Raw genomic sequence first — 123,069 nt, 5'->3', positions numbered from 1 at the left:
CTCACAACAGAGGGTGCCCGATCAGCGGGCAGCCCTATCCGCCCCAACCCAATCTGCGGGCTAGGACGCACAGAGGGTTCGAAGTCCACCACCACCACCAGAAATGGCCAGGGACAACCCTCCTGTCACTGAGCAGCCCCACACCCTGGAGGAGGCCCTAAACATTGAGAGCGTCGGGCTTGCGGCACTGCTTTCTCCCACCACATCCATCATCCCAGAGACACACACCCCGGCGGGCCTATTTAGTGATGAGTCTCCTGGGGCACAGTCTGGTTGGCACATCACAGCTGAGCAGGTACATCAGGTGGAGGTCGGAGCAACCGAGGGCCCGGACTCGCGGAGGCCAGACCAGGCCCAGGATGCAGCTGGCTCCCAGACGTTTTCTGAGTTCCTGGAGTTTATCAACCCACCCGCACAGCCGGTGCCTCAGGAAACCCAGGGAAACAATGGCGGGAGGAGGGCAGCCTTCCTGGCTCTGCAGACGCTGTTAGAGGAGTCGAACCGCGTCCAAGAGCAGGGAGTGGTGCCGCTCATGGCAGAGACCCAGTCCAACACCGCACGGGTGGCATCCGCGGTGGAGGCAATGGGTCAGGTTATGCAAGACGTTGGGGTTAATGTGCACGCGTCATCCTCGGCCCTGGACAGGGTTGCCCTCTCACAGGCAGCAATGTGCCAGAGCCAAACCGACATTGCCGGCGCCCTGCGGGCCATGGCCGAGTCTCACCAGGTCATTGGCCAGTCGCAGCAGTCGGTCGCGGAGACCATCAACCGCCTGACACATGTGCTGGATGGCGTCGTGCACACACAGGTTGAGATCGCACAGTCCCTGGCAGGAATGTCTAACTCCCTGGACTCCGTCTCTGCAAACCTTCGGATCCTGGTGGATACCGTTGCAGGCCTCCAGGACTGGCAGCGCCAGGTGTCGGTGGTGCGACGGGGCACCTCCCCGCTCGCACCTCTGTCCCAAGTGAGGCCCGGGGGCCACCGGGCTCCCCGAGGGAGGAGGAGGTTTCGGGGCCCGTCCCATTAACTCCATCACGGGACGTCCCGGAATTCTCGGCCTCCCCCCGTCCCATCCCTGGTGCATCGGGTGGGCAGCAGGCAGAGCAGGGTGGCACAATGTCACCCGAGACGCCCGCAGAGCAGCCTGGCCCATCAAGGCCTGGTCGCCCCAGGAAACGCTTAGCCAAGGAGAAACGAGTCGAGGGGGGCGATTCGCAGCAATCCTCCTCCACTCCTGCTGTATCATCTGGGGAGTCACTTAGACGTAGTGGTAGGGCCCGTAAGGCAACTAAGATAGACACTGAGTAAGTTGGCACGGGTGAAGGGCACAGTTTAGTTGTAGGGGCTAGGGCGCCTGTAAATAATTGTTAATATTAAATGCACTGTTCCACCTTACTTGTAATACCGTGTGATTGTTCCACAGCCACAGGAATCGTGATGGTGACCGAGTGTCGCTGGGGGTGACGGGTGGTGAAACCTCGGTGCCGGGTGTGCAGTCCCTGCCCCTACCCCCTCCCACAGCTAGCCCACGCGGGCACGTGATAGAGTGTCAGTGACGAACTCAGCGGCCACCAAGGTGGATGGTTCAGCTATTGCCATGGGTCAGACTCTCTCTAACGATTCTGAGCTCACAGCTCTTCGCAGAGCGGGCTGTCATCATTCCACATGGCACTGATCACACCCGCTGACACAGCCATCAATGTTGTGCCATTCCGTCTGCACCCAGTGATAAGCGTCATGTCGAAGTGGAGCAGTGCACACTGAGAGGGGGGGGGGGGGGGGGGTTGTGGTGGTGGCAGTTGTGTGGTGACCCTCTGCATGACTAGCGATGCAGGTGGTGGTTTGGTGTTCATCGGGGACGTCACATGCGATGCGTGAACCGTGCTGCCACCAGGGCGTCGCGTGCCCGCCGTCCTTGCCGGGTCCGTTGTGCCGCCTCCTGGACATCACCAGCACCTGGGTCGTGTCTGCGTTCTGCGCCCGCCACTCCGCCAGCCTCCTCCTCCTCCTCCTCCTCCTCCTCCTCCTCCTCCTCCTCCTCCTCCTCCTCCTCCTCCTCCTCCTCCTCCTCCTCCTCCTCCTCCTCCTCCTCCTCCTCCCTCGCCTCCTCCTCCTCCTCCTCCTCCTCCTCCTCTGTGCTGGCACCACTGCCACTAGCTTCTCCCTCCTCCTCCTGCAACAGGTCATCTCCCCTCTGCATCGCGATGTTGTGCAGCGCACAGCAGACCACTACAATGCGAGCGACCCTGTCGGCCTGGTACTGCAGGGCCCCTCCGGAGCGGTCCAGGCACCTGAATCTCATCTTCAGGAGGCCAAGGCAGCGCTCCACCACACCCCTGGTTGCTGCATGGGCCTCGTTGTATCGTGTTTCCGCATTGGTCTGAGGCCTCCGTATAGGCGTCATCAGCCAAGACCTCAGCGGATAACCCCTGTCGCCTAGCAACCAGCCCCTCAGCCGGGGGGGACGTCCCTCAAACATCGCAGGGATGAATGACTGCGCTAGTATGTAGGAGTCATGCACACTCCCTGGGAACCTTGCACAGACGTTCATGAACCTCATGTGGGGGTAGCATACCACCTGGACATTAATGGAGTATGTCCCCCTCCTGTTTGTGAACACTTCCTTGTCCACAGCAGGCGGGCGCATGGGGACGTGAACACAGTCGATTGACCCCTGAACCCTCGGTATCCCGGCCACACTGGCAAATCCACGGGCTCGTGAGTCTTGACTTGCTTGGTCCTCGGGAAAGGTGATGTAGCGGTCCGCGATGGCATAGAGGGCGTCGGTCACATCCCGGATGCACCTGTGCACCGATGACTGGGAGATCCCGGAGACGTCCCCGCTCGGAGACTGGAAGGAGCCGGTAGCATAGAAGTTCAGAGCGACCGTCACCTTGATGGCAACCGGGATCGCGTGTCCTCCCCCCGTTCCACGTGGGGCGAGGTGCGACAGGAGTTGGCAGATATGTATCACCGTCTGCCTACTCAGCCGGAGTCTTCTCCTGCAGGTGATGTCCGGCATTGTTAGGAAAGAGACCCGGACACGGTACACCCTCGGCTTTGGTCGTCGCCTTTGGCGCCGTGGCTGCACCCTCACTCTCTCCTCTTCCTTTTCCTCCTCCTCCTCCCCCCCATGCTGCTCGACGACTGGCAACTCCTCGGCCCTTCCCTCTGCTGCTGCAGCTGGCCCTGCAGCCACTGTGGGTTGTGGGTGTGGATGCTGCTGCATCTCCAAATCCAGTAGAGCGGCCCCAACCACTGCACAGAACATCGCCGTTCTGTTCCCATGCATCGTGCTAACCTACAGAAGGGTGGTGGGAGGCAGAGAAACGGGACATGTTAGACGGAGGTTAGTCGACACCTCGGCAGCCGCCAGCCATGGGATACCAGTGTGTCCCGGTGGCCTGGTCGCGCTGCTGACACGCGGTCAGCCTAACCCCTGGTCACTTTCTGCATCCAACGGCCAGTAAACTATGGCCTCCTCACGGGTGCGTCAGTGGCCTGTGTCCGGAAGCCACAGGGGAACCAGCGGCCGTGTCCTCGTCACCGGCACACCATGGCATGCTGGCAGACATATTGTTACGGGGTTGGACGGCTCACTCTCTACCTAACCCCCCCCCCTCCGTCGCCCCCCACTGCCTCCCCCGTCTCCCCCACTGCCTCCCCCGTCTCCCCCACTGCCTCCCCCGTCGCCCCCCACTGCCTCCCCCGTCTCCCCCCACTGCCTCCCCCGTCTCCCCCACTGCCTCCCCCGTCGCCCCCCACTGCCTCCCCCGTCACCCCCCACTGCCTCCCCCGTCTCCCCCCACTGCCTCCCCCGTCTCCCCCACTGCCTCCCCCGTCGCCCCCCACTGCCTCCCCCGTCGCCCCACACTCCCCCCGCTCTGGACCCCCTCCCGTTCTCAGGGATGCCTTCCCCGTTGTGGCCAGTCTCGAGCGGTGCGCTGAACGGTGCGCTGAGCGGTGCGCTGAGTGGTGCCCTGACCTCCTCCAAGCTGTCGTCAGCCAGGCCGACTGGTTGACGAATTTAAAAAGCAGGTGTGTTTCACGACGTGCAAACAGGGCGCCATGACGTCGGGACTTCGGCCCATCCGGGCCGGTGAATAGCGGGGGGGGCTATCAGTGGCGATTTTGGTCGTGTCAGGGGCGGGAAGGAGGCGTTTGTCGGGAATGGCGACTCCGACATTTTGCGGGGTTCGGAGAATAGCGGGAGGGCGTCGGAACAGCGTCGCCGTAAAAATTTCCGACGCCCGCTATTCTCCGAACCGTCGTGAGTCCGGAGAATCTCGCCCAGTGAATCTGCTTTGGTTGCATCTGTCATTTACTTTGGAGTGTGGCGTATTTGATCACTGTTGATTCACATGTACTTCATACTTACCCAAAATATAAAATAGAAATGATAAATTGTTTGAACCAAATTTGTATCACTTGTAAAGAGATAGCTGGGGTGAAGGAATAATGAGAATTTACATCATCTCCTGTGTTTCTATTGAGATCTTTCCAATCTTTTTGTTTGGTGTAATATAGTTGATTTTTCTTGTTCAATCAATGTTCTATCCTTTGTATTTGAAGTTAATCAACAGACTTCTGTGAATTTGTTCAGTAACTTACCTCCACGATTTCTAATACAATAAAAGTTAGGATCTGTTGAGGCAGGTTTCACTCTGGGATCTGACTTGGCAATACTAACATTAGCTGGAATTGTAACAGAAGGAACACAAGCTTAGAAAGGATTAAGTTCAATAGATGCACCCAAAGGCCTGGAGAGAACATAGATTCCTTAATTAATGATTTTTACTGACTAGCTTGAGAATTGCAAATGCAGAGCCCGGAAATCACAATTAATTTGGGATGGGATTGCTGTCGGAGTTTTAAAGGAGACTTTGTCAGATTTTTTAAAGTTGTGGGAGGATTCAACGCTGACAAAGACTGTGCAGCTAACAAGGCAGGTAGACGTGAGAAAGAAAAACTATTTTTTTGATGGGTATTTCCTGGAGAAAAATAACGACACAGTGCAGTTAGTAGATACAGAGGAAGTGCAAAGAGGGTGTGGTAACCCCCATTGCTCAGTGTTCTTGGTCTGTTGGCAAAAGGCTGCATCGGCATGTTGAATGTTCTGCCCAAATGACAGAGTGCCAACCTGTAAGAGGAGAGGACATTTTAAAGCTGAAGGCTTCAGCACAAAGCACCCAACACAGAAGTTAAAGGAGGAACCAATTAGAGCAAGTAGCTTTCAAAAACTTGACGGTGCAAAAGACAATGAAGTGCCAATCTTGGGAGAAATTACAGGATCCAAAGTGAACTATTGGAACACAGACATTCTGGTCAACAGATGTAAAACAAACTCCTAAATAGACACTGGAACAGGTGTTTCAGTTCTTTCAGACCACCGAACAATGGCTAACAGCAGACTTCCTGCAGCCATTGACCATACAACTCCTCCATTTCAGTACAAAGGAAGCAAATGAATGGCATTGAAATCCAAAACCAAGTGCATTTATTGTTAAACCAAAAAGCTTGCACAGATCTACAACTCATCTATAAAATAGGTGAATTGGAAGCACCAGTCCGCACCTTCCCTTTTCTCCGTTCCCACCCTCCCCAGCAGTTTGCAAGACAAACTGACAGAATTCAGGACAAATTTCCAAACTTGTTTAGATAACAATAATAATCTTTATTGTCACAAGTAGGCTTACGTTAACACTGCAATGAAGATACTGTGAAAATCCCCTGGTTGCCACACTACGGCGCCTGTTCGGGTACATTGAGGGAGAATTCAGAATGTCCAATTCACCTAACAGCATGTCTTTCGGGACTTGTGGGAGGAAACCGGAGCACCTGGAGGAAACCAAGGGGAGAACGTGCAGACTCCGCAGGTCTTGTACTTTGAAGCGGGTGCACCATAACTCAATGGAACTATGTGAAAACCAGGCAAGAGGACTCTACATTAACTGCCGGTGAAGGAACTGCAAGTTAATTATCTGGAAGGCAGCTTGCACCAAGCAAGAATCGGATGGACAAACAACAAGCTACAGTGGACAATTTGTCAACCATTCCTGTTGAAATGTCAACCATTCCTGTTGAAAAGCCTGCACAAGAGGACATGCATTTTGTCGAAGATTTGGAGTCCTACACTTAATCAACCACAATATTTCTACCAGCCACAACACAGAGGCTGAACAAAAAGCAGATTAAGAATGTGTTGAAATTTGGGGATACGGCATGAAATGATGGATGCAATACAATCTAAATATCTTATCCTGAGGCAACACTTCGGACAATGAAGACATCTCAGTGCTGTGGATATCTTGTTGATTTATGATCGAGATTGGCCATAGCTAGAGTTCACAGACTTGTGATCCTTCTGAGAATACACCAGGGGCACCTGAGCAGAAGTGACGTGCTAGATTGTGAAATTCTCCTTGGTGGTCAAGGATCTCAAAATCATTAGAGAAAATGTTTTCAAACTGCGTGACCTGTGCAATCCATTTCCAGGAACAAAGAGAACCACTGATGGTATCCTTATTTACATCCAGATCGTGGTTACATCTTGGAATGGATCTAATTGAGCTCAAAGGGGAGACATTCCTCATATTTGTTGGCCGGTATTCTGGATGAATTGAGACTAAGCGTCCCACCTCAGAAGCTGTCATTTCATGACTAAAATACATTCTTGCGACAGATGGTATTCCAGATCTAGTCACTTCAGACAATGGCCCATAGTTGGCCAACAAATGTTTTAAGCAGTTCCTTTTTTAACAATATATTTAGAGTACCCAATTCTTTTTTTTACCACTTAAGGGTCAATTTAGCATGGCCAATTCACCTACCCTGCACATCTTTTTGGGGGAAATCTACATCTGACCTTGTAGAGATTGAAAATGGGATACTGGGAAGAATCAGAAGTACACTCGTATCTGTGAGATGGCGACCTTCAATGGAATGGACCAGTTACCCAGAAGATCGGGAAGATGACCTGAACAGGGAGCTTGAATTCTGTGATGATTTACAGGCTACTCTCCTGAGTTCGAGAGCGAGCAAGGAGAATTTGAATCCTATACATTTTCCAAGAGAGCTGAGAACAAGGTTGGGGGTGGTTGGTAAAATCACCACCTAGTTATGTCTGTGAACCAGAAATAAAGACAAAAGTTCGGGGGAGACGTGGTATAATATAAATTATGTATTCAATACATTCAGAGATTTGGGAGGGGGCAGTGTGGTATAAAGAGTGGACGTTAAATATATAAATAGACAGTCTACATAATGAGTGCTGTAAGAGCACGCAACAACAGAGCATGCTCCAATATAGATTTGTACACTTTATCTTCAGCAGTCTTTATCGATCCTACCCAAGGACATAAGCTAAGACTCACAACGTTGATGCCGGCTAAGTAGCCTTTGGATAAGTTTGGATAATCATCACCATTGACAAGATTCTAAAGTACCTTCGAATTTGGGGCATTGACATTCAGAGGATACACAGCAAAGGAGACCCGTGACCTGAATGTTTTGCCTGTTGGGAGCGTGCTTCTCGGCAGGCCGGAGGCAGGCACAGAACATGCTTTCGCCTGCAATCGGTTCCACAACACAAATTCACTCTGGCTGTGAAATTAACAGGCAGCTAGTGTGAAACCCACGCTGGGAAACACTTAGCACTGCCAGGAAGAGGGCGGTTACGGAGAAAAGGGAAGGTGCAGGCTGGTGCTTCTAATGTGCTTCCTCAGAGTGACAGCTACTCAGGGCTGCCTTAGGGAGCTGCAGACCTGTAAAAAATAAATTGCAATGGGGAACCGCTGCGAAGAGTCTAGTCAGCACTTTCAAGCACAAACTCAGTCCTTAGACACCTTTGAAAATGTTATTTCCGCCCTGACATTTAATTCTGCACTGGATCGAGGTTGCAGCTAAAACGTGAAGGCTGTCTGGCGAATCGACCCACCTACCGACCCATAAAAACAGACAAGCCAAATCAAATTGCTTTCAATTGTCCCCCTCAACTGGCTAAATTGGCTGCTTGATTGTCGGTGGATGGGCCTCCGACTCTCATGCATGTCCGCCGACCGGAATATCGTGCGAGTGTGCAATGACGTGGGATGTTTGTTCGACGTCTCCTTGCCTGTTTACACATGCTTCTGGGGTGGGCCATGTTCGCCCGAGCAACACGATATGAAATGAAAATGAAAATCGCTTATTGTCACAAGTAGGCTTCAAATGAAGTTACTGTGAAAAGCCCCTAGTCACCACATTCCGGCACCTGTTTGGGGAGGCTGGTACGGGAATTGAACCGTGCTGCTGGCCTGCCCTGGCCTGCTTTCAAAGCCAGCTATTTAGCCCTGTGCTAAACCAGCCCCAGGTTAATCAGCTAAATTTCTGGCCCATGTTTCAGCTGTCTGGACGTGAGTGTTGGGGAAATACATGGGCCGGGATTCTCCCCTACCCGGCGGGGCGAGGGGGGACCCGGCGGGACGGAGTGGCATGAACCACTCCGGCGTCGGGTCTCTCCGCACCTTTACGGGCTAGGCCCGCGCCGGAGTGCCTCCTGCTCCGCCGGCCGGCACGAACGGCCTTTGGCGCCCCGCCAGCCGGGGCCGAAAGCCCTTCGCCGGCCGGAAGTCCGCGCATGCGCCGGTGCGTCAGCGGCTGCTGACGTCATACCGGTGCATGTGCAGGGGACGGGGTCTCTTCCGCCCCCGCCATGGTGAAGGCCATGGCGGGGTGGAAGAAAAAGAGTGCCCCCACGGCACAGGCACGCCGGCCGATCGGTGGGCCCCGATCGCGGGCCAGGCCACCGTGGGGGCACCCCCCAGGGTCAGATCGCCCCGCGCCCCCCCCCCCAGGACCCCGGAGCCCGCCCGCGCCACCAATCCCGCCGGTACCAGAGGTGGTTTAAACCACGCTGGCGGGAAAGGCCTGTCAGCGGCGGGACTTCGACCCATTGCGGGCCGGAGAATCGCCGCGGGTGGCCCGCCAACCGGCAATTCCTGCCCCCACCGAATCTCGGGGGGCGGAGAATTCGGGACACAGCGGGGCGGGATTGACGCCGGCCCCGGGCGATTCTCCGACCCCCCAGTGGGTCGGAGAATTCCGCCCATGACTTTTTCCAAAGTGGATAGCAGAGGAATAGAAGAGCTGGATATTTCTAATGCCAGTCTCCACCCCTTTGTGTTGCTAAGGGAGATTTTACTATCAAAATAAGCATTGAAATATTATGGAAATGAAGTGGAAGAGCTGCAGCGTTATCCACCTGCCTCAACGCTGGGTAGTTTGCCTGAATGATGTTGATTCCAGGCTTTGGAATGAGGAGGATAACCATCTGAGTCATTTCATCGAGGGCCCAGAACAGTAACTTTTCCCTTATTCACATCGAGTACTGAAGATCTCGAGTGTTGGTTTTGAACTGAAAATCTGGTAGATAAGCAATAATACTTGACCCCCCCCCCCCCGCTTCCAGGTGCTGGGCTTGCCAGGGCGTAGTGTAAGGCAACTGACTGGTCTTTGAAGATTACCTGAACCCAGCGAGGTTCAAAATATGTCAGGCCGAGACCATCTTGGATGCTCTTCCTTGGGTGACTGCAGGCACTTTTTAGATGAATGGACTGTAATTGGTTCTTTCAGAGAGCTAGCATTAGAAACAATGGAATGAATGGCCTCCGTCCCTGCTGCATGATTCAATGATCGTCTCTCTGTACTGTATTTCCCTCAGATTGATTACAATCCCTGGCCTTTGAATTTGAGTCGTTTTTGGGGGGAGGGGAGGTGTAGTGTCTCTTCATCATTTTCAATAGTCAAGTAGTTAAGTATTAGTAAAGAAAAGTTAGAAAGGAAACAAGAATGGAAGATAAGGGCCTCTTTCTGACAGAAAAGATTTTATAAATTTCCAATAGAATTTGCAGAACAACGAAAGACCACTTGATGCAATTGACTGCAAGTTTTTGATGAGGATCAACTCCATGTTTCCCACTTCTTCCATCACTCAACCTGACCTTTCCACCTTCTCATCGTTCTTCAACCCCATCTATCCATCTCTCCCATCTCCCAATTCCATTTACTCATCTCCTTTTTCTCTCTCTCTCAACCACTTCTTTAGCACAAAAACACCTAATTGTTCCTTGGCCCCCCACTCACATCTCAGTATCCTTCTGGAGCCTCAAATGGCACAGCCCAATTCCCTTTTGAGTGACCAAATTCCTTGCTTCATCCTGACCCCTTTTTCTCTCATGCCCCCTTGCATTTGACCACTTTACCACAGGACACAATTTTTCAGGATTTACTTTATCAATTCCCTTTGGAATTCCATAAACTTCCATCAGGTTACCTTGCAGGCTTCGACCTTACCCAAAGAAAATGAACCCAACTTCCTGAAGCTGGAACAGTATTCCCTCATGCCGAGAGTCCCCTTTAGCTGTCCCTCTGATTCTTTGAATGGTATCAATGTTCTTCGATGTGTTAACCTGGCATAAATTGGAATTCAACCTTTAAAAAATAGTTTAGATAAAAACAGCAGCAATCCCTGAAGGCAGGAAGATGGTTTTGTTGGTGAGAAGGAGATGTGTCCTGACTTGCCTCTTCATCTTGTTTACATTTATCACCTGCCAATGACTCATTTGATTTCCTATTTAACTGGATGACTCCTTGCTCTCAGAACACCTTCCTAGCTCTTGTACCCATCCAAGTCCTTTGTATACCTTTCAGCCCTGTGTCCCGTCTGTGTCCCTCTAAGCTATATAACTCTCCCGTCCCTGTGTACACCTTATGGGAAGTTTATAGAACATAGAACAGTACAGCACAGAACAGGCCCTTCGGCCCTCAATGTTGTGCCGAGCCATGATCACCCTACTCAAACCCACATATCCACCCTATACCCGTAACCCAACAACCCCCCCCCTTAACCCTTTGTCCCCAATTTGGCGACCGTTCTAGCTCCACTACATCTTGTTGAAAAAGGGACTGCGGTGGTTTTGGGACCCGCTGCCACCGATGGCGTTTGACAAGGTGAAGCAGAGACTCTCGTCCTCCTGTCGGTTGACTCATTTTAACCCATCCAAGCCTTTGCTCCTGACCTGCGACGCTTCGCGTGTGGGCGTCGGGGCCGTCTTGGCACATTGGATGGAGGACTGCACGGAACAACCTATTGCGTTTGCTTCCTGCAGCTTCGCAGCAGCGGAGTGGAACTATGCCCAAATTGAAAAAGAAGGTCTGGCAGTGGTTTTCAGTGAAGTGGTTCCACAAGCCTTTCCTGGGTTTGTTTAAGGAGGATTGGGTGATTCTTCCCACGGCATTTGCCCATATTCAGTGCTGCTCCTGGCGAATTACGAACATGTGTTAGAACATCGGCCGGGAGCAAGAGGATGCCCTCAGCCTATTTCCACTGCCCACCAGCATGCCAATGTGCGCCACCTTGGATGAAGTGATTGGGGTGTTGCACTTCATGGACCCCCTTACCGGTCATGGTGGCCCAAGTGAAGGGGTGGACACAGACGAACCAATTGTTGCCAGGGTCTGCCACATAGTACTGTAAGGGGCTCAACATCATGCCCCCCCCCCGGATGATCTGTCTGCATTCACCATGAAGGTGGCAGAGCTCAGTGTCGTGGATGGCATTCTGCTGTGGGGCTTCCAGGTAGTCCATGCCCGAGAGGGGCCAGGTGACAATCCTGCAAGACCTCCAACGGCAGACACCCGGGGGTCTCCAAGATGATGATGTTGGCTCGGAGTTAGGTATGGATAGACACAGACGTCAGAACTTTGGTGAAACAATGTATGTGGTGCCAGGAGCACCAGATGCCCCACCCTGCAGCTCCACTCCGCTCATGGGAGTGGCCGGGCCGACGTAATCCCAACTCTGTCTGGATTTCGCGGGACCTTTCCCAGAAACCATGTCAAAGTGGATGGAGGTCCACTGCATGTCCACGATGTCGTTGCGGGCTACTATTGAGAAGCTCTGACAAACTTTCAGCACCCATGGACTTCCCGAGGTGTTAGTGTCTGACAAGGCACAGCTTTCACCTGTGTGGAATTCAGTGCTTTCATGAAGATGAACGGGGTCTGCTATGTGCGGACCGCACCTTGCCACCCGTCCTCCAACGGATTGGCCAAACAGGCGGTGCAGAATTTTAAGGAATGCGGAAGCAGACCTCTGATTCCCCGGACACTCATTGGATTGGATTGGATTTGTTTATTGTCACGTGTACCGAGGTACAGTGAAAAGTATTTTTCTGCAAGCAGTTCAACAGATCATTCAGTACATGGGAAGAAAAGGGAATTAAACAGAATTCAAGAAAATACATGAGAATACATAATAGGGCAACACAATATATACAATGTACTACATAAGGCCCGTTTCCTCGCCTCAGACCACAGCAAGGGTAGCACCTCGGAGTTATTGATGGGCCTTCGAGTATGTACGGGGTTAAGCCTTGTGATGCCAGACATTGGGGAGAAGGTCTGCAGGAACATTCCGAAGATGCTGATCCAGATCTGTGAGGACATTCTCCATGGTGCCTTGGTCTATGTCAGGAATTTCGCCGACGGAGCATTGTGGATCCTGGGGATAGTGGTGCAACATTGGGCCCGGTCTTGTACTCAAAGGAATCAAATAGGCACATGGACCACCTCCGCAGCCTGCCTTACTGGTCCTCGACGGACAGCAGAAGCCTCCGCGTCCAGTGCTGGCTCTTCTCCCAGATACCCAGCAAGGCGGACTAGCCCCTCAATCTTGAGATGCGGAATGTCAATTCATCGGGTCCTGAATCGGACATGAAGGCCTCGGCAACAAAGATTGCAACAGATCCAGTGGCTGCTGATCCCTGCGCGGTGGACCTACCCAGGTGCTTGACCCGGAAACGTCACTGTCCCGGTGTGTTCCACCCCACTGGGCGTTTGAGAAACAACCCCGAGCAAAGAGGCCAAAGGAAGTTTTGCTTCCAGCTGGCGAAATAGACGACATATCGGACTTTGTGGGGAGGGCTGTTATAACAGATTGGAGGTCACTTTTGAAGGAGAAGAAGTACCAACAGGAAAGAAGTGAAGAAAGAGGCCGTGTGGCTGGCAGACAGGAGGAAGGGTGAATTTGTAGAAGTGTGCCTTGTTGAGGATAATCGTACCCTCATTGCAGGAGGTGAAAGCTGTTGTTGAATCGGACTCCTGACCTACCCGGCACGAATGAGGATTAGCACATTGTGGAACTGCGTGGCTACGTCATGCCACATTAGTGCGAGAAATGATGTGTGTGCTTGTGGATGCATGAAGCATAACTTTGTTTTATCAACTATTTACTTACCTATTTATTTGAAGTATCATTTGCCTGTTAATTCATGTTTAATTTACATTGTATCTGATGCATGGTGGCACAATGGTTAGCACTGCTGCCTCACAGCAGCAGGGACCCAAGTTCAATCCTGGCCTTGGGTTGATTGTGTGGAGTTTGCACATTCTCCCCGTGTTTGCCTGGGTTTTCTCCCACAGTCCAAAGATATGCAGGTTAGGTGGATTGGCTAAATTACCCCTTAGCGTCCAACAGTTAGGTGGGGTTATGGGGATTAGCCAGGGGATGGGCCTAGGTTGGGTGCTCTTTCAGAGAGTCGATGTAGACTTGATGGGCCGAATGGCCTCCTTTTATGCTGGAGATATTCTATCCCGCCGGCCGCCAACAGCGAGCCACCTCGGCCACTGGAAACATGCCATGGGAGGGCCGGAAAATCCTGCCCCAAATTTCACAATCTTATTCCTCCCTCTGTAAAAGAGTGGTCTTAAATTCTTTGTCTGATCTGTTGGTGAATGTCTTTTATTTATGGCTTCTTGTTCCGGACTTCCGGCCTGCTAAAATATTTCCGAGAGCCAACAAGGTATAGTGGTATTAGATGTAATAATAGCTAATAAGCCAGATTTAGTTAACACCCTAACGGTGTGTGAACATTAATCTAACAGCGATCAGAATGTAAGTTTGACATGGTGTTTGAAAGTGAGGAATGTGAGACAGCTAGGATTCTGGACATAGTTAAGGCTGAATTCAATGGAATGAGCCAGACACTGTCCACAGTCTAGGCAAATCTGTTAATGCTTAATCAAAATGATTTAAAAATTAGTGCGAGGTATTAAAAAAACAATTCAATGTGGGACAGAACCACTTCATACCCCTAAAGGAAACTTGCCAAAAAAGACAGCCATGGACAACTGAAGAGTTAAGAGGCAACATAAAATGAAAAGAAGGGTGGTATGCGGCACAGTGGTTAGCACTGGGACTGTGGCGCTGAGGACCCGGGTTCGAATCCCGGCCCTGGGTTACTGTCCGTGTGGAGTTTGCACATTCTCCCCATGTCTGCGTGGGTTTCACCCCCACAACCCAAAGATGTGCAGGTTAGGTGGATTGGTCACGCTAAATTGCCCCTTAATTAGAAAAAAATAATTGGTTCCTCTAAATTAAAAAAAAAACAAAACAATAAAAAAGAAATAGCTACAAAATGGGAGTATGAAGGAAAACTCACAAGTGATATCCAAAATCAACACAAGATATTTTTACTAATATATTAGGAAAAAGATGATCAGAGGTAAGGGCAGCACAGTGGTTAGCACTGTTGCTTCACGGCACCAGGGTCCCTTGTTCGGTTCCCGGCTTGGGTCGCTGTCTGTGTGGAGTCTGCACGTTCTCCCCGTGTCTGCGTGGGTTTCCTCCGGGCGCTCCGGTTTCCTCCTACAACCCCGAAAGACGTGCAGTTAGGTGATTTGGACATTCTGAATTCTCCCGCCGTGTACCCAAACAGGCGCCGGAGTGTGCGATTAAGGGCTTTTCACAGTAACTTCATTGCAGTGTTGATGTAAGCCTACTTGTGACAATAAAGATTATTATTATTATTATTATTATACATGTTACAGTCAAAGCTTCAAAAACAAATGGAATCTTATTGGTAATTTCTTAGTTTGGGGTCATTCATTAAACTTTGTTATTTGGTTTGTGGTTTTCCCATGCGGTACGTAATAATGTACACACCCACACACACTCAGGAGAACAGAAGACACGGGCAGAAGTAGGCCATTCAGCTTGGCAGGTCTGTTCTGCCTTTCAATAAGAGACCCACACCACATCACGCCCTTCTGAAGGGCAACTAGGGACGGGCAATAAATGCTGGCCTAACCAGTGATGCCCACATCCCGTAAATGAATTTTTTAAAAACCCTGACAAACCTGTACACACACCATTCCACCCACACTCATTCATCCATAAATAAACTTGTATCTTACCTACATACCTGTAGATACACTTGTACATCTGTTAGGTGATTAAGAGGCGGGTCCACACCCTCTCACACATACACACACACATCACACATTCATAAATACACTCACACTGACAGACATGAAACACACACTTACATGTACACACACAGACACCAATACACCACCCTCATATACCACATATCCATACACCACAGACTCACACCACACCATTCAATCCATATGCACACACCCAAATGCATAGCCACACACAAATTTGCACATTTAATGATACACCCACAAATACACACATGTAGCTGCAGGTACCCATAGAGACACACATTGTGATATGTATGTACACATTGGGCCATGCGCAGCTATTCTATCTCTGTCTCTGCACAAACACAGGACACTTCAATCAGTAAGAGGCTTGTTACAGTTAATCCCCTGCCACACTCAGCTGCAATCAGTCACCTGTAGCTGACACCATCGAGGAGTTGTTTAACAAGCCAGGAGCAGTTATTATAGAACTTCCCCCAATGGCAAACCTATCACTAGGGCCGTAAGCCGTGAAAGATGGAAAAACAAGTGGGGAGGGGGGAGCAGCAACAGATTATAAGTGGCAGACTGAAGAGCAATGGAGGAGCTTCCATACAAAAGAGTGCAGGCTATAAAAACATCTGACGATTGCTGTGTTTATTTATCATTAATTCAGAGGATTCCAGCAATTACGAAATGTTCCCAGGCTTTATCCCTTCCTCAAATTTATAAAATATCTCGTATCTGAAGACAGGTTCCTGTGTCCAGGAATCACAGTCAGGGTGGAAGCCAGGCAGGACAGGGAACGGTTGGCTCAAGTGGGATAGGGGGAGGGGGGGGGCAATGGTGAAATAAAAATGGATTGATGGAAGAAATGAAAATTAATTGATAGAAATTAAAATGGGGTGAAGGTAGTGGAGAAAGTTCACAGCCTGAAGTTGTTGAACTCCAATGTTATTTCTGGAAGGCTGTGGGACATCCGGTGCCGGCCATGGTGTGAATCGTCGCACATTTGTCAGCTCCCTCTCGAGACGGTTTTATTTGTCCTTTTCCCCATTTTTTTTTTTTTATAAATGTTTTTTATTCAGTTTTCATGTTTTATATTGAACAAATTACAAATTGTTAGAGAGAGAAAAAAAAAAACACGCAAAAATTAACATATATATTTACAGGTGAGCATCTTCGTAGTAATAACTGTGGCCTCCCCCTCTTTGCCGGCATACATATTTTACATTCCCCAACATGTTTATTGGCATTTATTTAGTTTGGTTTTGGGCCTTAGCTAGCCATCAAACCCCCGTAACGAGCCCGTAGCCCTCCCCCCCTCCCCGCCGGCTACCTTCCCCCGACTATTCTTCCTCTTGTACGTTGGCCACAAACAGGTCCCGGAACAATTGCATGAATGGCTCCCACGTTCTGTGGAAGCCGTCGTCCGACCCTCGGATGGCGAATTTGATTTTCTCCATTTGGAGAGAATCCGAGAGGTCGGACAGCCAGTCTGCAGCTCTGGGCGGTGCTGTTGACCGCCAGCCAAACAGGATTCTACGGCGGGCGATCAGGGAGGCAAAGGCAAGGGCGTCCGCCCTCCTCCCCAGGAATAGATCTGGCTGGTCTGAAACCCCGAAGACCGCCACTATCGGGCATGGCTCCACCCTCACCCCCACCACTTTGGACATAGCCTCGAAGAAGGCTGTCCAGTACTCCACAAGTCTGGGGCAAGACCAGAACATGTGGGCGTGGTTGGCCGGGCCTCTTTGGCACCGCTCACATCTGTCCTCCACCTCCGGGAAGAACCTACTCATACGGTTTCTCGTTAAGTGGGCTCTATGTACCACTTTTAGTTGCGTCAGGCTGAGCCTTGCGCACGTGGAGGTGGAGTTGACCCTATGCAGTGCTTCGCTCCAGAGTCCCCACCCTATCTCCATCCCCAGGTCGTCCTCCCATTTCCTTCTTGTTGCGTCCAGTACGGTGTCGTCCCTATCTACCAGTCGGCCATACATGTCACTACAGTTCCCTTTCTCTAGGATACTTGCGTCCAGTAGGTCTTCCAGTAGTGTCTGTCGTGGCGGTTGTGGGTACGTCCTTGTCTCCTTTCGTAGGAAGTTTTTGAGCTGCAGGTACCGTAGCTCGTTCCCCCCAGCTAGCTGAAATTTCTCTGTCAGTTCGTCCAGTGTTGCGATCCTGTCGTCCGTGTATAGGTCCCTGACTGTCAGTGTCCCCCCGTCCTGTCTCCACCTTTTGAAGGTGGCGTCAGTCAGTGCTGGTTTGAACCTATGGTTGTTGCAGATGGGAGCCTTGTCCGACATTTTGTTCAGGCCAAATTGCTGCCGCAGTTGGTTCCAGGATTGGAGGGTGGCTGTCACCACTGGGCTGCTGGAGTGTTTTTTGGGTGGGGATGGGAGTGCTGCCGTGGCGAGGGCCCGGAGGGAGGTCCCCATGCAGGAGGCCTCCTCCGCACGCACCCACTCGGCTTCTGGCTCCTGGATCCATCCCCTTACTCGCTCGGCTGTTGCCGCCCAGTGGTAGAATTGTAGATTCGGGAGGGCTAGCCCCCCCCTGGATTTTGTTTTCTGTAGGACCTTCTTTGGGATCCGAGCATTTTTACCCCCCCATACGAACGCCATGATAAGTTTGTCCAGCGCTATGAAGAAGGCCTTGGGGATGTAGATCGGAATGGACCTAAACAGGAAGAGGAACCTGGGCAATACGTTCATTTTGATCGTCTGGACTCTTCCTGCGAGGGAGAGTGGGAGTGTGTTCCATCTTTGCAGGTCCTTTTTTACTTCCTCCGCCAGGCTGGTGAGGTTCCATTTGTGGATCCCTTTCCAGTCATGGGCTATTTGGATCCCCAGGTAGCGGAATTTATGTCGGGCTTGTTTGAACGGCAGCCCCTTTAGTGCTGCCCCCCCCCCCCCCCTCCCCCCTTGCTGGTGTACTGGGAAGATCTCGCTTTTGCTCATGTTGAGTTTGTAGCCCGAGAAGGCTCCAAACTCTTTCAGGAGCGCGATGATTCCGTCCATGCTGCTTTGTGGGTCCGAGATGTAGAGGAGCAGATCGTCTGCATGGAGTGAGACTCTGTGCTCTCTGCCTCCCCTTCGGATCCCCCTCCAATTTTTTGCTGCCCTGAGCGCAATTGCTAGCGGTTCGATTGCTAGTGCGAAGAGCAGTGGGGACAGTGGGCATCCTTGTCTGGTGCCCCTGTGCAGCTGGAAGTATTAGGAGTTGGTATTGTTGGTCCGTACACTCGCCATGGGGGCGTTGTATAGGAGTTTTACCCACGCGGTGAACCCTGTTCCAAGCCCGAACCGCTCCAGTACCTCTATGAGGTATTTCCATTCGACTCTGTCGAAGGCCTTTTCTGCGTCCAGGGAGACGATCACCTCTTGTGTTCTCTCCCCGGAGGGGGTCATTATCACGTTCAGCAGGCGCCTGATGTTCGAGGTGAGCTGTCTACCTTTGACGAAGCCCGTCTGGTCCTCTGTGACCACCTCAGGTACACAGTCTTCTAGCCTTTTGGCCAGTATTTTGGCGTCTGCGTTCAGCAGAGATATGGGTCTGTATGACCCACATTCCGTTGGGTCTTTGTCTTTCTTAGATATCAGCGAGATTGAGGCCTGTGCTAACGTGGGTGGCAGTGTGCCCCTAGCTAGCGAGTCTGTGAACATCTCCCGCAGTCCTTTTCCCCATTTAACGGGCGGATGTTTTGAAGGAAAAAGGTGCAGGAGTGGTGGAGGAAGACTACACTCCACTGGGGAATGGATTCGTGGACCAGAAGTGGTTTTAGAAGAAAAGAGCTGATGGAGCAAGAAACTCTTCCTGTGACAGAGGGAAAGGTGGAGGAGAGCAAGGAGTCGGCCCTACCATCTCAATGGCCGATGGAGCAGCTGGTGGACTTTTTGAATGAAAAGTTCAGCCAGCAGAGTAGGGAAGCTCTGGAGGACCCGGCGAAGACGGTAGACCTGCTGAAGACGGGGATTGACTGTGTAGAGCTGAGGTTGGAGACACAAAGTCGGGGGAACCAGGTGGAGAAGACGGTGGGGGATCATGGGGAGCAGCTTACTTCATTGGCAGCTGAAATCGGGATGTTCTGGGATATCCAGAAGCTGCTCAAGGAGAAAGTGGAGGATTTGGAGAACCTCTCCTGGAGACAGAATTTGAGGATTGTGGGGTTGCCAGTGGGGATCGAGAGAGCGTACGCTGGCTCTATGAGCAAAAATGCTGGAGAAGCTGTTGGGGGAAGGGGCCTTCAACCAACCCCTGAAGGTGGATCGGGCACATAGGGCGTTAATGAGGAAGCCGCAGGCGATGGAGCCACCGAGAGCGATAGGGGTGAGGTTACTCCGATTCCTTGATAAGGAAAGGATCTTGAGGTGGGCCAGGCAGATGAGGAGATGTACCTGGGAGGGTAATGAGCTCCTGGTACATCAGGACCTGGGTGCGGAACTGGCCAAGAGGATTATGGGTTTCAACTGAGTTAAGTCTGCCCTCTTTAAAAAGGGGGTGAAGTTCGGGGTGTTGTACCCGGCCCGCCTCTGGGTGAGCCACAATGGTCATGAGTATTACTTTAGAACATTGGAGGGGGCGATGGAGTTTGCTAGAAACAATGGACTGGCAGGAGAAGGAGGACATTGAACTTTGGAGGAGCTGTTTTGGGATGTTGGTTCCTTCTGGCCCCCATTGCTGGGGAGTTTGGTTTTTTTCTACTATTATTGTTGTTATTTTCCTGTTTCTCTGGAGGGGGGCGAGGAGACCTTTTTTTCACCCAGGGGTTGTCCTTTTTATTTGTGGGGTATCCTGATGAGATGAGGTAGGGTCGTGTTGGGTGAGTGCACCCTTATTTTACTGTGTGTTATTCTCCTTTTTCTCTTTCTTTCTTATTGTTATTGTTGTTTGCACCATGGGAGAGTGTGGGGGGAGTGGGAGGTGTAGGATGTTTGGCGCCATGGGCGGGACTGCCAGGCTGGCTGGGAGGGCCAGTTCACGGGAGCGCAGTGGGGGGTCAGCAGGTGATTATAATGTTAGAGGGAGTTGGGATTGTTGTATTGCTTGGGGGGGGGGGGGGGGGGGTGAACCACTGATGGGTTGGGCTGTTGAAGTGCGATAAGGAAGGGATCAGTGACGGTGGACATCCAAGGTTGGGCCTGAAGGGGTGCGGGCCGAGGGCTGGCCCAAGGAGGGCTATGGTTGATCGGCGGGGGGGAGGGGGGGGGGGAACAGGATGTTCCTCGAACAGGCTGATCACATGGAATGTGAGAGCCTGAATGGGCTGGTCAAGAAATCAAGAGTGTTTGCACGTTTGAGGAACTTAAAGGTGGATGCCGCATTATTGCAGGAAAAACACCCAAAGATCAGGGGTGGTATTCTCCGCTCCCGATAAAAATCGGGATGGCCGTCGTGACATCGGCCGAGGTTCACGACAGCCTCGGGGCCCGCTCCCCGCACCTAATTCACCCCCACCCGGGGGGCTAGGAGCGGGCCTCCATCTTTCCCACCGGCGACCTTGTCGCGCCGAAAATGACGTGCAAAACGGCGCATTTGTGAGGTCATCCGCGCATGCGCGGGTTGCCGGTTCCAACCCGCGCATGCGCGGATGACTTCATCGCGCAGATGGCGCGAACTGCGCATACGCGGTGGCCGTCTTTCTCCTCAGCCGCCCGGCAAGACGTGGCGGTTTGATCTTGCCGGGCGGCGGAGGGGAAAGAGTGCGTCCGTTTTGGCCGCTGGCCCGATGATCGGTGGGCACCGATCGCGGGCCTGTCCCCTCCCGAGCACAGTCGTGGTGCTCCCGTGCCAATCGGGCCCCTAGATGCCCCAAACGGGGATCTGGCGCCCGTTTCACGAATGCAGCGACCAGGTGTGGTTGCTGCCGTGGTGAAACGGACGTGAAGGATCGGCCGCTCGGCCCATCGGGCTCGGAGAATCGCCGTTCGCCGTGAAAAACGGCGAGTGGCGATTTTTCTGAGCCGGGGGGGGGGGGGGGGGGGGGGGGGGAGAGAGAATCGCTGGCGGCGCCATGGGGGCGTGAAAAATGTCGGGAGGCCCTCCCACGATTCTCCCACGCCACGTGGGGAGCGGAGAATTCCACCCCAGGGATCAGATCAGGCTAAGGAAAGGTGGGTAGGTCTTCCACTCAGGATTAGATATGAAGCCGTGGGGGTTGGCAGTCCTAATAAAGGGGCGGTCCTTAGAAATAAACATGGAGCGTTTGAGGTGGGGAATATATTAGTTGACTCGGGGAGAAGGTTTGTAATGGTGAGTGCGAAATTGGAGGTGATGCCGGTGGTCCTGGTGAACGTTTATGCCCCAAATTGTAACGATGTTGAATTCATGAGACGGGTCCTGGGGAAGATCCTGGACCTGGACTCGCACCGGCCGATAATGGGGGAGGGAATTTTAAATGGTTATTGAGCTGAAATAGGACCGGTCGAGTCTGCGGTCAGGGAGGGTATCGGCGGTGGCAAGGGAATCAAAAGGGTTTATGAAGCGCATGGGAGATGTGGATCCGTGGAGAATCGCAAGGCCGAGGGCGAAGGAATTTTCATTCTTCTACCATGTACATAGGGTGCATTCCCGTATCGACTACATTGTGATAGATAAGACTTTGCTGGCGGGGGTAGTTGGCTAGGGGTACCTGCCAATTGTGGTCTCAGACCACACGCCGCAGTGGGTAGACTTGCAAGTGGATCGGGCGGGGCACCCAGTTGACGCCAGGATCAGCAGCTGGAGCGGCGAGGGTCGCTCCAGTGCCGTTTCCCCTGTAGGGGATTGCTGATCCAGAGGCTGTGTTGACGCTGTCGAGAAACGCAACGGCGTTTCCGACGGCGTCAACACTTAGCCTCAGAAGCAGAAAATCCCGTCCAGGGCGTCCTACTGTCCAATTTCATTGCTGAATGTAGATGCCAAGATGCTGGCTAAGATCTTGGACTCACGGTTTGAGGACTGTGACAGGGGAAGACCAGACGGGGTTTGTAAAGGGGAGACATCTGTCGGCCAATATTAGTCGTTAGTTAAACGTTATAATGATGCCACCAGAGGGACGAAATGTGGAGGTAGCGGTCGCCATGGATGCGGAGATGGTCTTTGACCGGAGAGAATGGGACTAATTGTGGGAGGTGCTGGGACGGTTTGAGTTTGGGCAGTGGTTTGTGGATTGGATCCGGCTGTTGTACCAGGCGCCGGCAGCAACTGTACGGATGAACCGGGTGGTTTTTGGGTATTTTAGATTGCATCATGGGACGAGGCAGGGATGCCCACTCTCCCCGTTGCTTTTTGCCTTGGTGATAGAGCCATTGGCAATGGTGCTAGAGCGTCAAGGGGTTGGCAGGGGGCAGGGTGCCTCACCAACTGATTTGTTGGCACCACGCTCGCCAGCCCCCTGCTAACAAAGTCGAGCCGCACTTAAGCTGCACTTGCTCAGACAACCCCAGCCATCTCGCAACGATGGCGCCCAGGCGACCCAAGATTCGGGGAAGCAGACCTGGGGAGGCTCCTAGACATTGCTGGGGGGTATGTCTGTTCCCCGGAGGTCCCAGAGGGTGGGCCATAGGGCAGCCAGTGCTATGAGGTGGCGGCAGCTGTGAGCTCAGGTCGTGGCCGAGGACAGGCCTCCAGTGTTTAAAAAAGGTCAACGTCCTACACCGGACAGCACGAGTGAGTAGACACCAATGCCCCCTCCAATGGAGTATCCAACCCCCCCCCCCCCCCCAATTCCCCATGCGACTCCCAACCTTTCCTTCACACCTTTCCCATCACTGTGAAGCACGCATGTGGGTTCCGGTGCACTTGTCAGCAGCACACGCACCACTGTGCCGCCCTGTTCCGTGTGCTGACTTTGAGACACTGCTTCAGAGGGGTGGAACTCGGGGGAGCTGGTGGCCATCGTCGCCAGTCCATGGGACAGGTCCGGGTTGGCACCCAGTGCCTCCTCCTCCAGGTTGGTGTCCGCAGTTCAAGGTATCAGGGTGTGATTGGGATGCTAGGCAATGATGCCCACATGACTCCCACATGGCCTGCCCACCCATGGGAATCCACTTGGGTTGTGTGAAGTGCTCACTTTTTAAAAAAATTTTAGATTACCCAATTCATTTTTTCCAATTAAGGGGCAATTTAGCGTGTCCAATCCACCTACCCTGCACATCTTTGGGTTGTGGGGCGAAACCCACACAGACACGGGGAGAATGTGCAAACTCCACACGGACAGTGACCCAGAGCCGGGCTCGAACCTGGGACCTCGGCACCGTATCAGGGCTAACCCACGGGGCCACCGTGCTGCCACGTGAAGGGTTCACTTAACCACGATTGCCAATACCCTTCAGCCGCACGGCCAGAGGCCTCGGCAGTCGGCAGGGGTAATGGTCGGTCATTGCGGCAGGCACAAGGGTAAATGATCCAGGGGTTGGCATGGTGGTGCCACGAGCGGTTGCTGCCCCAATGCCTTCCCCCCCCCCACCCTGTTAAGGCGGCCCACCCATGCAGAGGGTGTCCCACACCCAGCCGAGTGTCCCCCACCCCCCACCGAGCACTGAGATGGCAAGGCCAGCACCCCTGGGCTTGTTTCCCGTGAGCAAAGACGGCTACTCACCTTGGCTCCCCACAGAAGCCCTTCCACCATGTTCACGTTGATCAAAAGGAGTACTAATCAGCGCCAATGTGACCACTTGCTGGGGAGGCCGCTGAATGATGGGAGGCCATTGGATAAGGGGTGGCTCACGTTAATTGTGTGGAATTGAGGCTGAAGTGGTGATAATTGAATTCTCGCCAGGCTTTGCCGAGATTCCTATTTTGCCTATGGGAGTGGGCCGTTTGCATCGCAAACTGTTTGGTGCCTCGCGTGGTTCTCGTTGGTGGCCTCTCCCGCTATTGACTGGCCTCATTCTGCTTCAGCTCCGCAGGGGTGAGCCATCATGGGGGAGCTGTGCTAGGGAGATGTGCAAAGGGTCTGGGGGTCAGACCGCATTGCAGAAGGAAGTGACCGAGGCATCAGAATGATTTTGCGAAAAGGTTTTAAATTGGTTTACAAACCCCACTTCAAATAGTGCCGCCCCTCCGCCTACTCCCTTACCTACCCTGCCACCCCCTCCCCTGGTGCCCTCAGTGGTCCTCAATGTGCTTGTTCCTCCTAGCTCTACCACTACCTCTTGGTGTCTCCCCAGGATGCACATCAGAGGTGCAGGCAGCCAGCTACATACCTCATCCCCTGGCCTTCAAAGCCCTGCAGCGGGTATCCCCTGGGGCCGGAGGGCACCGGCTCACTTGTTGGCGGCACATGCACAGATGTGCCGCCATGTCCCGCCTGCTGACTGTGAGACATGAACTCATCAGAGGGGTGGAACTCGGGAGTGCTGGTGCCCACCAGTGCCACTCCATGGAATGGGTCTGGCTTGGCACCCGACAACCCCTCCGCCCGACCGGTGCCCTCAGGGCCCGGGCTTCACCATTGAATAGACGGGCAGCTGGTTGGAGACCCGGTTGCCCCTGCATTATCTGGGTCTGCCAGCCCTGGCACCATTGTCTGCACTGTGGTATCGACGCCCTCAGCGATGATCCTCAGTCACTGGGCCATGCTCTGCAGCTCCTCAGCCATGCCTACCTGCGACAGGGACAAGCTCCGCTGCGCCTCGGCCATGCCAATCTGACACTGAGACATATTCTGCAGAACCTCATCAAGGTCGGCCTGGGGCTGGGTAACATACCCCAGCGATTCGCACATCCTGCTGAGACTATCAGCCATGGCGTTCACTGAATGCGCAACGCCTTGTACACCCTCATTAATGGTATATTGGAGGAGTAACAGGAGGAGAAACACTGAGTCAGTGTGTTGGAGGAGTAACTGGAGGAGAAACACTGAGTCTTGTGTTGGAGGAGTAACTGGAGGAGCAACACTGAGTCAGTGTATTTGAGGAGTAACTGGAGGAGCAACACTGAGTCAGTGTATTTCAGGAGTAACTGGAGGAGCAACACTGAGTCAGTGTATTGGAGGAGTAACTGGAGGAGCAACACTGAGTCAGAGTATTGGAGGAGTAACTGGAGCAACAACAACATTGAGTCCTCGTGTTGGAGGAGTAACTGGAGGAGGAATAGCACTGAGTCGGTGTCTTGGAGGAGTAACTGGAGGAACAACACTGAGTCAGTGTATTGGAGGAGTAACTGGAGGAGGAACAACACTGAGTCAGTGTATTGGAGGAGTAACTGGAGGAGGAACAACACTGAGTCAGTGTATTGGAGGAGTAACTGGAGGAGGAACAACACTGAGTCAGTGTGTTGGAGGAGTAACAGGAGGAGGAACAACACTGAGTCAGTGTATTGGAGGAGTAACAGGAACAGGAACAACACTGAGTCAGTGTATTGGAGGAGTAACTGGAGGAGGAACAACACTGAGTCAGTGTATTGGAGGAGTAACTGGAGGAGGAATAACACTGAGTCAGTGTATTGGAGGAGTAACTGGAGGAGGCACACTGAGTCAGTGTGTTGGAGGAGTAACTGGAGGAACAACAACACTGAGTCAGTGTATTTGAGGAGTAACTGGAGGAACAACACTGAGTCAGTGTATTGGAGGAGTAACAGGAGGAGGAACAACACTGAGTCAGTGTATTGGAGGAGTAACTGGAGGAGGAACAACACTGAGTCAGTGTATTGGAGGAGTAACTGGAGGAGGAACAACACTGAGTCGGTGTCTTGGAGGAGTAACTGGAGGAACAGCACTGAGTCAGTGTATTGGAGGAGTAACTGGAGGAGGAACAACACTGAGTCAGTGTATTGGAGGAGTAACTGGAGGAGGAACAACACTGAGTCAGTGTATTGGAGGAGTAACTGGAGGAGGAACAACACTGAGTCAGTGTGTTGGAGGAGTAACTGGAGGAGGAACAACACTGAGTCAGTGTATTTGAGGAGTAACTGGAGGAACAACACTGAGTCAGTGTATTGGAGGAGTAACTGGAGGAGGAACAACACTGAGTCAGTGTATTGGAGGAGTAACTGGAGGAACAACACTGAGTCAGTGTATTGGAGGAGTAACTGGAGGAGGAACAACACTGAGTCAGTGTATTGGAGGAGTAACTGGAGGAGGAACAACACTGAGTCAGTGTGTTAGAGGAGTAACTGGAGGAGGAACAACACTGAGTCAGTGTATTGGAGGAGTAACTGGAGGAGGAACAACACTGAGTCAGTGTATTAGAGGAGTAACTCTAGGAGGAGGAACACTGAGTCAGTGTATTGGAGGAGTAACAGGAAGAGGAACAACACTGAGTCAGTGTATTGGAGGAGTAACTGGAGGAACAACACTGAGTCAGTGTGTTGGAGGAGTAACTGGAGGAGGAACAACACTGAGTCAGTGTATTGGAGGAGTAACTGGAGGAGGAACAACACTAAGTCAGTGTATTGGAGGAGTAACTGGAGGAGGAACAACACTGAGTCAGTGTATTGGAGGAGTAACTGGAGGAGGAACAACACTGAGTCAGTGTGTTGGAGGAGTAACAGGAGGAGGAACAATACTGAGTCAGTGTGTTGGAGGAGTAACTGGAGGAACAACACTGAGTCAGTGTATTGGAGGAGTAACAGGAGGAACAACACGGAGTCAGTGTGTTGGAGGAGTAACAGGAGGAGGAATAACACTGAGTCAGTGTATTGGAGGAGTAACTGGAGGAACAACAACACTGAGTCAGTGTATTGGAGGAGTAACAGGAGGAACAACACTGAGTCAGTGTATTGGAGGAGTAACAGGAGGAACAACACGGAGTCAGTGTGTTGGAGGAGTAACAGGAGGAGGAATAACACTGAGTCAGTGTATTGGAGGAGTAACTGGAGGAGGAACAACACTGAGTCAGTGTATTGGAGGAGTAACAGGAGGAGGAACAACACTGAGTCAGTGTATTGGAGGAGTAACTGGAGGAGGAACAACACTGAGTCAGTGTATTGGAGGAGTAACAGGAGGAACAACACTGAGTCAGTGTATTGGAGGAGTAACAGGAGGAACAACACGGAGTCAGTGTATTGGAGGAGTAACTGGAGGACGAACACTGAGTCAGTGTATTGGAGGAGTAACTGGAGGAGGAACAACACTGAGTCAGTGTATTGGAGGAGTAACTGGAGGAGGAACAACACTGAGTCAGTGTGTTGGAGGAGTAACTGGAGGAACAACACTGAGTCAGTGTATTGGAGGAGTAACAGGAGGAACAACACGGAGTCAGTGTGTTGGAGGAGTAACAGGAGGAGGAATAACACTGAGTCAGTGTATTAGAGGAGTAACTGGAGGAGGAACAACACTGAGTCAGTGTATTGGAGGAGTAACAGGAGGAACAACACTGAGTCAGTGTATTGGAGGAGTAACAGGAGGAACAACACGGAGTCAGTGTATTGGAGGAGTAACTGGAGGAGGAACAACACTGAGTCAGTGTGTTGGAGGAGTAACAGGAGGAGGAATAACACTGAGTCAGTGTATTAGAGGAGTAACTGGAGGAGGAACAACACTGAGTCAGTGTATTGGAGGAGTAACAGGAGGAACAACACTGAGTCAGTGTATTGGAGGAGTAACAGGAGGAACAACACGGAGTCAGTGTATTGGAGGAGTAACTGGAGGAGGAACAACACTGAGTCAGTGTGTTGGAGGAGTAACAGGAGGAGGAATAACACTGAGTCAGTGTATTGGAGGAGTAACTGGAGGAGGAACAACACTGAGTCAGTGTGTTGGAGGAGTAACTGGAGGAGGAACAACACTGAGTCAGTGTATTGGAGGAGTAACAGGAGGAGGAACAACACTGAGTCAGTGTATTGGAGGAGTAACAGGAGGAGGAATAACACTGAGTCAGTGTATTGGAGGAGTAACTGGAGGAGGAACAACACTGAGTCAGTGTATTGGAGGAGTAACAGGAGGAGGAACAACACTGAGTCAGTGTATTGGAGGAGTAACAGGAGGAACAACACTGAGTCAGTGTATTGGAGGAGTAACAGGAGGAGGAACAACACTGAGTCAGTGTATTGGAGGAGTAACAGGAGGAGGAATAACACTGAGTCAGTGTATTGGAGGAGTAACTGGAGGAGGAACAACACTGAGTCAGTGTATTGGAGGAGTAACAGGAGGAGGAACAACACTGAGTCAGTGTATTGGAGGAGTAACTGGAGGAGGAACAACACTGAGTCAGTGTATTGGAGGAGTAACTGGAGGAGGAACAACACTGAGTCAGTGTATTGGAGGAGTAACAGGAGGAGGAACAACACTGAGTCAGTGTATTGGAGGAGTAACTGGAGGAGGAACAACACTGAGTCAGTGTATTGGAGGAGTAACAGGAGGAGGAACAACACTGAGTCAGTGTATTGGAGGAGTAACTGGAGGAGGAACAACACTGAGTCAGTGTGTTGGAGGAGTAACAGGAGGAGGAACAACACTGAGTCTTGTGTTGGAGGAGTAACTGGAGGAGGAACAACACTGAGTCAGTGTGTTGGAGGAGTAACTGGAGGAACAACACTGAGTCAGTGTGTTGGAGGAGTAACTGGAGGAGGAACAACACTGAGTCAGTGTATTGGAGGAGTAACTGGAGGAACAACACTGAGTCAGTGTATTGGAGGAGTAACTGGAGGAACAACACTGAGTCAGTGTATTGGAGGAGTAACAGGAGGAACAACACTGAGTCAGTGTATTGGAGGAGTAACTGGAGGAGGAACAATACTGAGTCAGTGTATTGGAGGAGTAACAGGAGGAGGAACAACACTGAGTCAGTGTGTTGGAGGAGTAACAGGAGGAGGAACAACACTGAGTCAGTGTGTTGGAGGAGTAACTGGAGGAGGAACAACACTGAGTCAGTGTATTGGAGGAGTAACTGGAGGAGGAGAAACACTGAGTCAGTGTATTGGAGGAGTAACTGGAGGAGGAGAAACACTGAGTCAGTGTATTGGAGGGGTAACTGGAGGAGGAACAACACTGAGTCAGTGTATTGGAGGAGTAACTGGAGGAGGAACAATACTGAGTCAGTGTATTGGAGGAGTAACAGGAGGAACAACACTGAGTCAGTGTATTGGAGGAGTAACTGGAGGAACAACACTGAGTCAGTGTATTGGAGGAGTAACAGGAGGAACAACACTGAGTCAGTGTGTTGGAGGAGTAACAGGAGGAGAAACACTGAGTCAGTGTGTTGGAGGAGTAACAGGAGGAGGAACAACACTGAGTCAGTGTATTGGAGGAGTAACTGGAGGAGGAGAAACACTGAGTCAGTGTGTTGGAGGAGTAACAGGAGGAGGAACAACACTGAGTCTTGTGTTGGAGGAGTAACTGGAGGAGGAGAAACACTGAGTCAGTGTGTTGGAGGAGTAACAGGAGGAGGAACAACACTGAGTCAGTGTGTTGGAGGAGGAAGTCAGAGTGAGTTTAGCTGTGCTCAATGGAAACAGTGAGCATGCATGGGGCTGACATTCACCTGATGATTCCAGCTGTTACTACTACTTGATAAAACATGCTAAATGCAGACAGCTGAGAGAAAGACATATTATTTGTCCTGAACTTGTATCAGCTGATATGCTTGGGTCTTAATTATCTTCACTGTTCACATTTGCTTGTAATGATTTGGGCTTTGTTTGGCAGTGTTCAGAATTCTTGGTATAGACCTGGGCCACAGATAGCAAAGGAGAGAATGGTCATTTTCCCCCAGTCTGTAAGAATTATTTGAGTTTTACCCTGTTCAAGTGTTATGCTGCTGATCATTGCATATTCGCACTTGTAGCTGCTGCATTGCTCCCAGAGGTATTAAGTAAGTATACCAATGGGAATAGTTGATATGAGTGTGTATTTGTGTGTTTGTCAAGGGGTGGGAACTGTGAGAACACCAATGTTTCGCTTGAGTGTCCAATCCTCTTTAACAAAGTGACGTCTGGCACTGTCAGAATAAGGCTAATCTGAAGCTGTAGGGCTGGGCTGCAGAACAAAAATACTCTGCAATGTACACCAGCTGAGCGCTGGAGAGACGGGAGAGAGGGAAAGGAGAGAGAGCATCCATCCATGGACATATATTCAAAATCGAACATTATCTATTTTCAAGCATTTCACTTCATTACTTTTGGAAACCATCTATTTTTCTAAGAGATTATTTTAAAAAATCTTTTGTATGTATTTCAAAATTGTTGCTGTTTTCGCTGGACCTCTGGACAGCGTGGTGGAAAGTTTTATTCCCTGAACTGTTTCGGGTGTAACTCTTGGTACTTTGTTGATTCTGAGTGGCAAGCTCACCCTGGCCGGATACAATTTGAGAGAAGATTCCGCTCCCGCCGCCCACCTTCGCTGGTGAGCTGTGCACCTGAATGGTTGGAAGATTCCGGAAGTCACTTTCCTGAGACGAGTGGAATGGACAGGCCGTGTTCCGTTGGATTTAGTGACTTAGAGCAGGATCCTTACCGGATTGATTATCGGGCAATTGTGGGGGAGATGGACCCAACTCAGCCCCGAGACGAACAGATCACCCCCGGTGGGGGGCATCTGAGTGGGTACCACCACGGGCAAGGACATGAAACGGCGGCACAGCGATATACTGCCACCAGAATTCAGGCTGGCTACGCACCTGAAAGGTAAGCGGGGTGGGGTTGGGGGGGGTGGGGGGCGTAATAAATATAAATACTGTTTCCTGAAGGCAAATAATCCCACCAAGGGAAACAATATCAAACACATGCAAGTACAATCGCTTCATGACATCAACTGAATCCAAATAAAAGTGTTGAGAACTCAAGTACTGTGCAAAACAAAATTACTTCCAGGGACTGTCAGGGGCAGTTTTGCCAGAGTGGACAGACTGGCAGGTCACTGGTGCTCATCGGCGAGCACATGCATCCCAGCCAATTTCAGACAATCTAGCACAAAGCTGGAGTTGAACGTGGGACTCTCCTAACCTGCATGCCTGAGGCACTCGCTGCCGGAGCCATCGGTTCAGCAAAGGCCGCAGATATAAGGAGAGTCCCCATTCACCCCCTCAGACAACAGCTGCCACTGTAAAAGAGAAAAACAATGAGTTGGGAAATAAATGAAGAGACTTGAGATACAATGTTCACAAGTATCAGTGAAAATCTGCGAATCTGCTATTATTAATGCTGTGTTAAGATGACTTTTGTCATTACAATTGGACACTTGCATTAAATACTATCCACCATTTAGTAATTAGATAGTGGTGTACATTTTCTGAGGCTATGCATTTCTAGTGCAGCAAAGTGCACAGCATATATAAGAAAATGAGATATTTGTTACTACTGGATCAGTATTTCCCCTATTAATAATCGGTCATTGTTACTATGGAGGCTAGACCCCAGATTAACAACCCCATTACTCATAATTAGTACTTCTCACACTGTATGGTAATTATTGCACCCAGTATTTATTAATAAAGAGTGTTACTTTGAGCTTTTGTTCCAGGTAGTTTTAAATAGTTCTCTCTAGTGATGTCAGAAGCTGCCTAAATACAAGTCTTGCTATTTGAACAGTCACAGTGCAATAGTGTTGTCACCAGGCATTTTCTGCTGTTTCATATTTACTGCTGCAGTTTCACATGATTATGGAGTAACTGGAGTAATTTGTGTGATCCTGTGTTGCGTCTACCATTTAATTCCTTTACTAAAAGCAGGCGAAGGAGGGTTTGTCTAAGAAGAACTGACTGATAGAAGGGCAGATATGGACAGAGGGAACAGGTGTGTGGGAGAATGGAAACAGTTGTTTTGAAAAAGGAAACAGCCAGATGATGATGTTGTGGTAATGTCACTGGACTAATAATCCAGAGGCCCAAGGTAATGCTCTGGGGACACGGATTCAAATCCCGTCACGGCAGCTGGTAGAATTTAAATTCAATTAATTAAAAAGGAAAATTTGGAATTGAATGCGAATGACTACAAAACTATTGATTGTTGTAGAAACACATGTCCTTTAGGGAAGTCACCCTTACGTGGTCTGGTCTACATGTGATGTCAGATCCACAGTTGATGGTTGACTCCTAACTGCCCTCTGAAATAGGCTAGAAAACCATTCAGCTCAAGGATAGTGAATGAAAAACAGAAATGCGAGAAAATCTCACCAGGTCTGGAAGCATCTGTGGAGAGAGAAAGTCGAGCTGACATTTCACGTCGGTATTACTTGGATGAGGGAGTTGAAGGGCGGGTCAGTAAATTTGCAGACGATACAAAGATTGGTGGAGTTGTGAATAATGAAGAGGGATGTTGTCGGCTGCAAAGAGACATAGATAGGATGCAGAGCTGGGCTGAGAAGTGGCAGATGGAGTTTAATGCTGAAAAGTGTGAGGTTGTCCATTTTGGAAGGACAAATATGAATGCGGAATACAGGCTTAACGGTAGGGTTCTTGGCAATGTGGAGGAGCAGAGAGATCTTGGGGTCTATGTTCATAGATCTTTGAAAGTTGCCACTCAAGTGGATAGAGCTGTGAAGAAGGCCTGTGGTGTGCTAGCGTTCATTAGCAGAGGGATTGAATTTAAGAGCCGTGAGGTGATGATGACGGAGAAGGATGAGGGGGGACTTGATAGAGGTTTATAAGATGATCAGGGGGATAGATAGAGTAGACAGTCAGAAACTTTTTTCCCGGGTGGAACAAACCATTACAAGGGGACATAAATTCAAGGTGAATGGTGGAAGATATAGGAGGGGATGTCAGAGTTAGATTCTTTACCCAGAGAGTGGTGGGGGCATGGAATGCACTGCCTGTGGAAGTAGTTGAGTCGGAAACATTAGGGACCTTCAAGTGGCTATTGGATAGGTACATGGATTACGGTAGAATGATGGGGTGCAGATTAATTTGTTCTTAATCTAGGACAACAGTTCGGCACAACATTGTGGGCCGAAGGGCCTGTTCTATGCTGTATTTTTCCATGTTCTATGTTCTATGACTCTTCTTCACAGTGATGTACGCTGGCTTGCCAGCGGCACTCACATCTTATGAAAGTATTCTTTGAAATTAAAATGGTGTGTGTAGAACAGGTATGGGCAAGTGATGGAACAGGTATGTGGGGGATATAGGGTGGGGTGAAATGGACAAGTATGTGGGAGGAATGGAACAGGGTTGGAGTGGGAACAGGTTATGTGGGAGACACGAAGTAGGCGCGTGGAGAGGTGGGACAGATGTTGGGTATACAGCGAGATGGAAAAAGCAAGTGGGAGATGGAACAGGTGTAGGGAAGAGATGGACAGATGTCAGTTGAGTTTGTTCTCATCATCAGAGTTATTGGAAGGTCATTACCTATGCCTGAGATTCTGCTCCCTCGCCCAGGAACACTGGGGCCAATATCAGCCGGCTGAGATCAGGGATTGCAGGTCAGAATGAAAATTGAACTTAAAAGCTTCTTGTGCTAAATACGTTCATCATCTGTACCTGTCTGGCCAGAGTTCAATGATAAATCCAGCCTGGGGAATAGCCGGTATTCGTCATCCACTTGCAAAGAACCTCTGCTGGAACCCGTCAGAGAACTGTGTGGGACTCGAGCAAAACGTGGAGTGGAAATTGCAATGTGTGAATGTGTAGGGAATGTTTCCAGGAGGTTTTATTCTATCAGTGATTTTTTTTAATGGATTCCACATCAAGCAAACAGCAAATCTGAAGTTTTTCTCTAACAGACCGTGGAGGGACCAGTTGAAAGAACAATTAGCAACTTTGTTGGTTTAATCCTTGTCTGTTTTACGTCTCTCCTGATTTTTATTTACATGGAAATCAGTGGAATTAAAACCTGGAGCAGTTTAATACTCAGCGTTTCCTACAGTCTGTGGATCCTCTCAGGTTGTAAAACAGATATCAGAAACGACATTAGAAGCTGTCCAATCAAGCATGAGCCACTTTCAGGAGTTGCTTGGGTACATACAGTGCTACAATTGATGTCTTTTATTACCTGAAGGGCCAGTAACAGTCTGAAATATTCCATTATCTCTTTCGATTAAAGAGCAGCTACTCATAGCTGGGAGCTGTTAGCAACGGACATCCTTTTGTGCATAGCTCTCAGTATTTCTATTGCTTGATGCATATTTGGCCTCTTTTCATGGTTTGCCTGGCTGTGGGATGTTAACCGAAATGAGGTTCCATGCTTCTCCCTCTTTGATGCTGCTCGCCAAAGATGACACGGGAACTCGGCGGGGACAGGGTAATCCTAGCTTCCTACCAGGCAGGGAAAAGTCACACTAACTATTTAGTAGAATACTGTAGTGATCACACAACATTTTTCTTCACAAACAAAAGAACAGGAGGAGGCCATTCAGCCCCATAACCCTGTTCGACCATTATATTTGATCATAGTTGATCTGTATCACAACTCCATTTACCAACTTTAGCCCTATGCCCCTTGACACTTTACTGGCCAAAAATCAATTTTGCCCATTCTGGAAAGTTCCAATTGAAACCCAGATTGCCTGTGAGGTGTAGGCACACTCACTGTGTTGTTTCGAGGGAATCCCAGGATGTTGCCTCTGGGAAAATGAAGATACAGTGATGACGTGGTTCTCAGACTTCTGGGAAACAAATTGCAGGGTAATGGAGAAGTGACAGGTGAGTGGGATTAGGTGAGTTGCTCTTGCAGAGAGCCAGCATGGGCACGAAAAGCCAAAATGCCTCCTCTGGGCTATGACAATGCAATGATTAAGCGTTCACAGCTTGTGTGTGTGTGTGTGTGGGAGTATGTGTGGGTGGGAGTGTATGTATATGTGTGAGTCTGTGTTTGTGTGTGTGTGTGTGTGTGTGTGTTTGTATGTGTGTGTGTCTGTGGGTGGGTGTGAGTGTGAATGTGTATTTGTGTGTGGGGGGGTGTGAGTGTGTGTCTGAGTATGTATGTGAGTGTGTTTATGTGGGTGAGTGTGTGTGTTTGTGTGTGGGAATGTTGTGTGTGTGGGAATGTTGTGTGGGTGGGAGTGTGTGTGTGGGAATGTGAGTGTATGTATGTGTGTGTGTGTGTGTGTGAATATGTGTGAGTCTGTGTTTATGTCTGTTTATGTGTGTGAGTGTGTATGAGTGTATGTATGTGTGTGTGTGTGGGAGTGTGTGCTTGGGTGGGAGTGTGGGTATGTATGTGTGTGTATGTGTGAGTCTGTGTTTATGTACGTGTGTGTATATGTGGGTGTGGGAGTGTGTGTGTGTTTGGGAGTGTGCGTGGGTGTGAGTGCGAGTGTATGTGTGTGTGTGAGTGTATGAGTGTATGCGTGTGTGAATATTTATGAGTGTGTTAATGTGTGTGTGATTGTATGTGTGTGTGTGAGTGAGCGAGTGTAAGCGTGTATGAGTGAGTGTGTGTATATGGGGGAGACAGAGGGGCTTGGGGAATCGGAGCGGGGGTCACTTCCCAATTTCCACCATCTTTTCTGTGGAGATGTGCTTCCTGATTTCACTGTGAAATGGCTGAGCTCTAATTGAAGATTGTGTTTATAAAGCCTACCTAAGGTACACTACGCAAAGCTGATTGTAGTACTCCAAATTAGATCTGGTCAACTTCCTCACACTTTACGATTCCAGCTGCCTTGATTTACAGAGTAACATTCCATTAACCTCCTTTTATGCGGACACGGACACCCAAAGCCCTCAGTTTCTAATCTCTTATCATTATGAAAAATATCCAGATTTTTCTTTCCCCGGCTCAAAGTGGATTTCCTCACACTTCTCCACAACAAACTCCATCGACCATAGTTTTGTCCACTCACTTAGTTTGCCCATGTCCCTTTGCAACTTTCTGCTTCCATTTACCCAACTTGTTGTGCCTCCTTCGTGTTACCTGCAAAACTTGCATTATTCAACTCTCTACTTTCTCCAAGTCCCTGATGTATATGATGTAAATAAGCTGAAGGCTTTGTATAGATCCATGGGGAACACCATGCCAAATAAAGAAATCTTCCTTTATCTCGCCTCTGTTTTCTACCTCCCATGTGCTGCACCTGTAGTCAATAACAGTCCATAGGGATATGATTGAATGTGCAGCAAATTCATGTACCATCACTATGTGGGGAATCACAGATCGAATGGCCGTGTTGCGCCCGAAAAGCTCCTGCTCCCGGGATCTACCCAGTTCGCGAGATCTAACACGATGTTGCATGACGTTCAATGTAAATCCCGCCCACAATGGCAAATTTGCATATTAGAGCATGGCAGCTAGTCTCACTCTAATATGCATTTTCCCGAGGCACCCAACGAATTGGGATCTATCCCCTTTGCCTTGGAGATCTTGGGCGAGTGCCATTCTCCACAAATGGGGACCAAATGGAACGGCTCTCATGGGGGTCTTCTAGGGGATCGGAAGCCCCCAGGTGCATGCCCTTTGGGCAGGGTGGCTCCCTGGCACTACTGATGATATGTGGGCACTCTGGCAAAGCTAGCCAGGTTGGGGCACTGCCAGGTTGGCAATGCCAAGGTACCATGCTGGCATTTTTTGTGTGGCAGTGATCAGGTTGGGATACCCTGTGTGGGTGTTTGTGGGGGATGCTGGGGAGCCTGGGAAATCTTCATAGTAAATTGGGGTTGAGGGTTGCATTGGGGGCTTCCGAGATCAGGATGCCATGTAAAAATGCAGCTCCTCAGTGCAGAAAATGGGGCTTTGTGCGTCTTCGAATCCACGTTCCCCATTGAGGCCCCCTATCTGACCCGAGTGCCATTCGATAGCATTATGTTTCTTAGCGTTTTGTTCCCATTTAGTTAAATCGCGCCCCGTGACTCATCACTGTGTTAGAATCGCAGCTACAAACTGAGATCCCAAGTCATATGGGAGAATTACAAGTGCATGTCCGTGCTCTTAAACTCCTCTCCTCTGTCCCCTTCATCCTCCCCTCCAATAATAAACGTGAGCAGCTCATGGACTTATTTGTTACTGGGAGCGGGACAGTCCAATCGCTGCCTCTGCCACATCCTTCCTTCCTCCAGCCCACCTGGCTAAACTTCCTTTAATGCGGCCTCCTGCCCAAGCCCTGAACTCACATCTTTCTCTTGTTTATCCTCTATCTCCTAGGTTGCTCTCTCTCTCAGATCATCTTGGCCAGAGATCTACTTGGAAACTATTTCAACTGAATTGCTGATCACCCAACGTTCCCTCCTGGTCCCCATAATAGTCAACATTGTAAACAGTTCTCACTTTTTAGGTGTTTTCCCATCTACCTTATATCTGTTGTCATCAGCTCTCTTCTCAAAAAAACCAACCCATGACCCAACTGTCCTTGCAAAGTACCATTCCATCTCCAATCTCTGTTGTCTCTCCAAAGTTCTTCAATATGTTGTGGCCTCCCAAATTTCTTACCTGCAGCTCCATGTTTGAATCCCTCCAATTAAGTTTCCATCCCTGCTGTTATTATGTGTTGTGGCCGTGTACAGATGCACACAGAACATCTAGTTTGACTAGTGAGATAGTTTATTAACAAAATGAACATGTGGAAAGATAACTAACAACTATAATACAAACGGTAACGAATAAGTGAATTCTCCTGGAACTACTAATGCGACTGTCCTCTAGTATGACTTACTATCAACGGCCGGTTCCGTGGAGTCACATGGTGGATCTCTGTCCCCACCTGCTGGTCGGAGGTCGTATATCTAACTATGTGCATTACTATGCCTATGCATATCACCACACCCCCCCTCCTTTGGAAATGTGAGTGTTTAACAAATGTAACTGCCCTACAAAACATGATATACATAAAAATTTCAAACATGTCATATATACAAAACATGATATGCATAACAATTTCAAAGTGTCCCTTGTACACAGTTCATTACACGTTCAGTCTTTCAGGTTAACAACATCTTGTTGGTCTCCTGAATACGTGATCTTGTTTCATCTTTCGAAAGACCAGTTTTCAGGCTGGTCTTTGAGTCACCAACTCTTTCAGCTTTTTGAAACGATACTTCCTACTCTGTGTGTGTTCTTATACATTGGCCTTATTGCCGATGCTTGTGTCTTCACTGTCACGGCTGCCACCCGGTTGACCAATTGTGTCCTTGACTCTTCTCTTTCCCTTCCTTCTCTTTTTTATAATCAGCTCTTTCCTTCTCCTTTTCTTCTTAGCTTTAGTGGCATCATCCGTGAAGTTGGTGCGGTTCACACTCACATCTGCCTGTGCACCGAGAGCATCATTCTTGCTACTGGTCTCAACCAAGGGATTAGCTGTTTCTGCATCCCTTGCTGCAATAGCTGTTTTTGTATCTTTTGCTATAGCAGCTGCTTTTGGATCGTCTGCTGTATTAGCTCTTTCTGGATCTGCTGGTGTGAAAGTTGTTTCTGGATCTTCTGCCACAATAGCTGATTCTGGAGCCTTTGCTGGATTGAGGAGCTTTGATTGATCCATGGTGCTTGCGCTTGAATGCTGTGCTGCATGCCCATCAACTTGTGAGGCATCCAATGTCGGCATACTTTTTGGACCCTATCGCAGTTGCCGGCAAGTTTGCGACTTCAGGAATGATCTGCAAACCCTTGCATACCAGTATCTTAGTTGGATCAATATCCTGAATATTAGGTATTACTTCTTCACTTTATGTTTTAGCCTCAACTAGTGGCTCATCCTCATCTGGCATAACGATACATGCTTCGACTGTTGTTGTAGAACTGCACGAATATGTATCCATCTGTTCTTGCTGCATGTTTTTTGGCCTTGAGTACTTGGGAATTCACTGCAGGAACAATTCCGTGGGCATAAGATAAATCATCGTGCTCTCAGCCAATTTATCTGCTGTTGCAATCTCACTTTCAACCTCGACACCGATGCCAAATAAACTAAATAAACCTTCATGGTCTTCCTGTTCTGGCTCATCATCTGCTTCTTCACTTTTTTCATCTTAATCCTCATCATCGTAATCACCATCGTAATCATCATCATCGTAATCACCATCGTAATCATCATCACCGTAATCATCATAGTCATCGTCATTGTAATCATCATCATTGTCTGCAATAGCTTCTCCTGTGAAGTGTAACAATGCTCATGGAATTACGTATTCCTGCAAGAAGTGACCTCCTTTACATATTTATAACTTAATCTCATTAATGTGACATTGTACCGGGATTGCCAAACCTCTTCCTGACTGTATGGAACAAAAGATCCAAATGGGAAATCAACAATCATTCCAGTACATGGAGCCTGTGAAACAAGACCTCAAAATATTTGTAAATTTAAAAGTTCTTCCACGTGACCAGATTGTTGGTGCAGAAATTGTGATCACAAAAATATTTTAAATTGAATATATTTGCATTTTATTTCTGTGCGCGTTACTAAATGCAAGAGCAATTGCCTCTCTTGTGTTAACGTGTCCCAACTCCCCCACCATACTACTACTAATAATAATAATCTTTTATTGTCACAAGTATAACGTTACATAACAGATCAGAAATAAAACACGCACTCAATTGAGTTAAACAACAGAGACACTTAAAAAGCTAATTCGGGATAGTTTAAATCTTTATTTATCAGAGTATTGTACTCAAGTTGCACTACATTAACTGCTTTTCAATGGTGCATTGACTATGCCATTTCACACCAAATTAAACCCTGGTAGATAGGCACTAGTAAATTTCACACTGACCACGCCAAGTGGCCAGACAGCATCACAACTCATTTAAAAAGTGTTCAAGGCAAAATATTACCACTATTTCTAAAGGGAAAACATAACTGGAGTAATAGACACAATCCCATGTCACAAATGACCTGTGTGACTGTGACAGAGATAAATTCTTCTTCCAATCCTTCTTGAGATACCGACAGTCTTTGGCAGAGTTGACCACGCCATCCTCCTCCACTGCCTCTCCACTGTCATCCAGTTGGGTGTGATTGCTCTCATGTGGTTCCATTCTTATCTAAGGAATTGTAGCCAGAGAATCACATGCAATGGCTTAACTTGCTGCTCCTGGTGTGGCAGTCCCATCTGAGTCCTGGACAGATGATGGTTTTAGTGTACCTCTGGACATGGATGAAATGAAATGAAACATGCTTATTGTCACGAGTAGGCTTCAAATGAAGTTACTGTGAAAAGCCCCTAGTCGCCACATTCCGGTGCCTGTTCGGGGAGGCTGGTACGGGAATTGAACCCGCGCTGCTGGCCTGCCTTGGTCTGCTTTAAAAGCCAGCTATTTAGCCCACTGTGCTAATCTGATATATGATATATTGTGTAACTCTCAAAGCCAAAATGCAAGTCAAGACAAACTGAAATATGATTGAGGGCAGAAGATCATCTTGTTCTCATTGTTGATCATACCTTTAATTTTGGAAGAGGTAATAGACTCGAAGAATACTTCATCAATTACTGCAGGTTGGTATATTCATCACCACTCCATATTCATCCTCGTGATCGCAAGGATTAGAATAATTTTGGAGTGTAATGAGGGGCAAATTGTAAAATTGAATGGTTGTCAATTGGAAATGAATGCTGCCTGTTTTATTTGTATTTGTGTCACTATTTATTCTTTCATGGGATGCGGGTGCTGCTGGTGAGCCGGGCATGTGTTGGTCATTCCTAATGGAGGTTAGAAGAGTGAAGGGTGACTTTATTGAACTATATAAGATCCTGAACAGTTTTAGTCAGGTGGAAATTATGGTACAGAAGGACAATGGACAATCCAGAGTAAGAATAATTAACTGGGAGAAGAGCAGATGGGGCAAGAACAGAGCTGGGCCAGATAGACTTATCAAAGGTTTTGTGGGGAAAACTGTAAGTGGATAATGGGCCACCTTCAAAAAAGAAATTATTCGGTATATTCCTTCAAAAAGCACAGGTAGGGAAAACAAATCCAGAGCTTTCTTGATGAAAAAAGGGATAGAAATTAGGATAAAGTGTGCTTATGACAGGTGTCAGGTAGAAAACACAACTGAGAACCAAGAAAAATAGATATAGTGGAGAGGGAGGGTGAAAAAGCATATTAAAGAAGTGAATAGAGTTTATCAGAGTGTTTGAAACAAACCTGTTGGACTTTCACCTGGTGTTGGGCTAGTTTAGCACAGGGCTAAATCGCTAGCTTTGAAAGCAGACCAAGGCAGGCCAGCAGCACGGTTCAATTCCCGTATCAGCCTTCCCGAACAGGCGCCGGAATGTGGCGACTAGCGGCTTTTCACAGTGACTTCATTTGAAGCCTACTTGTGACAATAAGCGATTTTCATTTCCTTGTAAGACTTCTTACTGTGCTCACTCCAATCCAACGCCGGCATCTCCACATCATCGTTCCTAATTGCCTTTGAACTAAGTGGCTTGCTCCGCCGTTTAAGAGGTCAGCTCAGAGTCAACCTTTGCTGTGGGTCTGGAGTCACATGCAGGTAAGGATGATATATTTCCTTCCCTAAAGGATATCCGTGAACCAGATGGGTTTTTATGACAATCGATAATAGTTCTGTGGTCACCATCACTGATGACAGATTTTCAATTCCAGGTGATAAATTGAATTCAAATTTCACCAACTGCCATTGTGGGATTTGAACCCGTGCCATGACAACTGGCCCGTCCTCTGGACTAGCCAACCCATGACATCACCGCTATGTCACTGTCTCCCTCTGTACATTTATTGTTGACCCCAGAATTCTCCAAAGAAAAGGTTTAGTCTCTCAGGTGTAGTCTGTACCTGTAAGATCACACTGTGAGCATCTGTTGGGGCAGCAGGGTAGCATGGTGGTTAGCATAAATGCTTCACAGCTCCAGGGTCCCAGGTTCGATTCCCGGCTGGGTCACTGTCTGTGCGGAGGCTGCACGTCCTCCCCCTGTGTGCGTGGGTTTCCTCCGGGTGCTCCGGTTTCCTCCCACAGTCCAAAGATCTGCGGGTTAGGTGGATTGGCCATGCTAAATTGCCCGTAGTGTCCTAATAAAAAGTAAGGTTAAGGGGGGGGTTGTTGGGTTACGGGTATAGGGTGGATACGTGGGTTTGAGTAGGGTGATCATGGCTCGGCACAACAATGAGGGCCAAAGGGCCTGTTCTGTGCTGTACTGTTCTATGTTCTATCTGTCACCATAAAGGTGTTCATTCAGTGAAATGCAAATCAGCTGAGCTGAGATAACCAATCCCTGGTTGCCGTCCCCTTCAATCTGTGCTTTGCCTTATGATCATGGACTTTTTAACTTCTTGAGCTCTGGAGAGTGATGTAATGACCATGCTGTGTCCGAAAAGCAGCTCACTGTGGCACAGGGTGTCGGTACAAGCCAGGAGACCCTGCTCCCGGGATCTACCCGGCTTGCATTGCCTCGCATGATCTAATGCAATCTCGAGAGACATTGTGGTGTAAATCCCGCCCATTGTTGGCGGGATCACTTTTGAGCAAATCTGCATATTAGAGTGAGACAGCTAGTCCCAAGGCACCTACAGCATTGGGTTTTATCCCCTTCACCTCTGAGACCTTGGCTGAGCACTGTTCAGAACTGGATCCCTCTGGGGACCAAATGGAATGGTACTTGTGAGGGGATTGGAGGCTGGAGGTGCATGTCCTTTGGGCAATGTGGTACCCTGGTACTGCTGGTCCCACCTGGGCATCCTGACACTGGAAGCCTGGTACCCTGGCAGTGTCCATGCACTGCTAGCTGAGGTGCCAATGACCCTCCCATAGTGTGTTTGGAAGGAGGGGGTGACAAGGGTTGCTTTGGGGGCCTTAGAGAGCTCTTACCATCCGGGGGAGTGTATAAAATGGGGTTATGTGCCTCAGCCATGCGTTCCCCACTGTGTTATACAACGAGAGTCATGTTTCTCAGCGCTGCAAGTGCCAGGAAACATACGGCTAAACACATGGGACCATGGGACTTTCCAATTAGTTGAGTTGCGCCCTTAGTCATTTTTTGGCACAACCCAAAGGGCATGCAGCTGCCTCCGATCCCCTGGGAGACACCCACGAGTGCCATTCCATCTGTCCTCATTTGTGGAGACCAGTGACAAATGTCACTTGCCTGAATTCCCTGAGGCGAAGTGGAAAGATTCCAAAGCCTCAGGTACCTCGGGAATCTGCACATTACAGTGAGACTAGCTTTCTCACTCTAATATGCAGATTTGCCAAAAAGTTATCCCGCCTGCTATGGGGTCATGGAGCCCCTCCCACTTTTGGTGCACTCCCCTTTTAGATCCCCTCCCATTTTAGACCCACCTTCGCCTCCCACCCTTCATACCCTGCCCTTCACCCCCACCTTTCATGGGTATAGCCCCTTCATGCCCAGCACCTTGGCAGTACCTACCTGGCACACAGGCACTGCCCCTGGCACCCTCGGAGTGCCAACCTGACACCCCTACAGTTCCAGGTCAGCACTGCTAGGGTGCATGGTACGCATTGCCCGAGTGCCAGGGACAATGCCAAAGCACTTCCCTGCCTTGTCCCCGACCACCGGAGAATTCCAACGGCCACCGAGCCCCTCTGGTCTCCGTTTTTGGAGGCCAGTACTAATGTGCGCCGGTGGGAGGCCTGGCCGGTGGGAGGCCTGACCAGTGGGAGGCCTGGGCGGTGGGAGACCTGGGTGATGGAAGGCTTGGCCGGTGGGAGGCCTGGGCGGTGGGAGGCCTGGGCGGTGGGAGGCCTGGCCAGTGGGAGGCCTGGCCAGTGGGAGGCCTGGGCGGTGGGAGGCCTGGGCGGTGGGAGGCCTGGCCAGTGGGAGGCCTGGCCATTGGGAGGCCTGGGCGGTGGGAGGCCTGGCCGGTGGGAGGACTGGGTGGTGGGAGGCCTGGCCGGTGGGAGGCGGGAGGCCTCAGCAGTGGGAGGCCTGGGCGGTGGGAGGCCTGGGCGGTGGGAGGCCTGGCCGGTGAGAGGCCTGACCAGTGGGAGGCCTGGGCAGTGGGAGGCCTGGCCGGTGGGAGACCTGGGCGATGGGAGGCCTGGCCAGTGGGAGGCCTGGGCGGTGGGAGGCCTGGCCGGTGGGAGGACTGGGTGGTGGGAGGCCTGGCCGGTGGGAGGCGGGAGGCCTCAGCAGTGGGAGGCCTGGGCGGTGGGAGGCCTGGGCGGTGGGAGGCCTGGGCAGTGGGAGGCCTGGGCGGTGGGAGGCCTGGGCGATGGGAGGCCTGGGCGATGGGAGGCCTGGCCAGTAGGAGGCGTGGCCGGTGGGAGGCCTGGCCGGTGGGAGGCCTGGGCGATGGGAGGCCTGGCCAGTAGGAGGCGTGGCCGGTGGGAGGCCTGGCCGGTGGGAGGCCTGGGCGATGGGAGGCCTGGGTGATGGGAGGCCTGGGCGGTGGGAGGCCTGGGCAGTGGGAGGCCTGGCCGGTGGGAGGCCTGGGCGGTGGGAGGCCTGGGCAGTGGGAGGCCTGGCCGGTGGGAGGCCTGGGCGGTGGGAGGCCTGGGCGGTGGGAGGCCTGGGAGGCGGAAGGCCTGGCCGGTGGGAGGCCTGGCCGGTGGGAGGCCTGGGCGGTGGGAGGCCTGGGCGGTGGAAGGCCTGGCTGGCCGGAGACCTGGCCAGTGGAGCCGTTAAGTACCGGGAGCCGGGAAACTGCATCTCGAACGGGCTACGCATATTTAAATGAGCCTAATTACTTATTTAAATATGCTTATCTGGATGAATCCCAGTGAGGGTGTGATCCAGATCATGTTGGATGGTAGTGGGTCGGGGGCATTGTACTTGGCCCGATACGAAACTCATTTTTGGCCTCTCCCGCAATGGGGTTGGTGCCGAGCGCAATGTGGCCCCACGTCTCTCAGTATTACTCTTTTTATTCCACAGTTTTGAACACTATTATCCAGTTCTGCTCTCTGACAAAACAACAATGACTGCACTTCAAAATGATTTATTTATCTGTCAATCCGCATCACTAAAATGGATTATCTGATCATTATCACGTTGTTATGATCCTGTTTGCACAAATTGACTGCCACATTTCCTGCATTACATAATTGACTGCACGTCAAAAAAGTAATTAATTAAGTGATGGCCTGAGGTTGCGAAGACACTATATAAATGTAGGTCTTTCCTTTCTTTCATTTCTTTCACTTCCCTCTTTTTTTGCTCCTTTTAATGAGTTTACATAAAAGTCCTTCAAATGGACTTTTGTGAAATTGTTCTTAAAAGTCTAAAGGCCCATATCCCGATGAGGCTGCTTCAAGCAGAAATGCTTCCTGTATCTGCCAATGTTTGGAATCCTGGACCCCAACCAAAGTTAGCAGATAGAGTAACGGCGGCATAAGTTCTGGAATCATTCGAGCAGAGACTGGATGCTGGGTTGCAGGGTAGGATGATCAGATCCTGTTGGACGGTGGAATTAAGCTGGATGATCTTCCTCGTTCTATGTTTTGGGATCCTTCTAATAAAGAGCACATGCTTCCCTGTTTTATTTGCTGCTTTATTTTGGTGACATTTTGTGTATATGTTGTTTCTGCAAATTCGGCGTTATTTCCCATTTGCTCTCCACAAATAATTCAGGAGCAATAATTTAACTAGTTTGCCGTTTGAAAAGCAGATATAAAATTGTTCTGGTTCTTGGAGATGTTGGTTGGCAGTAGCTTCGGAGATATTCTGGCCATCCAGACCCCCAGCGTTCCACCATTGGTTCATTTCAGTTTTACAGAGTTATTTACAGCACCTTAATTTGTGTACATTATAAACATTAGGATGATGGTAACATATTGGACCTTACATTGGACCATATTAACAGGGGAGCAGCTGCCTTCAGATCCTTTCCAACAACCTTTCTATCCATCTGTCTCGAAATTGTTGCTCTATTTGTTTTCCTCTCTATAACCTTTTAGCGCCCACTTAACATTTGCTTCTGTTTTTATCTTTTTATCTCTGTTTGCCATATTTCCATCTCTCTGTTTGTTTGTCTCCCTGTGCCTATCTATTTTTCTCTCTGATCTTTCATTTGTCTCCCTGCGTTTCTGTCTCTCTGACCTCCTGTTTATCTGTCTGACTTTATTCTATGTTCTTCTATTTCTCACCCTCTGTCTTTTTATCCATCACCCTTTATTTCTCTCTCCCTTGCAGTCCAACTGATTTGCTTCTTGGAGATGTTGGTTGGCAGTAGCTTCGGAGATATTCTGGCCGTCCAGACCCCAGCGTTCCACCATTGGCTCATTTCAGTTTTACAGAGTTATTTGCAACACCTTAATTTGTGTACATTATAAACATCAGGACGATTGCTTTCTGTTACTGTTTTATTTGGGTTTGGTTCCCTGGGGTAGAAGCAACAGCAACAGTCATTCCTTACTGTGTGTGCAATCTGGCATCAGGTGATGTCTGCTGCGCTGGTCAAAACCAACTTTTTCTGTGGCCATACTAACAAATCCTTCAGTAGTCACAAGGCAATGAGGCACAGAGAGGTAGCCAACATTCATAACAATTCCAAGACAGCAGTGTTTCTCAGTAATCTCTCTTTTTTGAAATAAAGCACAATCTTGGAGTGACAATAATACAACTAGAATTTGTTTTATTTTTAAAACATTGTATTGCACCTCTCTCAATCACGCCACGCCCCAAAGCACCCCATAGCTGATCATGGATTTTAGTTACTGTTGCGATGCAGGAAATACGGATGAACACCGAGGACCTGGTTGGGCCAAATATCCTTTTGAGGTGTTGTAATTATTTGTGTAATTCAAAGGTTATTGTATCAAGTAGGTCTGGCAGCATCTGCGGAAATTTGAGAAACATTGTAGGAGCCTTTGCTTCTCTCGAGGCAGTCTCCCTATATTGGGGAATAAGGGAAGGCAGTGGTGTAGTGTAGTATTGTCACTGGACTAGTAATCTAGTCATCTAGGTTATCCATGAAGGCCCCGCTCGAGGCAAGGTTGGTGGTGGCCCAGGGAGCTCTGAGGGAGCAAGTGGAGGGCCAGGAAAATAGATCCCCCCGCCAGAATCTCAGGATCGTCGGGTCACCTGAGGGCACAAGGGGGCGGGATCACAATGGACAGCGTAGCCCAGATGCTGGAGATGTTAGTCAGGTGAGAAAGCTTCCCCAAGCCCCCAGAAATGGACGGAGCCACAGGATGCCTAGACAAAGGCCCCAAACAGGGGAATCTCCAACAGTGATCATTGCAAAACTCCACAGGTTCCAGGACAAGGAACTAATTTTGAACTGGGCAAGGAGTACGCCATCCTGTAAATGCGAAGGGCATATGACCTGTATATATTAGGACATTGGGGCTGATCTAGCCAAGTGCCGGGCCGGGTTCAACGGAGCCAAAGCAGCCCTATTTAAAAAGAAAGTGCAGTTCAGGATGCTGTACCCCGCAAAACTTTGGGTGACATTTGGCACCTACGAATACTATTTAACACACCAGGAGAAGCAGATGAATTTGTTAAGAGGAACTGGCCAGGAAGACAGCAACAGGGACATAGATCCACCACTGATAATCTTCTTTGTCGTTTCTATTATTTTATTACTATATGTCTTTTGTGCTCACTGGAGCGACCACCTGCATGTCCTGATAAGAGGGTAAGGCAGAGGGACACCGAAACGGGAAGGGAGGTAATAAAATGGGCAAAAGACAGGAGGAATCGGGGGAAACATGGGAGAGGAGAATGGGGAGGGTAGAATGCTGGTTACAACAAGTCGCATGTGGGGATGACCAGAACAAAGACGACAACGGTGGCCACCTTGGATGTCCCCAGTACAAAGGGGCAGTGCAGGAGCACGTCCATGTGGTATGGCGACCCCGTGGTGGTGGGGGGTTGCACAAAAGCCCCCCATCAGAATAATCACCTTGAGCGTCTAGGGACTCAATGGCCCGGTAAAAAGATCCAGAGTCTTTGCCCACTTGAAATGTCTAAGGGGCTGACGTAGTCTTTCTCCAAGAGGCACACCTGAGGGAGAGGGACTGACTGAGAGTAAGAAAGAGTTGGATAGGATAGACCTGCCAGGCATGCTATGGGACAAGGGCTAGGGGGGGTAGCCATACTGTTTAACAAGAGGACGACATTCACAGCGGCGAATAGAGTGACAGACTCAGGGGGCCGATATGTCATGATCAGCGGTGTCCTTGAAGGGACACCAGTAGTATTTTTGAATGTATACACCCCTAACTGGGACAATGCAGATTTTGTCAAAAAGACCACGGCAAAAATCCCTGACCTAGACCTCCGCCCCCCCCAAATCATCATGGGGGGAAACTTCAACTGCATACAGGAGCCAAGGATGGACAAATCCAGCCCCAAATCGGGGAAGCATTCGGCAATGGCGAGGGAACCGAATGCTTTAATGGAGCAGATGGGGGGAGTGGATCTGTGGAGGTTCACACACCCGAGGGAGAAGGAGTTCTCCTTCTTCTCCCAGGTCCACAAAGTCTTCACCCAGATTGACTTCTTTGTACGAGGAAAACCGGTGCTTTCAGGAGAGGTAGGGGGTGGAATACTCTGCAATAGTAAAACTCCGACCACGCTCCGCAGTACGAGGATGTGAGGCTGGGGTCGGCATGTGCTCAGAGCACCATGGAGGCTGGACACAACCTTTCTTGCCGGTAAGACGTTTTGCAAGTAGATGTCATAAGCCATCGATGGATATGTAACCTGCAACCAGAATGGGGAGTTCTCTCCCTCCACATTCTGAGAGACACTGAAGGCGGTGATAAGAGGGGAAATAATTGCGTATAAGGCGCTTAAGGACAGGAAGGAGAAGGTGGCCAGGCAAGGACTGATTGTTCCATTCTGGAGGAGGACCAGTGGTACTCCATGGCCCCAACCATAAAACTGCTGTCAGAGAGGAAAAAATTACAAATGGAATTTGACCATCTCTCCACTGGGAAAGCAGTGCACCAACTCCGCTAGACATGGGGACCTTCTATGAACATGGAGACAAGGCCAGTCGCCTCCTGGCTCCCCAGCTGAGAAAGCAGGCAGCCACGAGGGAGATAGCCCGGGTGAAAGGTAGGAACGGTAGACAAACCACGGCCCCAGATAAGATCAACGATGCCTTTGAGACCTACTACCTCTGACCCCCGGAGGGGGATTTGAAGATGAGGTAGGCTGGAAATACCAGTTTTTGGGGAGGTATAGAAGCCGGGACTGGAAGCATCGCTATAACAGGAGGAGGCCATGGAGAGTATTGACTCCATGCAGTCGGGGAAGGCACCGGGTCCAGTCAGATTCCCGGTGGACTCCTGCAAAAAATTCACGGCAGCACTGGCCCCGTACCTGCAGAAGCTGTTTAACAACTGGCTAACGAGAGGAACCCTGACATCCACGCTAGCACAGGCCTCAATATCATTGATCCCTAAGAAAGACAAAGATCCGACGGAATGCAGGTCATACAGACCCATCTCACCCCTAAACACTGATATCAAAGTCCAGACAAAGGCCCTGGCGAGGCGATGGAGACTTGTATGCCAGAGGTAGTCGCGGAACATCAGACGGACTTTGTCAAGGGCAGACAACTAACAACAAACATCAGACACCTGCTGAACGTGATCATGACCCCACCTGGGGAGGAGACACCAGAAGTGATCATCTCCCTGGACGCAGAGAAGGCCTCTGACAGAGTTGAATGGAGAAACCTCATGGAGGTATAGCACGGTTTGGGCCAGGGTTCACCTCATGGATGAAACCACTGTGCAGCGCTCCCATGGTGAGAATACGGACAAACATCACCAGCTCTGAATACTTCTGGCTGCTCAGAGGCACAAGGCAGGGATGTATCCCTGCTGCTATTTGCCTTGGCAATTGAGCCACTGGCCATTGTGCTCAGATCAGCGAAAGGGTGGAGAAGCATCTAGAGGGTAGACAGAAATGAAATGAAAATCGCTTATTGTCACGAGTAGGCTTCAATGAAGTTACTGTGAAAAGCCCTCAGACGCCACATTCCAGTGCCTGTTCGGGGAGGCTGGTACGGGAATTGAACCGTGCTGCTGGCCTGCCTTGGTCTGCTTTAAAAGCCAGCGATTTAGCCCAGTGTGCTAAACCAGCCCCGAAGAGAGCACAGTCTCAATCTATGCGGATGACCTGTTCCTCTACGTCTCGAATCCCCTGGCCAGCACAGGAGGAATAATGGAACTCCTCAGGGAGTTCAGAGCCTTCTCAGGTTTCATGCTCAACCTGGGGGATCCAAATAGCCCACGACCGGACACGGATCCAAATATGGACCCTGTCAAGGCTTTCCCTGGTAGGTAGAGTGCAGACGATCAAGTACTGCCCAGATTCCTCTTCCTGTTCACATCCCTCCTGATCTTCACCCCTAAGGCCTTCTTCACCCAGTTAGACAAAGTAATTATGGCGTTTGTGTCAGGGGGCAGGAACCCTAGGATCCACAAGAGCATTCTACAAAGAAAGAGAAATATTGGGGGTGCTGGCCCTTCTGAACTTCCCACTCTACCATTGGGCAGCCACTGCAGAGGGAGTACAAGGGTCAAGGAACCGGGAACGAATTGGGTAAAAATGGAGGAGAGTTTCTCCGTTAGAACATACCAGGAGCTTGTTCGGGGTCCCCCAGGTGCACCCTCTTGTTGCTATGGCCACACCTCCTCGCTTATCTCCCCTTTGGTGCCCTTTGGTGCCACTGCCTTGGTTACCCTGTGCTCTGGGTGGCGGAACCAGCGATGCCCACATCCCATAAATTTATTTTTTAAAAAGACAGGACGAGGGAACACTGACGGTAGGGGACCTATACATAGACAGCAGGAGAGTAACCTGGGGAGGAATTGACGGCCAAACTACAACTCCCAAAAGGGACCGGGGTTGCGATGTATGCAACTGAGGAAATTACTCCGCAAGGAGACTTCAACGTTCCCCCAGCCACAAGCCCTGAAAGACATGCTTGTTCGGTGAATTGGACATTCTGAATTCTCCCTCAGTGTACCCGAACAGGTGCCAGAGTGTGGCGACTAGGAGATTTTCACAGTAACTTCATTGAAGGCTTCACTCCACACACCCCCATCCAAAACCGGACCCAGCTCACCCTCCCACTTCCACTTCACCTCATCCAACGGAGCCTGCCCGGCCGACAGGATCTGGCAATAAATGTCAGAAATCTTCCCCTGACCCAACCCGGCCAGAGATAAGATCCTATTCAAGAGGGAGGGTGGTCTGTGTGGAGTTTGCACATTCTCCCCGTGTTTGCGTGGGTCTCACCCCCCACAACCCAAAGATATGCAGGTTAGATGGATTGGCCACGGTAAATTACTCCTTAATTGGATAAAGATAACTGGGTAATCTAAATTTATAAAAAAAGGATAAAAACCAAGAGGGAGGGTGAAGGTGCCAAGGGACATGAAGAGATCTTCATATGCAATAAGTCACGAACCGGGGTTTCTGTTAAACTGAGGTATTTTATGTGCTCTCAGGTGGATGTGAAAGAGCCCATGGAACCATTCAAAAGAGAACATGTCCAGGCAAAAGTTTTTTGAGTGCTGGTCACAGCAACATGGCTGCAATGTTGTTGCCCTGATTAGTCATTTTGATCATTCCCCGGGACTGAATCACTAAGATATGGAAGAACTCACTGACTTCTTCTGGGGACAACAAGCTGCACTGGCTGCTGGGTCTCCTGTTTAGGGATGGTGGTCAGGCACTGGTGTGCCTTCGCACCCAGGTGGTCACTTTCTTTCCACCTTCAGACCCTGTAGTGATACCTATATGTTGAGTCCCCTCACAGATGGTATGTACTGGCAAAGTATTCCTTTCTCCAGGTTCTTCGCCTCAATTATGACCAGCAGCTCCTGTTTATAAACTGGGGAGGTCTCCGTGCTTCCTTGTGGGAATTACCTATCTTATGGTTTCCTCAAGCCGGAGCTTCCTGCTGTCAGGGCTATCAGCGATTGTCTGAGGGCTGCTAAGGTGACTAGAGTTTGGGATGTGCTGGATGGTGGTGGAGTGGGCTGGATGACACAACAAGAACCTGCGCATCTGTTGGTATCCAACTTGCGGCCAAAGCCTTATGAATGTGGTGCTTGGCCCTGACTTCACACAAGATATTAAGGCATCTCAAGCATGCAGTAGACTCCCGCCTGAGCTGACCCTTGAATGGACAGAATTTCACATAGGCCCTGGGCCCTAAAAGCACCTTTGGCACCCTCAGTCCCAATGTTTGAACCGACTCGTGGAAAATCCCTCCATACCATTATGTTCTGCATGGAGAGGTTTCCTGTATGGGCAGTTCCCGTATCAGCTATCGATACACATTGTAGTGTTCTGTCCTGCTGTCCAGACGTGGCTGGGGCCTCCCCTTGTGGGAGGTTCTCCATGTGGGAGTCTTCCCCTTTACCAATGAGGATTTGGCATGGAGGGTGCAGCCCCATACAACATACGATGAAGGTGGTTCATGGACTGCCAGGACTTGGAGTCGATTTCCCACGTGTACATAGGTTCTGCCATTTGTTTGAAACGGCAGCTTCTCGGGTATTGCTTGCATTTCAGCCCCAAGCTTCTGATCTTTGGTCAACTGGCATGCAGATCGGAACATGGGAAGATGGGATGGGCAGCTCAGTAGCACAGTGGTTAACACCGTTGCTTCATATTTCCAGGGTCCCAGGTTCGGTTCCCGGCTTGGGTCACCCTCTGTGCGGAGTCTGCACGTTCTCCCCGTGTCTGCGTGGGTTTCCTCCGGGTGCTCCGGTTTCCTCCCAGTCCAAAGGTGTGCAGGTTAGGTGGATTGGCCGTGCTAAATTGCCCTTAGTCTTCAAAAAGGTTAGGTGGGGTTGCGGGGATAGGGTGGAGTGTAGGTTAGGTAGGGTGCTCATTCCAAGGGCCGGTGCAGACTCGATGGTCCAAATGGCCTCCTTCTGCACTGTAAATTCTATGTCTATGTAAGTCCTTCTCATCTGCCTGCTCTTTGGCCTGGCCAAGGTGGTTAGAAACGGCAATGGGACGATTGAGGATATAATTTGTCCCGACTCTTTGCCATGGTTAACTCCACTGTGGGGTGGAGATGGTTTCTGCCAATTAGTTTGAGACTTTCTCCAACTGGTGGGTGCCAGCAATATTTCAGGGGGGTGATGATGTATCTTAAATAAGTTTCCCTTACAGTTTTGTTTTTTGTTACCCTGTAAGGGGCTGTCAACATTGATTTAACTAGTTCGTTATTTTGTTTGTATTGCGCCCAGTTTATAGAGTTCCAGGCTTTGTTTTACATTATCGCCCCATGTTCTTTCTAACAAAACACACCCAAAGATTATCTGGTGTTTATTATGCGACTGTTCGTGGCAGCGTGTGAGATATCAATGAACAGCCGTTTCCGCTGCTGACAACACATTGACTGCGGCTGCATTGCAAATGCAAATGTGACATTGGCAACTTTGGAACCAGACCACGTGGAATGAAGTGGTGCGCAGGCGCGGTTGGGGGGGGGGGGAGAAGGGAGCAGTCGCGGAGGTCTGGTTCCGGTGAGGCCGGGGGGGGGGGGGGGAGGAAAGGGGGTTCTCGCGCAGGCGCGGGGGGTCTGGTTCCGGTGGGAGGGGGTTCTCGCGCAGGCGCAGCCGGCCAGGGGCGGCGCGTGCTGGAGCCAGTAGCCTGGCCCCGCCCCCAGCTGGGCCCGACCGCGGGCTTCACTCGCTCCATCACTCACTTAGCGCCTCTTTCTGTCTCTCTCTCTCTCTGTCTCTCCGCAGCATGGCCGACTACCTCATCAGCGGCGGCACCGGCTATGTGCCCGAGGACGGGCTCACCGCTCAGATACTCTTCGCCTCCGCCGACGGACTCACCTACAAGTAAGAGCCGCCCCCCCTCCCCATGAGGACACGTTGCTCACAGCCCGCGCTCCACGTTGTGGGAGAGGAAAGGGGGTGGCCGGCCGGGGCTCAGGGGAACCCGGGCTGGGAGCGAGGCCGCCATCCTTCTGCCTAGGTGTGGGAAAGCTAACGGTAAAGTGCAGCCAGACAGCTGAGCAGTTACCGCCCTCCCCTTCCTCAACACGGCCTCCTCATCCCCCTTCCCCTCTACACCACACCATCCTGCCCTCACTGCTGCCCACTGCCTGCCCTCACTGCTGCCCCCTGCCTGCCCTCACTGCTGCCCACTGCCTGCCCTCACTGCTGCCCCCTGCCTGCCCTCACTGCTGCCCACTGCCTGCCCTCACTGCTGCCCCCTGCCTGCCCTCACTGCTGTCCACTGCCTGCCCTCACTGCTGCCCCCTGCCCGCCCTCACTGCTGCCCCCTGCCTGCCCTCACTGCTGCCCCCTGCCCGCCCTCACTGCTGCCCCCTGCCCGCCCTCACTGCTGCCCCCTGCCCGCCCTCACTGCTGCCCACTGCCCGCCCTCACTGCTGCCCACTGCCCGCCCTCACTGCTGCCCACTGCCTGCCCTCACTGCTGCCCCCTGCCTGCCCTCACTGCTGCCCCCTGCCCGCCCTCACTGCTGCCCCCTGCCTGCCCTCACTGCTGTCCACTGCCTGCCCTCACTGCTGCCCACTGCCTGCCCTCACTGCTGCCCACTGCCTGCCCTCACTGCTGCCCACTGCCTGCCCTCACTGCTGCCCACTGCCTGCCCTCACTGCTGCCCACTGCCTGCCCTCACTGCTGCCCACTGCCTGCCCTCACTGCTGCCCCCTGCCCGCCCCCACTGCTGCTCCCTGCCCGCCCCCACTGCTGCTCCCTGCCCGCCCCCACTGCTGCCCCCTGCCCGCCCCCACTGCTGCCCCCTGCCCGCCCCCACTGCTGCCCCCTGCCCGCCCCCACTGCTGCCCCCTGCCCGCCCCCACTGCTGCCCCCTGCCCGCCCCCACTGCTGCCCCCTGCCCGCCCCCACTGCTGCCCCCTGCCCGCCCCCACTGCTGCCCCCTGCCCGCCCCCACTGCTGCCCCCTGCCCGCCCCCACTGCTGCCCCCTGCCCGCCCCCACTGCTGCCCCCTGCCCGCCCCCACTGCTGCCCCCTGCCCGCCCCCACTGCTGCCCCCTGCCCGCCCCCACTGCTGCCCCCTGCCTGCCCCCACTGCTGCCCCTGCCTGCCCCCACTGCTGCCCCCTGCCCGCCCCCACTGCTGCCCCCTGCCCGCCCCCACTGCTGCCCCCTGCCCGCCCTCACTGCTGCCCCCTGCCCGCCCTCACTGCTGCCCCCTGCCTGCCCTCACTGCTGCCCACTGCCTGCCCCCACTGCCTTCCCTCACTGCTGCCTCCTGCCTGCCCTCACTGCTGCCCACTGCCTGCCTTCACTGCTGCCCACTGCCTGCCCTCACTGCTGCCCACTGCCTGCCCTCACAGCTGCCCCCTGCCTGCCCTCACTGCTGCCCACTGCCTGCCCTCATTGCTGCCCACTGCCTGCCCTCACTGCTGCCCACTACTGCCCCCTGCCCGCCCTCACTGCTGCCCCCTGCCCGCCCTCACTGCTGCCCACTGCCTGCCCCCACTGCCTTCCCTCACTGCTGCCTCCTGCCTGCCCTCACTGCTGCCCACTGCCTGCCCTCACTGCTGCCCACTGCCTGTCCTCATTGCTGCCCCCTGCCTGCCCTCACTGCCTGCCCTCACTGCTGCCCACTACTGCCCACTGCCCGCCCTCACTGCTGCCCACTGCCCGCCCCCTCTGCTGCCCACTGCCTGCCTTCACTGCTGCCCACTACTCCCATTACCTACCCACCGTGGCCGCTCCCTTGCCAGTCTCCTATCGCCCATCTCCTGTCACCTGCCTGTTCCCTGTCCCTCGCCCATCTGTCGATGGCCCCTTGCCTGCTGCCCCTCGGCCGCCTGCTGTCGCCGGCCCCTCGCCATCCTGCTATTGCTGGCCACTCGCCCGCCTCCTGTCAACAAAGAACAAAGAAAAGTACAGCACGGGAACAGGCCCTTCGGCCCTCCAAGCCTGTGCCGACCATGCTGCCCGTCTAAACTAAAATCTTCTGCATTTCTGGGCTCCGTATCCCTCTATTTCCATCCTATTCATGTATTTCTCAAGATGCCCCTTAAACGTCACTATCGTCCCTGCTTCCACCACCTTCTCTGGTAGCGAGTTCCAGGCACCCACTACCCTCTGTAAAAAAAAAAAACTTGCCTCGCACATCTCTAAACCTTGCACCTTAAACCTATGCCCACTAGTAATTGACCCCTCTAACCTGGGAAAAAGCCTGCCTCCTGTCTCCGGCCCCTCGCCCGCCTCCTGTCTCCGGCCCCTCGCCCGCCTCCTGTCTCCGGCCCCTCGCCCGCCTCCTGTCTCCGGCCCCTCGCCCGCCTCCTGTCTCCGGCCCCTCGCCCGCCTCCTGTCTCCGGCCCCTCGCCCGCCTCCTGTCTCCGGCCCCTCGCCCGCCTCCTGTCTCCGGCCCCTCGCCCGCCTCCTGGCGCCCGGCCCCTCGCCCGCCTCCTGGCGCCCGGCCCCTCGCCCGCCTCCTGTCGCCCGCCTCCTGGCGCCCGCCCTTGCCCTCTTGTCCACCCGCCAGCCTGTTGCATGCCCACCTCCTCTCACTCGTCCCCACGCTCTCTTTCCCCCTTCCCCAGCCACCACCACCCTCGGTGTGCTTTCTCTTACACCTCTCCCACCCATTGCCTCTTTCTAGCATTTTCTGATTATCAGAATGTTCACTTTCTCTTCATCTTTATAAATGTTTCCAGGTGACTTGCTGTGGTATTGCTGTTCTGATCTTCAATATGAGTAGTTGATTTTTTAAAACAAGGCAGAAGATAAAGCACTTGAGCCTGTACTCTATAACTGCTGGTCAGATTTGCATATTTAATGAAATATTCAATGAACTTATTGCTTTTCTGGTTGTTTATTGTGAAGAGTCATGATATGTTTAAATTCTCTGCTTATCCTAAGGCAACCCCATAATTTTAATATGCTGCTCTTTCCAATCCTCTGACGTCCAACAGTCCTACAACCCTCCAAAATCTCTGTTACCCTGGCATCCTGAGCATTTCCAATTTTTACAATCCTATCATTAATGGTCATGCCTCCAGCTGCCTGGACCCTAAGCTCTGGATATTCCTTCTTAAACCACCCCACCTCTGTGTTTCTTTAATTCGCTCCTTAAGACCTATCTCTTCCACCAAGGTGTTAGTCACTTGTCTTAATATCTCTTCATGTGGCTCAGTGTCAGATTTTGTTAGTCACTACCTTGAAGCTCCTTGACACATTTTACTATGTTAAAGGCAGTGTACAAATACCCAAAGTTGTTGAGTCTGCTAGCTCTCACTGGCGTATGGTGCCTGCAGGTGATATGGGTGGCACAGTGGTTAGCAACGCTGCCTCACAGAGCCAGGGACTCGGGTTCAATTCCAGCCTTGGGTGACTGCGTATGTGGAGTTTGACCTGTGTCTGCATGGGTTTCCTCTGGGTGCTCCGGTTTTGTCCATCTCTAAAGACGTTCAGGTTAGGTGGATTGGCCATGTCTGTGCAGAGTCTGCACGTTCACCCCGTGTCTGCGTGGGTTTACACCGGATGCTCCGGTTTCCTCCCACAAGTCCCGAAAAACATGCTTTTTAGGTGAATTGAACATTCTGAATTCGCCCTCTGTGTACCTAGTCAGGTGCTGGAGTGTAGCGTCTAGGGGATTTTCACAGTAACTTCTTGCAGTGTTAATGTAAGCCTACTTGTGACACTAATAAAGATTTTTATTAAATTGCCCCTCAGTGTCTAAAGATATACAGATTAGGTGGGTTGCGGGATAAAGTGCTTAGGTATGGGGCTCTTTCAGAAGGTTGGTGTGTACTAGACGTACTTCTACGTGAAAGGGATTCTGTGGAGTTGTCTTCTGGTAATGACAACCAAATCAACAGTCTATTCAGGTGGGCAGAGACTGTTGGAGCCAGCACGCTAATTAACAATGAGGGGGGGGGGGGGTAACATCTTATATGCAGATACCCCGTAACACCACTTTTAGCAGACATTACTGCATAACAGTTAAGAGTGAGAATCCTGCCAGATCTTTTTCCTTATGTTTCTCCTGACCTCATGAAATTAACAGTTTTCTTATTTAATCGTTCATAGGATGAGAGTCATTGGAGGAGCCAGCATTTATTGCTCTTGAGAAGGTGGTGGTGAGCTGCTGCCTTGAATCGTAGAATTCCCACAGTGCAAAAGAAAGCCGTCAGACACATTGAGTGTGCAGTGATCCTCCGATAGAGCACCCCACCCAGACCCACCTTCCCCACCTAACCTTTGCACACTAAGGGGCAGTTTAGTGTGGCCAATCCACCTCACCTGCACATCTTGGGACTCTGAGTGGAAACCAGACCACCTGGAGGAAACTGGCAGACATGGGGCGAATGTGCAACTCCACCCAGTCACCCAGGATTGGAGTTGAACCCGAGTTGCTGGTGTCCATGTGGTGTAGACTCAACCACTGTGTGTTTGAGGAGGCCGGTCCAGGCTTTTGACCCAGTGACAGTGACGGGATGACAATATATTTCTGGCAGGGTCGGGGCGACACGGTGGTGCAGTGGTTGTCACTGCTGCCTCATGGTGCCGAGGACCCGGGTTCGATCCCGGCCCCGGGTCACTGTCTATGTGGAATTTGCACATTCTCCCCATGTCTGCATGGGTTTCACCCCCACGACCCAAAGATGTGTAGGTTAGGTGAATTGGACATGCTAAACTGCTCCTTAATTTAAAAGAAAAAGAATTGGATGCTTTAAATTAAAAGAAATATATATTTCTAGCAGGGTGATGTGTGTGACTTTGAGGGGAATTTGCAATTGGTTCTGTCCCCATGTATCTTGCTGCGCTTGTTCTTCAAGGTAATAGTTGTTACATGTTTGGAAGGTGTTTTTGAAGGAGCCTTGACCCGTGCATCTTGGGGAGGCAATGGCACACTGGCATTGTCGTTCAATTAGTAATCCAGGCACCCAGGGTAATGCTCTGGGACCGGGTTTGAATCAATTAGTAATCCAGGCACCCAGGGTAATGCTCTGGGACCGGGTTTGAATCAATTAGTAATCCAGGCACCCAGGGTAATGCTCTGGGACCGGGTTTGAATCAATTAGTAATCCAGGCACCCAGGGTAATGCTCTGGGACCGGGTTTGAATCAATTAGTAATCCAGGCACCCAGGGTAATGATCTGGGACCGGGTTTGAATCAATTAGTAATCCAGGCACCCAGGGTAATGCTCTGGGACCGGGTTTGAATCTCACCATGGCAGTTGGTGAAATTTGCATTCAATAAAAATAAAAGCTGGAATTTATTTAATGGTTATCTAATGATGACCATTAAACCATTGTCGGTTGTTGTAAAAACCCATCTGGTTCACTAATGTCCTTTAGGGAAGAAAATCTGCTGTCCTTACCTGGTCTGGCCTATATGCGACTCCAGATCCACAGTAATGTGGTTTACTCTTAAATGCCCTCCGGGATGGGCAACAGCGATGCCGACATCCCATGAACAAATAAACTCGAATTAAAAATATGGTACACATTTCAATCCTTGTGTATCACTGGAGGAGGAGCTAATGTTTAAAGTGGCTGCTTTGTCCAGGATGACTTAATTCATTTTGTGTTATTGGAGCTGAACTCCAGACAAGTGAGGAGTGTTCCATCATACAGGCTTTGAGGAGTTAGGAGGTGGGATACTTGCGGTAGAATATCAGTGTTCATATTGCTGGTTCAGTTAATTTACTGGTTGGTGATCACTCCAATCTGTTGATAGTGGGATAGTGATGGTAATGCCATTGAATGTCAATGAGTGATGGTGAGATTCTTTCTGGTTGGAGATGGTTATTGCCTGACACTTGTGTGGCATGTGTTACTTGCCACTTAACAGCCCAAAACCTGAATTTTGTCCAGTACTTGCATATTCAGGCATGGGCTGCTTCAGTATCTGAGGAGGCATGATTTAAAAAAACAATTGTTCGTGAGATGTGGGCATTTATTGTCCTCCCTGATTGCCGCTGCCTTGAACCACCCCTGCTAGGAAGAAAGTTCCAGGATTTTTACCCAGTGACAGTGAAGGAACAGCAATATATTTCCAAGTCAGGGCGGTGAGCGACTTGGAGGGGAAACTCCATGTGGTGGTGTTCCCATGTATCTGCTGACCTTGTCCTTCTGAATGGTAGTGGTTGTGGGTTTGGAAGATGCTGCTTAATGAGCCTTGGTGAGTTCCTGCAGTGCATCTTATAGATGGAACACACTGTTGCTACTGAGAGTTGGTGGTGGATAGAGTGAATGTTTGGAGGGGGTGCCAATCAAGCGGGCTGCTTTGTCCCAGATGGCGTTAAGCTCCTTGTGTTGTTGAGCCACACTCATTCAGGCGAGTGGAGAGTATTCCATCACATTCCTGACTTGTGTCTTGTAGTTGGTGGACATGCTTTGGGGAGCCAGGAGGTGAGTTACTTGCTGCAGGGTTCCTACTCTTTGACCTGCTCTTGTAGCCATAGTATTTAGATGGCTATTGCAGTTCAGTTTTCTGGTCAATGGTAATTCCCAGCATGTTGATCGTGGGGGATTCAGTAATGGTAATGCCATTGAATGTCAACGGGTGATGGTTTGATCCTCTGTTATTGGAGTTGGTCATTGCCTGACACTTGTGTGGCGCAAATGTTACTTGCCACTTTATAACCTAAGCCTGGATATTGTCCAGATCTTGCTGCATTTGCCCGTGGACTGCCTCATTGTCTTGAGGAGTCGTGAATGGGTGCTGAACATTCTGCAAACATCCACACTTCTGACCTTGTGATGGAGAGACGGTCATTCATGAAACAGCTGAAGGTAGTTGGGGGCCTCATAAACATTTGCCCATCCTCAATGAACAACAAAACATATTAACAACAACTTAAATTAACACAATATTAAGTTAAATAACCATAGAGAGAAAAAAAATAGAAACAATAAGAACATCAGTGTTTCCCGGGATGAACCGATGATTTCCACCTAATGGAGCCTCCATCGAGCCCCCTGTTTCCCCCCTATGCCGTCTCCACTGTCCCCAGATTCTTAGGGTTTCCGCCACCACCGGGCTCGTGGTATACCTCTTAGGAGAGAGCGGCAACGGCGCCGTTACCAGGGCACCCAGGCTCGTACCTCTACAAGACGCCATCTCCATTCTTTTCCACGCCGCCCCCCTCCATCACCCATTTACGCACCATTGACACATTGGCCGCCCAATAGTACCCCAAAAGGTTGGGCAGCGCCAGCCCGCCTCTATCCCTCCCTCACTCCAGGAAAACCCTCTTCACTCTCGGAGTCCCATGCGCCCACACAAAGCTCAAAATACTGCTAGTCACCCTCCTAAAGAAGGCCCTGGGAATGAAGATGGACAGGCACTGAAAGAGGAACAAGAACCTCGGAAGCACCGTCATTTTGACGGACTGCACCCTCCCCGCCAACGGCAATGGCAGCATGTTCCACCTCTTGAACTCCTCCTCCATCTGATCCACACGCCTGGTAAAATTATGCTTGTGAAGTGTCCCCCAGTCCCTGGCCACCTGCACCCCCAGGTACCTAAAACTCTCACCTGCCCTCCTAAGCGGGAGCCTACCAATTCCCTCCTCCTGGTCCCCCGGGTGCACCACAAACACCTCACTCTTGCCTAGATTTAGTTTATAGCCTGAAAAGGTCCCAAACTCAGCTAGCAGCTCCATCACCCCCGGCATCCCTCCCACCGGGTCCGCCACATACAGTAGCAGGTCATCGGCATACAACGACACCCTATGTTCCTCCCCACCCCGCACCAAACCCCTCCACCTTTCTGAATCCCTCAACGCCATCGCCAACGATTCAATTGCCAATGCAAACAGCAAGGGGGACAGGGGGCAACCCTGCCTGGTCCCTCGGTAGAGCCGGAAGTACTCCGACCTCCTCCCATTCATGGCCACACTCGCTATCGGGGCCTCATATAGCAGCCTCACCCATCTAATAAACCCTTCACCAAATCCAAACCTCCCCAACACCTCCCATAAGTACCCCCACTCCACTCTATCGAAGGCCTTCTCCGCATCCAGCGCCACCACTATCTCAGCCTCCCCCTCAATCACCGGCATCATGATGACATTCAACAACCTCCGCACATTCGTGTTCAGCTGCCTTCCCTTAACAAAATCTGTCTGGTCCTCGTGTACAACCCCTGGCACACAGTCCTCTATCCTGGTGGCCAGGATCTTTGCCAGCACCTTGGCATCCACATTAAGGAGAAATATGGGCCTGTATGAACCACACTGCTGGGGGTCCTTGTCCCTCTTTAAGATTAAAGAAATCAGCGCCCGCGACATTGTCGTGGGGCAAGGTCCCCCCCCCCCTTCCCACGCCTCATTAAGTGTCCGCACCAGCAGGGGGCCCACTAAGTCCACAAACTTTTTATAAAACTCCACCGGGAACCCATCCGGCCCCGGCGCCTTCTCTGACTGCATCCGCCCGATCCCCTTAACCAGCTCCTCCAGCTCAATCGGCGCCCCCAACCCCTCCACCTGCTCCTCCTGCACCTTCGGGAAAGATAGCCCGTCGAGAAAACTCTCCATTCCCCTCCTCTCCACCGTTGGCTCCGACCGGTACAGTTCCCCGTAAAAGTCCTTGAAGACCTCATTCACCTCTACCCCCTTCCGAACCACATTCCCACTCTTATCTCTCACTCCAGCAATTTCCCTAGCCGCATCCCGCTTGCGGAGCTGATGAGCCAGCATCCTACTCGCCTTTTCACCATGTTCATACACTGCCCCATGTGCCTTCCTCCACTGTGCCTCCGCCTTTCTAGTGGTCAACAAATCAAATTTAGCCTGTAGGCTGCGCCTCTCCCCCAACAATCCCCCCTCTGGTGCCTCCGCGTACCTCCTATCTACCTCTAGGATCTTTCCCTCCAGTCTATCCCTCTCACTCCTCTCCCTGTGTGCCCAGATGGATATCAGCTCCCCACGAATCACTGCCTTCAGGGCTTCCCAGGCCATCCCCACCCGGACCTCCCCCGTATCATTCACCTTGAGGTACCCCTCAATACTTGCCCGAACCCTCCTGCACACTTCCTCCTCCGCCAACAACCCCACATCCAACTGCCACAACGGGCGCTGGTCCCGCACCTCCCCCATCTCCAACTCCATCCAAAGCGGAGCGTGGTCTGAGATTGCAATGGCTGAATATTCGGTCTCCTCCACTCTCGGAATCAGTCCCCTACTCACCACGAAGAAGTCTATCCGAGAATAAACCCTATGTACATGGGAGAAGAAAGAGTACTCCCGTGCCCTCGGCCTCACAAACCTCCATGGGTCCACCCCTCCCATCTGGTCCATAAACCCCCTCAGCACCTTGGCCGCCGGCGGCCTCCTACCCGTCCTTGAACTGGACCGATCCAGTGAAGGATCCAACACCGTATTGAAGTGTGTGTCCCCCCCCCCCCATAATCAGCGGGACCCGTCCCAGCATACGCCTCATAAAGCCCGCATCATCCCAATTTGGGGCATACACATTAACAAGTACCACCTTCTCTCCCTGTAGCCTGCCCCTTACCATAACAAACCTACTCTCCTTATCCGCCACCACCTCAGATGCCTCAAACGACACATTTTTCCCCACCAGAATCGCCACTCCCCGGTTCTTCACATCCAACCCGGAGTGGAAAACCTGCCCCACCCACCCCTTCCTCAGACGGACCTGGTCTCCCACTGCGACAACACCTCACCTCTGTCCCCCCGGCCCACACCAGCTCCTTCCTGACCCTGCCAGCAGCAACCCGGTCTTCCCCACCCCCCCAGGCTAGGAACCCTCCTAGCCGCGAACCATCCTCCATTGTACTTCCGTGGGTCAGCTAACTTCTGCTGACCCCGGAAACTCCCGCCAAAAACCCGACCCCTCCCAAAGTGGGATCATCCCCATCCTGTCCCTCCTCCGGGCACCGCTCCAGCGCGGGGAGGAACCAGTTACGGCCCCCCCCCCCCCCCCCCCCCCCCCCCCCCCGTCATCATCTCCACCCCCCCAGCCACGCAATGCGGGAAACCAGAGGAAAGCCCGCGCTTTCGCACTGCCCCACCACACCCTTCTGACGCAGCTCCCAAATACCAGCCTCACTCCATACCCCCAACCCTATACAGAATACAACAAACCCCCCAACCCCTCCCCCGCAAAATACAAAACTCAAACAATGCCCCCCAACAAAAAACAGAACACCCCAATAAATAACCATATCAAAAGTACAGAAAAAACACAGCAACAGCAGAAACCAGCAATAAAGCATTACAACCGACCCCGCAACCCCCAACCCCTAGTTCGAGTCCAGCTTCTCCGTCCGCACAAAGGCCCACGCCTCCTCCGGGGAATCAAAATAATAATGCCGCTCCAAATAGGTTACCCACAAGCGCGTAGGCTGCAACATTCCAAACTTCATTTTCTTCTTATAGAGCATCTCCTTCGTCCGATTAAACCCGGACCGCCGCTTAGCCACCTCCGCACTCCAATCCTGGTAGATCCGTACTACCCCATTCTCCCAATTGCTGCTCTTCACCCTCTTGGCCCAGCGCAGCACACACTCCCGATCACTGAACCGGTGGAACCTCACCAGCACCTGGCCAGTACTTTGTGGGCTCCCTCCAGCTTCAGGGGCAGATGGAAAGATCCTGCCCCCACTAGCGAGTTCAGCATCATGGCCACGTAGGTTGTCAGATCCGACCTCTCCAGCCCCTCCACAAAGCCCAAGATCCTCCGATTCTTCCGCCTCATGCGGAGATCAAGCTCCTCGAAGCGGTCTTGCCACTTCTTGTGGAGTGCCTCGTGCCCCTCCACCTTACTCACGAGGACCACGGCCTCCTCCTCTCATTCAGCGGCCTGCGCCTGCAATGCCTGGATGGCAGCACCCTGGGTCGTCTGAATCTCCGAAAGCTTTTTATTCGTTACCTGCAGAAAGCTCAGCACCTCAGCCTTAAAATCTGCAAAACAGCGCAGGAGAGCAGCTTGCTGCTCCTGCGCCCACAGACTTCACTCCTCTGGTGCTCTGCCGGGCGCCATTTTAGAATCCTTCCCCCGTTTTTTCTGGGGAGCTGCTGCCGTTTTTTCCCGCTTTCCACTCCGAGTTCGAGGCATTAAATGTGGAGAAAGTTGATCATCACACCTTCTCCCACCGGGAGACGTCGAAAAAAATTCCGTTTTGGGCTCTAAAAAGAGTCGAAAAGTCCGTTTGAATCGGGAGCTCCCAAATGTGCAGCTTCCTACGTCATCGCCACCACCAGAAGTCGAATTCTAGAGTAACTTACCTCCTGTTTCCCTAAAGCATGTCCACCATCTACAAGGCACAAGTCAGGAGTGTAATTGAACACTGTACTTGCCTGAATGAGTGCAGCTCCAACAACACTCAAAAAGCTCAACACCATCCAGGACAAAGCAGCCGCTTGATTGCTCCCCCTTGCACAAACATTCAAACCCTCCACCACTGCCGAACAGTGGCAGCCGTGTTTACCATCTCCAAGATCACTGCAGTAACTCATCTAGGTTTCTTGGACAACACCTTCCAAACGCACAACCACTACCATCTAGAAGGACAAGAGGAGCAGATACCTGGGAACCGCAGCATCTGGAGGTTCCCCTCCAAGTCACTCATCACCCTGACTTGAAAATATACCACCGTTCCTTCACTGTCGCTGGGGCAACATCCTGGAACTCCCTCCCTAATAATACAGTGGGTGTACCTACATCTCAAGGTCTAGCAGTTCAAGAAAGCAACTCCGTGCCACCTTCTGAAGGTCAATTAAGGATGGGCAATAAATGCTGGTCTAACCAGCCACGCCCAAATCCCGTAAATTAATTTTAAAAAGGCTTAAGCCATTGTTTTTGGTCCCTAGTCCAAACTCTGTTCCCCAACTATCAACTGCATCCTTCTTCCTGGCAACAAAACAGTCTGTTTGCAACCTTGTGACCTATTTGATCCCAAGATTAGCTTTCAATCTCACTCTAGCCATCACTAGGAACCCTTTTTCACCACTGTAACATCATCCGAATCTGCCCCTGTCTGAGCTCTGCTAATGCTGAAACCCTCATTAATGTCTTCATTGCTTTTAGACTTGACTATTCCAATGAACTCCTGGCTGGTCTGCCGCATTCTGCCCTCTGTAAATTTGACGTCATCCAAAGCTCTGCTCACTAACTCACAGCAGGTCACGTTCCCCATATTACGCCTGTGTTTGCTGACCTACATTGGTTCCCAGTCAAGTCATATTTTGATTTTAAAATTCTCATTCTAGTTTTCAAATTCCTCCATGGCATTTCTCCTCCCTATCTCTCTAATCCCCTCCCACCCCACAACATTCAGATTTCTGTTTCCCTAATTCTGGCCTCCTACACATCCTCAATTTTAACTGTTTCAACATTGGTGGTCGGGCCTTCAATTGCTTTGGCCCCAATTTCTAGGGAATACCCTCCATACACCCTGCTGCCTTTGTACATTGCTTTCCTCCTTTAAATCAGTTCTTAAAAACTACCCCTTTTGTTCAATATTCTGGCCATCAAACGTAATTCTCCTTGTGTGGCTTGGTATTATTTGTTTTATAATGCTCTTGAAACATTAAACGATGTTAAAGGCACTATATAAATGCAAATTGTTGGTTCTCATGCCACCTGTTGCAGGTCATATGTCAATACCCGGTCATAGAATCATAAAATTTACAGTGCAGAAGGAGGCCATTCGGCCCATCGAGTCTGCACCGGCCCTTGGAAAGGGTACCCTACTTAAGCCCACACCTCCACCCTATCCCAGTAACCCCACCTAACTTTGTTTTGGATACTAAGGGCAATTTAGTATGCCAATCACCTAACCCGCACATCTTTGGACAGTGGGAGGAAACCGAAGTATCCGGAGGAAACTCAGCAGACACGGGGAGAACGTGCAGACTCAGCACAGACAGTGACCCAAGCCGGGAGTCGAACCTGGGACCCTGGAGCTGTGAAGCAATGGTGCTAACTACTGTGCTACCTGTCAGAAGTGGTCCTCCTGAGTCACTCTTGATTATTGAAGTCCCCTGTACTGAGTACATCATGTGGCCATGCTATTCTCAGTGCTTCTCTTTATTTCAAGGGAGTGTGTCATTGTGACCCATGCCTGCAGTGATTTATTACAGGGTGTGTAAAGACTTTTAACTGAATGTGATTTTGCTAAGTTTTAGTTGGTTCTTTGTACAAGTGTGAATTTCTACAGTTTTTCTTTACTTAAATGAGTGCTGAAAAGCTGTTATGCACGAGTAGAACTCTCTCTGCATTGTCCCATCAAACATTTCCAGTGACATGTTAAAAGTTTGATATAAATGTAAGTAATTTTACTCCTTCCATTTCCCAACATCAAGCTGCAATTTTTTTGACTGGTCGCTATATTTAAATGGATAATGTGGATGAGAAAACCGAAGTTGACACTGCATGAAGTGCAGTAGAGAGGACATCAAGGTGAATTGGTAGCAAGTAATGCCTGTGCAGGGCCTTGTTAGGCTGATGAATAACACTCCATTAGTTGTTCTCGCTTCCAGGTAGAATTGGAGTGTTTCAGGAGCTGGAATGGCAGGGAATCGCTCATCAGCTGACTTGGATGGTGGAAGAACCTGCATTATCTGTTTCTGCTCATTGAATTCTAAGGGAATGCAAAGGGAAGCCTTTTGGGCCATTGCACCACTACTAGCTCCACACTGGAGCAGACTGCAGAATTATGATTCCGATTTCTGCAGTGTGTCAGTTTGCTGATCTTGGCTCAATCCTCTACTCCTCTGTTACATCATCCAACTGTGTCCATCCCCATTTTTCCTTGAACTCCACATTTGAATCCTTCCAATTCTGCCACTGCCTCTGTACCAAAACAACTCTTATCAAAGTCATATGACATTGTATAGCTCTGTGACAAACTTACAATATCCCCTTCCTCCGTCTTGACCGGTGTGCAGCATTTGACATGTTTGACCATACCGTGCTCCTCCAGCACCTCTTCGGCTGAGAAGGGACTGCTCTCACTTTGCTTTTATCTATCTAATCATAGCTAAAGTATCACTAGTAATGGCCTATCATTCTGTTTCTACAATGCTACCTCTGGTGTCCCCGAGGGATCTATTTAAAAAATTTTTTTTAGTGTACCCAATTCATTTTTCTCAATTAAGGGGCAATTTAGTGTGGACAATCCACCTACCCTGAACGTCTTTGGATCGTGGGGGCGAAACCCACGCAAACACGGGGAGAATGTACAAACTCCACAAGGACAGTGACCCAGAGCCGGGATCGAACCTGGGACCTCGGCTCCGTGAGGCAGCAGTGCTAACCACTGCACCACTGTGCTGCCCACCAAGGGATCTATTCTTGCCCCCCTCTTATTTCATACCCACATTTCTTTCCCCTCGGCGATATCATCTGTAAGTACGGTGTTAGTTTTCACCTGTACTGATGACACAGTTCTACCTCATCATTACCTCTCTCGACTCCCCCATTGTTGTTCAGTAATTAGACTGCTTAATCAACACCCAGTAAACACTTCCTTCAATTAGATATTGAGGAAAACTGCATTAATTCAGGCAAGCGGAGAATATTCTATCACACTCCTGACTTGTGCATTTTTGTATTGTGTCCATTAGATGGTGAAAACTGCCAGTGGTATAATTACAGATTTATTCCTTCTAAACTTATCAGGAGAGTGCATCTTGAGCTGATAAATACAGGATGAAACCCTGTTTGCTACAGGTCCAGTATGCATGTTCGGCACAGTTTGAGATGCTCAATTAAGAGCGCTCCATGTGAAACAGGGCTTTGCCTCAAGTATAAGATTTGCTTTCTTACCCCCAGCCCCACCTCCATCCAAATACTGGTATGTATCTGTTAAATAAACCTTATAGATCAAAATCTTGGAACTACCTCTGACATCACATGAACTCCAGCAGCTCAAGAAGGTAGCTTACCACCATCTCCAAGATAATACGGGATGGGCAATAATGGCAGTGATGTTCTCATTCTCAAGAATGTATACCAAAGAATGTATACAGGTGATTACCTGTAAAACTCACAAATTAGTTGTACAATGCTTTGGGGCATCCTGAATTGTGGAAAGTTGTGAATATAAACCTTCCTTCCAACTTTCCTTCTTCCTAAGCTACACCTATCCATCCTACATGGACTTTATCTTTGCTGTGTCCCGACTATGTTAAATGAAGACTCACTGTGCCATTTCTAACTTGGATGGCTTGTAACTGGAATTCCCTGCAGGCTTGATGGGCTATGTAGTTTCCTATACTGTTGAGACTCCTCTTCCTTCTCCTTTTGCAATCTGCAGGCTTTTTAAAGCCAATCTTGGCATTGCCCAATTCTTGCTGGTGAGCCATTCACCAAGGTTTTTTCCCGTTGACCCCGATTTCCTTTCAGAAGGGTTCTTTAGGAATTGCTGAATTTTGATAATGCCTCCAAGTTAAGTTTTGAGATTTCAGTCCTATGGTTCCCTGTCCTATCACTCCCATGGTTTTCCATCAATATATCCCTATCAATGGGATGATCAGCAAATGACTTTTAGCATATGCTATGAAAATCTCACAAAGCCCCTCTTCCAAGTTACTGCTGAGCAATTTCCTCCTGATATATAAAAAAAACCCTCAGTCGCACACAGGAATGCCCTCAACAATCAATCAGTAAAATATTATGTCTCCTTCAGAGGTTGTGGCTGTTTAGATTTGGACGGTTCCAGCTTCAAATTGTGGATCAGCAGTACCAATTAGAGCAATTAGCCTCCAAGCCTCTCAACCTTGTGTGTTTGGGGGGGAGGGGCGGGGGGGAAGTGGTTCGGGGAAGATGGGAAAATAGAGGAATATCCACTGGCCCCTGATGGAAGCCCTTGAACTTAGTAACTTTCTTATATAACATGAGAAAACATCCTGGAATTTGGCTTGAACCCACAACCTTGTGCACCAGAGAAGATAATCTACTTCTCTGAGAATGCTCCTAATTAATTCAAGCTGATCCGTGTTATCAGTATTCTATTTTGAGATTGGTAATTGTTTTAACTTTTTTTAAGTTTAAAGTTTTAAGTTTGAATGGTATGTCTAATTCTGAGAATTTCTCCTTTATAATCCACTGGAATGTTGCTAAATTGTTTTAAGCATAATTTAATAAATTAATAATCCCATGATACGAATGAATAAATTGGATTCATAGGGTGGGGTAAATTGCCAGCACGGGATATAGCTTCAGTAGGTCATGTGGCTTAAGGAAGAGGCTTCTTGCAAGTGGGTTGTGTACGGTTGCATATCAGGTCAAAAATAGTTTTTGAAATGAACAGTGTGCTTTAATTCAGAAATTATAAACCATATGAGAGCATTTTTATCAAATTCATAGTTGTGATAGGACTCTCAACTCCCTAACCACCTCAGTCCCCAGGTTTTGGACAAAGCTCGGCACAACATCGAGGGCCGAAGGGCCTGTTCTGTGCTGTACTGTTCTGTGTTCCATGTTCACTGTCTTATTGAAAGCTGGCATCTCAGCTGGTGCAGGGCTCTCTCAGTACTGTACTAATGTGTCAGCCCAGGGTTTTTTAATACTCAAATCCCTGGAGTAGGACTTGAACCAACAATCTTCTGACTGTGATAGTTCAGGTCTGCATGTTTGGAAACTTCCAGGCTATCGTGTTAAGCTCCAGGACAATTAGTTCCTCTGGTGGGATCTTCAGCAGTCCTTGTTACCAGCGGTTTCTTCCCCTCTCAGGGGTGTGTGGCCTGCATCACAGTTGCCAAGGGTACAGCTAACCTACCTCTTGGATCAAGAGGGTTTACAATGCAATGTGTTTTGAAGTTAGCTGTTTCTCAGTTAGTTATGAAAACATGCGGCATATTATGTTTCTAATTTTTGAGAATTTTGCCTTTAGTCCCGAGCCTTGAAGAAACTGTTATTTACTTTTCCATTTCAGAGTTGTTTTTTATTTGGTGTGTGCAGTTCCCACAAGATGCCCACCATTCTAGAGCTACAGGAATGATTTCATAGATTTTTTTTTATTAAGCAGTCAAGCTGAGGATGGCCAGCATGTTTATTTCAGGTTTTGAAAATGGTATAGGGCTTGATGAAAACCTTGAATGACCTGTTACTCGATAAATTTTGCATGAGGTGCAGCATTTGGCCCATTGTAGCTCAACAGTTCACAATTCCTTAATTCATCCTCGGGGTGTGGGTGTTGCTGGTAAAACCAGCATTTATAGCCCGTTCCTAATTACCCTTGAGAAGGTGGTGATGAGCCGCCTTGAACCGCTATAGTCCTATGTGTTAAAGGTGCTCCCACAGTGATGTTAGGGAGGGAGTTCCAGGATTTTGATTCTGTGATGATAAAGGAATGGCTAATGTTGGATGCTGTGCGATTTGCCGAGAAACCGGGGCTGATTGTGCTGACGGTTTTTTTGGCAACCCTTGTCCTACTTTGTGGGTGGGGGGGGGAAGCTCTGCATTATATCATCAGTGGTTATATCAACGGTTAGTACTGCTCCCTCACAGCACCAGGGACCTGGGTTAAATTTTGGCCTTGGGTGACTGTGTAGAGTTTGCACATTTTCCCCTTGTCTGCATGGGTTTCCTTTGGGTGCTTGGGTTTCCTCCCACAGTTCAAAGTTGTGCAGGTTAGATGGATTGGCCATGCTAAACTGCCCCTTAGTGGGAGTATGAGAAGCTGAAGGGCAGGGAGCTGATGTGTGGAAGTCTACAAGCCCCTTGCTCTGAGAACCTTCCTTAAATTATGTGTTTGGTGACACCCCGCATGTGTTCTCAAAAATCTGAATTATGTAGGAGAAAATGAAGAAAGGGAAGGATTGTGTGATCAGCCCAACTATCCTCTTTCCCAATAGCCCTGCAACTTTCTCCTGTTTAAGTAGAGGCAAAGGTTCCGTCGGAGAATACTATAAAATCTGCTTCCACCATCCAGATCATCGTAACTCAAGAGTAAAAATAATCCTCCTCATCTCCTCAACAGCACCATTAACTGTGTCAGGCCCTGAAAGGAAAGACTATTTAGATTAATCAGATCTTGGTAATTGAATATTCCCCAAAAATTAAACTCTTTCCTGCCAGGGTCCCAGGTTCGATTCCTGGCTTGGGTCACTGTCTGCGGAGTCGACACGTTTTCCTCCGGGTGCCCGGTTTTGCTCCCACAAGTCCCGGAAGACGTGCTGTTATTGGTAATTTGGACATTCTGAATTCTGGCTCTCTGTACCCGAACAGGCGCTGGAATGTGGCGACTAGGGGCTTTTCACAGTAACTCCATTGCAGTGTTAATGTAAGCCTACTTGTGACGATAAAGATTATTATTATTTATGCCTTAAATCATAAGTTTTCAGACTTTGTTCAAGAGTGTAAAGTAAGTGGAGAACATTTGAAGGATTTGCCTTTGGAATCCATAAATATCTTCCTTATTTCTGCACCCTGATTGCTAAATTGAAATTTATTGAGTTCTACTTTAAATTCATTAATTTCCAGAACCTTTAATGGAAATCTGCCCTTCAATTTTTTTGCCATCAACTGGCTTTGGAAATCCAAACTAGACATTGCAGAATCACAATTTTCTGGCATACATGTGAGTCTAGACCTACAACAATGTGGTTGACTTTTAAATAGCTAACAAACCACTCAGTTCAAGGGCAATTAGGGACGTGAAACGAATGCTAGCATTGCCAGCGTAGCCCACATTCCATGAAGGAATTTTTTTTAATGCCCTACTCGCCTCATCTTTTCCCCTTTAGAGGCAGGTGCAGATTTGCACTTGGAGGTGCCCATTTAGATTGATGTTGATAGCAGGAGTACCACAATTTTCACCTCTTCTCTCCAAACTTATCCCATTGGATACCTTCCCGATCACAGCTACTATTACTAATCTTTATGCTAGCTAACGTTGCCAATTATGTACTCCGACATCAGCCCCAGAACAATCTCTTTGCTACATACAGTTATGTTTGCCCAAGTCATAGTATGGAGACTACCCTAGACAGAATTACCAATGATATCCTCTGACTTGTGCATTAATCACCCTCATCCCCCATGATTGCCTAATTTTCTCAAACACTCCCAGGGCTGGTACAGAATGGATTGGATACAGAGTAAAGTTCTCTCTACACTGCCCCATCAAAAACTCCCAGGACAGGTACAGCATGAGGAAGATGTAATTTGTGAGGGAGGAGCCTTGCGTGGGCCATGAGCATAGGCATTATCAGTCAGGCTTTGTGGTCTGTTTTGGTGCTGTAAATTTTGTAATAAGGATTTTTTATGGGAGTTACTACCTCCTATGTACCCCGGCAAATATCTACGGAAGTTGTGACTGGCATGTTGGAAACGTCACAGCCCCAAACAAACTTTTCAGCTAACAATCACTTTTATCCCATCGGCTCAGGGCAGATTGCAGTGTCCTGATCTACTACTGCGGCCAGCTGCAAAATATTTAACCTTTGGTTCTTGAGGAACCCGTGGGAAACCCATTTCAGCAGCTGGCAGCTGCATTTGGTTTTATTTTTTACGTGGCTTGTTTCTGTTCTGAGACTAATGTCACTGGTCATTGAAGTTCACATGGAGTGTGGAGGAGGTGGGACTGCTTGTTATTTTTTATATAATATATGCATTTCAAAAAGCACAACAAACCAAAATAGTCAATTATTTTGGCTCCAGGCTTGGCCTTGAGCTGAAACCCTTATGTTTGTGTCTAGGTTGTGTGATGACTCCTGTAGCTGTGAATTTCAGTCTTCTAGGTTTATGATTCCTAATACATGAGACTTTGTCAGCCATGGGGCAGTGTGTAACACACTCGGTCTAGGATTTGGGTCCTAACTCCAGAGACTTGAGCACGAACTTTAGGTTGACGCTCCATAGTGTAGTTCTGACGGCGAGCAACTTTGTCAGAGGTGCGAGCGCCAAATGAGATATTAAACTGAGACACTATGGGTGCAATTCTCTAGAAAAATTTCTAAGTTCATTTGTGGTGGGTTTTTCAGGGCGTTTCCTGCCAGGAGACCCCCTGGGTGCCATTCCGCTTGGCCCACATTTGTGTGGACCAGTGCGGAATGGTGCCCGGCTGCGGCCTCGCTGGGGAGGCCAGTGGATCCTGGGTAAGTTAAAACCGGCTTTGATGCACGCCATTTGGTCACGCCCTTTGTTGGTGTGTTTCTGACTCAGATGCCTCACGGGACTTGGGTGGATCCTGTGAGGTGCAAAGACTGCTGGGAAGCCCGTGAGAGGCACCTCCTGGCATTCACTGACCTCACCGTGCTCGAGCAAGAGCGCAACGTGGCTGCTTGATCACGCCCTATGTCTGCCCCTTCAGGCGGATGCAAAAGATCTCATTGTGCTATTTTGAGAAAGAACAGGGGAGTTTCCCCAGTGTCTTGGGATAATAGTTATCCCTCAATTGACATCACTAAAAACAGATTATCTGGTTATTGTTGCATAGCTGTGGTGGCCATTGCTATCTACAAATTGGGTGCTGTGCTTCCTTAATTACAAAAATGACCACATGTCCAAAGTGCTTAATTGGCCACCAAATGTTGTGGGATGTCTTGAAGTCATGAAAACACTATTTGCATTCAAATCTTTCATTTATGGTAGAACCCCATTGTATGTTCCATCTCAGCAGTTCATGTACAACCGACTTGAGCCGTGGCTAGCGATTAGGACTTCTTTTTAGAAAGAGTGCCTAAAATAAACACTATTATGATGTCCAAGCTGAAAAAAAATTAAAGAATCAAATAAAGGCATAACTGTAGCTCAGGGAAAAAAGTTAATTCAAAATCTAGGGATATTATGCTTTTATTTATGGTGTAAAATGTCATATGCTTGAACTAACTTGCACATAAAACTGAAAAAATGCTTTTTATCTGTGTTTTTATAACGGATCTTGTATTAAATTGATTTTTTTACTATAATTTGTTAGTAAAGTAATTTTCAAATTAATTCTCATGATTTAAAAGTTTCTAATATCACATTGAGAATAATTTATCATCTCAGCTATATTCAAAACAATAATGCTCGCAACCATAAAATCTGTTCCTTGCACCATAGGCATTATATATAATCACGGTGTAACTGTATCATTCAAACCAGTTCAGTTAGTGTGATGTTTTTCGTTAAACTAATCATTTGAAATCATAAACTGCAGCATAATTAAACTTTTACCCTCACAATAAAACATGGGGCTTTGACAAGTGAAGCCTGACAGTGTAGAAATTACATTTTTGATTAGCAGATGAATAATTTGAGAAGGAAAATTGTGTTGGCATCTAATTCTTTGATTTGTAATTTTCTTGACTTAACATTGGAGGCTTTTTTCATGAAAATGACCAGCTGGAAAAGTTTGGGAGCCACAAATAAGTTATTAAAGGAGCACAAACAACTCTGGATTCCCTTGTTCCAAATGAAATGAAAAAATGAAAATCGCTTATTGTCACGAGTAGGCTTCAATGAAGTTACTGTGAAAAGCCCCTAGTCACCACATTCCGGTGCCTGTCCGGGGAGGCTGGTACGGGAATCGAACCGTGCTGCTGGCCTGCTTGGTCTGCTTTAAAAACCAGCGATTTAGCCGAGTGAGCTAAACCAGCTTTGCTTTGTCAGTGTTCCATATGCAAAAGTACATCTGGTTTGTACATAGTGAGATCCCACATGCGATCAGACAAAGGAATGGTTAATCTCTTTCTTGGATCAAGTGATAAATGTTGGACACCAGGGGAATTCCATCCTATTGTGGGATGGGACCTTTTAGCATCCACCTGTGAGGGAAGTTGGCATCTGCAAGAAATTTGTGCTCCCTCCGTATCACACTGGGGCATCACCTCAGATTTACCTGCTTGAAGCTTAGAGTAGGGCTCAAACCCCATAGCAGTCTTATTGTGGCAAGATTGTGCTTGGAATGACAAAATGCAGGGTGTCTCAGTGACTAAAGCCTTATTTGGGTCAGACCAGACCCAGCCAGCAGCCTCAAACTCTACCATTTCTTTATGATCTCCATGTTACTTTGTTCTGTCAAGCATCTTCATGTGAAGCTGACCTATGCTAGCTCCAGGTTTGGCAACACCTCAGTTTAACATTTTTCAGCCTTGTATCCAAATACCTCCACAGCTTTCCCGCTCCTTAACTCTGTATGTAACCTCCTCCAATCTGACAAACCTCAAATACCTGCAATTTCCAATTCTGGCCTCTTTGCACGTCGCCAATTTTCATTTCTTCACCACCTGCAGCCATGCCTTCAGCTGTCAAGATCCGAAATCCTAGAATTCCCTCCCTAAACCCTTTCCACCTCTCCCACCTCTTGGTTAAAACCTACCTCTTTGATCAAGTTATTTGTCACTTGTCCTATTTTCTGATGTGGCTTGGCACCAAATTTCGTCTGAGGCTCATGTTAAGCACTTTGGATTGCTTTATGATGGCATTGTTTAAATACAAGTTTTCATCATTAACACCTGCAAACAGCTAGTACCCCATTCTGTTTTCCTTGCTCTTTTCTCTCCCCTTCCAGCTTCAACCCCCTTCTGGTGGACGGCGTACAGACTACGAAAATTCAGAGTCAATCTCTTGTCTTCTGTACTGTGAGCAGAAATTCAGCCAGATGGAGGGGGCTAAATGTAATTTTAGCCTCTGAGAAAAAGTCTCCGCCTGAGTTCCTCCTCTTGATCACTCTGACTCCTGCTGGAAAGCACATTGTGTGCTGGTATTGAGAAAGAAGGGAATGGTGTATTCCTGTGCTGCCCCATGCAGTTGAATAGCCCAACAACATTCACTGCCTGAGAGTCAGTGAAGAAAAATGGTCAACGGGCAGGGGTAGTAGATGATGGCTGGGCCAGTTGAATCATACTTATCCCAGCAAGGAGTCAGTGTCTTCTGGAAGGGGGAATTATACCTGTGTGGGATTGGAACCAGGTGCTAACTGCTAATCCAGGCTGTCTCTGTAACCCTCCCTACTGGTAATGTCTGACTGGTGTCATCCGGTAATTTATCCTTTTTTTTTTTCTCCCCATTTTCTCCATTCAGTGACTTCCTGATTCTTCCTGGTTTCATTGACTTCGCTGCTGATGAAGTGGTGAGTTATGAAAATCATACATTTCCAGACAGGCATGGAGAGCAGGATTGGTCATTGCATTATTTTAGGTCAGCAAATCCCTGTCACTGTCCTTCATCTTCAAACTAGACTATGGGAAACCTACACAGCCTTTCCTTTGTGCGCACGTTCCTCCATCGTTCCCTCTGTTTTCTTAATCTTCTCTTGTACAATCTGTCTCTGTTATGTCTCTGACTCTTTAAAACATCTCCCGCTATCCCCATCACTTTCGGGACCCCCTCCAGTTACTTTCCTCCTGTAGTATCGCACTCTATTGATCTGAAATATGGGTGCAGGGGGTTCCCAAAGTGCACACTGGGGTGTTGTAGAATACATCTGGTGATCTTCCTACTCCCTCTACTACTGGGACCATTCTGCATTTTAGGGCTCTGCTTTCCAACTAGAAAGGTAGGGGAGCAGGGTTTTTAATTTTTGGCAATGTCCTTGCACTGAAAGATCAGGGCACGTTGGCTTTATGTCCAACTTATGAGTGTGTGTCGATACTGATTTTTGAGTTGTGTCTCATGAGCAGCATTTCAATTTCCCCCTGCCCCACCAGGATCTGACCTCTGCTCTTACCAAGAAAATCACTCTGAAGACTCCTCTCATCTCCTCTCCCATGGACACAGTGACAGAGTCTAGCATGGCAATTGCAATGGGGGTGAGTGTCAAGAAAACCAGCCGGTGTTCTTTTTTGCTGTGCGGATTCTATAAGTGGGCTGTATTTGTACCAGACAACAGATTTAAGATGATTGACAAAAGAACATGGGAATACTACACTCCTGTATGCTTCACCCGATGCCGGTGTCTATGTATTTACATTGTATACTTTGTGTTGCCCTATTATGTATTTTCTTTTTCTTTTCATGTACTTAATGATCTGTTTGAGCTGCTCGCAGAAAAATACTTTTCACTGTACCTCAGTACAGGTGACAATAAACAAATCCAAGGAAACTTTTTACAGTCGAGTCGTTTAGCAGCACGTTGTCATGAACTGCCTGAAAGAGTAGTGAAAACAGATTTAACATTCAAAAGAGAGTTGAATAAATATGTGAAGAGAAAGATTTACAAGATTATGGAGAAAAGTGCAGAGAAGTTAGATTGATTGGACAGCTACGAGCACTTTTAAAATGTATTCATGGGATGATATTGTGTGACTTGGAGGAGAACTTGTAGGTTTTGGTGTTACAGAGCACCCGTTGCCCTCGTCCTTCTAGATCTCCGGTTTGGAAGGTGCTATCGAAGGAGCCGTGGCAACTTGCTGCACTGCATCTTGTAGGTGGTACATACAGCTGCCATTCTGTACCTTTGCTGGAGGGAATAAATATTTAAAATGGTGGAAGGAGTGCCAATCAAGCAGAATGGGATCAAGTATCTTGCGTGTTTTTGGAGCTGCACTCATCCAGGCAAGGGGAGAGTATTCCATTACACTCCTGACTTGTGCTTGTAGATTGTGGACAGACATTGGGGAGTTGGGAATTTTTTTCATTATGCCCAGCCACTGACCTCTTGTAGCCACAGTACATTTGCGACTGGTCAGATCAATGGTGGCCCCAGGCTGTTGGGGGGTTCAGTGATGGTAATGGAGTTGGAATACTGTGAACCGTTTTGGTCCTCTTATCTAAGGAAAGGTACTGGCATTAGAGGCAGTCAAGAGAAGGTTCGCTAGGTTGATCCTGGATGTGGGGGGGATTTTCTTATGAAGAGAGGTAAGTAGGTTGGGCCTGTAGTCATTGGAATTTAGAAGTATGAATGCTGACCTTATTGAGACATATAGGATTCTCAGGGAGGCGTGACAGGGTAGATGCCGAGAGGATGTTTCCCCTTGTGGGAGCGCCCAGGACATAATCTCAGTGTAAGGGTCGCCCATTTAAGACAAGATGAGGAGGAATTTCTTCTTTCAGGTGTGGATCAGTGAAATTCTTTGTTGCAGGAAACTGTGGAGGCTGGGATGTTAAGTATGTTCAAGGCAGAGACGGACAGATTTTAAAAGAGAATAAAGGGTAATGGGGATAAGACGGGAAAGTGAAGTTGAGGATTATTGTATCAGATCATTCTTGATCTCATTGAATGGTGGAGCAGACTCAATGGGCTGAATTGTCCATGGTAAAAGGGATTACATTCTCTTGTTGTCCTTGTGCGGCACAAATGTTATCAGTCACATATCAGCCCAAGTCTGAATACTATTCAGGAGTTGCTGCATCGACTGCTTCAGTGCTACCAAAGGCAGAATGGGCCAGATGACTTCCTTCTGTGGTCTATTGTGTTTTATTATTTTATGATTCTATGATAATGTATGCTAAGGCTCACTTGTGATCCACTCACTGTTTCGGAACATCTTTCTTAGAAACGTGCTGCACTTGGAGCTAGCAACAAAGAAACTGCCTCATGTCTTTCATTGTCTGGTGTCTACTTGGAATGTTTGAGAAATGTTCTAACTAGACGTACACTTGTAACGTTTTAGACCAGAGATATATAGTTATTTGCAGCATAGAAACACTCAATTCAGTCCAACTGGTTTATACTAGTCTTCATGCTCCACACATGTCTCCAGCTATCCCTCTTCATCTAACTCTATCAACAATCTATTCCTTTCTCCCTCGTGCTGTCCTAGCTTCTACTTAAATGTGTCTTGTGATACCTCAGCCAATATGTGTGTTAGCAAGGTCCACATTCTAACAATGTTTTTGGCTGAAACGGTTTCTCCAGAATTTCCGATTGAAAATATTAGTAACCATCTTCATATTTATGTCCTTGAGTTTGGATCTCCCACTCAATTGGGAACATTTTTCTGCAATTAGGCTATCAAATCTTTTAATAATCTAGAGTGTAAAGAGTTCCAGCCTGTTCAGTCTTTTCTGATAAGTTATGACCTCTTTGTTTAGATATCATAAATCTTTTCTACACCTTCTCCAGGCTCATGACATTGTTTTGTAATGTGAAGATGAAACTATGAACACTACTCCCAAGTATGGTTTAGCCAAGATTTGATACAAGTTTTGACAATTGTTGCTTGCCTCAAATTGGCAATTCATATTTATTTTGAAAATGCTTCAAGAAATGTTGCCTTGTGAAGGAAATGGATAAATAAATAGGTAGAATTCATATATATTTAGGACATTATACTATAAAATTGAGAAAGTGGACACATATTGTGGGTGGCACGGTAGCACAGTGGTTAGCATGTTTGCTTCACAGCTCCAGGGTCCCAGGTTCAATTCCCAGCTTGGGTCACTGTCTGTGCGGAGTCTGCACAGATCTGCCCATGTCTGCTTGGGTTTCCTCCGGGTGCTCCAGTTTTCTCCCACAGTCCAAAGATGTGCAGGTTAGATGAATTGGCCATGCTAAATTGCCCTTAGTGTCCAAAACGGTTGGGTGGGGTTACTGGGTTACAGGAATAGGGCATATGTAGGGTCCTTTTTCCAAGGGCCAGTGCAAACTTGATGGCCCGAATGGCCTCCTTCTGCACTGTGAATTCCATGATATTCATGGAAAGTTATTTTTATCCAAACCTTAAGACATGTACATATGGGCATCACTAGCTCACGCCTTTGGTTCCAACAGATTTTAAACAGACATAGTCTGTGCCATGCATAAGGTAACACCAGTACCTTTCAAGTTCTCTTCGCATCAAGGGATTTTGGATAAGGTAAAGATAAGCTCTAAAATTCATTTTCAAAGCAACTTTAGGAGCATTTACGATGGTATTATCTCTCCTTATCTATTAAGAAGACACTCTTGGGAACTTAACTCAGAAAATTCGACATAATCAAAGGACTATAACATACTGCAAATTAGAAAAACAGACCTTAGAAAGTGGAAGCACTCTTAAAAGGTTAAAGTCACTATTATGGAAAAATAGAAACAATTGAAGGTGACAGGAAACATTTTAGACTTATTTAAGAACATGGTGAGCAGATATCAGACTCTCAACGTGTGTACAATAAAACCATTAAACAATAATGAATGATGAGGAAAAACCTAAAGCAGGAGTTTAATGAAAGAGGCAACATCCATTGCTGCTAAATCTAGTTTAGAAGGGTATAAATGTTCCAGTTTCTTTTCAGAAAATTAAAGATATTGTAGAAGGTCACTGAGAAACCCCCCTCAATGTTTCTTTGGTTGTCAAGGGGTTGGATATTATAAAGCAGACAACTTTGTATCCATCTGCCCAATAACTGATGCAATCAGGGATTCAGGTAACCTACATTGAATGTCAATGGTATTTTTGACTGTTATTAGCTGTAGCATTGTATTTTTAAAGTTTTATTGGATTCTGTATTAGAATCCAGGCTATATATTTTTTACCTTGTATCGTCATTAATGTTGCAATGCACTTATTCACTTCAAGTGTATTGCATGTTATATAGTTCTGTAATAAACTTATAAATAAATTAATAAATTACAACGTCTCATGTAGTCATCTGCATGCAGTATAAGAACTCACCTCCCTTGTGTTTTCTGAAAGCGGGACAATACAGTTTTTGAAGAGAGACCCCTGTAATATTGGCCAGGCTATCCAGAAAAAGGTAATAATTAAGTCTTCTCCCTTGGTGAAACTTTCTCAGACCCCAAATAAGTGTCTGTGTGAAGTGGATGGCTTGAACTCAGGTGAGGTGGGGAGGTGATTGTTGAAGTAGTGCACCTGATTGAGGACAGTCTCCATTTGGGGCTAGAGTTACAATCCAATTCAGTCTCGGTTTTACATCGGGTATAAGGAGAGTGAAAAGTCAGTGGGGAAGCCTCCACTGGGGAAAAGACGAATGACCGTTGTTCTTTGTTCTTCAGGGAAAACAAATTCTCCTTCTCTCAATCTTAAAGGGGAATCTCCTTATTTTTAAACAGTGAGCCTGGTTCTAGTCTCTCCCACAAAAGGAGATATCCTCTGAATATCCACTCTGAGAATATCAAACTAAGCTAGAGTCACAGACAGACTCTCGGCGGTTGTGGCAAGGACTAAACAACATAACGGGCTACAAAGCGAAGCCGAGCAGTATCTCTGGCAGCAGTGCACCCCTCCCCGATGAACTTAATGCATTCTATGCTCGGTTTGAGCAGGTAACCAACAATCCGCTGTCGAGTGCCCCAGCAGCCCATAATTCACCCATACCCACCATCACAGTTTCCCAAGTCAGATCGGCCTTCCTGAAAGTGAACCCACGGAAGGCGATGGGCCCGGACGGGATCCCTGGTCGTGCACTCAGAGCCTGCGCATACCAATGGCAGAGGTATTCACAGACATCTTTAACCTATCCCTACTCCACTCCGAGGTCCCAACCTGCTTCAAGAAGACCACCATCATGCCGGTACCAAAGAAGAACCAGGCAACATGCCTCAATGACTACCGCCTGGTGGCCCTGACGTCAGTTGTAATGAAGTGCTTCGAGAGGCTGATCATGAAGCGCATCATCTCCATACTCCCGGAACGCCTTGACCCACTTCAATTCACATACCGTTGCAACCGGTCCACATCAGACGTCATTTCCCTGGCCCTACACTCATCCCTAGAGCATCTCGAAAACAAGGACTCCTACATCAGACTCCTATTTATTGACTACAGCTCTGCCTTCAACACCATAATCCCAGCCAAGCTCATATCAAAGCTCCAAAACCTAGGACTTGGCTCTCCACTCTGCAACTGGATCTTTGACTTTCTGACCAACAGACCACAGTCAGTAAGAATGAACACCAACACCTCCTCCACAATAGTCCTCAATACCGGTGCCCCGCAAGGCTGCGTACTTAGCCCCCTACTCTACTCCCTGTACACACACGACTGCATGGCAAAACTTGGTTCCAACTCCATCTACAAGTTTGCTGACGATACGACCATAGTGGGCCGGATCTCGAATAACGACGAGTCCGAATACAGGAGGGAGATAGAGAACCTAGTGGAGTGGTGTAACGACAACAATCTCTCCCTCAATGCCAGCAAAACTAAAGAGCTGGTCATCGACTTCAGGAAGCAAAGTACTGTACACACCCCTGTCAGCATCAATGGAGCCGAGGTGGAGATGGTTAGCAGTTTCAAATTCCTAGGGGTGCACATCACCAAAAATCTATCCTGGTCCACTCACGTCGATGCTATCACCAAGAAAGCACAACAGCGCCTATACTTCCTCAGGAAACTAAGGAAATTCGGCATGTCCACATTAACCCTTACCAACTTTTACAGATGCACTATAGAAAGCATCCTATCGGGCTGCATCACAGCCTGGTATGGCAACTGCTCGGCCCAGGACCGCAAGGAACTTCAGAGAGTCGTGAATACCGCCCAGTCCATCACACAAACCTGCCTCCCATCCATTGACTCCATCTACACCTCCCGCTGCCGGGGGAAAGCGGGCAGCATAATCAAGGATCCCTCCCACCCGGCTTACTCACTTTTCCAACTTCTTCCATCGGGCAGGAGATTCAGAAGTCTGAGAACACGCACAAACAGACTCAAAAACAGCTTCTTCCCCACTGTCACCAGACTCCTAAATGACCCTCTTATTGACTGACAACACTACACCCTGTATGCTTCCACCGATGCCAATGCTTATGTAGTTACATTGTATATCTTGTGTTGCCCTATTATGTATTCTCTTGTATTTTGTTTAATTCCCTTTTCTAATGATCTGTTGAGCTGCTTGCAGAAAAATACTTTTCACTGTACCTCGGTACACGTGACAATAAACAAATCCAATCCAATCCAAATCTGTCCAGTCCCCCCCGGATTGTTTCAATACCTCCCATTCTTTGAAACTCCATTGGGTATAAGCTCAATCCAGCTCAACCTTTCTTTTCAAAAATCAGTCGAGTGAACCTGCTGCTTCTCATGTAATTAGATTCTTTAAGTAAGGAGGCCTAAACTGTACACTGTACTCCAGATGTCTCAAACACCCAGTACAACTGTAGAATAACTTCCCTATTTTTATACTCTTATTTCTTTTGCAATAAATGCCCGCATTCCATTTGCCTCCCTAATAACTTGCTGGACCTGCGCACCAACATTTTGTGACTTGTGTACCAGGACACCTAGATCTCCTGAACTGTAGAGTTCTGCAGTTCCTCCCCATCCAAATATTTACTGCTTTTCTGTTCTTCCTGCCAAGTGGAGGAAGTCTCCATGATCCCATCTTCCACATAGTTGAGTTGTAATTTGTACTGGCCAGTGATGCTGAAAGAAAGGTTGGTGCAGGAAGAGATGGATGCATCCCATGGGGTGTAATACATAAATATGGGACGGGTTTCTCCATCCCCAGATTTCTGGTGCGACACACTGTCGAGATTCTCCGTTTCGCCGGTCAATGAGGTTTTCCATGGTGGGGCAGCCCCACGCCATTGGGAAACTTCCGGGCTGCTGGCAATCTGGAGAATCCCAACGGCGGAGAATTCAGCCCATGGAGTTTTTGAGACAGTGTAGAGGGAGCTGCACTTTATCTAACTTGTGCTGTATTTGGTGTGCTACTCTGCTCTGCTCCCTGCGCTCATTCTAGGGTTGCCTCATTCTAGGGTTGCATGACTTGTGATAACTTGAATAGAAATGTGATGTGGTGACGTTTTTACTTCGTCTTTCTCTCTCTAGCTAATGGGTGGAATTGGATTCATTCACCACAACTGCACCCCGGAGTTTCAAGCCAATGAGGTCCGCAAAGTTAAGGTGGGCTCCACACGCATGTTTTCATTTGTTGTAACTGGTTTAGTAGAACTGAAATTAATTGCAGAACATTGCAAAATATTTATTACATTTTATTTAATTAGGAATTTTTTGCAATTTATTTTGCACCTCTCGTAGTGCATTGCTCACGCTGAATCAAGGCTGCTGTACATCATAATCTACACAGTTTTAAAAACTTTCATCTGCCCAGTGGGCAACACTCTGCATCTGAGTTGGAATCGAGGCTGGTGCACTTCTCCCTCCCCCACCCCCCTCACATCTAAAAGTGCTGAATAAATATTGCATTGCATCACATGGAAGAATCACCATTTGTATTCTAGAACGTGCTTCTCTGCCTTGCCCACCCCATTCCCGGCCTCGCCCATTCCCTCCCTCTGCCTCGCCCATTCCCTCCCTCGGCCTCGCCCGCCCTATGATGAGACCGTGCTCAGGTGAGAAAGCCCATCCCCAGCCTGCGTGTGATTCATGCTTATGCATCTTGTCTCTTGCAGAAGTTTGAGCAGGGCTTCATTACCGACCCGGTAGTCATGAGCCTCCACCACACAGTTGGGGATGTCTTCGAAGCCAAATTGCGGCACGGCTTCTCAGGAATTCCAGTCACAGAAACAGGAAAGATGGGAAGCAAGTTGATGGGAATTGTCACCTCGCGGGATATCGACTTCTTGTCTGAGAAGGATTACGACACGGCCTTGAACGAGGTATAACAAGTACTCTTGTTATTACAATGTAAGAATGCTATAGAGGAGCAATGGTGTCAGGATTAAAGGGATAATTATTCCTTGTGTACTATACATGGTCAATGCTATCATGTATAAAGAGTGTGTGGTGTCTATCTGTGCGGGGAATGTGCTGACTCTTGGTCTTTCCTTGTTCAGGTGATGACGAAGCGGGAAGACCTGGTTGTTGCTCCAGCTGGTGTAACCCTCAAGGAAGCCAATGAAATTCTACAGCGCAGCAAGAAAGGTACCAGCACCATGATAACATGGTGCAGGGCTTAGACCATGAACTACGGTGTGGCAGTGGCGTCCCATTTGGAACTGGGGGGGTGGGCAGTGCTGGTAGTGGCAGACAAGGGGAAATGTGAATTGTGTGAGTGACTCGTATTGTCCTCAATGATTTAAAAAAAAAAAAAAAATTTAGAGTACCCAATTCATTTTTTCCAATTAAGGGGCAATTTAGCGTGGCCAATCCACCTACCCTGCACATCTTTGGGTTGTGGGGGTGAAACCCACGCAAACACGGGGAGAATGTGCAAACTCCACACGGACAGTGACCCAGAGCCGGGATCGAACCTGGGACCTCGGCGCCGTGAGGCAGCAGTGCTAACCACTGGCGCCACCGTGCTGCCCCTTCCTCAATGGTTCTTAAGTGACCAGTCCAGCCTACTGGTGCTGATGCCCCAGCTGTACCAGCGGACTTTCAACCTGTCTTTGGCTTGTTTGATATTCTGTCTTTCTATTCAGGCAAGCTGCCAATCGTTAATGACATGGATGAGCTGGTCTCCATCATTGCACGGACGGACTTAAAGAAGAATCGCGATTACCCACTGGCCTCAAAAGACTCGCGTAAACAGCTGCTGTGTGGCGCAGCTATCGGAACACGGGAGGATGATAAATACCGGCTGGACCTCTTGATGCAGGCTGGGGTGGATGCCGTTGTGTTGGTAGGAATCAATCAGGAATTTGGGGGATTTTGATAGCCATGGCTCAGCGATTGGCAGTGACTCCACCTTGAGACCAGCCTCCATTCATATCCAGTTCCATTGACAATGGCCCTTTAACTCAGTGCATTTCAAATTGGCATCTGGTTCCGAAGGTCAGAAATTCAAATCCCGCTCCAGTTTGACCCCCCCCTCCCCCTCCATCCACACGCAATTTCGAGGAAGTGCTGCACTGCCTGAAGTGCTGGCATTCAGTTGAAAATGTTAAAAATGAGATCCTATCTCTCCTTTCATGTGGGTACAAATTGAACTGTTTGAAGAAAGGGCAGAGGGAGAATGATTGGCTAGACAGGTTTTGTAATCTGCCTTTGTTCCATCGATTCCAGGATTCATCCCAGGGAAACTCCGTCTTCCAGATTAATATGATCCGTTACATTAAGCAAAAATATCCTGAGTTGCAGGTGGTTGGTGGGAATGGTAAGTGGAGATAAATATTGGCCGTGTCTTACCCTTTGCTCAGATAGTTTTAAGTTTCGCCGTCAGTTGTGGGTTAGAGCCCCACTTGAGGATTGGAGCACACAATCCAAGGTTGATACTCCATTGCACTAATGGAAATTTTATTTGGGCTGTATAAATGGGTGGGTAAGAGCTTATGATATGGTAGGGTGGACGTATGCTGTGGGCGGTGATTAAATGGTTAGATTAAGTCCATTTTGAAGGAAAATGTATCAAAGGTTGAGGCCAAATGGGGTTGGTCTGAATCTTTTTTCGTGCTCACACAAGCAAAATGAGAAGTTCTTAATCACTCATGTCCCATGCCTATTTGGAAGCACCTAGTCGTTTCTGCACAAAAATACAACTGTGTCGTCCACATGAGGAATCCTAGGGAATGGATTCCATTCTATTTTGATTATTGATTCTAATCCTCTCCTTTCACAGTGGTGACAGCAGCACAAGCCAAGAATCTGATTGATGCGGGAGTGGATGCTCTACGGGTTGGGATGGGCTGTGGCTCGATCTGCATCACTCAGGAAGGTGGGTCCAAACATTGGAGTTAAACCAGGAAATAAAAATGGGTGGAGCATGTTAGATCCAGTAATTCACTGCAGACTGGAATCTAGACCGGCTAGATGAGGTGAATATGTCTATACTTGATGTAAGGCTTCACCATGAAATGACATCACCTAGGGCTGCACGATGGCACAATGGTTAGCACTGCTGCCTCACAGCACCGAGGACCTGGGTTCGATTCCGGCCCCGGGTCACTGTCCCTGTGGAGTTTACACATTTTCCCCGTGTCTGTGTGGGTCTCACCCCCACAACCCAAAAGATGTGCAGGTTAGGTGGATTGGCCACAATATATTGCCCCTTATTGGGTACTCTGAATTTATTAAAAAAGGAAAGATGAACTGACCTCATTCCTGGATCTAGCTCCTGTTGCTTCCAGGTGACAGCACAAAAACATTCTGAATTTAGATCAGGATAAATAATTTGGGAGGTGAAAAAATGTGATACAGGAACAGGAAGCAATCATTCAGCCCCTTGGATCAACTCGCCAATTATTTATACACTGCAGATTCGAATTCGCAAAAAACAAAAAGTGGACTTCTCTACCAGTCAGTGGTTGCCAGTATGACATCCAGTGCTTACTCTGATTTAGCATTTTAACCAGTAGAATATTCCATGGAGTATAAATCTAGGAGGGTGGTGAGAAATTCTGAGCACCCTGATACTAATATCCACACTGCGGCCCCGAGCACGCTGACCAGCCCACCCACACCGAGCACCCTGACCGCCCACCCACACCGAGCACCCTGACCAGCCCACCCACACCGAGCACGCTGACCAGCCCACCCACACCGAGCACGCTGACCGCCCACCCACACAGAGCACCCTGACCAGCCCACCCACACCGAGCACCCTGACCAGCCCACCCACACCGAGCACCCTGACCGCCCACCCACACCGAGCACCCTGACCAGCCCACCCACACCGAGCACCCTGACCAGCCCACCCACACCGAGCACCCTGATCAGCCCACCCACACTGAGCACGCTGACCAGTCCACCCACACCGAGCACCCTGACCAGCCCAACCACACCGAGCACCCTGACCAGCCCACCCACACCGAGCACCCTGACCAGCCCAACCACACCGAGCACCCTGACCAGCCCAACCACACCGAGCACCCTGACCAGCCCAACCACACCGAGCACCCTGACCAGCCCAACCACACCGAGCACCCTTATCAGCCCCACCCACACCGAGCACACTGACCAGCCCACCCACACCGAGCACCCTGACCACACATCCACACTGAGGCCTCGAGCACCCTGACCAGCCCACCCACACCGAGCACCCTGACCAACCCACCCACACCGAGTCCTCGAGCACCCTGACCAGCCCACACACACCGAGCACCCTGACTGCCCCACCCACACCGAGCACCCTGACCAGTCCACCCACACCGAGCACCCTGACCAGCCTACCCACACCGAGCACCCTGACCAGTCCACCCACACCGAGCACCCTGATCAGCCCACCCACACCGAGTACCCTGACCACACATCCACACCGAGGCCCCGAGAACTCTGACCACACCCACCCACACTGTGCACCCTGTCCAGCCCACCCACACCGAGACCTCGAGCACCCTGACCAGCCCCACCCACACCGAGCACCCTGACCAGCCCACCCACACCGAGACCTCGAGCACCCTGAGCAGCCCATCCACACCAAGCACTCTGACCAGCCCATCCACACCGAGCGCCCTGACCACCCCACCCACACCGAGACCTCGAGCACCCTGACCAGCCCCACCCACACCGTGCACCCTGACCAGCCCACCCACACCGAGCACCCTGACCAGCCCACCCACACCGAGCACCCTGACCAGCCCACCCACACCGAGACCTCGAGCACCCTGAGCAGCCCATCCACACCAAGCACTCTGACCAGCCCATCCACACCGAGCGCCCTGACCACCCCACCCACACCGAGACCTCGAGCACCCTGACCAGCCCCACCCACACCGTGCACCCTGACCAGCCCACCCACACCGAGCACCCTGACCGCCCCACCCACACCGAGCACCCTGACCAGGCCACCCTGACCAGCCCCACCCACACCGAGCACCCTGACCAGCCCCACCTACACTGAGCACCCTGACCAGCCCCACCCACACCGAGCACTCTGACCAGCCCCACCCACACCGAGCACCCTGACCAGCCCCATCCACACCAAGCACCCTGACCAGCCCCACCCACACCGAGCACCCTGACCAGCCCACCCATACCGAGCACCCTGACCAGCCCACCCACACCGAGCACCCTGACCGTCCCACCCACACCGAGCACCCTGACCAGCCCACCCACACCGAGCACCCTGACCGCCCCACCCACACCGAGCACCCTGACCGCCCCACCCACACCGAGCACCCTGACCGCCCCACCCACACCGAGCACCCTGACCAGCCCACCCACACCGAGCACCCTGACCGCCCCACCCACACCGAGCACCCTGACCGCCCCACCCACACCGAGCACCCTGACCACCCCACCCACACCGAGACCTCGAGCACCCTGACCAGTCTACCCACATCGTGCACGTTGTCCAGCCCACCCACACCGTGCACGCTGTCCAGCCCACCCACACCGAACACTCTTGACCACCCCACCCACACCGAGACCTTGAGCACCCTGACCGCCCCACCCATGCCGTGCACCCTGACCGCCCCACCCACGCCGAGCACCCTGACCGCCCCACCCACGCCGAGCACCCTGACCAGCCCACCCGCACCGAGCACCCTGACCAACCCACCCGCACCGAGCACCCTGACCAGCCCACCCGCACCGAGCACCCTGACCAGCCCACCCACACCGAGCACCCTGACCAACCCACCCGCACCGAGCACCCTGACCAGCCCACCCTCACCGAGCACCCTGACCAGCCCACCCACACCGAGCACCCTGACCGGCCCACCCACACCGTGCACGTTGTCCAGCCCACCCACACCGTGCACGTTGTCCAGCCCACCCACACCGTGCACGTTGTCCAGCCCACCCACACCGTGCACGTTGTCCAGCCCACCCACACTGTGCACGTTGTCCAGCCCACCCACACCGTGCACGTTGTCCAGCCCACCCACACCGTGCACGTTGTCCAGCCCACCCACACCGTGCACGTTGTCCAGCCCACCCACACCGTGCACGCTGTCCAGCCCACCCACACCGTGCACGTTGTCCAGCCCACCCACACCGTGCACGTTGTCCAGCCCACCCATACCGTGCACGTTGTCCAGCCCACCCACACCGTGCACGTTGTCCAGCCCACCCACACCGTGCACGTTTTTCCAGCCCACCCACACCGTGCACGTTGTCCAGCCCACCCACACCGTGCACGTTGTCCAGCCCACCCACACCGTGCACGTTGTCCAGCCCACCCACACCGTGCACGCTGTCCAGCCCACCCACACCGAGCACCCTGACTGCCCACCCACACCGAGCACCCTGACCGCCCACCCACACCGAGCACCCTGACCGCCCCACCCACACCGAGCACCCTGACCGCCCCACCCATACCGAGCATCCTGACCGCCCCACCCACACTGAGCACCCTGACCGCCCCACCCACACTGAGCATCCTGACCGCCCCACCCACACTGAGCACCCTGACCGCCCACCCACACCGAGCACTCTGACCACCCCACCCATAACGAGCACCCTGACCGCCCCACCCACACTGAGCACCCTGACCAGCCCACCCACACCAAGTACCCTGACCAGCTCAACCACACCGAGTACCCTGACCAGCTCACCCACACCGAGTACCCTGACCAACTCACCCACACTGAGCACCCTGACCAGCTCACCCACACCGAGTACCCTGACCAGCCCACCCACACTGAGCACCCTGACCAGCCCACCCACACTGAGCACCCTGACCAGCTCACCCACACTGAGCACCCTGACCAGCTCACCCACACTGAGCACCCTGACCAGCTCACTCACGCTGAGCACCCTGACCAGCTCACCCACACTGAGCACCCTGACCAGCTCACCCACGCCGAGCACCCTGACCAGCCCACCCTCTCCGAGGGCACAAGGTCCCAGCCTCTGCACTTGCATCAGTGGCCCAATCAATAGAAACCTACGCTGTTAAAATTCGGATCAACAACAAACTAATACCGTAATGTTTTTTTTTAAATTTAGATTACCCAATTATTTTTTCCAATTAAGGGGCAATTTAGCGTGGCCAATCCACCTACTCTGCACATTTTTGGGTTGTGGGGGCGAAACCCACGCAAACACGGGGAGAATGTGCAAACTCCACACGGACAGTGACCCAGAGCCGGGATCGAACCTGGGACCTCAGCACCGTGAGGCGGTTGTGCTAACCACTAGGCCACCGTGCTGCCCCTAATACCATAATAGTGATAGAGGCTGCACCTGAAGATTAATTGAAAATGCAAATTGCACAGACTGGCTCAAGCGTTTTGGCAGAAGTTTGAGGAGTGTGTGTAGGGATAGATCCAATTGACATTTCAATGTTTTTTCTTTAAATGCCATTGGTCTGGATGAGAATTAGCTGATGGAAAGTGAGACAAACTGCAGTTGCTATTATGTAGCCAGTAGAGGACGCTGTTGCAGTTGTGTTGGGCAGCATTTCTACTTCCCTTGAAAGGTGTTGAGCATCATCACAGGCAGGCGAGTGACTGACTGAGAATTGTCAACTCCTTCAACACGGAGTCCAGAAGGTTTCTCAGGTGCAGTTACCAAATGTTGGTGATCATTGACCTGTTCATTAGTGACTGTGCAGAGCCCTGATCTAGTTCACATATTTCTTTTGTCTTCAGTATCGTATGATACAGATATTTGGGTCTGCCTGACTTTGCGTGCAGGATGTGGGTGTCACTGGCAATAGGTATTTATTACTTGTTACTCATGGCCCTGTCAAGATTGTAGTGATCCTTTTCCTTGAATCAGAAATCCTCGAAGTGGTGCTGGTCTCAACCGGCTCAGGTATGGATTCCAGGATACTGACCCACTAGCAATGGAAAGAAAGGACTGGCATTTCTACAACACCTTTCAGGGCCTCTGGGTGTTGCAGAGTACTTCATGGCAACTGTGACTTGGATGTAATGGTGAACCCATGAGATTGCTGCTCTCATCCCGCTTGGCAATTGTGATTGCAGGGGAGGGTGGCACTGTTGAAGTTGTGCTGGTGAGCTGCTGCAGTGCATCTTGTAGACCATAAGTACTGCAGCCACGGCTGGCAGGCTGAGTCCACTCGGGCACAGTTCAAGCAAACGGTTGTGTTGTAGATGGTGTTAAGCTTTGGGCTGTTCATCAACTTGTATTTATTTAACAGATTTAACCGCACAATATTGGAGGCAATACTTCAAAAGCAAATTGAGTGGAAACTTGAAGAAAATAAACTTGCAGGTCTATAAGGAATAGGGTGGGAATGGGACTAACTGACTTGCTGTGCAAAGAGCAGGCAAGGACTCCATGGGCCTAATTGGTATCTCCTGTGCCACCATGACTTGTGACTCTATTAGGTGGAGAGGGTTAAGAGATCTCTTGTCACCTCCCTCAGAGGACAGGAAATTGTTCATTGGCTTTACTTAATTTTGGAGCTCAACCCTGGGACTGGCACTCCTGAGACAAGTGGAGAGCAACACAAGAAATGCAGAGAATGAGCTTCTTCATCTGGACAATTAATTTCCATTTCAGTTATGGCCTGCGGCAGACCTCAGGGGACCGCAGTATACAAAGTGGCGGAATACGCCCGCCGGTTTGGCGTCCCTGTCATTGCCGATGGTGGAATCCAGACAGTTGGACATGTGGTGAAAGCTCTGGCCTTGGGAGCCTCGACAGGTATCTGCACGATATTTTATCTTCATTGTTTTGGCAAGATTGCAACAAGTAGTGTTCATATGAGTAATCCCAAGAGACCTTCCACACAGGAGCATGATGGTGTCAAAATTGAGGTATTAAAGCAATTGATCAGGAGCTTTGTCAAAGAAGAATATTTTTAGGGGTTTTCAAGGAGAGAGAAATGGGAATGGTTAGGAGGAAATTCCTGAGCTGGAGTTGGCAGATGAAACCACCAATGAAAATGGGGAATGTAAATTTGGTGTGCAGAGATTTCAGACGGATTTATACGATGGGGGAGAATGGGCAAAAGGTAATTAAGTTATTTGAACACAAGGATGAGAATTTTAAACTTAAGGTGCCAATGGACCAAGACTTGAGGCTTTTCAGGAGTGGCATGGATGGAAACCAAATTGGCGAATTTCAAACATGGAGTTGCTGGAAAGATGAGCACAGATTGTAGGCGGTGACAAAATGTTCAGGGTGTATGAAGAAGAAAAGGAGATTGGAGGCAGGACAGTAGTTTGCAAGAACCGAGGGCTCGAAGGTAAATGCTTGAGGGGAGTCATGATGATTGATCTGAAGGGGAGGGAAACGAGGAAGAGGAATCTGTTAGTATCAGCTAACATGGGGGCCAGAAGCGAAGTTTGGGTGGTTAGCAGTTTGGTGAGAGTTGCCAGGGATCAGGAGGTGGGTCTCATGGACGAGATGGCCTCAGCGGGGGCATGAGAGGAGGTGTATGAGAAAGTGGAGAAAGATGTGAGTTCAGGGCTAGAGCATGGGAAGCTTGGCTTGATGGGTTAAAGGGAGGAAGGGAAGTGTTGGAGGCAGCTAATCAAATGTTTCAATCTTTGTGATAAGAATGTGGAGGAAGGAAGGGAGAAGTATTTTAGAGGAATATTTTCAGTAGAGAAGAGAAGCTGGAGTTTTGCTTCACATGCTAGGATGATCCTGCAGTGTAGAGGGAGCTTTATTCTGTACAGAACCTACTCTCTATCTAATCTGTGTTGTATGATGAACCAATGCATATGATACAGCTGGGGTGGGAAACTGACAGTAATTAGCTCAACAGGAAAGCAACAAATTGTATTCTAATGAACCTAATTTAGCTCAAAGCCTCAATAAATTAACACATTTTTTTTCCCTCTGGTTTCACTCTATATGTCTCACCGCCGTTTCTCTCTTGGTTGCTTTGTCTCACTCTTGGCATCTCTGTCTCTACCTCTCCGTCTCTCCCCCTCTCAGTGATGATGGGTTCATTACTGGCTGCTACCACGGAGGCACCGGGTGAGTACTTCTTCTCGGATGGAGTGAGGTTGAAGAAATATCGTGGCATGGGATCCTTGGATGCAATGGAAAAAAATACAAACAGTCAGAAACGCTACTTCAGGTAAGGCCAGAGCTGCTGTCACTGGGGTAGCACTGGAACAGGATAATCACCAGCTTCCTGTGGTGTCCCTTTGTGTGGTGATGGGCAGATACATCCTGCCTCCTGCCTGATGCAGCTTCAGCTGAGGTTGCAGTCTATAGGTGAACACCATCTCTTCCTGAGACTGCTAATTCAGGAAGATAGGAGCAGGTCTATGCCATTTAGTCCCTTGAGCATGGTCTGCCCTTCAATGAGGCCATGGCTGATTGACCACCCAACTCCATACTCCCATCTTTGCCCCATATCCCTTTTAATGTCTCCGTATCAACTTCAGTGCCATACCTTCCATATTGTACCTGTACCTACAATTCATTCAATTTGTTGTTCCTTTCAGTCTGCACATTTGTACAAAGGACGATTATTTGGTCAACAAACTCTATTCTCCAAACTGGCTAGGTGTAGTGGATTTAACTCCAGCTGTACTCAGTCCATGAGGCAGATTGTGAAATTCTTTTCCTTGATGCTAATTCTGTTGTGCATTGTGTTCAGTGAAAGTGATAAGGTGAAAGTGGCCCAGGGAGTGTCCGGATCGGTTCAGGACAAAGGTTCGATCCAGAAGTTTGCACCTTACCTGATTGCAGGGATACAACATGGATGCCAGGACATCGGAGCCAAGAGCCTCTCCATCCTCAGGTGTGCGCCAGAGCCTGCTCTCTCTCTCTCTCTCTCTCTCTCTCTCTCTCTCTCTCTCTCTCTCTCTCTCTCTCTCTCTCTCTCTCTCTCTCTCTCTCTTCTTCTTCTTCTCTCTCTCTCTCTCTCTCTCTCTCTCTCTCTCTCTCTCTCTCTCTCTCTCTCTCCTCCTCCTCAATGATGCACTGTAAGGGAGGCTTGTGGATCAATTGGTATTTTTCTGTCAATTTGTATCTTAAACTAGGGCAAATTAAGTGTAGTGGGGCTGAGGATTGTGTCTTGGGGGCGGGGAGGGGAGGGGAACAGGAGAAAAATTGTCACAGTCATTCACAGCTCGCTTTGCATTTTTGGGCTGTAAAAATGTTTGGGAAAATATACCTTGAATAATGGATCTTCATTTCACTTCCCTTGTCTTCTGACCCACCCTTTTTATTTTGCCCCAACCCCTTCCTTTCTTTACTCTGTGACTTTCTCCCCTTCTACCTCCCACCCCCTGCTGTTTTTCAGGTCAATGATGTACTCGGGAGAGTTGAAGTTTGAAAAGAGAACCATCTCCGCTCAGGTAGAAGGAGGTGTGCATGGTCTGCATTCGTAAGTCTCCCAACACGTGTCTCCATTTTTCCTACTTAGTTAGATTTTCATTCTTGCTTGTAGTGATAGGTTAGTTGCAGCCCATCCCCTCTGTTGTCTCACCATCTGAAATCCAACATCTCCCCACATGCCTGCAGGGAGATGCTCACCCTACAATCTTTAGATGGAATGAGGTGAAGGTCGCAGAATCAGGTTTGATTGAGGCAGATAAGCAAGGTGACTTTGACCACCTTTAGGAAATCAGACAAACTACGTCCATTTTCAGGCTGCAGTCTTTTCTCTAACCCTCCTACAACCAACCATTTGTTACTGAACTAAATCAGCAATATAGTCCTTCTCTAACCCTCTCTCTACCGTCTCACCTCTCCACTCTCCCCATGCCCGCTACTTGCTATCTCTCCCCCTCTGTGCCTCTCTTGCTTTCATCTGCCCCCTTCGTCTAACCTCTAACATGTTAATGTGAGAAATTGCAATGTCTCATTCCCAGTGCACAGATGTTCCTTGAGTCCCGTCCTGCTCTGCACATCATTTTCTCCAAACTTTGATAAGACACTGGCATGGTCATTACAAAGTTTGTTCTTTGTTGTAATTAGAAATGGGGTAATCTCAACTTGTCTGAACCTTCCTTCTTCCTGTCGGAACCCTGCCCAGAGGTTACCCAATGTTATCCCGTTAGAATTCACCCCTTTTAATCTGTGGGTTGGCTTTGAGTTACACAGTTGGCCAAAATACTTGTTTTCAATGTGGCTGGGCTGTCACTGCTGAGTAAGTGCTCATGAGGTGTAGTCACTGTTGTAATGTGGGAAATGTGACGGTCAGTGTGAGCATGACAAGATCCTACAGCCAACAATGTGATAGTATTGGTTAAGGGATGAATGTTGTTCAGGTCACCAGGGAGAACTGCCCTTCTCTTTGATTAGTGTCATGGAATCTTTTATGTCTACCTTGATAAGCAGATTGGGTTTTATTTTATGTGAAAGATATTGGCCTGAATTCTCTGGTCATTGCGATCCACTGCTCCTGCTAACAGCACGTCCACTCCAGTGGGTTTCGTGGCGGTGTGGGATACTAACAATGGGAAATACCATTGACTAGTGGCAGGAAGATAGAATCCCACCGCCAGAGAACAATGTGCTGCCAAGAAACACATGGCTGGGGACCGGAGAGTTTCACCCGTCATCTCTGACAGCGAAGTGTTCTCTCACTGCTGCACTAAAGTATCTGTCTTGATTTTGTGCTCAGGTCTCTGGAATGCAACATGAACCACCTCCGACTCAGACAAAAGTACTAATCACAGAGCCACGGTTAATACCAAAATAAACATACATTTGTCTATTTTTGGATACCAATTGCTTCTCCGCTCCCTTAGACAGTCTCTGGGATTTTGAGATTCTCACACTATCACAGACAGCCTTAGACACTGACTTGAATTCACCCACAGTCGCTACACATGTATGATGTGCAACCGCTTCCAAACTATCTTCATGGAGCCTCATTTACCCAAGCAACAATTTGCTGTTTGCATGCATCCAAGGAAAAGAGCGGTCTTTGCAGATTGGAGCCAATTGGTTAAGTATTGCAGGGATTGGGGTCAAATCTGAATGGTCTCCCCACCCCAACCCGAGGGGGCAGGATGATCCTTTGAGTTGTGCAATTCTGCAGCAGTGGATGGTTTAGATGCAGAGATGAAGAGTCTGAATGGTGTTTGGATTCACTGGTCCTGGTGTGTGGTGGAACCTGCAACTTGATTGAGGGGAATGGTTGAAACTTATCAAAATCTGCCCTGCCCTTTGTCACGCCCCCACCTGATGCTCTTCAAGACAGATTCTAGAGATTGCTGTAGTGCATGTACAGAGCCTGGAATCCGCCCTTAGCATGTAGGATTAGCAAGTGATGGCCACTGGTTTATGGGGGCTCAGTATGTTACATTCTCATGTTACATGAGTATCCAGGCTTTGCTCTTTTTAACGGATGTTTATGTAGTGTGTATCATGCTCTCCACTCTTCTGTGAAACCTATAAACCAATGGCCTAATTCTAATGTGAAAGGGGCTACTGTTCCTGTGGGGCATGTGCTTTACTAGTCTGGTATTCTGTAGCTTTCGGTTAGATGTTTAGCTTGTGCTGTGTTTTCCCTTGATGGCTGTTTTATCCACACTTTGTCTTTCTTTCTCTTCTTCACTCATGCATTCACATGTCAGGTACACTTTTGTGCCATGTAAGTAAACCCAAATATTGATTAATAGTTAACAATGTTTGCCAGTTTAAACACATCCTCATACACCTCCTATCATGTGCTTGCCAAGTAGGCACAGGACACTGTTGTAAAATCCCTTTGCCCAGTGAATCAGTGGGTGGTAGCCATATAAACTCAAGCTCCCAGCTTGGAATTTGACTCTGAGTGCACAGCTGGAATTTGGGGACGGAGCCCAATGAATGTGGCACAACTGCCATGAATAACTCCACTGTAGAATTGAGTTACGCCTTTTGGAGCAGGAAGGCCCCCAGCTTGGTGCTCGGTCTGTACTGACTTAACTAGTGAGGTGGTCTCTCAATTGGCCTCACTGCCTGCAAGACTGCTGTGCACAGTGCAGTTTAAAAAGTCCTCCCTGATTTTGTGGCAGATGGTTTTTAGGGCCTGGATTATCAGCACAGGAAGAGACTGTTTGTCCCATCATGTCTGTGCCGGCCATCAAGCACCAATATGTACTAATCCTATTTTCCAGCACTTGACCTGTAGTCTTTTATGCTGTAGTATTACAAGTGCGTATCTAAATGCTTCTTAAATTTGTGAGGGTTCCCGCCGCGACCCTTTCAGGCAGTGAGTTTCAGATTCCCACCACCCTCCCTCAAAATTTCCTGCCCAATACCTTAAATCCATGTACCCGGCCCATGCCCCCGGATTTGGCACCAAAGGTCCCTCTAGTCATCAATACTTCCTAGCGTCCTACTATTCATTGTGTATTCCCTTGCCTTGTTAGTCCTCCAAAAATGTTAGTCCTCCCAAAATGTATCACCCCTCACTTTTCAGGGTTAAATTCCATTTGCTACTGTTGTGCCCATCTGACCAGTCCATCTATATTGTCCTGTAAGACCTTCCTGCTCGCTATTTACCACACCAATTTTTGTGTCCGTGAACCTGCTGATCATATTACCCACATTCCCTGAATCATTAATGTACACTACATACAGCAAGGGACTTGGCATCAATCCCTATGACACACCACTGGACACAGGCTTCCAGTCATAAAAACATTAAGCCAATTTGGGATCAAAAGTTTCCTGGATCCCATGGGTTCTTACCTTTTTGATCAGTTTCCCACACGGAACCCTGTCAAAAGCCTTACTGGAGTCCATGTGGACTACATGAAATGAAATGAAAATGAATGAAATGAAAATCGCTTATTGTCACGAGTAGGCTTCAATGAAGTTACTGTGAAAAGCCCCTAGTCGCCACATTCCGGCGCCTGTCCGGGGAGGCTGGTACGGGAATTGAACGGTGCTGCTGGCCTGCTTGGTCTGCTTTAAAAGCCAGCGATTTAGCTCAGTGAGCTAAACCAGCCCCTAGCTAAACCAGCCCCTGGTTCTACAGTGGAGTTATTCATCAACTGCACTGTCCTCATTCACACACCTAGCCACCTTAAAATTCGATCAGATTTGTTAGATATGATCTTCCCTTCACAAAGCCTTACTTAATCCATGCCTCTCCAAGTAGAACATAGAACATAGAAAAATACAGACAAAACAGGCCCTTCGGGCCACGATGTTGTGCCAAACTTTTGTCTTAGATTAAGAACAAATTAATCTACACCCCATCATTCTACCGTAATCCATGTACCTATCCAATAGCCTCTTGAAGGTCCCTAATGTTTCCAACTGAACTACTTCCACCGGCAGTGCATTCCATGCCCCCACTACTCTCTGGGTACCTACCTCTGATATCCCCCACCATTCACCTTAAATTTATGTTCCCTTGTAATGGTTTGTTCCACTCAGGGAAAAAGTCTCTGACTGTCTACTCTATCTATTCCCCTGGTTAGCACAAATGCTTCACAGCACCAGGGTCCCAGGTTCGAATCCCGGCTTGGGTCACTGTGTGGAGTCTGCACGTTCTCCCCGTGTGTGCGTCGGTTTCCTCCAGGTGCTCCGGTTTCCTCCCACAGTCCAAAGATGTGCAGGTTAGGTGAATTGGCCAGGTTAAATTGCCCTCGGGGTCCAAATTGCCCTTAGTGTTAGGTGGGGTTACTGGGTTATGGGGATAGGGTGGAGGTATGGGCTTGGGTAGGGTACTCTTTCCAAGAGCCGGTGCAGACTCGATGGGCCGAATGGCCTCCTTCTGCACTGTAAATTCTATGAAATCTTATAAACCTCTATCAAGTCGCCCCTCATCCTCCTCCGTTCTAATGAGAAACCTTTCCATGTAAGACCTACTCTCCATTCCAGGCAACATCCTGGTAAATCTCCTTTGCACCTTTTCCAAAGCTTCCACATCCTTCCTAAAATGAGGCGACCAGAACTGCACGCAGTACTCCAAATGTGGCCTTACCAAGGTTTTGTACAGCTGCATCATCACCTCACGGCTCTTAAATTCAATCCCTCTGCCTTCTTCATAGCTCCATCCACTTGAGTGGCAACTTTCAAAGATCTATGAATATAGACCCCAAATCTCTCTGCTCTTCCACATTGCCAAGGACCCTACCGTTAACCCTGTCTTCCGCATTCATATTTGTCTTTCCAAAATGGATAACCTCACACTTTTCAGGGTTAAACTCCATCTGCCACTTCTCATCCCAGCTCTGCATCCTATCTATGTCTCTGCAGCCGACAACAGCCCTCCTCACTATCCACAACTCCACTAACCTTTGTATTGTCTGCAAATTTACTGACCCACCCTTCAACTCCCTCATCCAAGTCATTAATGAAAATCACAAACAGCAGAGGACCCAGAACTGATCCCTGCGGTACGCCGCTGGTAACTGGGCTCCAGGCTGAATATTTGCCATCCACCACCACTCTCTGATTTCTATTGGTTAGCCAGTTCGTTATCCAACTGGCCAAATTTCCCACTATCCCATGCCTCCTTACTTTCTGCATAAGCCTACCATGGGGAACCTTATCAAATGCCTTACTAAAATCCATGTACACCACATCCACTGCTTTACCTTCATCCACGTGCTTGGTCACCTCCTCAAAGAATTCGATAAGACGTGAGGCAAGACCTACCCCTCACAAATCCGTGCTGACTCCCTAATCAAGCAGTGTCTTTCCAGATGCTCAGAAATCATTTCCCTCAGTACCCTTTCCATTACTTTGCCTACCACCGAAGCAAGACTAACTGGCCTGTAATTCCCAGGATTATCCCTATTCCCTTTTTTGAACAGGGGCACGACATTCGCCACTCTCCAATCCCCTGGTACCACCCCTGTTGACAGTGAGGACGAAAGGATCATTGCTAATGGCTCTGCAATTTCATTTCTTGCTTCCCATGGAATCCTTGGATATATCCCGTCAGGCCCGGGGGACTTGTCTATCCTCAAGTTTTTCAAAATACCTAACACATCTTCCTTCCTAACAAGTATCTCCTCGAACTTACCAGTCTGTTTCACACTGTCCTCTCCAACAATATGGCCCCCCTCATTCGTAAATACTGAAGAAAAGTACTCGTTCAAGACCTCTCCTATCTCTTCTGACTCAATACACAATCTCCCACTACTGTCCTTGATCGGACCCACCCTCGCTCTAATCATTCTCATATTTCTCACGTGTGTAAAAGGCCTTGGGGCTTTCCTTGATTCTACCCACCAAAGATTTTTCATGCCCTCTCTTAGCTCTCCTAATCCCTTTCTTCAGTTCCCTTCTGGCTGTCTTGTATCTCTCAAGCGCCCTGTCTGAACCTTGTTTCCTCAGCCTTACATAAGTATCCTTCTTCCTCTTAACAAGACATTCAACCTCTCTTGTCAACCATGGTTCCCTCACTCGACCATCTCTTCCCTGCCTGACAGGGACATACATATCAAGGACACGTAGTATCTGTTCCTTGAACAAGTTCCACATTTCAATTGTGTCCTTCCCTGACAGCCTATGTTCCCAACTTATGTACATCAGTTCTTGTCTGACAGAGTCGTATTTACCCTTCCCCCAATTATAAACCTTGCCCTGTTGCACGCACCTATCCCTCTCCATTACTAAAGTGAAAGTCACAGAATTGTGGGCGCTATCTCCAAAATGCTCCCCCACTAACAAATCTATCACTTGCCCTGGTTCATTACAAAGTACCAAATCCAATATGGCCTCCCCTCTGGTCAGACAATCTACATACTGTGTTAGAAAAGCTTCCTGGACACATTGCACAAACACCACCCCATCCAAACTATTTGATCTAAAGAGTTTCCACTCAATATTTGGGAAGTTGAAGTCACCCATGACTACTGCCCTGTGACTACTGTACCTTTCCAAAATCTGTTTCACAATCTGTTCCTCCACATCTCTGCTGCTATTGGGGGGCCTATAGAAAACTCCCAACAAGGTGACTGCTCCTGTCCTATTTCTGACTTCAACCCATACTACCTCAGTAGGCAGATCCTCCTCGAACTGTCTTTCTGCAGCTGTTATACTATCTCTAATTAATAATGCAACCCCCCCGCCCCGCCTCCCCCTCCACCTCTTTTACCACCCTCCCTAATCTTATTGAAATATCTATAACCAGGACCCTCCACCAACCATTTCTGCCCCTCTTCTATTCAAGTTTGCGTGATGGCCACCACATCATAGTCCCAAGTACCGATCCATGACTTAAGTTCACCCACCTTATTCCTGATGCTTCTTGCGTTGAAGTATACACACTTCAACCTATCTCCGTGCCTGCAAGTACTCTCCTTTGTCAGTGTTACCTTCCCCACTGCCTCACTATACACTTTGATATCCTGAACATCGGCTACCTTAGTTGCTGGACTACAAGTCTGGTTCCCCATCCCCTGCCAAATTAGTTTAAACCCTCCCGAAGGGTACTAGAAAACTTCCCTCCGAGGATATTGGTGCCCCTCTGGTTCGGTTGCAACCCGTCCTGCTTGTACAGGTCCCACCTTCCCCAGAATGCGCTCCAATTATCCAAATACCTGAAGTCCTCCCTCCTACACCATTCCTGCAGCCACGTGTTCAACTGCACTCTCTCCCTATTCCTAGCCTCCGTGGCACCGGGAACAAACCAGAGATGACAACTCTGTCTGTCCTGGCTTTTAACTTCCAGCCTGACTCCCTAAATTCGTTTATTACATCCACACCCCTTTTCCTACCTACGTCGTTGGTACTAATGTGCACCACGACTTCTGGCTGCTCACCCTTAAAGACCCTGAAGACACAATCCGAGACATCCCTGGCACCCGGGAGGCAACATACCTTCCGGGAGTCTCGCTCGCGACCACAGAATCTCCTATCTATTCCCCTAACCATTGAGTCTCCTATCACTATTGCTTTTCTATTCTTTCCCTTTCCCTTCTGAGCCCCAGAGCCAGGCTCAGTGCTAGAGACCTGGCCGCTAGGGCCTTCCCCCGGTAGGTCATCCCCTCCCCCTCTCCCTCCCTCCCTCCCCTCCCTCCCCCCCCTCCCCCTCCCCCCCTCCCCCTCCCCCCCTCCCTCCCGCCCCCTCCCCCCCCCTTTCTATATCTTCATAGAGCAGTACAGCACAGGACAGGCCCTTCGGCCCTCAATGTTGTGCCGAGCATTGTCCGAAACCAAGATCAACCTATCCCACTCCCTGTCGTTCTGGTGTGCTCCATGTGCCTATCCAGTAACCGCTTGAAAGTTCCTAAAGTGTTCGACTCCACTGTCACAGCAGGCAGTCCATTCCACACCCTAACCACTCTGAGTAAAGAACCTACCTCGGACATCCCTCCTATATCTCCCACCCTGAATCTTATAGTTATGCACCCTTGTAACAGCTACATCCACCCGAGGAAATAGTCTCTGAACGTCCACTCTATCCCCCTCATCATCTTATAAACCTCTATTAAGTCGCCTCTCATCCTCCTACGCTCCAAAGAGAGCTCCCTCAACCTTTCCTCATCAGACCTATCCTGCAAACCAGGCAGCATCCTGATAAATCTCCTTTACACCCTTTCCAGTGCTTCCACATCCTTCCTATAATGAGGTGACCAGAACTGCGCACAATACTCCAAATGTGATCTCACCAGGGTCATGTATATTTGCAGCATAACCCCGCGGCTCTTAAACTCAAGCCCCCTGTTAATAAACGCTAACACACTATAAGCCTTCTTCACGGCTCTATCCACTTGAGTGGCAACCTTCAGAGATCTGTGGACATGAACCCCAAGATCTCTCTGTTCCTCCACATTCCTCAGAACCCTGCTGTTGACCCTGTAATCCGCATTCAATTTTTTTCTACCAAAATGAATCACCTCGCACTTATCAGGGTTAAACTCCATCTGCCATTTTCCGGCCCAGCTCTGCATCCTATCAATGTCTCTTTGCAGCCTCCAACAGCCCTCCACCTCATCCATTACTCCACCAATCTTGGTGTCATCAGCAAATTTACTGACCCACCCTTCAGCCCCCTCCTCCAAGTCATTGATAAAAATCGCAAATAGCAGAGGACCCAGCACTGATCCCTGTGGTAAACTACTGGTAACTGGTCTCCAGTCTGAAAATTTTCCATCCACCACCACCCTCTGTCTTCTATGTGATAGCCAGTTACTTATCCAATTGGCCAAATTTCCCTCTATCCCACACCTTACTTTCTTCATGAGCCGACCATGGGGAACCTTATCAAACGCCTTACTAAAATCCATGTATACCTTCATCTACACACTTAGTTACCTCCTCAAAGAATTCAATCAAATTTGTGAGGCAAGACTTACCCTTCACGAATCTGTGTTGACTATCCCGGATTAAGCTGCATCTTTCCAAATGGTCATAAATCCTATCGTTCAGGACCTTTTCCATTAACTTACCGACCACCAAAGTAAGACTAACTGGTCTATAATTACCAGGGTCATTCCTATTCCCTTTCTTGAACAGAGGAACAACATTCACCACTCTCCAGTCCTCTGGCACTATCCCCGTGGACAGTGAGGATCCAAAAATCAAAGCCAAAGGCTCTGCAATCTCATCCCTTGCCTCCCAAAGAAACCTTGGATATATCCCATCTGGCCCAGGGGACTTGTCGACCCTCCGGTTTTTCAAAATTGCTAATACATCCTTCCTCAGAACATCTACCTCCTCCAGCCTACCCGCCTGTATCACACACTCATCCTCAAAAACATCGCCCCTCTCCTTGGTCAACACTGAAGAAAAGTATTAATTCAACGCCTCTCCTATTTCTTCTGACTCCATGCACAAGTTCGCACTACTGTCCTTGACCGCCCTACCCTCACCCGGGTCATTCTTTTATTTCTCACATAAGAGTAAAAAGCTTTGGGGTTTTCCTTGATCCGACCTGCCAAGGAATTCTCATGCCGCCTCCCAGCTCTCCTAAGCCCTTTTAGCTCATTCCTTGCTACCTCAAGCGACCCAACTGAACCTTGTTTTCTCATCCTTACATACTCTTCCTTTTTCCTCTTGACAAGACATTCAACCTCTTTTGTGAACCATGGTTCCCTCACACGTCCATTTCCTCCCTGCCTGACCGGGACATACCTATCAAGGACACGCAGTATTCGTTCCTTTCCCTGACAGTTTCTGTTCCCATGTCATGCTCCCTAATCCTTGCCTAATCGCATCATAATTACCCCTCCCCCAATTATAAACCTTGCCCTGCCATATGGCCCTATCTCTCTCCATTGCAATAGTGAAAGACACCGAATTGTGGTCACTATCTCCAAAGTGCTCTCCCACAAACAAATCTAACACTTGGCCCGGTTCATTACCCAGTACCAAATCCAATGTGGCCCCTCCTCTTCTTGGCCTATCCACATATTGTGTCAGGAAACCCTCCTGTACAGACTGTACAAAAACTGCCCCATCCGAACTGTTCGACCTATAGAGGTTCCAATCAATATTTGGAAAGTTAAAGTCACCCATGACAACAACCCTGAGACCTCCACACCTATCCATAATCTGTTTTGCAATTTCTTCCTCCACATCTCTATTACTATTTGGGGGCCTATAGAAAACTCCTAACAACGTGGCCGCTCCTTTCCTATTTCTAACTTCGGCCCATATTACCTCAGTAGGCAGATCCCCTTCGAACTGCCTTTCTGCAGACGTTAAACTATCCTTGATTAACAATGCTACTCCTCAACCTCTTTTACCACCTTCCCTACTCTTACTGAAACATCTCTACCCCGGAACTTCCAACAACCGTTCCTGTCCCTGTTCTAACCATGTCTCAGTAATGGCCACAACATCGTAGTCCCATCGTCCTTCTCCATAGTGAACACAGATGCAAAATATCAATTCAATATCTCTCCTATGTCTTTCGGATCCACACACAGATTGCCACTTTAGTCCCTAATAGGCTTGACTCTTTCCTTGGTTACCCTCTTGCCCTTAATATACATTAAACAACTTGGGATTTTCGTTTATTTTTCCCACCAGTGTTTATTCATGCCCCTCAACACTCTCCTGGCTTCTTTTACAAGCGTGCCCCTTGCGCTTTCTATACTCCTCTAAGGCATCCATTGTTTTCAGCCATCTGTATCTGCCTTAAGCCTCCCTTTTTTCCTGATCAACTCTTGTATTTCCATTGACCATCCAGGGTTCTCTGGACATTTTGGTCCCACCCTTTACAGGAACATATGATGTCTTGTACACTCTCTATTTCCTTTTTGAATGACTCCCATTTCTCTGATGTGGATTCTGATGTGGATTTTCCTACAAGTAGTTGCTCCCAGTCCACTTTTGCCAGATCCTGTCTTATCCTATTAAAATTAGCCTTCTCCCAATTCAGAACTTTATTTCCGGTCCATCTTTTGTCCTTTTTCATAACTACCTTAAATCTTGCTCAGTCTAGATGATGAACTTTTTAGTCGAGGCATTGAGGATTCAGTGTTCTGTAAGTGTGTAATCTTCATAATGTGTCCACGTGACTTGTGGAGAAATTCCCAGAGGCCCATCTTCTAGCTAGTGCCCTACATTGTATAACCCTCGCATGAAGCAGCTGCCTAAGATGATGAGCAGATTGTGACTCTGGATGTGCCTCAGACCTTGGACGTTGAGACTCTTTCCAGCAGCATACTAGTGCCAACAGCTGAGAGAAAGGAGGAAGAAGGAAAGAGCTTGCATTCATACAACACCTTTCACATCCTCCAATCGTCCCAATGCGCTTCACAGCCAATGAACTATTTTCTAAGTGCAGTCACTTTTTTTATTTGTTCTTTCATGGGATGTGACAAGGCCAGTATTTGTTGCCTATCCCTAATTACACTTGAACTGAGTGTCTTGCTAGACCATTTCAGAGTTAACCACATTGTTGTGGGTCTGGAGTCATATGTGGGCCAGAACAGATGAGAATGGCAGATGAAGCAGATGAGTTTTTGTTACAACAGTCGATGATGGTTGGTGGTTGTGGTCACTATTACTGAGATCAGCTTTCATTAAATTGAATATAAATTCCACCAACTGCCATGGTGGGATTTGAATCCATGTCCCCAGATTATTAACCTGGGCCTCTGGATTACCAGTCCATTATGCCACCATTTCCACACTTTATGTAGGCAGACGCAGTGGCCAATTTTCACACAGCAAGATCTCGCAGTCAGCAATGAGATGTATGACGAGTCTTTGGCCAAGTATTTAGTAGTTAATGGGAGACTGAGGTAGTTACGCATGGACGATGGAAGAGAGGAGTTTGATGGATGATTGACCATTCCTCATGTTCCAGGCTACAGTGGTATTGCGCTGATCTTTCCAAGCATCTTATTGTGTTTATATATACGTATATATATTTTCTCTTTCAGTTACGAGAAGCGGCTTTACTGAAGAGGGAGGCGTTACCCACCAGGCCATGGCTCCCAATGTCCCCTCCCCACTGGCTGTCAAATCGCATAGGTGCCCCTGACCACCTCCCTCTGCCTCTCATGCAGAGACAGCAACCTCGCTCTGTGACTCCTGGCTTGTGATGCACAATTCCTTTATTTTTGTTCTTGGACTTTTGTAATCTGGAGCTGTGAAGAATGTAGCAAGAGAGAGAAAAAGCAACATCGCCACCACTGCACCCGGAGAGAGCGCGCGAGTTGTCGATGTGACTGCTATGTACTTGCTATCTACCCATGGGCAGGAAATGAGCCTCGCATAAAGCTAATTATAGCAAGATTTCACTGATAGTTTCACTGAACAGACCTAAGCTGCGACTTCCTTTTTTGTCACCAGAAGTATTTGTATTTTTGTTTAAAAATAATATACATGTGTATGGAGCAGAGGGGTGGAGAAATTAGATTCTTCAATCCCAACAACCAGTGTCGACCAAATGGGGTGGGAGTGCAGTTTAGGAAGATTCTGCTTTACATTGTCGAGTCCTCCCTGATGCATACACAACAGTTGAAGAATTATCTAATGATGGCAATGATTTGTTTTGTCATTTTAACTAGTTCCCTACTGCATAGCAGAAAGTGAGGGAGTGGGGCAGTTGAATGAGGCCTTGAAAGGGCTGGGGAGGCTGTTTACTATTTTCAAGTTCCCAGAGGCATGCTGGACATACAACATCTGATCTACATGAGTGCTTGAAAGTTTCACTTCCCTGTGTCAAGAGTTGGAGGCACTCCTTTGAAACTGCTGTACACCACCAAGCAGAGGGTTTGGTTTGGGAGGTAAGAAGGTGTCCTGGGCCTGTACTTAATGCGTCATTTCCCGGTTCTGTTTGTTTGAGTTGCAGGACAATCCTCCAAAATAGAACAACTCTGAATGAATCTCACCTCTCTTTCCCATTTCAATACATTTCAACTACTCCCCCCTCCCTATTGTACCAAGCACATCTCTAGCCTGTTACATGCCCACAGCTGAAAGTTGAGATTTCTTCGGTATGTTAGCCACAAGTGTACGCTCAACAGAATTGAATATGGATCAGAAATACGTCACTTCTGCCACTTGCTGTTGGATGAAACTTAATGAGAAATCTAACAATTCAATGCCTGTAAAGACCGAAAACAGAACGAAATTGAATAAATGCAGTTTGGTTTTGAACAGTTGTTTTTGTTTGTTCACAGCCCTTTCCTAAATTCAGCAGTACTTGAGTGACAACAATCACTTTCATCTGGTTGTTTAGGGTCAGACTTGGTTTCACCAATTACATGCCACAGAACAAAACTACGAACTCAGCTATTAAAAATAGGAGCTGCAAACTTTGGAAATCCGAAATTAAAAGCGGGGAATGCAGAGAAAATGAAGAGTTTTGTATTTTTGTGTGCTGACAACCTTAATTACAACTCCGTCTGCATCACCGGTCTCTGAGGCAGAGGCATAGTGATATTGTCACTGGACTAGTAATTCAAAGACCCAGAGCAGGATCTGGGGATCCTGGTTCGAATCCCCCCATGGCAGATGGTGAAATTAGAATTCGATAAAAAACCTGATGACCATGAAACGCTTCTTGTTACAAACCCATCTTGTTCACTACTGTAATGTCCTTTCGGGAAGGAAATCTGCCGTCCTTGCCAGGTCTGGCTGACATGACATCTCAAATGCCCGTTGAAATGGACGAGCAGTTTGATGGGATAGTGCAGAGGGAGCTTTAACGGGCAGAAGAATATGGGTTTTATTTACTAGTTCCACTTATGTTCTTTGTCACTTTATGGCAGTAAACATCTACCTGCAGTGTCCTTTTGTTGTCATCAGTTTCTCATTCTTTTCTCCTTTGACGTTTGTCAATCGAAGTTGGCCTCGTGATACCATTGAAATGGAGAGCTGTACTCCTTAACTGCATCTCGTGTTTGCTTTGCTGTAACAAAATCTCTAAAAGCACTTCACAGGAGTATTATTGGATAAAACCTTGGCATCAAACCACATGCAATGTTAAGGCAGTTCACCAAAATGTCAGTTTTTGAGGAGCTTAAAAGAGGAAAGGGAGATCATAGGTAGAGTCACAGAGCGAAAATGTTAAAAAAGGAAATTTCAGAGCTGAAGGCATTGGCAGCTGAAGATATGCTCTCAATGGTGGAGTAATTTAAAATCAGCTGCAAAATTGACCAGAATTGGAGGGATGTATAAATTCTGGGCAGTTGTACAGCTGGAGAAGGTTGCAGAAATAGGGAGGGGCAAGGCCATGGAGAGATTTGACCACAAGGATAAAAATTATAAATGTGAGGTTTTTTTTTGCTGCACAAGGAACCAATTAGGTCAGCAAACAGAACAGTACTGCATAGTACATGCCCTTCGGCCCACAATGTTGTGCCGACCATTTATCCTAATCTAATATCAACCTAACCTACACCCCTTCAATTTACTGCTGTCCATGTGTCTGTCCAAGAGTTGCTTAAATATCCCTAATGACTCAGACTCCACAACCTCTGCTGGCAATGCATTCCACACACCCACCACTCTGTGTAAAGAACCTATCTCTGACATCTCACCTATACCTTCCTCCAATCACCTGAAAATTATGTCCCCTCATGCGCAGTGGGTTAGCCCTGCAGCCTCACGGCGCTGAGGTCTCAGGTTTGATCCCTGCTCTGGGTCACTGTCCGTATGGAGTTTGCACATTCTCCCACTGTTTGCGTGGATCTAGCTCCCACAACCCAAAGATGTGCAGGCTAGGTGGATTGGCCACGCTAAATTGCCCCTTAATTGGAAACAATTAATTAGTACACTAAATTTATTTTAAACAAATTATGCCCCCTCGTGACAGCCACCTGGGGAAAAGTCTCTGGCCATCCACTTTATCCATGCCTTTCATCACCTTGTACACCTTTATCAAGTCGCCTCTCTTCCTTCTTCGCTCCAGTGAGAAAAGCCCTAGCTCCCCCAATCTTTCTTCATAAGACATGTCCTCCAGTCCAGGCAGCATCCTGGAAAATCTCTCTACCTTCTCCAAAGCATCCACACCCTATAATGAGGCGATCAGATCTGGACCCTATATTCCAAGTGTGGTCTAACCAGGGTTTTATAAAGCTGCAGCAAAACCTTGCGGCTCTTAAACTCAATCCCCCTGACAAGCCAACACAACATATGCCTTTTTAACAACCCTATCAACCTGGGTGGCAACTTAGAGAAATCTATGTATGTGGACCGCAAGATCCCGCTTCCTCCACAATTCCAAGAATCCTGCCTTTAACCCTGTATTCAGCATTCAAATTCAACCTTCCAAAATGAATCACCACATTTATCTAGGTTGATCTTCATCTGCCACTTCTCAGCCCAGCTCTACATCCTGCCAATGTCCTGTTGTAACCTGCAACAGCCCTCAACACTACAACACCTCCAATCTTTGTGTCATCGGCCAACTGACTAACCCACCCTTACACTTCCTCATCCAAGTCATTTATAAAAACCACAAATAGCAGTGGTCCTGGAACAGATCCTTTCGGGTCACCGACCTCCAGGTGGAATATTTTCCATCCACTACCACTTGCTGTCTTTCGGCCAGCCAATTCTGTATCAAGACAGCCAAATTTCTCTGTATCCCATAACCCCTAACTTTCTGAATGAGCCTACCCTCAAGAGGCTACCATGGGGAACCTTATCAAATGCCTTACTGAAATCCATGTACATCACATCCACTGCCTGACCTTCATCAATGTGTCTCGCCACCTTCTCAAAGAATTCAATGAGGCTTGTAAGGCATGACCTGCCCCTCACAAAGCCATGCTGACTATCTTTAATCAAACAATATTTTTCTAAATAATCATAAATCCTATCTCTCAGAATCCTTTCCAATATTTTGCTCACCACAAACGTAAAACTGATTGGTCTGTAATTCCCAGGGATTTGCCTATTCCCTTTCTTGAACAGGGGAACAACATTCGCCTCCTTCCAATCATCTGGTACTACTCCAGTGAAGAGTGAGGACGCAAAGATCATCGCCAATGGCAATCTCCTCCTTTGCTTCCCTTGGTAACCTTGGGTATATCCTGTCAGGCTCAGGGGACTTATCTATCCTGATGCTTTTCAAAATTTCCAGCACATCATCTTAATGTTAATCTGGTTCACACTGTTCACTTGAGCAACAAGGTCACTCTAGTGAATACTGAAGCAATATATTCATTTAGGGCCTCCCCCATCTCCTCAGACTATTCTTCTGAAAACATCTAAACCCCGGAACATCTAACAACCATTCCTGCCCCTGCGAAATCCATGTCTCCATAATGGCCACAACATCGTAGTTCCAAGTACTGTTCCATGTTTTAAGTTAATCTCCCTTATTCCTGACACTCCTGGCATTGAAACAGACACACTTTAACCCATTCCACTGAGTGCAACTTTGCCCTATCAACTGCCTATCCTTCCTCACAGACTCGCTGCATACTATTTCTGCCTATTCAACAGCTACCCTATCCTCTGATCCATAGCTCTGGGTCCCATCCCCCTGTCAAACTAGTTTAAACCCTCCCGAAGAGCTCTAGCAAACCTCCCACCCAGGATATTGGTGCCCCTCTAGTTCAGGTCCAATCCGTCCTTCATGTACAGGTCCCACCTCCCCCAGAAGATATGCCAATGACCCACATATTTGAAGCCTTCCCTCTTGCACCAGCCCTGTAGCCACGTGTTCAGCTGCACTCGCTCTCTGTTCCTTGCATCGCTTGCACGTGGCACCAGTAGCAATCCTGAGTTCACTACTCTGCTTGTCCTGCTCTTTAGCTTCCAACCTAACTCCCTCAAATCACTTTTTAGATCCTCATTCATTTTCTTAGCTATGTCGTTGGTGCCCATGTGCACCACAACTTCTGGTTGCTTACCCTCCCCCTTAAGAATCCTATAAACTTGATCTGAGACATCCCTGTCCCTGGCACCTGGGAGGCAACATACCTTCCGGGAGTCTCATTCGTGACCACAGAATCTCCTATCCGTTCCCCTCACCATTGAGTCTCCTATCACTATTGCTTTTCTATTCTCCCACCCCACTTCCCTTCTGAGCGACAGAGCCAGGCTCAGTGGCAGAAACCTGGCCGCGAGGGCCTTCATGAGTGATGGCCCAAGAATGGCAGGTGAGGGAAGCAAAGCACCAGGTTAAAATGCTAGTTAAGAACTCCAAATGGGAGTTCTTAAGACAGCTGACAACCTGGCATATTGATGTGCAAATGCTCCATTATCTTCAGACACAACTATTGATGACCTCACATCATTCTGTATGTATTACACCTTTGGTTGGTTGGGCGTTTGTACACCAGCAAAAGTAATCACGAGGCATCAGTCTCCAAACAAAATAAAACCCATGCAACCCTTCCCAAGCCACATTGACATTCAATCTAAATCTAGATCCAGGTTGGCAAGCGCAAGGCTAAAGGATCCTCGCCCACTCCCAAGCTTGCAAAGATCACTGGGACAAGACTGAACCATGTCGTCTATTATACTGATGGATTGCAAGGTTAGATGGAGCGGATGTTTCCTCTTGAGCAAAACTATATGAGGTTTCTCACGTTGATCTTCAGAATGGGCCTCCTCACACTCCCACCCCCTGCTTCCTTGCCCCCTGCCTTGGGCATAGTGGGTCCAAGATCTCAAATCCCCAATGCAGATCCCATTCAGTGGATGGGTGTGAACGCACTGTCAGCAGGAAGACGAATAATTTCCTTAGTAGAAACTAGCACCAAGCTTCCCTCAGAGCGAGTCGTCATCACTCTCCTGCCTTGTATGGTGACCCGCTGACAGCGCCAACACAGGCCCATCACCCTGCTGTGAGTTATACAGACCCTTGGAAGGGGGTAACAGGTTAGTTGGAAGGGGTCAGTGTGATGAGTGGGGGGAAGGGGGGGGGGAAATGGAGATTGAGCTGATGGCACAGCCTCGACTGAGTGAGAATCGAGGTGAGACGTGCCTCCCTGGTTTTTGCATGTTGAACCTCCATGAAACACGGCTTGGTGAGGTATGATGGCACAGTGTTTCGTACTGCTGCCTCACAGCACCAGGGATCCAGGTTTGAATTTGACCATGGGTGACTGTGGAGTTTGCACTTTCTCTCCATGTATGTGTGGATTTCCTCTGGTTTCCCCCCCCCCCCCCCCCCCCCCCCATAGTCCAGAGATGTGCAGGGTAGCTGGATTGGCCACGCTAAAGTGCCCCTTAGTGTCCAAAGATTAGGTGGGGAATGGGGCAGGAAAGGGCCTGGGTAGGCTGCTCTTTCAGAGCATCAGTGCAGACTCAATGGGCCAAATGGCCTCTTTCTGCACTGTAGGTATTCTATATTTCCTTGTCTATCAAAATTCTATCAACTCAACCTTGAATAAATTCAATGACTCAGCCTCCACTGCTTTCTTTGAAAAAAGAATTCCACAGTTTATAAATCCTCAGAGAAAAGAAATCTCATCTCTGTCTTAAAAGGGAGACTATTTTTAAACCGCGCCCCCTAGTTCAAGTCTTGCTCACAGGGGAAACATCCTCTCAGTATCCACCCTGTCAAGTTCCCTCAGAATCTTAAATGCTTTAATAGGGTCACCTCATTCATCTGACTTCAGTGGGTATAGGACCAACCTGTTCAACCTTCCTTAATGAGGTTAGTCTGGATATAGATAGGCTAGGACACTGGGGCAAAATTTGGCAGATGGAGTTTAATGTGGATAAGTGAGGTTATCCATTTTGGCTGAAAAAATAGTCAGGCAAATTATTATCTAACTGGAAAGTAGATTCAAAATGCACCTGGGCAGAAAGATGTGGGTGTCTTTGTTCATGAATCAAAAATGTCTGCTTGCAGGTACAAAATATAATAAGAAAGACAAAATGAATTTTAGCATTCATTGCTAAAGGACTGGAGTAGAAAAGTATTGTTGCAATTGTATAGTGTGTTGGTGAGATCATATCTGGAGTATTGTGTCCAGTTTTGGTCTCCTTACGTGAGGAAGGATGTGGTGGCATTGGAGACAGTTCAGAGGAGGTTTACTAGATTGATTCCGGGGATGAAAGGGTTGACGTATGAGGAGAGATTAAACAGTTTGGGTTTATACTCGCTGGAGTTTAGAAGGATGAGAGGGGATTTGATCGAGATATAGAAAATACTAAAAGGGATTGACAAAGTAAATGTAGACCAAATGTTCCCCCTTGCGGGGCAATCGAGAACAAGAGGTCACGGATACAGGTTGAGAGGTGGTAGATTTAAAACAGACGAGGAGGCACTATTTCTCGCAGAGGGTGATGAATTGATGGAACTCATTGCCCCATAGTGCAGGAATCAGAATCATTAAATGGTTTCAAGACGGAGATTTCTGATTTTTTAAAAACAGGTTAAAGGGATATGGAGGGTGGGGGATGTGGAAGGTGGATTTGAGACCCGGAAGAGATCAGCCATGATCGGATTGAATTGTGGAGCAGGCTCAAAGGACTGAATTGCCTACTGCTGCTCCTAATTCCTGTGTTCCTATGTTCATCTTTGATTTTGCTGTGTGCAAGTTGACTGCCTCGTTTCCCTACATAACAGTGCCTTTCTAAAAAAGTACTTCCGTGCACAGCCTGCAAATGTTTCCTTTTCAACACTAAAGTATAATGATTTGTCCTAACTAACTTGCTCAGTGAATATTAGCCCTAACTCCCCAGTGACCCAATATACAAATAACTTTGCCATGCCAACTGCAACCAACTTGAGATGTCATCTGAAAGCATGTCAGGAGGGTCAATACAATTTACAATATAAAGTTTTGATTAAAATACTTTAAATCCCCCAGTGATAGATCAACATCCCTATATTATGGGAATGAATTTGTTCTGTGAGTGTCAGCTTAGTTAGTGAGCTCAATTCTCAAGTGAGGCTAGAACCCCAGAACCTCCTACCTGATTATTGTCAAGTCATAGATTATCATAGAATGTACAGTGCAGAAGGAGGCCATTCGGCCCATCGAGTCTGCATCGGCTCTTGGAAAGAGCACCCTACCCAAGGTCAACACCTCCACCCTATCCCCATAACCCAGTAACCCCACCCAACACTAAGGGCAATTTTGGACACTAAGGGCAATTTATCATGGCCAATCCACCTAACCTGCACATCTTTGGACTGTGGGAGGAAACCGGAGGAAACCCACGCACACACGGGGAGGATGTGCAGACTCCACACAGACAGTGACCCAAGCCGGAATCGAACCTGGGACCCTGGAGCTGTGAAGCAATTGTGCTATCCACAATGCTACCGTGCAAGTTTACAATGAAGGGAATGGGAGATAAATGAAGTCATAGAATGACCATGTCTATGCCACCTCTCTGAAGAGCTGACCAATTATTCCCTGTCTTTTCCCAATAACCCTGCAATTTGTTTCTCTTCAGGTATTTATCCAATTTCCTTTGAAAGTTATTATTGAATCTGCATCCTCCAATCTTCGGAGTTCCAGATCATTATAACGCGCAGCATAAAGAAATGCTCCTTATCTCATATCTGGTCCTTGCACCAATTATATGTGCCCTCTGGTTACTAATCCTACTGCTAGTGGAAATAATTTCTTCTCTTCTTAGGCTTGCTTGATGTAAAGAACAATCCCAGCTTCTCCAGTCTCTCCATGGCATTGAAGTTACAAATTGTTGGGACTATTCTAACTGTCGTGCCAGAGTTAGATGCAATATTCTAGCTGGACCTAACCAATGTAATAAGAGAGTGTGTTTCTTTTAAATTAAAGATTTGAATATGGAGGTTGAATTAATGGAATTCTCCAGAAAGTTCAGTTAGATCCGCAAGATATTCAACTCTAACTTTGCCTCTGCAAAACAGCACCATACCAATGCGCTACTATCTCAATTTCTGTACAGAGAGGCATTGCAGGCTGGTACAATCCTTAATTTCAGAAATACATAGGGTCAGAGGCAGATTTAAACTTTGTGGGGCTGCGTGATCGCCTCCATTTCTGGACCACCCCCTCCCATGATGTCACACTACTCATTACCCCACCCCAGATAGGTGCAAGCCGTAAAAATACACAAATTGATCACCGCTTTAGTGCTTTTTCACATGTAAAAACACACCTCTATGGATAATTGCTGAATTGAAATCCAGGCTTAAGTTTTCTCAGAATGACGGTAAAGGTGGTCAATTTACGATGAGTGTTTTGAGACGATCAAGCATGGAACTTGCTGATAAGCAACGAGATGGAAAAAGTCAGCTGAATACACAAGCCAGTGCAGGAACAAATAATCCAATCAACAGGATGCATATGCTGCCGTTCAGAGGGCAGCACGGTGGCCTAGTGGTTAGCACAACCGCCTCACGGCGCTGAGGTCCCAGGTTCGATCCCGGCTCTGGGTCACTGTCCGTGTGGAGTTTGCACATTCTCCCCGTGTCTGCGTGGGTTTCGCCCCCACAACCCAAAAAATGTGTAGAGTAGGTGGATTGGCCACGCTAAATTGCCCCTTAATTGGAAAAAATAATTGGGTAATCTAAAATGTAAAAAAAAAAAAATGCTGCCGTTCAGAATCATTCAGAGTCTAACTCAGTTTCAAGAGTTAACTTCCTTACTTCTCACAAAAATCAAAGAAGGTGTAGCCGTAGATTGAAGTGAGTGGAGTGCCCAGTGAGTCCAAGTCCAATATCAGTGGCTGTGTGTGCGGGATTCTGTTCTTTGCCCTAGAAGAGACTTTTTGGAGGCCAGTCGTGAGAGGTATGGTGGGCAGCATGTGACCTGTTGCAGCCATTATATCAGCCCACCAATGGTCCATTTTGAAAAACAGAATTTAACCAAGAGAATATAGAAGAGGGAGAGATGTTTTAAGATTGTGTTGCTTCATACCTTGTTGGCATGGCAATTTAGATGGCTTTTTTTCCAAAACTTTTTCTTCACAAACTTATTAATTACATCATTGTAGGTTAAAATCTTGTAAAGATTCATTTTCAATCATCAATATTGCTGAACTTGTCGGACTCATCGTACTTCGGAAACCATTTTTAACTCTTTTCAATACAGAAAAGGAATGTATCCCAGAAGCATTTGTGAAAATATTTTCAGAATGATTTCCACAATTGGAAAGATTGCCTGCAAACCATCACATCTAAGTCTGTGCAAATCAGCGGATGGTCTCGAAACACAGAGCTCATCATTGGCAATGAATGAATTAATTGTTTCATTTTATCTTCAAAACATTTTGTGTCTATGTTCTCCCAGTAGAATTTACTTAAGTTCTTACTGAAGTGGCTTTCACTTATCTCATCCAAACTTCTGTCAAAAAATAAATCAGGTTTTCTTCAGAGATTCACTTCTACTCTGCAATTGTACCATTATTGTATCACAAATAACATTGGAAGTCTCAATGATAATCTTCTCTTTCTCCAGAGGGCGGCATGGTGGCACAGTGGTTAGTACTGCTGCCTCACAGTGCCAGGGACTCTGGTCCAATTCTGGCTTTGGGAGACTTTGTGTGGAGTCTGCACATTCGCCTTGTGTCTGCGTGGGTTTCCTCCAGGTGCTCTGGCTTCCTCCCACTGTCCAAAGATGTGCAGGTTAGGTGGTTTGGCCATGATCAATGAACAGGGTTGCGGGGACAGGGCGGAGGAGTGGGCCTAGGTCGAGTGCTATTTTAGAGAGTCGGTGCAGACCTGTTAGACTAAATGTGTCACTGTGCGAAAGTTTGCACGTTCTCTCAGTGTCTGCGTGGGTTTCCTCCGGGTGCTCCAGTTTCCTCCCACAAGTCCCGAAAGTCATGCTGTTAGGTGATTTGGACATTCTGAATTCTCTCTCAGTGTTCCCGAACAGGTGCCGGAGTGTAACGACTTGGGGATTTTCACAGTAACTTCATTGCAGTGTTAATGTAAGCCTACTGTGACACTAATAAAGATTATTATTATTATAAATGGGATTCTATGTATGAAGAATGCACAGGGGCTTGCATTGTGCAGTCTTGATTGTAGACCTAAATTTCTTCCTGCCATATTTCATGTCCATACCTAAATTTGCAATGATTTCCAAAACAGTTGTCTTCACTCAGAAGTGTAGAATTGTATCTGAACAAAACAAATAAATTGTTCTACAACTTCACCATTGCTCGTTGCATATCTTAAAATGAATGTTACTTGGTCCACATGACTCACATCTGCTGTTAAATCAACTATTGTGGAATAGTATTTGGCAGCTTTTACCTCCCTAGTAAATTGGCTTCTGAGCAGCTCTGCCATTAAAATGAAGTCATTGTGGGTTTTGTGCATTAAAACATCTCGTCACAATATTGCTAACTTTTCAAATGATCTTTGAGAAGCTCATCAAATTCACTGAGAATTTCAAGGCAGGTTGAAAAATTGCTCTTCGTGTTAACAGTGATGACTCACCATGCCCTCTTCGAGGTAAGGTGAGGTAAAGTCGCCACAGTCCCAAATTACCATAGGCTGCTTTCCCCTTTGAGGATGGGGCGAGAGCTGACTGGTGGTGAATTAACCTGAGAATCACCTCACCTCAATCAAGGGGCAAGGTTGAGAAGGCGGGCCTCAGCCTGTATGGGAATTGAATCTGTGCCGATGGCCTTGTTCTGCATCATAAACCAGCTGTCTAGCCAAGTGAGCTAAACCGGCCCCACTTAGAGGTAGTCCCTCTTGGAGGTAGTCCCAAAGAAGACAGCAGTTTGTCTGTGGCAACACCACGTCTCAGCACTTTCCTCCAACAGGAACACTCCTATCAGAATCAATTCCTCCAGATAATTTACAGCTTTGAACGAACGCACACATAGCTTTAAAATGAGCGTTGGAAGTTTCATGATCAACAATATCTCTTCCAACATTTCAACAGCCAGAGTACCCATCAACGAATGCTTGTTTCCCTTTACTAGGGTCAGGAAATAATTTGCAAACATAACAGCAAATTGCCTTTGAGGCTTCCGAAAATCAACCAATGGTTGCTCGGTCGCACTGCTGCTACACAGCTCCAGGACCCGGGTTCAGTTTCAGCTTTGGGTCACTGTCTGTGTGCAGTCTGCACATTCCCCCCGTGTCTGCGTGGGCTTCCTCCAGGTGCTCTGGTTTCCTCCCACAGTCCAAAGATGTACAGGTTAGATGGAGCGGCCATGCTAAAATTGCCCCTTAGAGTGCAGAGATGTGCAGGTTAGGTGGGATTGCAGAGATAGAGTAGGGGAGTGGGCCTAGGTAGGGTGCCCTTTCAGAGGTCAATGCAGACTCAATGGGTCGAATGGCCTTCTGCACTGTAGGGATTCTATGGATATGGAAATTCTCATTTTCATCATCTCATTTCTTCTCACCCTTAGAAAATGGGACTTCTGAAGACTTCTAAACTGCTTTTGGCCTCCAATCCCTTCTCAAATTTTCCATATTACACATGTATTCTAGTTTATTTAGTACAAAATATTCTATCATACCCAGTGGAACAGATTTTGGCCATAAGGCAATGTCCTCAGGGCAGGTTTGTCCCCTCACTTCAACAGAAGAATCAGAAATATCTTGAAATTCCATTACCATTTCAGAGTCCACGGGTGCGAACCAATGACCAGTCTGCACCCGAAAAGCAGCTCGTGCGGCGCAGGATGGCCGATAAAAGCCGGGCGACCCCACTCCCAGGATCTACCCGGCTCACAACGTCTCGCAAGACGTTGCAATCTAAATCCCGCTCATTGTGGGCGGGATGACTTTTTGGCTAATCTGCATATTAGAGTGAGCCAGCTACTCTCACTGTAATGTGCAGATTCCCGAGGTACCTGAGGCTTTGGAATTCATCCCCTTTGCTTCGGAGATTTCAGGCAAGTGTTGATCAGCAATGGGCCTCCACAAACAGGGACCAAGTATCACTACATACTGAGGTTCTACCTGTCCCTGGTGTTACGAAGGATAGACCTGGCTTCATTGCCGCGGAACGCTCCAAGTAGTTGGACCGTGCCGTACCACCTGTCCCTCGTGGAAAAATGTTTCAAGAAAAACACCTTTGACCACAAGGCAATGAAGCAGTGGTCAGCACGTAATGTCCTTGAGGCCCTCAGGGAAAAGGAGACTGTGGAGGACTTTGGATGGTTCCCTGAGCAGACTGTCAGAGCCATCTGGCACAATGCCTCGCCACCGGAACTTTCAAACAAGCACCAAGACCTAGCTTGGCTGGTGGTGAGAAGGCCTCTCCCCGTCAGATCCTTCATGTACACCCGAAGGCTCAGCACCGTCGCGCGCTGCCCTCGGAGTGGCTGTGGGGGAAATGAGACGGTCACCCACCTCCTTGAGGAATGTGCCTTTGCAAAGAAGGTCTGGAGAGAGATGCGGTGGGATTTGTCAAGGTTCATCCCGAGCAGCTCTGTGACACAGGACTCTGTGCTCTACGGACTGTTTCCAGGGACACACTCCGAGACAAACATCAACTGCTGCTGGAGGGTCATCAACTCGGTGAAAGACGCTCTTTGGTCTGCCCGAAACTTGCTGATCTTCCAGTGCAAAGAATTGTCCTTGACTGAGTGTTGCAGACTGGCACATTCCAAGGTCCAGGACTACGGGCTGAGGGACGCACTCAAGCTTGGGGCAGCTGCCGCCAAGGCGCAATGGGGAAAGACCACTGTGTAAGGTCTTACCAGCAAATGTACACCGAGGGGCTGGTAACAGTGTAAAACCCCTCGGTCTGGGTCATTAGCACTCCAATGTATAAAGGCATTGAAAGAAACATGACAACGTAAATACTGACGAAAGAATTGTAAAGTAAACAGGGAAACGTGCGGAATGTCATCCCAATTGAATGTAAGAAAGCCAAGTGAATATGCAACTTTGATGGAAGTTCCCTGGGAGACTCCCTTGAGTGCCACTCTGTCTAGTCCCTGTTTTTTTCAAAAATTAAATATACTTTATTCATAAAATCTCTATTAAACATTACGGAGCATTTCAAAATGCTCCGTAATGTTTAATAGAGATTTTATGAATAAAGTATATTTAATTTTTGAAAAAAAACAGGGACTAGACAGAGTGGCACTCAAGGGAGTCTCCCAGGGAATCAGAGACTCCCAGCTGAGTGTCCTTTGGGCAGGGTTATACCCTGTTGCTGCAGGTGGCACCTGGCAGGGACACTGGTGGCATTTTTGTGCATGTGCATGATTGGGCTGGGGTACCCTGTGTGGGTATTAGGGGAGCTGGGGTCCCTACCATTGTGCATTTGGGACTGGGAGGGATTGGGGGTTGCTTACTGGGCTCCACAGATCTGGACGGCATTTAAAAATGGTGTCCCGATCTCTTGCTGCACTGGGGAGTTCTGGCGAGCAGAGCTCCCCAGTGTACAAAATGGGGTTATGTGCAGCCTCAGGCCCACGTTCCCAGCTGAAGCCCCGTGTACGACGCGATTCACGTTGTTATAGCCCATGTGTTTCTCTGCACTGCGAGCATTGGGAAACACGTGGCTAAACGCGCTAGCTATGGGACTTTGTTCCCAATTAGTTGAATTGGGCCCTACTTCTTGTTTCAACTTTTTCAGGCGATATGGTATCTCTGAAAATCGGCAAGTTTAAGCCATCAGATAATTCACCCATACATTTAGTGGTTGAGGATAAATGTGCAGTTTGTGCACTGTTTAATACTTTGAACTTTGAAAAATAATAAGCTTTATTATTGTCACAAGTAGGCTTGCATTAACACTGCAATGAAGGTATTGTGAAAATCCCCGAGTCGTCACACTCTGGCGGGTACACTGAGGGCGAATTTACAACGTCCAAATTACCTAACAGCACGTCTTTCAGGACTTGAGGGAGGAAACCGGAGCACCCGGAGGAAACCCACGCAGACACAGGGAGAACGTGCAGACTCTACACAGACTGTGACCCAAGCCGAGAGTCGAACCTAGGACCCTGGAGCTGTGATGCAGCAGTGCTAACCACTGCTACTGCGCGACCCTTTTTAAAGTCTTTTACTTTTTAAAGTAAAATGACAAACTGTCTTTTTGCCTAGCTTAGGCTCTTGCCTCGCCTCCAATTCTTTACATTTTTGACAGCCAGATTGATAGTGTTGCTTCATATTGTGGGGCTGGTTTAGCACAGTGGGCTAAACAGCTGGCTTGTAATGCAGAACAAGGCCAGCAGCGCGGGTTCCCGTACCAGCCTCCTCGAACAGGTGCTAGAATGTGGCAACTAGGGGCTTTTCACAGTAACTTCATTGAAGGCTACTTGTGACAATAAGCGATTATTATATTATTGCTAAAGAAACTCATCTTGATTTCAATGCACTTACTGAACGAGCAGATGTTTGCTCAGTCAATCCCATGTTAATTCAAGCTCTGCAAAAATTGGATTCATCTCTCAACTATGAAGCTGAGATTCTTGATTTCAAACAACATTCACTTTACTCTTCTAACCATCCCCCCTCACA

General features: G+C 48.8%; 1 protein-coding gene across 5 annotated transcripts; it reads left to right on the top strand.

The window, feature by feature from the left end:
• The first annotated feature begins 30,154 nt into the window (after positions 1 to 30,154).
• Positions 30,155 to 108,877, top strand: LOC119973480 (inosine-5'-monophosphate dehydrogenase 1). Of its 5 annotated transcripts, none has more exons than XM_038811702.1 (16): positions 30,158 to 30,795; positions 53,630 to 53,728; positions 76,828 to 76,876; positions 77,454 to 77,555; positions 84,465 to 84,539; positions 85,049 to 85,255; positions 85,433 to 85,520; positions 86,021 to 86,220; positions 86,604 to 86,694; positions 87,157 to 87,252; positions 92,952 to 93,095; positions 94,338 to 94,482; positions 95,011 to 95,154; positions 95,659 to 95,713; positions 97,943 to 97,959; positions 107,654 to 108,877. In XM_038811702.1, the coding sequence occupies exons 1-16, from the start codon at positions 30,575 to 30,577 to the stop codon at positions 107,673 to 107,675; spliced, it is 1,755 nt and encodes a 584-aa protein (XP_038667630.1). In that variant the 5' UTR covers positions 30,158 to 30,574; the 3' UTR covers positions 107,676 to 108,877. The 5 variants fall into 5 exon arrangements, with proteins under 5 accessions (XP_038667628.1, XP_038667630.1, XP_038667626.1 ...); XM_038811699.1 differs by having other exon boundaries at positions 30,159 to 30,795; positions 95,659 to 95,742; XM_038811698.1 differs by lacking the exon at positions 97,943 to 97,959.
• The last annotated feature ends 14,192 nt before the right edge of the window (positions 108,878 to 123,069 follow it).

Source organism: Scyliorhinus canicula, chromosome 11, assembly GCF_902713615.1.
Source record: "Scyliorhinus canicula chromosome 11, sScyCan1.1, whole genome shotgun sequence".
Classification (NCBI taxonomy): Eukaryota; Metazoa; Chordata; class Chondrichthyes; order Carcharhiniformes; family Scyliorhinidae; genus Scyliorhinus; species Scyliorhinus canicula.
Note: the sequence above shows the minus strand (reverse complement) of the source record. Positions and strands in the feature narration are given on the sequence as shown.

Coding starts and splice junctions, on each gene's coding strand:
- LOC119973480 (XM_038811698.1), top strand. CDS start 30,575: ATGGACAGGCCGTGTTCCGTTGGATTTAGTGACTTAGAGCAGGATCCT. Junction 77,556..84,464: donor GCATGGCAATTGCAATGGGG/GTGAGTGTCAAG, acceptor TTCTCTCTCTAG/CTAATGGGTGGAATTGGATT. Junction 86,695..87,156: donor GCAGGTGGTTGGTGGGAATG/GTAAGTGGAGAT, acceptor CTCCTTTCACAG/TGGTGACAGCAGCACAAGCC.